The sequence below is a fragment of the Nomascus leucogenys genome, chromosome 6 (assembly GCF_006542625.1).
Source record: "Nomascus leucogenys isolate Asia chromosome 6, Asia_NLE_v1, whole genome shotgun sequence".
Classification (NCBI taxonomy): Eukaryota; Metazoa; Chordata; class Mammalia; order Primates; family Hylobatidae; genus Nomascus; species Nomascus leucogenys.
In genome coordinates, this window is record NC_044386.1 from 33,509,983 (window position 1) to 33,654,161 (window position 144,179).

At 41.6% G+C, this 144,179-nt stretch overlaps 1 protein-coding gene across 1 annotated transcript; it reads left to right on the top strand.

Annotated features, from left to right (window-relative positions):
- The first annotated feature begins 2,196 nt into the window (after positions 1–2,196).
- SLC1A3 (solute carrier family 1 member 3) lies at positions 2,197–84,795 on the top strand. Its single transcript, XM_003274354.4, has 10 exons — positions 2,197–2,493; positions 4,100–4,375; positions 26,082–26,219; positions 67,473–67,677; positions 70,570–70,612; positions 73,399–73,691; positions 76,103–76,336; positions 76,861–77,055; positions 80,325–80,459; positions 82,528–84,795. The coding sequence occupies exons 2-10, from the start codon at positions 4,195–4,197 to the stop codon at positions 82,730–82,732; spliced, it is 1,629 nt and encodes a 542-aa protein (XP_003274402.1). The 5' UTR covers positions 2,197–2,493; positions 4,100–4,194; the 3' UTR covers positions 82,733–84,795.
- Positions 84,796–144,179: the final 59,384 nt, after the last annotated feature.

The following is a 144,179-nucleotide window of genomic DNA, read 5'->3' on the forward strand; positions in this document are numbered from 1 at the left end:
CCAGCTTCTGTGTCTCCCACCCTGAGTAGCTTTAAATGAAATACAGCATACAGAGACTTGTTCATAATTTATGGATCTTTCATTTATTTAGTGTTTCTAGAAGGAAAAAAAAAGATGTTTTAAAGCTCAAGGGACTTAACTATAAAGTAGAGGGGAAAAGGTAGAAATACGCGCTGAGGAAACCCAGGGGGCCCTCAGGCATTATTTTTGCTATGGCTTTCCAGAAAGAGAAAGTGGTGCTTAAAGAAGTAATTCCCAGTGTTTCCCTCCAGACTAAAATTGGATGAACTCTGAACTGAGACTCTTTGCATCTCATTTTCTCATTAGGTTTTATTACAGCCAACAAAACTTTCAGTGGTGAATTACTTCCCTTCTCAACAGAATACCAGACTCCCATAATGTCTACACAAACTGAAATAATGAAATGGTTTTTAACCAAGCTTTAGGGATTAGAGAGGAAAAAAAAAGTAAAAAAGAAAGGGCACCGGGGTCTTCCCATCTCTATGCTAACCAAAGTGTGGTTTTCCAGCCCTTTTTCTTGCCTATTAAAAAAAAATAAAAACAAAAAATGGAAATGCCACTGGGCTTGAAACCCCATTTAAAATCAGATTTCTCTTTCAAGTTCCCTTGCAATACAAGTCAAAGTCATTTCCACCAAAAAAAAAGGAGGGGGGGGGTGTGCAAATTAATCCTAAACCCGTGGCTCAGATAGGACCTGGTATAGTAAATAAATGCTTTTAAAAGTAGTCATGGCGTTGAGAAATGGCTCCATGCACCTAAGCCAGAGGCACCAATGTAAAAACTAGTAATTGTGTTTTAACACAAAAGATTGAAAAGCGTTTTGTTTCACATCATAATATTATTCCACCCACTTAAAAAGAGTTACTTAATATTGACTCTATATTAGGCATAAGACAAGTTCTTGCCCTCAAAGAACTTATAATTTAGTTGAGAAACCAAAACTTAAGATGAGCTTTAAAAGAAGGATGCAGTACAAAACATGGTATAATTAAGTGTTAAACAATGCAGTATAGATGCTCAGTGACCTAGGAGATCAGAGGAAGGGAAAGGTCACTGAGGGCTGGGAATGTCAAAAGCATGTACTTTCAATAAGTTCTTAAAATGATAGCATGTTAGAAAGCTGTTATAACTGCTGCTAATTTGTAATTTTAAAGCATTGACATGATTCACCATTGCTTTCCAACCAGTAGCTGTTCAAAAGGACATACAGCTGAGGGTGAAAAGAGATATTTCTTTATGATCTCCAGAGATTTGTACTGAGGGGAAAAAAGACATACTTTCATGTTGAATAATAGACCAAGAATTGGGCATATTTTGCATGGGGAATATTAAATTCAGTGAACAAGAATTCAAACCTCAGGCTGTGATTTTGGTATAAATTTTTGTTTCTAGTGAACCATTTTCTTCCTGCTAAAGAAGCTTTAAGTTTTGGGAATAAGTCAGCTCAAAAAGTTTTTTTTAATTTTCTAACATCTATTTTCACAATTTATTTTTCTTTTAAGAAAAGTGGACTAGAAGTGCAAGTTACCTTCTCATGGCAATGACAATTTTTTAGCTTTAAAAATGGTGTGTGTGGCAGGGAGAACATTTAGCATCCTTTAAAATGGAGACATCTGAACAGCAACTTATCTTTTGAATCACCAAATCTCAAGTGTGCTTTGCACTCTTGGTCTTAAAACGCTTTTCATTTTCTAGTTTGGCAAAAATTCCAGCCTCTTTACATTTGCTACCTTTTCCGTCTTTGCAACACAGGCAGTGTGAGCTAAATTAGGTTTGTTATAATGAAGTTTTGAAGCTTAAACTGCTAAAATAGAGGCATGTCCCTAACTTTAGACAAGTTTAGAGAATCGTAGTAAGCATTTTTTTTTTCTACATACTTGTCTGCATTCAGGGTCTTCCCAAGAAATGTCAGTTAATTCCCCTATTCGAAAAAGGAACTTTTTCGTAACAGTTGTACAACCAGGCTAAAGAGCACACCCTCGCCTTCCCTGAAGGGGAGGAAACCTGCAATAATGTGAGGTAATTAAATTTAGCCTTAGAAAAGTCTTTGAAAAGTTCTAATCAAGACTTTCAGCTTTCCGATTGTGTGCGCTTTATTTTTCAATTCTTCCTAGTCCCGGTTTTGCATTTCTAATGACAGTGAACTGACAAAGCGTGAAAGTGGTCTAAGGAGCAAAACAAAGCCAGCAAGCCTGCTTCTGGTGTGCCAAGATTAATCAATATTCCAGAAACCTCGGGGTTTCCCCCTCCTCCCCTGTGCGGTTTCCATTCCCCACTCCTCCTTTCCCGGGCACAGACTCCTCCCCTTTTCTTAAGTTGCCCTGATAGTAACTTGCAGTTTCAGAGCACATGCACACTGTCAGGGCTAGCCTGCCTGCTTACGCGCGCTGCGGATTGTTGCTCCCTTGTACCTGCTGGGGAATTCACCTCGTTACTGCTTGATATCTTCCACCCCTTACAAAATCAGAAAAGGTAAGTGTCACATTCTGTGTTCCTGCTGGGTTTAATTTCTCCTTTCACTTCTCTGCCGATGTATTTTGCCTTCCAAGCAGAGGAGTAGCCTGAATCAAGGCTAGCCATTTTGGTAGATAAAGTCCGTGTTAGTCATCTCACGTCGTGAGAGAGTGGTGTCTGTTTATGCCGGGTCCTCTGTTAATTTGGAGTTGAGTCATTCGGGGTGGATTGGGGGCAGATTGTGGCGCGAGATCTAGAAAAGGATCGAGGTTGAGCGGATCTGCTTAAAAGTGGCTGGTAAGAGGAATCAGAGCTATTAGTTTAAAAAAAAAAAATCTGGTCTCTCCTATTTCCCTGTCTTCACTTCTCCCTAAGCATTTAACCCAGTGTGAAGTCTTAAACAAATTAGAAGTCTTAGTATCACTGACCCCAACTTGCAATTTTATTTAAAAGGCAAACTGTTAAGTCTTTTTTTTTCCTGCACTGGGATTGCAAGAAGTCATTTGCGAGGAGTCCTTTGGTTTCCAGTTACCTCCCCCACAGGCGCACACGCTGGCTGCTTGCGTTGGCAGCGACACACATCCCTGGTGCGGCTGGTTTTCACTCGGATTGATTATGGGAAGGGCTATGGATCAGAACTCCTGTAAAGTGCCAGGAGGAATCCCTGGATTTTTCAGAACAGCTGATTTCCACCAGGAAAGAGATTTACTGAAATGTAGTTAAATACTGTGAGTACTTTAAAGAAACCAGAAACCACAAGCTGTAATGTTTGGAATGAAAATTGGTTTCATCTCCTCATCTGTTCTAGAAATCCTAAATTTTAAAATGCTAAAAAGTCAGCGATAGTTTCCTCGGAAGACTCCAGCATGTGTGTCACAAAGAAAAACGCTACTTCATACTTCTACTTGTGATAAAAAAATGAAGCTGAATTGTAATTTCAGATGATTTATAGATGTGCCCAGAGCACTTTGCTTATTTCATGGGGAAAAAATGAAAAAATTACCCTGTAAAATAGTCACATGTATTTCCCATGTACTGTGGGCACTTATATTCTTTTTATGACCATATTTACTAGTAGATATTATTGTTTTTTTCTTAATGAAGAAAATAGCTGGTTACTTTACTACATATAACAGAGACAACTCCCACCTATCAATATCTTAATTATTTTTATTGACCTGGTTATGCTTTCAACCGTGTATACAACATAATTTGCCAAGTAATGATCGAGTACTTTCTGTGCATTCAGTTCAACTGGACATTTACTGAGTGTGCACGTTGTGCAAGGCATCAGCTGGGTTCTGCGGGGGAGGGTGGGAATAGGGGTTCTCAGTCAGATCTAGCTCTGAAGAACCCTCTTATAGCCTCATCGGAAGGGGAAGGACGGATTTTTAAAAAGAAAATAGAACAAAAGTTCTGCATATATATTCCGAATTTATGCACATTTCTCACACGTGGTCCACTAAAATATGCACACTGCAACCTTGAAGTCTGGTATTGTGGCTCTCCAGTCCTTGATTCCTGCTGAGATTATGCAATTTGCCAAGAGCTTGCTTGGTGTGGAGCAGCACTGATTTCTCACCCCTGGAGGCTATAACTCATGTCTCTTTTTCTCCCATTCTAGCTGTGGTTTCTAACACCAAAGAGGAGGTTTGGCTTTCTGTGGGTGATTCCCAGACACTGAAGTGCAAAGAAGAGACCCTCCTAGAAAAGTAAAATATGACTAAAAGCAATGGAGAAGAGCCCAAGATGGGGGGCAGGATGGAGAGATTCCAGCAGGGAGTCCGTAAACGCACACTTTTGGCCAAGAAGAAAGTGCAGAACATTACAAAGGAGGATGTTAAAAGTTACCTGTTTCGGAATGCTTTTGTGCTGCTCACTGTCACCGCTGTCATTGTGGGTGAGTCATTTGATTACAAACAAAAAAACCTGTATCTTGTTTCTCTGGGGCGTCTGGCTGCCCAGGGAATATTATCAGATGAACTAGTTGTAGGTATCAAAATGATAGCCTAGGCTTTCCTCTGAACTTGATGATTTTTCTCCATAAAATGACTGTTTTGGCATGTTTGGAGCAATATATAGTAAACACATCATTAGGCATCATTAGGCATTATGCAAATCAATTGTGTGAGGAAGAAAAATAAATAAAATATTTTCCCATTTCATGTAAGGATAAGGAAGTGATCATTTAATCATTAGGCATGGCCAAAATGTAATTATATACAATGTCAGTTGCACTTAAAACTAATTTATACAATTAGTACACCTAAAACGAGATGTTGGTTCTGAATAGTAATTATATTCTAACTGGTGCTGACTTGAAGCTGAGTATCAATGCTTAGACACAGAGCCCGAATTTCTTATCTGTTTGCACTGTCTCACCCAGCAACTGGGAAAGGTAGATTGGGGAAAATGTTAACACAGATCTCTTTCATTCATTGCTTTGCAGAGCCTGCCATAACCAGCTATACCTTTTTTTGAATCATTTCCATCTCTTACTAATTTAGCAGGGTTGACAGCAATCTGTACTAATAAAATATTATTGTTTTGTTTTGTTTATTGATCTTAAAAGTTATAGTTTATTACTTACGGGTGGCATTGATCCTACTTTAAAATATAGCTGAAAAAACCTACTATTTGGAATTTTTGACCAAACCAATACAGAAATCCTTAGGTTGGCAAACATATAAGCCAATGCCAGGTTGTAAAAATGCTCTAACTTAACCTACCAATTTGCCACCAAAAAAGAGGCATTCAGTACACTTTTAGTCTCTACTTTGGAGTTTGCCAAGATTTCCATCAACTTTAAAGAGGTAATGATTTAATAAAGATTAAGAAAATTCTGTAGTGCGTAAATATAACTTTTTTTCAAGAAAATTGAATTCTTAAATTGTAGACAAATGAAATGTAGCAGGAGAGTTTGTCACAAGACTTTAGATACATCTGATTTTAACATCATTGTCTTCCATTAGTAATCACTGGTGATTAATGATGGTTCAATTAATTTAGAGATATTCAAAGAGAACATGTCCTAACTGACCCAGAGAAGTAATGGCTTTCCACAGTAGGTTTCCAGGCTTGAATATATTCCTGGATGAAATATTTCAGTCCCACATCATTGTCCTGGAAGTCAGTGCAAAATACAGTCTGCTTGCCTCATTTTTCACTCTGAATCTAAGTCATTGCCAAGCCAAGCAATAGCTGCATAATAACAATTGCAAACATTTATATAGTACTATTCCAGCTACTCTGTAGGACTTTTGTTTATATTAGCTCACTTAATCCTCAAACAAGCCTACGAAGAGAGTGGGAAGGTATAATTACTATGATCTTCCTCATTTTGTAGAGGAAACTGACTGTGGAGAGATCAAGCAATTTGCCCAAAGTGACAACACTAGTAAACTGTAGAGCTGGAAGTCAAATTCAGTCTAGCACTGGAGGCCATTCTCTTAACCACTCTATTCTTCCTCTGCTCTGTTGCTAGTTGACATCTTCTAAGAGATGTCAGGAAGAGAAATACCCTCATGAGTTGATGAAGGCCAGTTAGCTAGCAGTGCTAGATGCATTCACATAGCATTGTCATTTAACTGTATGCTTTACCCAGTTAACAGAAAACTTACAGTTCTCCTGTAGACCATTAAGCCACTTCCTTCTCATTCATTTAACAAATACTCATTTATAATTCATGATCCTATATGTATAATAAATAGAGCTCAGTAATACTGGAGTATATTTGGAAAAGATGGAGAAACAGCATTCAAAATGGTGTTGTAAACATCAGAAGAGTTGAATTTCTGAGACAGAAATGTTTCCATTCAAGAATAGAGGAATGGAAAGTCATAAAACTTGAACATGGAAGACAGATCAATGGAGAAGGAAGTTCCTAAGTCATTAGTATGAAGCAATAACATCTCTAATAAAAGGAAGATAGTGCCAGGATTTAAAAGTCTGTTTTTCTCTAGGAGTTCTGGGATCATCCCTAGTCTGTTTTTCTCTAGGAGTTCTGGGATCAGTCCTCACCCAATGAGGGCTTTCCTAAGATTTGTGAGAATTGCAATACGAGTTGGCTGAGCTAGGGTAGATAAGTTGGCCGGGTGCCCTCTTGGTTGGCTTTACTAATGGAAACTGAGGAGGCAGAAGCAGCAAGAAGAAGGCACTAACAAAGAAACACGTAAAAAGAGCTCATTGACAGTCAAAGAGACCACTGAGTCTACATCAAAGACTTGGAATAGCAAATAGACAACTTAGGAGCAAACAGATTTAGGAGAGAAGGAAGAACCCTTCAGTTATCTGTTAGTGTGTCTTCCATCAAGAACCCAGTGGATATAAAGGCTCTATTTAGCTTGTCACTGGGTTCCGTGTCAACCAGTCCTAAGAGATAGGAAAAGAATGTGTCTGCACACCAACTCTTAATTTATTTGCTGTAGCATAAGAAAAAACAAGAAAGATGCTAGCAAGGAAGAAGGAGATAATTATTTTCCCCCAAGATGAGAGATGAGAAGAGCTATAGTTATTACCTAGTTTTCAAATTCCTAGGTTTTTATTGCTTTTAGTTAAAAAAAAAAAAAATCACTGGGAAAACCTATGTACTGGGTTGAATCTTTTGTTTATACTGTTTTGTTTTGCCTTTTTTAAATAAAATGTATATGATTTAATGTGTAGAAGTGGAAACTAGAAAAATATTATGATAAAGACATGTGAATCGTATATTCAAAATAAAGCAGAAAATTATAAATATTTTGATATCAATTCATCTACAAGCATAAGCATAGAACCATTTGTACAATTTTATGTCATTTCTACTGTCATTTCTAAGCAATGTCAAAGTCTGAATGTGCCATGCCATGCCATGACAAAAGCTCATGTAACAAGAGTGGTTAGCAATCTGAGAGAACACAGTGCCAAGCTCCACATCCCTTAGAGGGCCCATCATGAAAGCATTAGATAATTGTCTGCCAGGGCTGTTGTGGACATCCGTCTGACAAAAACCACACTGGGAAGAGTGGTTATTGTCTTTCTTCCTCCAGAAAGAAATTTCTCCCTTCAGACTGTGGTAAGTTGTATTAGAGTGACCTCAGACATCTAGCTGAAAGAAAGGAAAAGTCCTTTGTCATGTTCAAGTCACAGAACACTGACTCTTTCCATGGCTAGGGAATGAATTGCACAATGAAAATGAAATCTCAGGCCAAACAATATAAAGAAATGGGTCATAAGATCAGCTGCAAGGTGGGGGGATATTTATGAATAGGAATGCATAGAATTGAGTGGTGGTTTTACCTGAAGGCATTCACAAACACAGTAAACTAGCAGCTTTCTCTGATGTTGGTCTGGGAACACACACACACACACACACACACACAGAGTTTACATTTGAGTTCTTTCTCTGATGTTCTCCTTGCACAGTTCTTCTTGCATAGTTTACATTTGAGTTCTCCTTTCTCTGTTATTGATCTTCACACACACACACACACACTCACAGAGTTTACATTTGAGTTCTCCTTTATATGGATTTGAAAGAAATTGGTGGCTTCTCAGGAAAGAAATCATCCTGGCTAAATTTTTATAAAGCATTTCCCTCTTTTCTCTAATACTCTGGCAATGAATTTAAATTGCACTAAAATTCAGTGCAATTCTGTAATATCTCTAGATGGATATACAAGAAACTGGTCAGCATGGCTGCCTGTTGGGATAGGAGCTAGGTGTCTAGGGAATGGAGTGGAAGGAATACTACTTTCCTTTGAGTAAGTTTTTGTATCATTTGATTTTTTTCCCCTTATTTTTATATTATCTACTGATAGCTATTATCTACAAAGTAAATAAGTTAAATTATTCATTTAAAAAATTTCAATGCTATTCAATTTAACAAATATGGGACGTTATGTATCTTGCCCTGTGCTATGCAATGGGGATCCCCTGTTCTCAGGTAATTTCATAGGAGACATGGATGAAAAATAAGATGAGAAAGGAATATACAAGGATCAGAGGTGGTAATAGAGAAGTTTCTAATTAGCTGTAAAAAAAATTTTAATGAGATCATTTTATGCACACTGTTCTACCTAATATGGCATTTTTCTGTGTTGAGACTTTAGAGGTTCCATTTCCTTTTAATAGCCACATTAGGAGCCCTAGATGTGCCATCTGAAAAAAGAAAAAAAGAGTGTGGCTTTTGATGAAGGTAGACCTGGATTCATGTGCCAGCTGTATTATTTAATAGCTGTGTGATCCAAAAGGAGGCATCTCTGAGCATCAGTTTCCTGTAGCTATAATATATATTTGCTATAGTAGTAATATATACTGCTAACAATAATAAAGGCTGGGTGCAGTGGCTCACACCTGTACTCTGGATACTTTGGGAGGCCAAGGTGGGAGGATCTCTTGAGCCCAGTAGTTTGAGACCAGCTTGGGCAACATAGGGAGACCCTATCTTAAAAAAAAAAAAAGAAATAGTTTTGTTGATATTCACTATTTTGGGCTGGGCAAGGTGGCTCACACCTACAATCCCATCACTTTGGTAGGCCAAGGAGGGAGGATCACTTGAGCCAGGAGTTCAAGATCAATCTGGGTAACATAGTAAGATCTCATCTCTCCAAAAACATTTTTTTAAAAAGTATCCGGGTGTAGTGGTACATGTCTGTAGTCCCAGCTACTTGGGGGGCTGAAGTGGGAGGAGGATCACTTAAGCCCAGGAGGTTGAGGCTGCAGTGAGCCATGTTCATGCCATTGCACTCCAGCCTGGATGACAGAGCGAGACCCTGTCTCCAAAAAAGAAAATAATAATAATAATAATGGTAATAGCTAACACTCACAATGTATGGAAAACACTGTTGTGTTTAAATATATTAACTTTATTTAATTCTCACAACAACCCAGAGAGGGAGGTAATTTTATTACTCTCATTGTACAGATGAAAAAACTGAAGCCCAAATCCTTATCACACAGCTGATGAATACTGAGTGAGATTCAAATCCACCATTCCAGCTCCAGGTGCTCATTCACCACACTGTTCTGGGTGCTAGAACACCCATTCTGGCTTTACTCCAGCAATTTGCTGAGGGTCTGCCTGAGGTAGCAATGGAAGAGATGGAAAAGAGAGGTCGAACTGAAAGACCACTGGTGAGACTTGGCAATTGATTCAATGAGAGAAGGTGGACTACAGACCGATGGCCCGGTTTCTGGCTTAGGTGGCAGAGTGGCTGATGATGCCACATTTGAAGGTAGGATACAGGAGAAAGACTGGGGCCTTGGGGGTGCACGAGGATAAGTTCAGTTTGGACCTGTTGAGTTTGTGGGGCGGGATGTCACCGAGGTGGATATACAATAGAAGAAGCTTGCTGCAAATCAAGATTTAGAAGGTATTCCTACAACCTCCAAACTGAACGAAGACAGTTCCCTCTTTGGATTTCAAGTGAATAAGGATCAGTGAATCGGGCTATCCTACTGCATAAATGAGTCTACTCTGTGAGTCTATTCTCAGAACAATTTCCATAACTCTAGGGCCCTCTCCTTCATACTTAAAAGCACTAATCTTTCAGAACTGCTATAGCGGTGTTCTGTGCCTGGACGTAACTGGCCAAGCCAGTTAGGTCAGCCAAGCAGGTTAATCAATGTGGTTTGCTATCAGCTGCTGGACTGAACTGACCTGGTAGTGGGACCACACTAGCCAACTGCTTGAGTTCATGGAGCAGGCACAGTCAGGCACCCACACCTCTCAACTTCCTGAACCCCTGATAGCAGGGCATTTTCACACTGATTGAACAATAGCAATCCAAACAACGATGGACAGATATCTGGGTTCAGACTTACAGTTTCTTCAACTCTCCTTGGAAATGAGCAGGGAGAGAGGAGCTTCAAGAAGCTAGGGGTAGGGGATTCCTGAGTCCCCTGGTGTTATCAGAGCTCAGCTGTGCTTTCACTCAGCAGAGGCTGGGAGAGGCGGAGGAGGAAGCTGTGGATTTGCAGAGTTTTTCTCTGGAGAAGCCACACTGGGTTAGGTTATAAGAACTAGGGTCTGATTTCCCTGTGCTTTATCGTCTCCCCTGGGGAAAAAAAATACAGAAAAATTGTCAGGGCTAGTGATAACACATGTACCCACAGCACACATGCATCCCAGCCCTCTCCCACCTTCTCCAAAAGCACTCTAGGAGCTGCCTCCTACTGTGACGGTGTAGCCCAGTAAGGTATAATGGAGATCAGAGCTATGTGCTCTGGAGTCAGACAGCCTAGGTTTATGTCCAGTTCTGGAACTCAGCCTCTGTTTCTTCATGTATAAAATAGAATAATTATAAAAACTGTCTGCCAAGATTTATATCCCAGTTCTGCTATGCACAAACCATATCACCTTAGATGATTTCCCTAAGTGCTTGCCAGGTAAAGTGTCCATAGACATTGTAAACCCCACATCTTTTATTTACATCTCTGATATGGCTTCAAGCTGTCATATGCACTGATTTGATGATGCTGATCTTCCAGAGAGCTATAAGACCCTGGCATTTGGGGAGGCTGGGGGGCAGAGTTGGGAGAAGATACTCGCCTGGTTTTGGTTTAGAAGTGGCTTCTATTTCCTTAGCTAGAGAAGACAGCCAAGAGAGTTGTAGGAAGAGCCTTAATAGTTGTAATGGGCTTTTAGATGCAGAAATGAAAGCCTCAGAGTAAGTGATACCATCATTATCTGTCCCTTACCTATCTGGCCTCCTGGGCAGAACCAGAAAGTAATCCCCAGGCAGCCATTATCACAGTAGACTACTTAGTGGAGGGGGCGCCTGAGAGTAGACGCCTCTCAGGAAACAGAGAGGTGCTAAGAAATGTTTTAGTAAGTGTTGTAATACACTCAATAGTGAATTTTTTGTTCAAACCTCTCGGGGCCAATCTGAGTGTTCACCACCTCCCTGGTTTCTTCTTTCCTCCAGCCCTTTGGTGTCTACTGCCCATTAAGTGCCACTCTGGTCAGAGTGGGGGCTGGCTGGAACCCTGAGAGAAATGTGGCTGGTTTCCAAGAGAGTTGGGAAAGGTCGTTTTGAAGCAGTGGGTAGAAGTCTTGATGTTGTTCTAAGTGTATCTCTGGATTCTATTTTGCTCTTTTTCTTCTTGTCAATTCAGATATTGAGGAAACAGAGCAGGCAATTTCAAATTTCTCTTTCAAGTAGGTAATCAAATAAGCAAGTGTGTTCAGAACAATTAACCTGCAGTAATAATACCTTTCATTTTTGTGGTGTTACAGTTTACAAAGTACTTTCTGTTGCACTCTCTGTAGCAGTAAGCTATGACCAGGCCACCCTCCTTCTGATTTGTATCTGCAAATGTCTGGGATGCAGCTAAGGAAGCATTGAGAGTCTAAAGATCCTGGGTACAGGCCCGGCTCTACCATCAACTAACTCGATTTATGATGTAAGACAAGTCTCTGGGTCTCATTTTCTCATCAGCAAAGTAAGTTTGGACTAATGTCTGCTTCCAACTCCAAAATTCTATCATTTTAAGTCTAGTTTATCTTCCTCTAAAATATCTGAATATATGGAATAATAAACAGAGGTGTTTTGCTTTGTTTTATTTTGTTTTGCTTTGTTTTGTTTCCAGGGCATGACACTGTACCATTGCTAGAATCTTTTTCCTAGATAACCCATTCTGGCTGGTCTCTCCAGTCTAACAAATAAGCCCCCTTCTCTCTCTTTGACCTCTTGAGGGCCCCTGGCTCTGGGTCTGATAATCAGTGTTTCCTAGCCAGTGTTTGAGAACACAGTGAGGACACACTTTGCAGGAGCCCCTTCTGCCGTTCAGTCTCTGCCCATCTCTCATAAATTAGGGGAAGAAAACCATAGGCTTTTGTTTTTGCTATGGAATAAATAAGATTGTGAAGAGCCTAACCTGTTTAGAGGAGGCAACCAGAGTTTGAGCACTGTCTTTTCCAAGCTGTACATTCCAGGTACTTGATATTTATGGAACACTAGGATACTATCATTCATCAAGTATTTGCTGGCAGCTAGGTGAGCTGCATCATTGCTGGGAGCTGAGAAAAGACACAGAGCGCTTCAGTGCACAAAGTTTAGCGACTATACTCACTGAGTATAAAAATGATGAATTTTGTCTGCATGCAGTGGCTCATGCCTGTAATCCCAGCACTTTGGGAAGCCGAGGCAGGTGGATCACTAGGTCAGGAGTTCAAGACCAGCCTGGCCAAGATGGTGTAACCTGGTCTCTACTAAAAATACAAAAATTAGCCGGGCGTGGTGGCGGCTGCCTGTAATCCCAGCTACTCAGGAGGCTGAGGCAGAGAATTGCTTGAACCCGGAAGGCGGAGGTTGCAGTGAACTGAGATCGCGCCACTGCATTCCTGTCTAGGTGACAGATAGAGACTCCATCTAAAAAAAAAAAAAAAAAAGATGAGTTTTATGTCAAGCTTCAGTGCTATCAAGATTGCCTAGAGCTTATTCCCTAGGCCAAGAATATTCACATTACTATGCCGTATCAAGAGATGTGGAGAGAGTTTGAAACCAAAAAGAGAAAGATAAAAGGCCCAAAAAGGTTTAGATAAAGGAAGATATACCCTGGAAAAGTTAAGGGAGAGTGCTCCCTTTTTCCCTTTGTATAACTTATCAAAGATTGGAGGGTAAATTTAGGAGAAGCAAATTGAAAGCACAACCAAGTTTTGAATTTCAAGACGGGGTTTCTGTCTCCAGAGAGGGCAACTCCATTCTTCTTGTCCTCAGACTTCTCCAGTTCTCCAACAATGTTTCCAGGCTACAAACTGCTGCTGCTTCACACAGAGAAGACAGTGGGCTGTTAGTGAGAGACTTCTTATTCAGAACCTTGTACGATGAGGCTCGTTTATCCCTAATGAGAGTAGGGAGAAAAATATACCCTGCAAAGGTAGTCCCTTCTTTTATACACATTGCATTACTTGAAATTTCGTCTTTCGAGCAAATAAAACAAAAGCCCGGGTTTCTTGTGCTTGTCTAGAAGCTTGCTGATGTCTTCAGCTACCTGATGAATGTAAAGAGAAACATCAAGAAGGAAATTATGAGTCTATGAAGAAACTCCCTGTGAAAAAAGTAGTCATGCTTTTATTTAGTTATTTACTTATTTTTGTTTTCTTAGATTTGCTCTTTTAGCGCAAATGACGTAGTTTGTAAGCAAACCTGAGATTCAACAAACTTTTCAGGACCTTGTAAGTTCTGACATTGCAATGCTTTCCACGAGACGATGGGTGACGAGGAGCTTGTCATCTTTGCAGAGCGGTTTCAGTTTTCTCATACTTGTAACTCCAAGGGCTAATTGGTTGAAGTAGCACATGAGCCTATAATGATTGAGTTCAAAGTTTTTTCAGATTCGCTTCCTTGTCTCCAAAAAAAAAAGAAAGCGGTTTGGTCAGAAAGTGATCTACTCACTATAAATCTGAACACAATTAGTGACTTTCCTCTCCGTGGCCTAAACTAAGCAAACTCCTCGTTAAAGCAAATTAAAGCAGGATTGAGGAGAAATCAACCCAGACTCAAAGCGACATTTTAGAAAGTTGCAGGCATCCAGCAGAAATACAGCAGAAAAGAATCCAGTAAGATTAAAAAAGAAAGAGGGAGAAAAGGTTGTGGGCTTTTTTTTTGGCTTATTTTATTTTACTTATGTAGTAAATAAATTTACATAGTCCAAAATAAAAAAAAAATAGAAAACCTTATAAAAAGGAAGTATCTCATTGACCCCTGTCCGCCAGGGTTCCCGTTTATCTTGTTATTCATTTCTCATATGCCTTTGGAGAAATGTTATGACTATAAAAATAAATATGTATTTATTCCTTTTTTGACTCTTGGTATACAAATAATAGCATAGTATACATAGCCCACTTTTCACCTTGCTTTTTTCACTTTACAATATACCTTGGATATTATTCCTTAGCACGTAGAAAGGCCCCTCATTCCTAGGGCTACATTGTATAGGTATACTGTAACTTATTTAAGCAATTACCAATTGATGGACACTTCGGTTGTTTCCAGTCTTTAGACATTTTTATTTAAAAACGGTGTAATGAATGATCTTTCACCCATGTATCTGGATATACCTAGAAGTGAAATTGCTGGGTCTAAAGGTATACTCATTTCTAATGTTGATAAGTATTGCTAATTTGTATCCCATAGAATCTGTAGTCATTTGCTCTCCCAAACTGTGGGATTTAGAAGAGTTAGCCTCGGTACTGTACTGCCTCTGCCAAAGGTAAGCATGAGTGGACTTTGCAGTTTGTGTGGGTTCTGCAGACAGACTGAGGAAACTAAGGAAATCAGTGCATTGGAAAACTGCAATTTCAGGATAGAATCAGGTAGATGCAGGTATCTCCCTGCTTCTAAAGCCCAAATTTAATCCAGATACAACACCCAAAGCTTTAATTTGTATGTTACATTCAACTTTTGAAGCCCTTTCACATCTCTTATCATCTATCATCTTCACGATAAACTGTAAAAGAGATGGACCAGGGTTTCAGTTTTTATCCCTCCCTCTAAGCCCTCGCCGCCTACCACCAATTTAACAGAAGTTTAGAAAGTGAAACATTGAGCGATATGTCGAGGGCACTTAGAAATAAGAGACTGCCAGAAAAAAGACTATAGAAGCTAGGATCACCCCACTCCCAGGCCAGCCCTGGCTGTTTTAGGTACAGTCTGAGGGGATGCAACCTGTCCATAAATAATTTCCCAGAATACTGGTGCCAACAGTCTGAACACAAATGGGTCTCAGCTGGGCTCTAGAGCAGAATATAAAATCAGGAAACGGGAGCAAACTTCACTCTTCATACTGCACACAGACATATCAGTAGAAACGAGGCTCTGAAAGAACAGAAGAGGGAGTAGATGGAAATGGGAACACCCTTGCTGTGCACCAGCATATAACACAGAAAAGGCACCAGGGGAACTTGGGAAATTTTAAACATATTTCATTCCCAGTTTCTTCCCAGTTTCTACTCACTCATAATAATTTTTTTTTCCATAAAGGAAGGCAACAAGTCCTGCTTTTAATTGCTATTTCTGGAATAGAAGATTTTTTTTTTTTTAATAACAATGGATTGGACATTTAGAATACCTGTAGGATTATTTGCAAATTAAATTACCACTTCACATAGCCTTTTTCGGTGCAGTTTTTGGAAGAAAGCACCAGGCCTTTCTTAAAACTCCAAGGTTCTTCTTATGCAGTTGTCTCCGAGAGTCACACACCATGTGCACATAAGTCCGTGTCTCCACTCTACTTGGTCATCAGTCACCCAGGGCTCGCTCATCTGGGCACCCCTGGTGGAACAAGGCTGGGGCAGGTATTTCCCACCTTCAGCAACAGGAAATACCAAAGGACAAAAGAATGAGCCAGGCCAAGGCCCAAATCTCCCAAGGATGTGGAAACAGAGGAGTGGGGGAGGGTTGAGAGGTTGCCTCCAACACTGAGTAGCTTCTCACCAGGAAACGCCTGAAAGTTTGACAGAAACAAAAGACCAGGGACCAGCAGAACTCTTACCCAGGTAGATTCACCATTATGGCTTTGCCTTCTTTGTAAAAATAAGCTAATACAGCCTAGCACAGTGGCTCACTCCTGTAATACCAGCAAGTCAGGGGATTAAGGCAGGTGGATCCCTTGAGACCAGGAGTTTGAGACCAGCCTGGGCAACATAGTGAGACCCTGTCTCTAAAAAAATTTCTAAAATTAGCCAGGTGTTGTGGTGCACACCTGTAGTCCTTGCTACTCAGAAGGCTGAGGCGGGAGGATCACTTGAGGCCAGGAGTTTGAGACCAGCCTGGGCAACAGAGTAAGACCCTAGCTCTAAAAATAATGAAAATAAGCGAGTGGAAATTTGTGTCCAACAGCTTCAACAAACTGTAGTTTGTAAGCAAACATAAAAATCGTAAGCGTGAGACAGGCTTATGATTTCTCTAAATTGGGCCAATTCCTGAAATAGAAATTTTTATTTGATTTCTCAAATAATTATTGCATGCCTGCCATAATAATTGTAACGGCGAAATTGCTAAAACATTTTTTGACTCATTAAATGCTGTCATATGCATTATCAAGGAGTTTAGAATTCATTAACAGAAACAAGATAAATTAGTATAAAGCAGCTAAGATTTATAATGCTTTTGATGAACATGGTTCTTTTCAACTCAGAACTTAAAGTTCAGGAGGATCTTAGACACCACCCATTCCAATTGATCTCTCTCATTTTGCAGATTTTTTTAAAAAAGAAAAAAGAGGCCTGAAGAAATTGTGTGATTTGAAGATATGGAAACAGGCAGACCTAAGTTTGCAATCCCATCCTCTCATATCACTTACTGCAATGTGCCTTGGGCAAGTGGCTTATTCTTTCTAGGCCTCAATCTTTTCATTAATGAGATACTGATATTAAACGCTACAGGTCTGATGTGAAGATTAAATCATTTAGATAAAGCATCTCCTACCCTAAGTTACTGACAGGATCAGGCCCAGAATTGTCTTTCTACAGCATCACACTTGCTCTCCTTTCTACTCAAAAAAACCTACCTTAGGAGCAAATTTGGGATCCATAGCTATCACTCCTCATTTGTGAATTTAGAAAGCTAAGCCTATGAGCAATCATAATTCAGTCAAGATCCAGTCCCACAGACCATGAGAGCAAAATCACATGCTTTTGTACAGAGGGGACATTCCTTAGGGTAGGCTACTATGTTCAGGGAGTGCAGTAGGCAATCAGATTTACTGGAGAGCACAGAACAGAGAGATTCCTGCATTCAGAAAACGTGCTCAGCACCAGCTGGGGCCCAGGCACTGTTGGATCCTGCTCATCTGAAAGAAAATAAGTCATGTTTGTTCATTCGTTCAACAATATATTAAGCACCTACTGTGTGCCAGGAACTGTTTGAGGGGCTTGATATAGGTCAGTGAACAAAACTGTCCAAAAAAAACAAAAAAAAATTCTAACCATGTGGAGCTTACATTTAGCAGGCAGAGAAAATAGTAAACAACTAGCATAATAAATAGAAAATTATATTGTATTTTGGAAGGTGATAGGAACTATTAAAGCAAATAAAGCCAGCTAAGGGATAAGAAAGTTCAAAGCAGACCTCATTCAGAAAGTGGAGCTAGGTCTTTTTTTTTTTTTTTTTTTTTGTCAGGGTCTCTCTCTGTCACCCAGGCTGGAGTGCAGTGGTGCAATCTCAGCTCACTGCAACCTCTGCCTCCCAGGTTCAAGCGATTCTCCTGCCTCAGCCTCCTGAGTAGCTGGGACAACAGGCGTGCACCACCACACCTGGCTAATTTTTGTATTTTTAGTAGAGAGGGGGTTTCACCATCTTGCCTGGCAGGTCTCCAACTCCTGACCTCAGGTGATCCACCCACCCCCCTCAGCCTCCCAAAGTGCTGGAGTTACAGGCATGAGCCACCGCGCCTGGCCGAATTAAATCTTAAAGGAGGTAAATGTTGTGGATATGTGGGAATGACGTTTTAGGCAGAAGGAAGAGCCAGTGCAAGGACCATAAAGGGGGCTCATGTCTAAGATGACGCAGAAATGACAAGGAGGCAAGTGTGGAAACAGGTGAGAGGGAGCAGAGTAGGAGATGGGTTCTGAGGCAAGGTGGATCTAGGGGGGCTTGCCAGGAGCAGCCATTGATTGCATGGTCTTGGCCTTTGACTACATGACAGGAGGAGTCAGTGGACGGAGTAGGGGAGAGAGATCCTGACCTAGGTCTCAGTGTTCCTTTGGGAATAGGCTGGAGAGAGGTGAAGTAGAGGGCAGAGAAACCAGTTAGAAGACTACTGCAGTAGTCCAGCCAATAAGGGGGGGTGACTTTTTAATCTTGGAGCCTTCTTCATTTACAAATTAGAAAAAGAATTTGAAGCATAGAAGGCAATAGAGTTATCCAGGATCACACGGGGAGTTAAGGGCTAGGATTAGACTCTCGACATCATTCATTCCTTAAACATTTGCAGAGCATCTTCTCTATGAAGATAGAAGCAGCCTGGTAAGGAGGCCCAGAGAACTTAGCATATTAGATTGACCTCTAACTGCCACGTATAGCTCACTTGTCAAGTGTGGGTGGGACTTGTGACTTCTAACCAACAGAATATGGCAGAGGTGATGGGATGACACTCCTGTGATTATATTACAATTATACGGCAAATTCTTGTAACCTTGAGACAAATTAGTGCTAGTTTGGTTTTGGTTTTGCTACCTAAATGGAAGGATCCTAACTGTGAAATGGCAGCATTTGTGTCACGTAAAACCAGTGAGTGGTGTGCCATCAACACTATGATTTTCCTTGAGCCATGAAAGTGGGCATCCTGGTCCCCTTTCTGGCTAGATATGCAGGCTGAGGTTTTTCTGGGCAATAGGTATGAATGCCTCCTGGCATTCCTGTAGCACTAATGCTCAAACAGCTGGCTGGCTCATCTTGGTCAGGCACTTAGTTTTCTCGTGGTTGGCCTCAGAATGCGAGGTCTTTCTGTCAAGATCATTGCCTCTATTGCTTTGAGATTTCCTTTTGACATTTGAGCTCCTTTGGGGCACCACCTCGTTTTCTGGAAGATTTGGCATAGTAATAACTCTTAGAAGACTTTGGTCTGTCAAATTGTTCATGACGAAGTTTGCAGATAGAGGAGGTGCTTTAGTAAAATTTTACTATTTCAAACTCTAACATTTACCAAAAGTTAAGTAGTATGATTTGGTCTAAATTTTACTTCAAATTATACCTCATTCTTTTACTCTTAAATATTTTCTGGCATCTTAATATTTTCAGTAGTTTTGTCAGATTAAATGTGGACCAAATTCTTAAAGTTGGTCTTTAGCTTTTAACTTATTGTGTGTGTTTGGCCTTAAAGAGTAAACCTATGATATCTTCTTTCTGAGGCTCCAGTCTGCACACTGTGTCTTAGTTTAGAAAATGAGACGATATTTAATTTTCCAAAGAAGGATTTGTTGTTGGCCGGGAGCGGTGGCTCACGCCTGTAATCCCAACACTTTGGGAGGCCAAGGCAGGCAGATCACGAGGTCAGGAGATCAAGATCGTCTTGTCTAACATGGTGAAACCCCATCTCTACTAAAAAGAAATACAAAAAATTAGCCAGGTGTGGTGGCAGGCGCGTGTAGTCCCAGCTACTCAGGAGGCTGAGGCAGGAGAATGCCGTGAACCTGGGAGGCGGAACTTGCGGTGAGCCAAGATCGCACCATTGCACTGCAGCCTGGGCTACAGAGGCAGACTCCGTCTCAAAAAAAAAAAAAAGAAGTATTTGTTGTTAGGAAAACAAGGAACCCCTGAAGGACTCCTTTTTTGAACTTTCTACATTAGCAAAGAGAAACTATTTAAGCAAAAATGCAACTTTGTTTATAGCATTCATCTAGCACAGTTATTTTGATCACTTTAAACATTCTAGTCAATATATTTTCTAGATTCTAGAAATCTTGTTAAAATACTAACACTGGAGTAAAACAGAAATCTTAATTAATATTGATAACCAAGGGTGCATGATCTGAATATTGCTCATGACATCCATATATTGTATAACATCACCTAGATGGAAACTTTGCAAAATTTGTTTCAGCTCTAACAAATTCTGCTAGGAAGTTATTTTGATTTTCATTGCTATTTTTGCAGAGTAATCTGTAATAAAGGATTTGTTCTTTTGCACTGAGGGTCTGGTGGCCATAAAGCTTTTTGTCAGTTTTAGGACTATCAATCAATGTGTTTCAAATAAGTGACCACTAATGGAGCTCAGTTTTGCAAAGGGTGAGCTGCTTGACCACAGAGAAAGACTGATTGTGGCTGGGCGAGGTGGTTCACGCCTGTAATCCCAGCACTTTGGGAGGCTGAGGTGGGTGGATCACAAGGTCAGAAGATTGAGACTACCATGACCAACACTGTGAAACCCCGTCTTTACTAAAAATACAAAAAAAAAAAAAATTAGCCAGGCATGGTGGTGTGTGCCTGTAATCCAGCTACTTGGGAGGCTGAGGCAGGAGAATCGCTTGAACCCAGAGGCGGAGGTTGCAGTAAGCTGAGATTGCGCCACTGCACTCCAGCCTGGGCGACAGGACAAGACACCATCTCAAAAAAAAAAAAAAAAAGAAAAGAAAAAAGAAAGACTGGTCATGCTACGTCTCCTTGGTTGGAAAGACAGAGCAAAGAGGGCTCTGAGAAGTCTGTGTATCAGGCTGTGTTTCCAAGAAGGCTTTTTTCATTGCTGGGCTAGAATGTAATCGGAAACTAGAACTGCCTACCAAGATAAGCAGCCTTCATATTCACCGCATTTCCTCTTGATTTGATGCTGATAGCTGGCCGACCCTACCTCTGGCTTCAGCTGTAACGTGGCTTGTAGGAGCAGAAAGCTGATGAAAAAGGACTTTTATTGATTCATTCAGCAATGAGTTGAGAAAAGCTAGCTGTTGACTTCGTTAAGTAAAATCAACAAAACTTTTCCTCAGCTTAAGCTCTAGATTTAGTTAATGTCATTCAAAATAGATGAAAAAGTAGGCAAAATATTGTGTTCCCATTTAGCCTCCTTCGGTCAGTACCGTGGTTGTTGAGAGGCTGTGAGGACAGTAGAGTGGGTGAGTCTGGACCCTGGAGCCGGACAGTGTGGGTATCGGGTCCACCTCAGCCACTCCATGGACTTGGGTGAGCATGTAACCCCTCTTTAAGCCTACTGTGGCACCAGCCTGCCAGCTGTGTGGTTTTGGCAATTTACCTGCCCTCTCAATGACTCTGATTCCTCATCTGTGAGGTGTGGATAACAATAATAGTCCTGGCCTCGATACAATGTGTGAGGCAACGTGCTTGTGAGGACTTGGTATCTGCCACGTGGTCAATGACTAGGGGCTGTTACTGTTAAGGACGCAAACGTTGGCACACGTCTTCATTAAATTCTTAATTAAATGTCCTTTTCACGTTATTACCGATGGTTTCTAGTGACTGAAAATGTGTGCAGTGGAGGGAAAGGCAGACTATTTTAATTACTAAGCTTTATATGAGTTTTATTAAATCATGAAAAAGGATTTGGTATAGCCATTGTTGAAAGTGGCTTTACCACCTTTGAGATCTTCAACAAGTAAGAAGACCTGTAAAGGGTTCCAAGATGTGCTGGTGCTTACAGGACATGTCTAGGAGATCCAAGGTTATTCCTCCAGGGCATTCACCACGTAGGAGTTCAAGATGCTAAAGACCCAGGAACCAGGCTCTCTTGAGACGTATACTCAGGCCTAGGCTACAAGAACATGTTTGTGTTTGAGAAACATTAAAAGAGTAATGGAAAGAGCACTGGGCTTTGTGTAGAATCCCTCCACTCAACCACTTATGAGATCTATAAGCTTGAGCAAGTTAACTGACTTCTGAGCATCAGTTTATTAATCTTTAAAATAGACACAAGGCCTGGTACAGTGGCTCACACCTGTAATCCCAGCACTTCGGGAAGCCAAGGCGGGCGGATCATGTGAGGTCAGGAGTTTGAGAACAGCCTGGCCAACATGGCAGAACCCCATCTCTACTAAAAATACAAAAATTAGCTGGGCCTGTTGGCTCATGCCTGTAATCACAGCTACTCAGGAGGCTGAGGCATGAGAATTGCTTGAATCGGGAGGCGGAGGTTGCAGTGAGCCGAGATTGTGCCACTGCACTCCAGCTTGGATGACAGAGCAAGACTCCATGTCAAAAAAATTAAAAGAAAATAAAATAGATACAATAATATCTACCTCATAAAGTTGTGATGAGTGTTAAACACCACCATTAACACATAGTAAGGACTCCATAAATATTCCCCTTTCCCAGTGTAATCTCATCTTTTTCAAGAGTAGAAATAGCTCGCCTGGTAAACCCAGAAGTAGTAAACCAACCAAAGCACAGTCAGGGATAAAAATGATTCGAAATGTGTCTGAATCTACTATCACTCTAAACAACACTTCTCTTCAAAACTTTTGACCTAAAACTATCCCTTATAAATAAATGATGTCTCCTCTCTATAGAGAAGAGATGTCCTACTTTAGAGAAATGATGTCCTCCTACTATAGAGAAGAGCTTTTAGACAATGTAGGTGTTGTCTTGAGGAATGTAAAGAAATAGAGACACATCCTAGAGTAGGGCTGCACTTCCCAGCAAGACTAGCTTGTTGACTGTAAGGAGAGACACACACAAAATATCATCACCTCTTGAGACTTTGCTTCCCTTACTGTCTTGCATTGTTCTGTTAGATATCTGTTTGGTAGGTAAGACACTTTGTCATTCACGCATTACCCAGAATTCATTCATGGAGCTGGCTTACTTTCCCTCCTAACACCTAAATAAAAATTGGTTGCACTGAGTAAGTGCAGGGCTTGAGTTGGGAAGAGGAGAGAATGTAGTAGAACACCTAAGGAGAGGAAGAGGCTGTATACACAACCAATGTTGTTGTATCAATGGGAGTAGAGTTAGCGTAGGCTCAGATAAGACTCTGGGAGATGAGATCAAGTGCACCTAGTATTTAGAATAATCGCTTCCTTCATCAGCACTTGTTTGACTTTCGCTCCTAGAACCTATATCATTAGCAGAACAGCTATTCTATCAATTACTTATAAATAAGATAAATTTTATGGGCTAGATAGGATCCTGCCTACCCTTGGAAATATTACTGTATGTAAGTGTATTTCTAATAACAAACAGCCAACTTTGATATGAATTTGTAAAACCAAGCCTGGTCTTCAACTGTTGTTTGCAGAATATCTAAAACTCCTAACAGCTTGATACATTCAAATTCCAGATGACCAAAATGAGCCCCTTGTGTTTACCATGCACATGTTCTGTTATAATTGAATGTCAAGTGTTTAAATCCATTTAAATGAAGATCAGAAAACACATAATCAATTCCAGTAAAATTAATTTGATTGGAAGTAAAGCAAAATGTTTGTTTATTTATTTATATGTGATAAAGCACTTATCTTTGTGTGATTTGGCTTTTATGTGAGCAAGCAGGAAAAAGACAGGTATAACCAAAGTCTTTTATTAATTCCTATAAGTTATGGGTGCCGCTCTGTTAAATAATCCGCATTGTAAATCAGAATTAAATGCCTTACACCAGTATGGGTTCCAGGAAGACTGAAAGTTAAGTATTTTAAAACAAAACAAGCAAAGAAAGAAAGAAAAACGAATTTAAGATCTAACAAACTTGTGAGGGGGGAGGGAAATTAAAATGTATAAACTCATGAAATCACCTAATAAAAAAGATGTGCAGACATTGTTATAAAAATGCAAAATACCTGTACATGTTTAATGTAATAATGTAAGGCAAACAAACCAGAAAAACAGTTATAGCAAGTATTTTATACATTGGCAAAGGGTAATTATCTTTATTATATAAAAATACTCTGCCCAACATGTACACACACACACGTACGTACCTAGACTCTTAAAACAATTAGGATTGAATAGATGCTTAGGGAAAATACAATTAGGAAAAATAATCAACATCATTAGATGTTAAGTAAATACAAAATAAAACAAAATGTATACTATTTACTCATCACATTAGCAAATTTTGCTTGTTTTAACAATCTTTTTATGATAATACTCTGCTCCTGGGGGTAGCGGAAATAAAGCCTCATTCACTAATGGAGCATTAAGCTACCCGGCCAACCCACACAGAAAGCAATTTTGTAACATGGATTCAGGTAGTCGTTTCCTCTGAGGTAGCAGTTCCCTTTCTCTAAAACTACACTAAAAAAAAAAAATCCCAGATGTAAAATAGTCTTCACATATTCATCATGATATTCTTCATAAAAGTGAAAAATGCCAAACAACCTAAATGTTCAACACTAGAGCGAGGACTAAGTAAAGCCTGATACAGTGAACGAATCTGCTATCAGGATACCTAAAAACGATGTTTATGGTGACCGTATATGGAAAAGTATATTCTGTATGATTTTCATGTGTTTAACTATGTATTGGAACATTTTGCAAAGAGACACACAAAGTGGTTGCCTTTGCTCTGCAGGAGAAGAGGAAACACATAAAAGGGTTAAGAACCTGGTATCTGAGTCCAAATTGTCTGTTTTTAAATCCTAGCCCTGCCACTTAGTATATTTCACTTTGAGCAAGTTTTAAGTTCATGGTGATTAGGTTTCACCCTCAGTGAGTTAGTGGTAAAATACTACCCTCCTCCTGGGGTTGTTGCAAGGATTAAATTTGCTGCTAACCTGAGTAACACCCAGCATATAGCAAGAGCTCAGTAAGCATTAGTTATTTGCTATTTATTTCAGTGATACAACAAATATGGGCAGGCTTTTGCCCTACCTTTCTGAGTTTTCCAATTCAACTTTTCTCCTTGACCATATTATTGTTACACTGGAAAAATGCAATAAATATTTACCTGAAGGCCCTGAGAGCTGGGTCAGCTGGATTTTTTTTTTAGCACATAGATTAAGATTCTTATTAGAATATCACAGTTTAGAGACAAAGAATGGATACTTTACGGTTGCTGAGACCCGAGAATTGAAACTGGAGTTGCAGTGACAATTCAAATGAACTTTGTGTCCCATTTCATAAGAAGTTAAGACAGTTCAGTTTCCGTAAAAGACTGCTTGCCTCCTCTGGAAAAGCTTGTGCCAACCCAGTATTATTCCCGCTTCCCCCCACCGCCCCACTACCCCCAGCCTTTAGCTCCTAGCTAACTCAGTGCTGGGCATGCTGCTTTCTCTATAACTTACATGGACTTTTTAAAAAAATGGAATCACATGTTTCAATAATAATAGCAAGGCAAAAACTTTAAAAACATTTACAACACTGGCATAAGTAAATTTTCTTTGGCAAGGAAAGTAAATCAGGGAAAGGGAAGAGGGAGTAAATTTACACTTTTCTTGACACCAATACCTTTATTAATTTCTGAACATTTCAGTAGTTATCATGCATAATTTGATTTAAATATAAATTTCTCATTCTAAAAAGATTTTAAAGTTTCAGTTGTAGAGGGAAAATTAAGGGGAAAATTGCTTTCTCTTTCCCCTATATTCTCCCACGTTTTCAGGGAAAATTTTGGGGAGAAAATCTCTGCTCATTTTGGAGTCTTCTCTTGCCAGCAACTAACAAGTCTGTACAATACAGTTACCAAGGCAATGTCAAGACCATGTGGACAGAGGGAGAAAATGTGGTGTGAAGACAGGGAGATGATGAAAATGGATTAACAATGTGAACATGAGGGGTTTTTCTAACTGGAAAAAAAAATTAAATCACACTATCCTTTAAAAGTGGTTATGTTACCAATTCTAACATCTATTGTTATAAAGGAACTTAATTAAAATAAAGCCTTTTTTTCTATATCACCTCTTCATGAATGCTTATTTGTTTCCTAATTATGCCCCAATCTTTGTAACTCTGTATTGAGCCAGGTCAGAATGAGCTCCACTGCATTCAAGTTAGACAAAGGGATTTTTTTACTTGTTGAAACTAGAAAGAGTTTTTTTCTATAAGTTCTATTGAACCATGGATTCAGCCAGACCCTCACAGATAATGACTGCAAAGATAGATACATCTCTTGCTCCCAAAGCAGCATAGATATTTGCTGCTTAAATAAATACAACCACCAGCCAAATACTTACTCATTTTGCTAGGGCTGTTCCTTCTGTTTCAAAAAAGACTCAATTTTTCTTTTTTTTTTTTCTTCAGGTACAATCCTTGGATTTACCCTCCGACCATACAGAATGAGCTACCGGGAAGTCAAGTACTTCTCCTTTCCTGGGGAACTTCTGATGAGGATGTTACAGATGCTGGTCTTACCCCTTATCATCTCCAGTCTTGTCACAGGTATCATAAGCAGTTGTTGGTTTGTTTGGTTTTTTTTTTAAGTGTGTTTATTGCAAAAGATTGCTTAGAAAAGCCAGTGCTTTGGGTTTCTGCTGGATGCATGCTCTGTCCTAGAAAAAAAAAAGTCCCTTCAAAATGATGGAAAGGAGGCTTTAGTAATGCATGAATGATTATAACTCTCATATTTACCAATCACAAGAGGAAATGAATTTAAACAGCCACGTAATCTGGTTCGCCTCACCGTGAACGAGGTGCCCTGCTAAACACCACACCATCAGCCTTCTCTGACCACAGTGATGTAGTTGACAACAGCGTACAACAGGTCTGTTTTCTCACCCTCTTATCCCACCCAGATAACATCTGGTTGGACAGCCTATTAGCTATTGATGCAAGAATGCTTGTTCTCAGAACCACCAGGACTTGAGCGGGAGCCTTCTTGGAAGCCTCATCAAGAGGTAATGCCCACAACATTCACCAACTCTGCTGCCACCAACACTTATCTTTTCCTGGTGTACCCGCATGATTTCTTTTCCTTCTCCAGTTGCCTCCCACCCCCGTTACCTTTTATGCTGGTGGGAGAAGGGGGAGGGGGTGGGAGATTTCCCCATCTGAATATTTTATCAGTGGACACGTGGATTTTTAACAAGTGGAAGCTTTGCAGGATAGGATTCTATTTTCTATGACAGTGAGATAACCATTTATTCCTGCATGGGAAAAGGTGAAAGAGTCATTTGTCTATGTGATTGGTGAATCAGATGGAGCCAAGAAGTTGCAGAAAAATGTTACTGTACATTCCTTCCTGCCCACTCTTCTCTTTCCCCACAGCACATCTCTGACTTGGAGAAGGAATTTCCATAGACACTGCCCGAGCGGGATGATTTCTGGGTTTGTAGGTAAAGCTCAGAACTCAGGTATTACTGACCCTATTCTCTTTTCCACCCTTGGCTCACTGTTCCCCTGTTGGGCATATACCACTCTGCCTCTATGTGAGCTGGCACTAAGAATCCTTCCCATCCCAGGGAGTTCTCAAGGATATTTATACTCTCTTTTCAAGATCTCTGTGTAATGAGAACTTCATCGTGCAACTCAAAAGTCATGGAGGAACATTCTATTACATGCCTTGGAGGGCTGGCTATTACTTAGACAGGAACTATGTCAGATTTTCCCTCAATGCCTTGCAGATCTCTGCTGGTTTCCACTTGTCCAGGGCCTTAAACAAGTGATTGCATGTACATGTGCTTTCACTGGAGAATGAATTGCCCATAAAACAGTCCTGGAGTTGATTTGATGTACTTGTTTGTGAAGCTGGGATAGTCCATTGCTGACCACGAGTAATCACAGCAGCTACAATTCTTACCACCAAAGCTATATTCATGCTGACATGAGGGCACATGATTATTTTATTATCCATATGCTGATATTTTTCTGGGAAACAAATTATTCACAGAAAGCACTTGTAAGGCAGAACCCACATCTGACATTTTCTGTGGCAGAGCAGAGTCTCTCCTCACCATCCCTGCTGGCAGGGCATCTGGATTGGGTGCCCGCAGTTTTCCTGAACACAAACTGAGGGGTTCTGGATCTTTTATACTTTCTTTTCAAGGGTGGAACCAATGTTTAGAGGTTTCTGCTTTCTCTTAACTCTGCTGAAAATCCAATGTGTTACTCTTTAAAAGAGAAAAGCCCTTATATGATACAATTAGAGAAGTGTTACTTCCCCTTAGTAGCAGTCCCAGTTGATCACCACCTTGAAGTGGAATTTCCTGATTTTTTTTAATACCTAATAACAAACAACTTTATTGAAGAAATAAGAACTTTGGTTGTGTAATTTTTCAGAAAAAAAAAAATACTATCACGCAATCCCTTTGCATGGCTACAGAGAAATTTTTGGTCAAAACTTGGAAAAATCGTTAACATTTATAATATTGTTAAAGAGAAAAGAATTATAAGCTGCAAACAACTAATATAAAATGAACTTTTAAAACTGCAACCTAATTGCAAGTTGGGAGTGTTGCCAAACTGGACCATTAAGAGAGTTTTAGCTCTTGTCCAGGACTGTGCTAAGGCAAGGAGCCTGAGAGGCAGAATTTAGTTCGCCAAAGATCTTTTTAAGGTGTTAATCTGAAGTGAGTAATTTCCAAACTACACAGTAATTTAGATATTTATGATCAAATGGAATGAATGATTGATTGAATAAGAATGTCCTTTATGGTTTTGAATACAATAATTCTAACCGAAATGAGGGTATGACCCAGTTGTAATGGGAAGGGAGGAACTTCTACAAATTACCCAGACCCTTGGAAGATCCCTGTGTATGTTGGGAAATGTTACTGGAGAATGTGTTGCCTAGGGAAGAAACAAAGGCAGGCTCCATTGCTTTAGAGTGGAAAGGCAACCTCAAATGCCTCCAGTGGCCACGTGGGTGATGTGTGTACATGAAGCTGCCCTTTCAGTCTACTTTTTGTTTTCCTATTTTGATAGAGTCATGGATACAGAGAAATATTTCTCTTCAACAAGAGAAGTAAGAGGGACAAGTATGATGATAAGTGGAGAGGGACCCAACTACAGAATAATATGGCAAAAGGAAGGCAAAGAGACTATTGAGACAAGGGCCAGATCTTCCTGTTTTTCAAGAGTATCCAGAAATCTCAAATTTTTTAAGAACCTGCAGATTTTTTGAAACAATTCACGAAACAAAACAGCGCAAAGCAAACACAGTACATCTGCAGGCCCATTCCAACCCTCAGACTACCAATATTGGAACTCAGGTTTGAGTGTCAGTGCTGTTCATTATGAGAAATGTACTCCTAAACTTGTGCCCATGAAGCTATCACAGGGTTTCCTATGTTGCCTTATCCAATCATCGGCGGTCCTGTGCCAAAGCTTAACTGATAATGTGGAATTCGCTACTGAACATCATGTTTACTGCTGACTAAACAAATTGCTATTGGAAAGCCTCTTCTCCCCATCTTTTGGGTATAACTGCATTGTGGAGTAGCCATTCTGGTCTTTTCTGCACCAGAAGGAACACTAGAGTAAGAACTCAGGTCACGCTCCCCTAGGAAATACTTCCCAGTGGGAAAATACTTTATAGACTTGTTGCTCCTAAGTTCAGTTGTCCCAGGGTCTGTAGACAGAAACTGAAATGCATAAAATTATTACTGTGTTTCTTGGACTAAGCTTTCTATTGTGGAAGATTCTAGAAAACATGTTGTAAGTTTAATTGCACTAAAGCCACATTTAAATTCTGAGACATCTAAGTTATATTTTTTACTTGAAACATCCGTGTTTATGAGTTGTGGCTCTATAGCCCTTGTAAGTCATGTTCCCCTTTCCCTAAATTTGAAACTCCAATCTTTTCAAACATCCCTGGTGTGTATTAGCATTCCAGAGGCTGCCAGAAAGAAGCTGGGAGGAAGCCTAATGGCTAGATTTGTACTCAAGTACCTATTTTTTGGACAAGAAGACTGTGTCTATGCCAACACACCACAAAACAAAATAGGGGTTTGGTGCCAGTTTCTATTGATTTGGTCAGGATAGGCAGCCAAACTCGAAATTTCATGCCAGAAATATGAGTTGGTTTGGCTGACTTAGCCTGATTAAATTCACTGGATAATAATTAAATGTCACATCTGGTTGTGCAGTGTAGACATAACTATTACCTCCTCACTTCTGAATCTTTTCAGAAACTAGTGCTTTCTTCTTTTCTCATTCTAAGTGTGCATTCTCCCTCAATCACTTACCTCAGAAGAAATCTTTGGTGTCACCCCAGTTTTCTGGAAGTGGGGAGCACAACTTTTGACAAGCAATCTCTGTGGAGTTGGGCATGATGTAAGTAAAAGAGGTGAGAGAGGAGTGTCAACACAAGAGTAAAAAAGCAACAGTGTCTGGGACGTATGGTAGGGCACCCTGGATGCAGGATTATCAAATAGATGAAATTTCTCATTTAACATTCATTCATTCTTTAACAGCTGTTTATTACGCTCCTACTATGTCAGACACTGGGGATACGTGAACACAAAGATACAGTCCCCAAGAAGATGTATGTTGGGTGCTGAGGAGAGAGCTTCCCTGCATCCCTTAATTCCCATAATATTCCAGTTCCAACTAGGAGATAAGACTCGTTCTCTGTACTCCCAACAAGAAAGAGACAAGCTGATTTTTAAGAACATGGTTTCAAATCTGATTTTCATGTCACAGCATCTCCATCCTAAAGTCCAGAATTTTCCATCATAGGTACCACCTCAGTCTCATTTACTTAATATTTTCTTTAAACCAACATACTCTTCTTCCACAGCCTACAGTCATTACCCAAAATGGAAACCTCCTATTACTTGTCATGTGGAGATAAGTAACAATGTTATGAAATTGTAAATTGATACAATTGCCTAACAAAGGTCTGGGAGCCTCAGACCCGACTCCCCCACTCTTGTATTTTTAAATGGCCAGGCGCTGTGGCTCATGCCTGTAATCCCAGCACTTTGGGAGACTAAGGCTGGCAGATCACTTGAGGTCACGCGTTCGAGACCAGCCTGGCCAACATGGTGAAACCCCATGTCTACTAAAAATACAAAAATTAGCCGGGAGTGGTGGCGTGTGCCTGTAATCCCAGCTACTCGGGAGTCTGAGGCAGGAGAATCACTTGAACCCAGGAGGCTGAGGTTGCAGTGAGCCAAGATCGCGCCACTGTATTCCAGCCTGGGTAACAGAGTGAGACTCCATCTCAAAAAAAGAAATATAAATAAATAAATAAATACATAAAGAAATAAATAAAGAGAGGGGATTAGCAAATGTTAACAAGGTGTTAAATACACATTATCACCAAAATAAGACTTTGCCTTTCCTGTAATCCAAAGAATCAAAAGAAAACTGAAAAGAATGACTTTCTCACTGTGATTGGTTTCCATGCCACAAAAACACCTATCCCGCTTTGGGAAGCACTGATCTGGTCCAGCCATTCCTGCAGTGTCCCTTCCAAATGACTGTCCAGCTTCTTCCTGAACATTTCTAAGGACAAGAGATCTTTGGAACCCATTTGTCCTTAGAAAACTCTAACAATACTTTTTTTTTTAATCCAAAATAAAACAAATAAATTTAAAAACCAGAAAAACAAAACGCAACACCTGCCTCTCTGGTCCTCTCCTCTCCATGTGACAAGCTCTATGATGTGTCACATATTATTTGGGCAGCTTCTTTTCAAATCTATAGACCAACAACTTCAGTCGAATGTGGGACTCAACGACTGTTGAAGGCAACAAGCTAGAATCACCAGCAAAGGGCTTTCTTAATTAAAAATAATAAATGTCGTACCTCAAAGTAAGGTCCTTTGGCTTCAGAGAAATCACAGTTACAGTAAGAGTGAACTAAAGTTTTGTCATTTCATGTAACACAAAAGGGCTAGACAATTCTTAAATCTTGAGCATCTGAAGGGTTTGTCAAGGGCTTGCAAAATGAGTCAAAATCACTTAAGAGAAATTTAATATCTTAAACTATGCATTGCCATGGCTCTGGTGTATATCTGAGGCCTGTTTGAATACTCTGAGCATTTATGGACAAGAAAAGGAGCTGTAGATTTCACCACCTGCCCCCCTCAACACCTACCCATACATTGTATTGAAAAAAAAAAAAAACAACAATATCTCAGGCAGGGAGGAGTTTCTTTAGCCTTCCCTTTCATTCTCTGTAAAATGTAAGTGATAAGATACCTGTGTCACAAGGTTGTTGTGAGGATTTATGCCTGGCACGTAGTATGTGTTCAGTTAGTGGTAGCTGTTGGCAGTAAGAGTAGCAGCAAGAGCTGTCCTCTGGCGGTTCCCATTGTATAAATGAAAATTCTAGAGCAAGAAGACAGAGCTTCAAGTCAGGGGCACAGAACTGAGGCTCCAGATTCCACAAGTCTCATTTGTCTATGATCCCTGAAGCAACCACTTTCCTATTAAGGTAAACTGAAGAAACCATAAAATTAATCCAGTAACAACATGGGAGCCAGCGAGAATTCCTACCTCATGACTGGAAGGGATAGGTTTCTGCCCTGCGGCATGGAATTCGATTACCTTATCACAGCTGCATAATTCTAAATATTTTCATTGGTTATACAACTGCTCTGTCTTTTCTGAGAAACTCAGCCCCAGTGTGTAGCACCCTGGACTCCACAGGGCAGCAAATTCCATACACTGCACCCATGTTGTGAGCGGAGATTTTCGGGCTAACCAAAACTTGAGGCAAACTGAGTCTCCGTCTTAACACTCAAACACACTTCATGGCGGCCTGGAATCAAGGCAGTCATTACGAAGCTTCAGCCCAGTTCATCCGAAACCAACGTATTGGGCCTGCTTCATTGTCTCTCAAGGGGCTAATCACAAACATGTGGGAAGGGAAGCTAAGGAATGCCTGTCTAGAAAGGGAGGTTGTATAATGTAGTGGGAAGAACCTATGTGTGGGGTAAACTTTTTGCATCATGTAGAAAGCAAATCTGGGTAACTAAATGTGTGTGCGTGTGTGTGTGTGTGTGTGTGTGTGTGTGTGTGTATTTAGGTTTTGGTGAGGTATAAAGTCATTTAAGTCTAGCTATACCAAAAAGAATTTACCTTTCCATTACAGATGATTCATTCAGTAAGCATTTGTTGAGGATTTTTATGTGCCAGGTGCTTCTCTAGGAGCTGAGGATACCAAAATGGAGAAGACAAGATTTCTGCCCTCAAGGCATTCAACGTCTGTTTGGGAGATGGACTCATGATTGCAGTATTCATGGTATCAGTGACACGGATAGTATCATCTCAATGAAGGAACAACTTAGGGAAGGAACGATGCACCCATCTCTTGCCCTTCCTCTCCAGTATTCGGGCTTCCTTGCTGGGAAATAACTCTATTAGCAGAGAAGAAGGGGCTCTTTTCTTTTTCTTTCTTTCCTTCTTTCTTTCTCTTTCTTTCTTTCCTTCTTTCTTTGTTTCTTTCTTTCTCTTTCCTTTCTTTCTCTTTCCTTTCTTTCTTTCTTTCTCTCTTTCCTTTCTTTCTCTCCTTCCTTTCTTTTTCTTCCTTTCTTTCTTCTTTTTTTTTTTTGGCCCTGAATTGTTTTCCTCTCACCTGAGACTTTCACCATTAAATGCAGAAAGAACCAGAGGTGTGGCCCTGTGAAATTCCCAACAAAAGTCAACCTGAGGAACATGGCCTCACAAATGGGAAGTAAAGGAGAAAAGGTGCTTGACAGGCTTTCAACGACAGAAACCTTCCCTTTCAGAGGGAGCTTGCAGGAAGGGAGCCCGGAGACCTGAGGATCTCTGGGCTCATGCAACCTTGCTCCCAGAGCAGGAATCCCCACTCTAGCCCCTGGAAAGTGGCCATGGAGCTCCCCAAAATGGTCCATTCTTAGGTGGTCTCAACTATGAAGTCTGTCTTCTGTGAGGTCCACTTACTGGTCCTAATTGTGTTATTTGGCACAATTAGGATGGCAGTCTTTCAGATGGTCTCAGGGGAGCACCTCACAGTCTCTTGGGCACCTAAGCATAAGTGAAGTGTCCCAGTGCTGCTTCTGTGCCTGTTCTCCAGGCCTTCCACCATCCTGATTGCCTCTCCACCATCCACTGTGCTCCCAGAGCTGATCCTGGTGCTCCAGATGTCATGTGACTGGGTAGGGACAGTGGTCTAGATCCAGTCCTCTATTAATGCAGGCCAAGGTTGGGTCCGCTGCTTCACCAGCCACGACAAACCACTGGCTTAGAGGAGTTAAGCTTGTGATAAACAAAATCCTGCAGAACTGAGTGTGGAAAGATTTTTGTGGCAAAAATGGAATCGTTCTTTAATTAAAAGATCAGTAATAACAGGCACATGGCTTTGTTGTGAGATGCTGCTTTCCAGAAGGCTTGAGCCTGTGCGAGTTAGAAATTCTTATTTGCTAATTTCAGCAGCTTCAAGTGAGCCAGTGATTTTCATCAGTCCTGGTTTGGAAGAAATTTTTGAAATATTTAAAGAAAATATAAATAAGAGAGGAAAATTTAAAGCTTCCTTTATCTCTAGGAAAAATAAGATTTTCTACCCTTAAATTATCAACTTAATAAATCTTCTTCAGAATGCTGTGGAACTGCAAGTTTCTTCTGCTGACACCATAGTTTCCAAGAGAGTGAGTTACCTGATTAATTATGACTTGGAGGTTTGTGCCTAAGGATTGGAGGTGGCAGGTTGGGGTTGGAGGCGGGGAATGCTTCCAAAGTGAGACACCATCTTAGGCTCTTCTGATTTCTACAGTTCACATTCTGAGAAGATGCACTGTCCCATCAGATTAATTGCACTACATAGAGGTAGTGCCCAGCCTCCAATCCCTGCCCCCCACCCCAGAGTTCTTTAATTAATTGATCTGAAACGGAGCTTGGGAATTGACGTTTGTTTGTAGTTCTCTAGATGATTCTATTGTGCACCCACGGTTGAAAACTACCACTTTACAGTTTTTCTAGAATTGTTGTTTTCTGGTGCCACAGGCCCCCATTGTTACTACTTTAGTTGATACCTTTATTAGTTCAGATACCCCCTCTTCTAGGAAGCCTTCCCTGGCTTTCCCCTGCTAATACAGGCTCACAGAGGTGTAGGTACGTTTCCACCTTATCACAGTTACTGCATCACAATGGAATGCGCTGTTAACATGTCTATCTTCCTCACAAAGGCTTCTTGAAGGTACTGTGTCTTTATCTGGCACATTCTTTGCATTGCCTAGAGGACAGAGTCTGCATTCTTGCCACGACAAATAAGAGCCTTAGCAGCCTTCGCAAGCCCCTCTACTAGCTTTATTGCCTGCTGCTTCCCTGGCAGAAACCCTGTCTCTCTCTCAACGTCCTAATGCCCTCAGCACTTCATCCTTAGTATGTTTCCCTCTTCTCTACTCCATCAGAATTCTTTACCTACTTCAAAGTAAATTGAAAGCTTAGCTTTCAATCTTTCCTTAAAGTTAGCCCTGTTGATCCCTCCCTGGAGTACCTGTCACTGTCACTCATACATTACCAGAACATGCTGTCATGCTCCAAACTAAACTGGAGGGTTCCACTAGGACCATGTTTTATGTATTTTTGTGGCATCTGGAGCAAAGTTCATCCTGCCTGAGAAGTGTACCATTTTTAATGGTTTTTTGTTTGTTTGTTTGTTTTTGAGATGGAGTCTCGCTCTGTCGCCCAGGCTGGAGTGCAGTGACACGATCTTAGCTCACTGCAACCTCTGCCTCCTGTGTTCAAGGGATTCTCCTGTCTCAGCCTCCTGAGTAGCTGGGACTACAGGCGCCCGCCACCACGCCCAGCTAATTTTTGTATTTTTAGTAGAGACAGGGTTTCACCATATTGGCCAGGCTGGTCTCGAACTCCTGACTTTGTGATCCACCCACCTCGGCCTCCCAAAGTGCTGGGATTATAGGCATGAGCCACCGCGCCCAGCTGGTTATTTTTAATCACAAAAGCAATGCATTCTCTATTAGAAATGACACATACAAATATTGATGAGCGTAAAGTAAAAAGTGAAATGCTACTCTGTAAACGTAACAACCGTTAACAGTGCTAGACCTGTTGCTGGAGAAGCAGTGTGTGGTAGGGAATAAGTGTTCAGGCTAGAAGAACTGAGTTGGAAGCCCAGCGTGACCACTTCCCAGCTCAGTGACCTTTGATGGGCTACTTTATCTCTCTCAGCCTCAGTTTCTCTATCTACACAATGGGGATAATAGTAGTATCTACCTCATTGGATTGTTGTGAATATGCAAGTTAATACACATTAACCATACTGCCTGACACACAATCGCTGCTAAAACATCGGCACTATTAATCTTTCACACTCTTTGTTAAAAGCTTACACGGAAATATGCCATTGTTTTTATGAAAACGGAATCATATGTATTGTTCTATAATATGCTTTATTTGGATAGTATTCTCCTATGCAGATATGTCTTATCACTGAATGATTAGGGTATCTCTAATATTCTGCTCTTTCAAATAATTCTGCAGTAAACTTCAGCATGTATGTATCCTTGTAGTCTATTTCTGAATGATTGATAACTAAAAGCAGAGCTGTTAGAGCACCAAGCATGTGCATGTAAAATCCAGAGAGATGTTGCTAAATTACCTCCCAAAATTATTCTCCCGAAAGGATGCTGTTTTCTCCTACTCCTTCAGAAGACATTCTCCACTACAAATTCCATACAGTTTTATTTAAAGTCATTTTTATTACTCAGGTGGTGCATGAATGCTTACTATTTGTGTAAGTAAAATAGAAAATGCTATATATAAAGGAAGACATGAAAGTACACTGCGCACGCACGCACGCACACACACTCACAAACACAAAGACCCCCACTATATTGACTCCAATTTGAATGGACTTCTAAACTGATTACCCTGGAAATGACTGGGAACCCGCATTCCATTATAAAAAGACTCTGTGCACCATAAAGCCTAGTAAAAAGATGCTGGAGTTTCTGCTAGCATCTTATATAGACGGAGAGAGAGGAAGAGATGGGGGCGGCGGGGACAAGGATCTATATCCAGACAAGGATTTCTGTGGCCATGTCATGAATTGTATGCCTCCAGAGGACAGTTCTGTTTTTCCCCTCTGTTTGGTATTCGGTGGTCATTTCATGATAAGCAGAAATAAAACTTTGGGATAGTGACATTCTCTGCTGAACGACTGATTTACCTGAATGATCTTCCAATTTTGAGTCTGGGCAGAATCTAGGGTCCTATGTCTTAAGTGTCTGCAAATTCATTTTACCAGGCAAGATAGACTTCTTTTTGCTTCTTCATGGTGAAGATCCTGGCAATAATCTCAGATCCTCAGGCTGGAAGCTGGTGCATTACCCCAGGATGTACTTCTTTCACTAACCCATCAACTTCTATACTGCCAGTGTAACACTTTTCTCAACTGGACTGCCTCATATGGGGATATAGGCTTGCCATCTTTGTGTTTATTTTTTAAAACAATTGTTTGAGTTTCCATCCAGGTTTTCTTCAAAGGGAAGAAATTTCCCCTAAATTACCAAGCTAGTTTCCTCTCACAAGGCATTGGATTAAGAGTGGCCAGTAGCTGAGCTTTGTGATTCTGAGGATAAGTAATAAGTCAAAAAGAGCTGTTGGCCAATCCTTTAGAAGGATTCTAAAAGAAGAGTAAGATGATTGTAAGCTTCCTAGATCCAGGCTGTTAAAATGACATCCATATTACCAAGACTTGTCAGTACTGTTAAGGGAAAAAAGAGGGGAACCCCTACATACAAAAACACAATCTTGTTTCATCTATAATACCCCTGGTCCCCTTCCTTCGTCTACACTGCCACCCCCACCTACACCCACCACTTGATCATTTTATAGCAGATATTTTATTACATTTTTGAAAGCAAAGGAAACATAAGACAGGTGTACTATTTTAAGATTATATTAACGTATTTCATGTTTCTTTAATGCCCCAACACACACACACATACACACACACACTCTCACACCAAGAGCTGATCACTTGAACAAATTGTTAACCAATTGACTTGCTTCCCATTTCTGGTATAAGCTTCTGTACCAGTGCTTTATATTAATTACCAAAACCTTGCTGCAGCCAGAGCATGATACATCTTTAGTATAGGATGATGCAATAAAATGTTTATGCTATGAAGTTTGGGAACAAAATTTTTCATCATGACATAATGTGCATGTATGGGCACACATAGCTTTGTATGTTTATTCTTTTTTCAGAAGTCCTTCCAATTCTAAAATGTATTGTAGTCTGACAGTGCCTCTAATATTGGTAATTCTTTTTAAGTTTATAACTTTTCCAGAGTTTGTTTCTGCACTTTAAGGTTTCTTAACTAGATTATTTCTAGCTGAGCTGTAATTTCAATCTATAGTTCTCCAGAGTGTTTGTGCTAAGTGCTGAAGTTTCATTATTTTAAAGCTACCTCCCTGAAAGTATATTACAAATGTTCTACAATTGTAATATAGTGATTCATACAAAAAAAAAATCCCTATTTTCAGCATACCTAAACTACACACTAATATTTAAGAAAAAAAAGTGGAAACATTAGTAGCTTTTATACTGGAATCTTGCCATTTCTTTTTCAATTTAAAATAGAATTTGATTGTCTTATCTTGGGACCCTATGCTTCATGACATATCTGAAAGCATTCTTTTGGCATGGATCTGGAAGATAGCTTTAGAGCCAGACATCAATGTAGTAGTTCTCAAGATACTGAAAATTTATAACATTCTTACGGGTATAATAAAAAATGTTTACATATTGAATTCTATAATATAAAGTAGGAGCACACTTACTATGAGAAATATAGCTCTTATGCAATATAAAAGTAAAATTATAAGCATATTTCCATAAACAGTAAAAGCTACTGAATCTAAGCATGATTGACGATTTCAAATGTTCCAATATCATTTAGGCATAATACTTCAAAGCTTTCAAGCCCTTTTTCTGCTAGCATTCAGAAAAGTAGAGGACAAGAAAGGATGAAGAAACATTTATAGTGAAAAAATCTTAAAATTGAGAGAATTCAATCTATTAACTTTAATCTATACATCTTTTTTCTCTGAATTGGGTACATTGGCATCATTATTTGATTTTAGCAGCAAACATTTGGATTTAGCTTATGGAAGGCAGATGTCCTGTGGGAACGTGACTTGAAGTCACCATATAACTTCCCGCTAAATAAACATCTGAACTGTAACTTGACAGCTACCAAGTGAGGTCAAGTGTCTGAAAGTGCTGTGTACACCACATAAGCACGTTTTCCTTATGTGAAGGATGCCTTTCTAGCAATGTGTATCAGACTTTCAAGTACTCAAAACATACTTGCTGCCAAACTTTGCCACCCACCACTAACCTCCATTTGATCCTTAGAAGGTAGAAACTTATTTTACAATAGAAAAAGAGATTATTTTACTTGTACGATGTCCCTAAAATTATTTCTTGGTATTGATAGACTTAGGTTTATCTTATTTCAAGTTTGCCTTATTTTTTAAGAGGTTTATTGAGATATAACTCACATACATGCAATTTACCCATTTAAAGTGTACAGTTTAATGGCTTCCAGTATATTTACAGAGTTATGCATCCATCATCACAATCAATTTTAGGACATTTTTATCACCCCAGAAATAAAGCCTGCATTCGTTGGCCATCATCCCCCAATTCCCCCAAGCCCTCAGCCCCAGGCAAACTCTAGTCTACTTTCTTTCTCTATAGATCTACCTATTATGAACATGTCATGTAAGTGATATCATTCAATATATGGTCCTTTGTGATTGGCTTTTTTCACTCAGCGCAATGTTTTCAAGATTCATCCATGGCGTTGTGTATATCAGTACTTCATTCCTTTTTATGGCTGAATAATAATATGATATATGCATATTGCATATACATGGACATGTGATATGTCCATATAATGGAATATTACCCATTCATATAATGAACATATCACATGTCTGTATTCCATATATGACATGTCCATATAATGGAATATTATCCGTTCATTAGTTAGATATTTGGGTTGTTCCTATTTTTTGGTTTGGTTTGGTTTTTGCTATTACAGATAAGGCTGCTTTGAACATTCATGGACATACGTTTTCATTTCTCTTGTGTATATACTTAGGAATAGAATTGCTGGGTCATACGATAACTCTTCTTTGCGTTTTGAAGAATTACCATGCCATTTTCCAAAGTGGCTGCACTATTTTACATCCCCAGTAGCAGTGTATGAGGGTTCTAATTTCTCCACTTTCTTACCAACACTTCTTATTATCTGTCTTTTTGTTATTGTTCATCTTTTTATCAGCGTGGGTATTAAATCCTGTCTCACTGTGGTTTGATTTGCACTTCTCTGATGGCTAATAATGTCAAGTATATGTTTATGTGCCTATTAGTCATTCATACATCTTCTTTAGAGAAACGTTTATTCAGATCCTTTGCCCATTTTTTAATTGGGGTGGCTTTTTAATATTGAATTATAGTCGTTCTTTATATATTAAACTTACACTTTCTAAAAATGCTGGTCACTAGACTACCCAGGGATTACTGTACCACTTGTCGTAAATCATAGCTATGGTCCTCCTTGAGAAGAATTCCTTACTGTAGTTAACACCTGCTCTAAATAAGCACTCTTAAGTGCTTGTTACAAAGTGTAATGTGGGCCGGGCACAGTGGCTCACGCCTGTAATCCCACCACTTTGGGAGGCCTAGGCGGGTGGATCATGAGGTCAAGTGTTCGAGACCAGCCTGGCCAACATGGTGAAACCCAGTCTCTACTAAAGATACCAAAAAATTGCCGGGCATGGTGGTGTGCACCTGTAATCCCAGCTACTCAAGAGGCTGAGGCAGGAGAATTGCTTGAACCCAGGAGGTGGAGGTTGCAGTGAGCCAAGATTGGGCCATTGCACTCCATTAGGCCATTGCACTACAGCCTGGGCAACAGGGCAAGACTCCGTCTCAAAAAATAAATAAATAAATAGACAGTGCAATGTGAATAATAAAACGTCAGTGAAAATAAGTAGTTTTATATTATTACGTACTTTTGAAGTAAAACATCTCACCTCACCCCCCCACAGCAAGGAGATATAATAGCCAAAACCAAAAAGGAAATACAGTGGGACGTCATTAGTAATACCTTTTGTTTGTCTTAGGTGTAAGAGGACTCTTGCTCTTCTCCGCGTGATATATGTTTTAGCTAAAGCTTTGAAGTCATAAGATATGTAGTCTAGATATTATAATTGTGCATTTCACATTTCAAAAATTGTAAAATTCAAATGTTAAGTCTTTGGCTACACTAAAATAATTGTTGAAATCCCTTAAAATGTAGATGGTAAACTCATCAGTTATAACTTTTTGTTGCATTAAAATATAATATGAGTTTATTTCTTTAGTTGTAGTGAATAAAAATAAGGCTAATTACAAAAATAAAGCAGGTAACACAACTATTTGAATATGCTTAACGCTATTGAACTGTACCTCTAAAAATAGTTAAGATGGCACGTTTTATTATGTGTTTTATACCATAATTAAAATTTTTAAAAATAAGGCAGATATAAATATTTTAATGTCAATTCTTTTGAGTGGAATATTCTAAATGATTATTTGCTTATCAGTCTAACTTAAGCACAGTTAATCACTTTTACACTGCTTTGAGTTAGATGGCTGCTCCCTGTCCTAAATTTTACTTTCTGAGATGAGTAATACAGATACTCAAGTTAACCAGGATGTTAGTCCGTGGGTCAGTGATCAGGTATCTCTAAGTCAAGACATTCCTCAGCCACCCCTGTGGTTGTCCTGTGAGGTGGTTAGGGGCGAGGGTGGGCCTGGGGCGAGATGGCCTCAACAGGAGGACCTCTGGATTACATACCCAAGTTCCCTCTCAGGAATGTGGATGCTAAAAGTGAAGTGCTGATAACAAATCTCACTGGTATGAAGTAGATTTTACAAGCTGCTTCGGTCTCAGGCTACATCTCAATTTATGGGGTGGCCTCATTGCTGAAAGTTCTGTGTAGGTCTTTTACAATAGTATTGAATTTTACATCCATTATAATGCTTTTTATTATGAGTTCTAATTCCAAGTTAGTTATTTTTAATTCAGAAAGAGTGAATATTTGCTTTCTGGAGGTATCTGCACTTGAGTATCTGCAAGGAGAGCCCCTCAAGTTCTGTTTTTGGGGATCCTCCCGTTTTGAAAGCACTAATTGGACCTCAAAGCCAGATTTTATCTTTGAGGACTGACTTCCACTACCTTTTTTTTTTTTTTTTTTTTTGACAGAGTCTCACTCTATCACCCAGGCCGGAGTGCAGTGGCGTGTTCTCGGCTCACTGTAACCTCCACCTCCCAGGTTCAAGCAATTCTCTCCCCCAGCCGCCCAAGTAGCTGGAATTACAGGTGCCCACCACCACGCCCAGCTAATTTTTATATTTTTAGTATAGACGGTTTTCACCATCATGGCCAGGCTGGTCTTGAACTCCTGACCTTGTGATCTACCCCTCTCGGCCTCTCAAAGTGCTGGGATTACAGACGTGAGCCACCGTGCTCAGCCCTCCATTGCCTTTTGACCATCAACAAAAAGGGCCAAAGTGAAGCTTGCTGGAAAGGCTTTCTAAGCCAATCATTCTCAGTAATTTGGGGGTTGTTTCATTCGTCTTTATTTGGAGGAGGCTAAAATCAGTTGCACATTTGTAGTGAGCATTTTGGAGTCCTGTTATTTGAATTATCCATTATTTCCTACATAATTGGAGAGTTCAGGTTAATGTTTTCTTCTATCTCATGTCTTGAATTCCCAGCAGAGGCTACACAAAATTTACTTCTACTTCATACACCAGTTTATCATGGTGCAGATTATTGCTCATTTTTATTCTTGAATAGAGCTACAGGCCAAGCAACTTCTTGCCTTGATATTGATGTCCTCTTTCACATATGTAAGTAATGTATGTAGTGATTACAAGACATTCCTTTTGTTCATTAAAGAAAACCCCCAGAAGACTCTTTGGAATAAGCTATGTGTAAGCCACTGAATACTCTTTAAAGAAGCAAACCTATGTCATTAAGGGAAAGCTAAAGATACGTAAGTTTTTTGAAGTTGACATCAAGGAGGGCAGCATTGCTTGGTTGGTGCAACTGCCAGAGACAGGACAGTTTATTGGTCTGACCAAGGACAATGTGGAATTGTAAAGAACGCTGACAGAATATTGCATGGGCAAGTTTAGATAACAAGGGCTGGTATTTTTCACTAACACTTGGTTTCCTCTGTGTGTTTTTTTTTTTTCAGATTTATCTTTTCTGTGTTGAAATCCACACAAGGGACATAAAATAACCCTCAAAAAATATAAACACAATATCCGAACTTCTTGGAAATTTAAATGTTAAGTATTATTCAGTAATGTCTGCCCACTGTAGTTGGACAAAACCACATTCAGGTCTATGTGTCAGCTTTGTCCCTCAGCCCTGTGATTTGCTTTTGGTGGCTCAGGGTCACCTCTCCAAGGGCAAGCTCCATGAAGGCAGACAGCGCGTCTCCGTTTTGATGAAGCTTTGCGGTCAAGCTCCTCAGTGTGTGTTAAAGAGGCATAGAGCTCTGCAAGGCTATGTTCGTGTCTATAACAATAATTGACCTCCCTAGTGGAAAGACAGGATTTTCTCAAGGAAAATAGTTTGCGGTGTCATATTTGTGGTCTCTCTCGAAAGACAATTCCATAAGTGGTTCCTAAGCCTTGGAGAATTCTCTTTTGCAATAGTACCCACAAATAATGTTCAAAGAGCTATTTTTGAGGAAAGGATTCCTCCACATTTTTGCAGGTGTAAGTCATTCCTGCCTCAGTGAAGTACAAAGAGTGACGTGAGGGAAGCAGAGTTGCTGGCAGGAATTTTAAAAGTAAACTATATTTGTCCCACGTTAACTGTGCTTCAAGGGTATAAAGGTCAGGGATAGAACTGGTCCTGTGGGATGTTTCTCATTGAAACCACCTCTATTCCAAAGCCCTGGTGTCACTAGCCAAGATGTATCTATTCTAATAAAATGTAGGTCTCATATGACACCACGTTACAAAATACACATTTTCATTTGTTTTTCTTTATCTAGTCTATTGGAAATGTGTGGTTCTTTTGTAGTTTCAGTTAAGAGTCTAATTTGGTCATTTTCCTCTTAAAATACTCTTCAAGTCCTGTAAGTAGTCAACAAACACTCACTGTTGACCAATTTCTATTTCCAGCCACATACTGTTCATAATGAAACCTACTTAGAGGATTTGAATGAAATAATGTAATTATTTTCAATGTACAAGAGGCAAAATTATCTGCCATGAATTTCTCTGGAGTAACGCATCCTCAGTCCATCCAAATAAATGTTTTCATTTTTGACGTTCAATCAAGAAACACTCAAATTCAACTGTATTTTTTGTTAAGAAGAATATTTCCTTTGGCATTCAAGATGATCCCAAACATTGCTTGGAAGAGAGAAGTGGGGAGAGAGACCACATGTATTAAAACACATTTAACCAATTTTACTTTGGCACATTTTGTTTTGCCATTCTACCTATCAGTCTTCTCACATCAAAGAGCACTTACAAACATTAAGATAGAATTTTAATCTTTCACGGAAGGGGCTTTTTGTCAGCATTGGAAAAAGGGAGATTTGGGTCAAATTTTGACTGAAGGGCCATTTCCTTAGCAAACATCCAGACTCCAGGGATCCATTTTGTTTTATTTTTGTCACTGAAATCAGTTTTTGAGAAAAGGCAAAAGTCAGAATTATTAGGCTTTAAAAGAGAGCAGTTTCTTTTATCACAATTTGCCGCACTAACTTCGTGGCTTTTTGTTTGTTTGTTTATTGTTTTTAATTTATTCCAATATTTATTTGGAGGAGACTAAAATCAGCTGTAAGTACATGGTGAACATTTTGGAGTTAGGGTTAATGTGTAAGTCATTCTGCATTTCTTTCATCACTTAGACTTTTATTTAATTAAGGCATTAATTAGCATGAAGCTTACTATTTGGTGTCTGCTTATCTCTTTTTTTGAGGACCAAGCATACAGATGTGCGAGGAATAGTGTTTTATTATTCTAAATACCTTGCCATTATTAAGAGTTTTTTTATGATTATACTGTCTCAATGTTGAAAGAAAAATTTTTAAAGATTTGCATTTCAATTTTTTTACCTATAGGCAAGACTGTACCACCCTGAGCAACAAACTTAAGTTTCAGAAATTTAACTTAGGAACCTTTCAAGGAAATTTGAGATTTGTGTCAAGAAACCTTTTTATTAATGATTAATGTAATTTGGAATACGGTTCTTAAGTTAATGTGAACCTGCAAAATCTACCATTTTTGCCGCCATAATAAGTCAGACCATGTACAACTTAGAAATGCATTCTGTCCCACGTCTCATGCTGTCCCTTCCTCAGAATAGTCTGGGAGTTCAGCTGTTATAACCTTTGGTTGCCCTTGGAAGGTATTTATGGCTTGGATGGGCTTTGTTCATAGTCACTGTGTTCTTGTAGGATAACCCCCCTGGCCTTCTTGTGACACTGAGCTACTGATAACAACTTCTCACGTGTACAGATAATCCAAATCCACATTCAAAAAGTGCAGCGTCATCAAGACAGACTTGAAAAGGCTTTTTTAGGCATCAACAGGTCATTAAAGATAGCACATCTCACCATTTTTCCCTTCAACTACATATATTGTGAAGACTTAATGGGGGAAGGTGTAAGAGTTTGATCTCTCATGATCCTAACTGCTTTAATGGCCTGTGGTTCAAGGGTTACTAAGATTGCAATACCAATGAATGACTCATTGGTAAAAGATTATTTATCTTGTCCAGGCCTGGCGGCTCACGCCTGTAATCCCAGTACTTTGGGAGGCCAAGGTGGGTGGATCACCTGAGATTGGGAGTTCAAGACCCGCTGGACCAACATGGAGAAACCCCCTCTCTATTAAAAAAAAAAAATACAAAATTAGCCAGGTTTGGTGGCCCATGCTTGTAATCCCAGCTACTCCAGAGGCTGAGGCAGGAGAATCACTTGAACCTGGGAGGTGGAGGTTGCAGTGAACTAAGATTGTGCCATTGCACTCCAGCCTGGGCAACAAAAGCAAAGCTCCATCTCAAAAAAACAAACAAACAAAAAAAAGATCCTCTATCTCTATTCCGTATCTCTATCCACACACACAAAAAGGGACAATTGGCATAAATTCCTATTTTTAGGCTTCCCAAAGAAAAACACAATCCTATGTTCTGTTGGTTGACAAGACTAAGATTGAAAAGTGACATAAAGAGTAGGGCTGCAGCCTTTCTATAGTTTATTATTTGTCTCCTAAAAAGGAAGATATTTGTATTTCTTTTAGGAACTTCACTCCAACACATTTATTCTAAAACAATTCCTGACTGTGTTGAAATAATGAGGTATAGTTCACTTTGGTAAAATATCCTAAAGAAAAGTCCTGATCAATGATTCTCAAAATTTTTCCAGTCTCAATATACTTATGGGACAAAAAGTCATTCTTCTCAGTAATTAAGAGTAGTTAATATAACCCTTTGCTTTTGTGTTTATTGTTGGTGTAGAGAGAGCAAAAGGAGCTATGTTAATTGTATGGCTTTTAAAAACTAAAGATTATTCTGATATCCCAATATTCATTTCCCCCAGTCCTCAACCCTTGAGTGAGATGGGCCTTCCCCATTGAGAGTCAGTGTGTGAGTTTTCCAAAAACAATGAATTATTATATGTTCCATCATGGATTACTTTAGTGCACTTAAAATTTGACTCAAAATTTTACAAGCATTGATTTTACTTTCAGAAATATGTTTGTGGGCAGATGTGAAATTTTCCTATGGGAATATCAGTCTACCTTACTGTTTTGGGGACATCCAAATCTTAGTGTAGAGGCAGGTGGGGAAACTAGATTAAATGTTGGGTGAACTTGTCTACCGTTTCTACCTTGACCGCTAACTCTCAGGTGAGGGTGGACGTCGTCTCTCCTGAATACAGGATAGGAATTGTCTATAGTCTGAGGGAAAGGCTGCCTTCTACTGGATCATTTATCCATCTGTAAAAGAGGGTTTTTCTCCCCTTAAATATAACCATAATACCCACTATCACTTGTTAAAACATAAGTAACAATCCTTTAATAATGCCATCCAGTCAGTTTTCAAAAATCCCCATTTCTTTTCTTTCTTTCTTCACAGTTTGTTTGAATCAAGCCATATTCATCCATGGAATTTGTTTGACAGCGTCTCTGAATCTGTTAAGTGTGCAGGCTAGCTCTCACATTCTCTATCTCCAACTTTATCTCTGTCTTCCTTTCCCACCCTTTTTATTTGTAATTTGTTTGTTAAAGAGATCAGGTTGTCAGGTAAAATTGGTCTTCCACAATCTGGATTTTGATGATTATATCACCATGGTATTGTTTAACATCTTTCTCTTTCCCCCAAACCACTGTTTTTTAGTCATGAGAGATAGATATAAGCATTAAAACTCTATAGCTGAAACGGCCTTGAAGATCCTCAGTAACCCACAGCTTTTAAAAGCTGGTACAAGTCGATTGGCCAAAGGATATTGAGTTAGGCAGGGCCAGCCTTTGGCAATGCAATTGCTGCTTCCTCGGACCCACAAAAATTATTTGTTTTCTTTGAAAATGGGAAAAAGCTACAAGATAAATCAGAAGGCATAAGCATAACTAGAATTGTCTGCAAAATAAGCTTATACACATGGTAAAGGCCTCATGATTCTAAGCCTGTCTCCCAGGCTCCCTTTCAAGTTATCAAGATTTGCAGAGTTACTTCATTATTATGAAGATGGTGAGTGCAAGCAGAACAAATGTATTCCTGGTAAAAGAACGTTAACATGATGGGGAATGCAGCTATTTTAGATGTGATATATAAAAGTAGGGAAACTATTTAAGTTTCTTAAAAAAAAAAACAAAGGAAATATAGAAACTAGGGGCTAAACTAGAAACTTGGCCCCTCCTTGGGTTCCTTCCCCACACCAGGCTTGTTGATTCTACCTCCCTAACTCCATTGACCTCTGCTATGGCCACCATCTGCACCCTAGTCTGGGCAACACCATATTGACCCTAATCTACAATAACTTCCTTTCTAGTCTCCCTGCCGTCCCCCTACCCCACGCTCCAGGGTCTTGCTCTTTTCTTACCTACTTTTTTTGCACAAAGGTAGCATGTTCTTCCTAAAACTCAACTTTGGGCTCATTCTCCACATTGCTTTTGGAATAAAGATCAAATTTCTGACATGGCTCCAGCTTGTGCCTTTCTGTCTTATTTCTCACTCCTCCTCCGCACCCTCCCACCCCCAGTCCCACCCCACTCCCACCCTAGTATCTGCCTGGACTCTCTTTTCCCCAGCCTCTTCACCTGAAACCCCTCCTTACCCTCAGGTCTTACCTTGCATGTCACTTTCTCCAGGAAACATCTCCTACACACACAGTGCACTTAGGCAGCCCCATCGCCAGTCTCCACCTCCTCCAGCCAACTGTGTCAGGAAAACAGGGACCATTTTGTTCAGCTCTCCATCCCTGGGGACAGATAGCAATCATTTTTTGAGATTCCAGAGAGTCTTAAGTTATTTTATAAAGTGTTGTAAAAGTCTCCACTTTCATGTTAAAAAATACTATACACTGCATAAAATTTTTCAGAAAGGGTTATTATGGGAGGGCCGAGGGTCAAATTTCCAAGGTCCTGAAAGTATTACACTGCTTCCCTGAGCAGTGTCAGACCAGAAAAACCAACACCGGACTCTTGACTTACGGAAATATTTCACCCTACTGCCAATTTATGTGGTTGGCTTTTTTGTCTTTTTAAACAGGCAAAGAGAGCTTTGCCATGCTTTTCCTGGAAAGATTCACTGATTCAATCCTTCAGCTAATATTTGGTGGAATGCCTACTAAAGCCATGGCATGCAATTCTGCCGTAGGACATGAAGTCGTGCGTGCCTGCTGTTGAAAGCAGTGAGCGTTACATGAGAGTTTTCTGATTGCCAGCTAGTTTGCTTCCCTGACAGGCATTCCCAGATGTGAGGAAAGATTTATTTTGGCACTCCCAGCTCCAAGTGGCGTGAGCACACACACACACACACACACACACCACACACACAACATTCACTCTCCTTCAGTGCTTAGGATCATCATCCTCTGCCTTCAAAGTTGGTAAATTGAGTTTACGCTACAGCAGAATAGCTGGCTCTTGGTAACTTTCAAGGGGAGAAAGGGCATCTCTCCTTCCCCTGCAGCTGAGTACAACAGCTTAAAAATAGAACAATGTGTGTTTGGTGTGTTCTTTTCATCCTCTGCATCAATAGCAGGTGTACAGTTACAGACACAAAGAGCTAGATTCATGTCTTCTCAGGCCTCCAGAGAATTCCCAGAGTTACCCACGGAGCAAGAACTGGGCCTAAAATGTTTAGTAAAAAGAAAGTAACCCAATATATCTATGTATTACGAACACTGCTCTCTCACATGGCTTTATTCTCCTCCCATAGTGATCCTCAGATGTAAATGCACAGTGGAAGAAAATTTTACCAAGAACAATTCTTAGCGACATTACACACCCACACTTTCCCCAAAACAAAATAAAGTTAATACCTCTAAAAATTGAACTACAGAAACTGGCGTGACTGCTGTAAATAGCAAGTTTGGAAATGCTTTGGGTGAGGGTACGATACTGAACATTCAAATGCTTGCACTGGAGAATGCAGGTCTAGCTTCGCAAACCCAATGTGAGAAGTCAGATTGATTTGCTAGTTTGCTTTTTATGCATTTTCTAAGATGTTTCTTCTTGTTTTATGACCTCTTAAAAGTACTGACCTCATATTTGCCTTGTGATTGAATGCTTTGCCCATCTTGCCGCACATCTGTGATCATTAATGATATTACTTAATGAATAAGTTAGCACGTAAATTTGCAATGTGGAAGCTGCATCCCCTGCCAGCACACTTCTCAGCAGCTGCTTACAATTCTTTCACATTCCCTCCCCAAGGAAATGGTTCATAATGGAATTGAACAGATGCTACGTGTTTGGAAGCATTGTGAGCGACACTGGTTTTCAAAATTTAGGTTCTTTCATGTCAGATAATTACAATTTCAACAGCTTTTAGGGCTTTAATGTGTGGCAGTGTTCACATAAATACTTAACCTCTGACTCCACATTTACCCCTCCCAAGTTCCCCTAACCTATTTATTGGTTCTGACAACACCACTACTAAATTCTTGGCTCTCAAAGTCGAATCTGGTAAACACGCATGGGCAGATCTGACTTGGCACTAAAATTGCTCCTTCTTTCTAGATGAGGTTTTACAGTTGTTCCTGACAGTAGTCAAGTATTGCCAGAACTCCAATGTATAGGTTAGTAGAGCTTCCCAAGTGCCTCTCTCCCGGGCCCCTCGCTTCTGACACACACAGTTCTCTTCTTTCTCAACCTGATGCACTGTTCTGTCTCGTGGAATGCTGTGCTGCCCTGGACTTGTGAGCTTTGAGAGCAAGCACTAGGTCTGTCTAGAGCTCCTGAGAGTGGCATAAAATAAGTGCTCAATAAATGCATCCCACATGAGCTGAGGATAATTAGCTAAAATAAGGAAAATATTGATGTTTTCTTTTCTTTCTTTTTTTTTTTTTTTTTTTGAGAGAGCCTCGCTCTGTCGCCCAGACTGGAGTGCAGTGGTGCGATCTTGGCTCACTGCAAATTTCGCCTCCCAAGTTCAAGTGATTCTCCTGCCTCAGCCTCCTGAGTAGCTGGGATTACAGGCATGTGCCACCACATTCAGCTAATTTTTGTATTTTTAGTAGAGACGCGGTTTTGCCATATTGGTCAGGCTGGTCTCGAACTCCTGACCTCGTGATCCACCCTCCTCAGCCTCCAAAAGTGCTGGGATTACAGATGTGAGCCACCGCGCCCAGCCTAATGTTTTCTTCTTAATCAGCTTTAATGTCAGAAGACTTGAAATCCACATCTGAGGGGTTCTTATGCCCGTCCAGGGGCTGTTAGGAAACCCAGTGAAAATGGTTTGGGCGTACAGAAAATGCTCTGTGAGTGGAATGAGCCAATGGAAATGTTCTCGTGCTGCAAAACACTCAGCGGTAGATGAAGGGTGGTTTGTGTATATTAATGACTGAGTCCCTGCTCATCAATATCCCATTCACTTGACTTCTTAACACAGTTTATCTCCCTACTTGAAATGTTTTACCTTTCCCGCCATTTGAAAGTTATTCCACACACACTCATGAAGCATTTTACAAATGCTGCAGCCTCCCTAAGACTGGATGCTGATACACTTCTAAAGAGGCACAGACTCCCTAAGACTGTGAATGCCGGTACACTTCTCAAGAGGCACCATTTCCTTTCTTTCCCCTAGCAAGCCTTGTATAGCTCTGTCCCCTCACTGGATACACGGGAAACAGTCTTGACCAAGCATCTGCCATATGTCTTCATGCTACATTCCCTTCCTTGTCCTCATTGCATGCGTGCTCTGCGTCATGCAGGGCTGCTATTGTCTAGCTGAGGTTGTTAATTCATTCAGTATTGAGGCCCTCCAGTTAGCTGTGCTAGGTGCCTAAGAAGGAAGTCACACACTGTTAACCATAGACTCCAGGTCCTACATCTCCTTCCTCTGCAGAGTGAGGAGATGTGTGCATCTGAAAAGGTGAACAGGGGCCAGCTGAGTGGTGCAGGGGACATTCACTCTGGCTGCATTTATTTGTAGTAATTCCTGTTTGGTTCTTAAGAACACAGACTTCTGGAGCTACCAGTTGCAGCACTGACTAGCTGTGGGAGAAGTCATTTTGGCATTCAGGGCTTGTTTATGGAGTGGAAATAATAGTAGCGACAGTAATAAAAATGTTTGTTGTATGTGCCTTCTGGAGGACCTCGAGGTGAGCTCACGGGGAATCATGGCTGTGAGTGTGGTCTATGTGAATCTATAGGCATTGGCTAATGTCAGTGACTACTACACTCTGAGATTCTGCTTTAATATTATAAACACCAAATTCAAAAGCCCTTTTGGCTTCTTTGCCGGAGAGTATCAGGTGTAAGGTCTGTCTTTGCACTTGCATCTAGGGTCTGCCCAGAGAGGATCATTTCCTCAGCCTCAGCTTGGGTCAAATGATGGCATTCTCACTGGCTGTACCCTGGCTTTGTCACTAATTGTTAGGCAGTTTCAGAGATCGTGTTGCATGTTACTTCACCCCCTTTCGGCTGACTGGCTGCCTCCTGAGTCTGCTTACTGCAGTTCATATATGTTTCTGAAAACTGCTTATGGGTGACCCTGAGTAAACAATTAAAAGTCACTGAATTTTCTATGTTAGAATTAAAAAATTTACCTTGCCAAGAAAGCTTGTGACCTTGTAAAGATTGGGAAAACTCCACTTGTCATAAACTTAACCAGTTTCCAACTCATGTACTAAAGCAAAGCTTTAAGCCACTTTGCCTTATCAAAAGGCCATGAAACTTTCACTCTGTCCTAGCCTCACCACTAACCAGTGTTGTCATTTTGTACATCATCAAGCCTTTTGGGTTCCTTGACCTCACTCACCAGACCTGGAGGGCCCCAGCCAGTTTTAGGCATTTAATTTTGACTTTTTGATAACAGAATGGTTTCCAAGGGTGTTTGAGATTCCCTGTGGGATTATGTTCACTACAATCAAGTTTCCATTGCATTAAGATGAGTGCAAGTTAGAGGAAACACATCACAGGGTTTACTTAGCCTGGAACAGAGCTGGACGCATGGTTGCTCCTCAGTAATTAGCTAAATAAGATGTGATTTACATCAGAAGCTGTAAATGACTGAGAACATTGGTGTTGCAGTAAAGATTATACTTACTCTACCTTAAAGTACTAAAATCCTAAACTTGATTACAGGTTAATTCTATAATTGGTCAGTGACTTTTTAACTTTACCTGCCATAATAATTGCTAGCAACTACTGGGTATAAAAAATATGCTAGTTATTGAACATATGTACTTGTTATTCCTTCTGAAAGGTCGTTGTTATTATTCCCATTTTATAGATCAAGAAACTAGGTCTCAGAGAGGTGGCATGATGTCTCAGGGTCTCCCTGCTAGCAAGTGGCTGAGCTTGAATTCAAACTCAAATCTAAGTGTCACTAAAGCCCCCTCTCTCTAGAGCCATGTAACCCCTGATGTGGTATGTGGCCTCTAGATTAGTACTGGATCAGTTTATAATGTTAAAGTGCATTTGTTGCCTTAAGTCTTTTCTCCACATGAGCTAAATATTTTTCATAATTTTTCGGTACTCGTGTACTTAGCCCTTTACATCATGTGTAGTTGAACATTCTGTTATTTGGTGAGACTATGACTGTCTAATTGTTCAGTGAGAATCTGACTTGTCTACATAACAAAAGAACTCCTTGAGAAGAGGAGCTACTATTTGTACATTTGCATTGCAGCCCTAGTTGCAGTGATGAACTCTTGCTATAGTACGTTACAAAAATATGTCATTGGTTTGTAGGTTGAGTATAGTTGCTTAATTATTCTCACCTGCTGAATTTGCAGAATTTGTCATTCATCATTCATTCAACAAAGCTATACTGAGTTCCTGCAGTGTTAGTCACTGGGCATATAGTAATCAATGTAAACCATCGTGTATTACTATACTTGAAGGGCTATGACCTGCAAAATCACTGATATGTTATTCCAGAAGGAATAAAAGTGAAGATGAACTTAAGGCATATACTTTAAAGGAGTGGACTTTTTAATATCATTGTAGCACAACCAGAAATTTTTGCTAATGAATTATCCAATTAACTTTTCTGAAGCCTAAAATAATTATGCTGTTATTTCTTTTGCATATGAATAACTTCTGTTTGTATTGATCCTTGATGCATTTACATCTCTTCCCAAATGATATGACATTCCTATGTAGTGGGGAAGGATATTTATTAGCTTATTCTTCTCTAGATTGATACTACTGATTCTTTTAGGAAAAGAGTAATTCCTGAAGTTACAAAGTCAGGCTAACAGTATTCCCACAAAACATCTTGTAATAGCTTCATGTGCTATAGGGAATCTTTTCTGTTTAAAAAGTGCTCCCTTTCTATAATCACTTTTTGGTTGTGGAATTCCCGAAACAATTTGTTTTGGTTATTCTGAAAAATTCTGAATCTTCCCTAATACCTTTAGTAATAAAATAGGACCTGATAAAAATCATGAAGCGTCTTTCAATCTGGCTGAATATCTAGACTTAATGTGTGTTTAAGGCTCCAGGTCAACCTGCAAAGACACGTGGTGATGCACCCTTGTGTACTTTTCAAAAAAACCCTGCCCTGTTCCATACTTTAATCAACGACTCAACAACATAGAAGTCATCTACATAGTGTTTTTATATGACATAAGCCCAAAAAGGATGGCTTCCACTACATATGCCTGTGATCATGATTCATAATGATTTCAGTAGGCTGCAATGCTGGATGGACACCAACAAGATGAAGTTGAGAAAGGAATAAGTGTCATGTCTGCTTTTAGATTCAAAAGGCAATTGCGCAATTACAGGATGGGGAGCAACTGAGCTTGGCAGCAGTTCATGTGACTAAAGGCTTAATGTGAACCAACAGTAGGAAGTGGTGGCTAAAAAAGAATGAATATAGCCGTGTGCTTCCTCAGTAGAAATATTAATAGTCACTGTACTCTGCACTGACCGCACTGCATCGGGAATAATTTGTTTGGTTCTGAGCACATTCAGGGGAGGCTTTGACAAAGCAGAGTAGCTACTAAGAGGGTGTTGAATCCAATCCAAGATACATTTATTAGACTCCTGTTTTGGGCAGGCAATGTGCTAACCAGGGCAGGCAATAAAAATACAAAGAGACATTGCCAGTCTCTAGGCTCAAGGAGTTGAAAATTTAAAGAGACAGCCAGACAGGTACACACATAACTATAAAACAAAGTGCCCCACGAAACCAAGAAGCACAAAGAAAATGTTGTGGGAATTCAGGGGCTGGGCTAGTGGTCAGATTTCCACAGGAAATGAGGACCAGAGCAGAGGAAGACTTAAGAGCAAAGAGACAGAGACAGGAAAACCCAAGGCATGTCTAGGGAATACTGAGAAGTCTGAGTTGCCTGGCAGAATAGGGTAGGCCTGCGTAGGAAATGAAGCTGACAAAAGAAGGTTTGGGCCAGAGTGTGAGGACATTGACTGGTAGGCAGTGGAAGGCATTACAGGTTGGTGAGCACCTGGAAATAATGATATATGAGGATCAGTTGGAGAAATGATGCATATTGAGTCTATAGAAAAGAAGACCAAAGTCCCCTGGTAAACGTATATCAGACTTGCTTTGGGTTCCTCCAGAAGCAAAAATTTATCTCAAAGGGAAAGGGTTAAAAGGAATGAGATTTTAGATTTCTAAGCAGTTTTGTTTGTTTGTTTGTTTGTTTGTTTAATCAAAGCTGCCCAGTGGTGAAGACTTACCCTAGAAGATTGTGAGCACCATTGTGGTGGGACTCAGAGAAAGTTTGGTAACTGACACTCTAAACAGAGTTGGGGGAGAAATGCTGCAGCTTCACCAAGTGGCCTGGGCATTCTAGGGATTACCCATGGCCTTTGCAATGTGTAATTATCCATGGTTGAGGTTTTTTTCTTTCTTCTTTGACCTAAGACATCCATTAGTATGTCATTTTCTGAATAAAGCCACTATGTTATGACTCTGCAGTTCAATGACAGATGTCAAACTAACTCCAGTGCAGGTCCCAGGGCTGTGACAGTAGCCACTCACCATGACTGTGGCACTTTACAACTTACCCTTTTTTTTTTTTTTTTTTTACTGTGGTGTATGGCTTCCTTTCAAACATGACTTTAAGCAGATTACTGTCACAATTCCACATTGGGTAGATCAAATGCACATCAATGATTGATACCAGTCTAGTGTGAAGAAGAATTTATTTTACAGAAAATCTCCAAGACAGTAGGCATAGTGATCAAACAGTGGGCTCTGGAGTTGGAGAGACTTCAGATGCCAGCAATGCCACTTATTAGCTGTGTGATCCTGAGTGAGGGACTTAATCTCCCTGTTTCCTAATCCATAAATGCAGAGTGACCATTGTTAGCCTCCACCTTGAAGGGTTGTCAGGAGGATAAAGGAGGTGAAGCACTCAGCACAGTGCCTGGCAGTAGGCTCTAATTTGACTGAGTTCTTATGGTTTACAGTGGTGTTCCAAGAGCCTTTCAGAGCTAAAAAATACTTTTTTAAAAACAAAAATAAAAACATCACTGTCATCGCATGCCACATATTATTAAGGCATCACGTACGTTAATTTATTGAATTCTCAAAAACATCCATTTGCCAAGAGAGTGAGGGGTTACATACCTTGACCAGTCACAAGCTAATAAGTGGGGGAGTCAGGATTCAAGCCAAGCAGCCCTGGAATTCACGTTGATGACAACCATTTCCTTCCAGTTCCTACCAACACATTTCCGTTTTCCTCAAATTCCATTCCAAATCACTCCGCTAGATAATTTGATGTGTTTTATTTGTTTAGGCCAGTTTCACGATATTTTTTTAAGTCCTGTTGACTGTAATAAATACATCAAAGGCTTAATGTTTATGTCCTTTGCCAGAGTATCAAGAAGGTCCTTAATAAATGTTGAAAGAGTGCACGAATAAGTGAAAAAGTTTTAATTGTAGGAGTAATTCATAGTCACTTTTAGAAGAAGCATGTTACCCTGAATGAACTTCACTGCCTTACCAATTCATTCCATTATCTGTGATGAGCCATAGTCCTTTGAATCCTTCATTTAAAAATCATTGTTTTGTACCTGGCTTCCCTTTACCTTTTGTGTAGTTCTTCTATTCCATACTTCTCTTTAACAACAATGTCCCCAGTTCTATCACTCGCTGTCTTTTTAAATCATTTAGTGTGACTATATTTTACTCAGATGTATCCATCTACCAATTGTGTTTATTCCAAACCCTGGTGACTGTATCTTCATCACTCACTCTATTCCTAAATTCCAGATTAAAGAATTATTTTACCAACCCGTCTCATGCAACTCAGGTCAACCAAATGTTACTTCCACATCCTTTCTCTATACACCTTCCTAGACCCCTGAAATCTATTCAGGATAAGTGAATTTTGCTATAAGGGACTGTCCACAATTTTCTTGTATAATTTTTGGGATTCCTAAATACCCCTTGAAAAAAAACATCAGAATATAAAGCTGAGAAGAAACTATGCACATAGGTATTACAAAACTAAAGTAGAATGTGCAGAAACAACTCCCTCCTAGAGAGGGAAGAAAGCTATAAAAGTGTTGTGCCACTACTTGTGGAATATATCAGCAATTATTCAATTCCATTGCTGCCCTTGGGCCTGGGGGCAAAAATGTAGATTTTCCTGTTCCAAGGGAAGAATGTTCTCTTACAGTGGTAACCAGAAACGGGGAAGCCGACCAATTCTAGAGTTTACTCCAACAGTGTTTTCACTCTATGCAGTAACACTGATTTATTGTTTGGCTCTGGTAGCTGAGAGAACAATCTCCCACTCCCTAGGTGAGACTATTCTTTTATAGGAACTATTCTTTTAGATAAAACAACCGATGAGCTTTTAAATGCTGAGAAAACTAATCAGAACTGAAAGCGGGTGCCACTGGCCACAGCCCAAGAAATATGCTGACTAAGATAAAAGCCCCTTCTGAACTTTTCTCCATCCCATCTTCATTTGATTTCTCATCTCCCTTCCTTTCTCTACGTTTTCTCTTTTCTCTTTCTCCTCTTGTCATTCTCTCAACTCTATCTCCACAATCTTCCCTTTCTCCTCTCCTCAGCCCCAGCTCTGTCACCAAAGATTTCATTTTGCACACTCTTTTTACTGGCCAAAGTGTGGACCTGAATTTTTTAAATGTATTTTCTTATATAGTAGATAAGATTCACATCGCTGGATTTAATTTAAAAAATAGACAAAGTGGTGGCTCACGCCTGTAATCTCAGCACTTTGGGAGGTCCAGGCGGGCGGATCACCTGAGGTCAGGAGTGCAAGACCAGACAGGCTAACGTGGCGAAACCCCGTCTTTACTAAAAATACAAAAATTAGCCAAGCATGGTGGTGAGCACCTGTAATCCCAGCTACTTGGGAGGCTGAGGCAGGAGAATCACTTGAACCTGGGAGGCAGAGGTTGCAGCGAGCTGAGATCATGCCATTGCACTCCAGCCTGGGCAACAGAGCGAGACTCCATCTCAAAGAAAAAGAAAAGAAAATAGACAAGGTAAACATGTTTTATTCACTAGTTGCTTTTTTTCTTTAAAGAAATACATCTGTTTGAAAAATCTTAATTTCAGTTTCAAGCAACAAACTTAACCTCAGTCCATTTCGGAGTGCTGACGTCGGAATCTGGTTCCAGAATCTTTGCAGAGTGTGGGTGGGCACAGGTGCATGTGGCTCCTTTGGCCACAAGAATCTGCTGCTTCCCAGCCTCATGGCTGGGCCTGGAGTCACACTCCTGCTTCGGCTGCTCTTTGGCAAAGCAGGACCAGATTGAATTGGTCTTTAACATTTATATATTGCTTTCAACTTCTATGAGGCCTTCATTTCAATTCCTTTTCTTCTGTGAGGGACAGGCCTTCCTTGGGAAGAAAGGTCACCCCTTGAGTCTGACATGTTCTGCAGTCAACTTGAGAAGCCTTTTGGTTAATTTTGGACAAGTCAAGCCTGGTTGTGTAATTCGGTCCCATTTAGCATTCTGCCAGCTAGGAAACGTGCTATCTCGATCATCTTCCCAAGACAGTCATGCGGGAAGGTCTTTTCCCTAACAAGAAACACAATCCAAAGTAAAGACAGCTTTTGTGGAAATTGCAAACTACTCATCCAGTGGTCAGTTGTAAATCATGATTCTTTTGGAAAGAAAGGGAGACAGGCTGGGGCTCTGGCCCTCAAAGAACTTCCTCTCATTAAACCAAAGCAATTTGCTACTCTCCCCAGGCTCTTTCTGTGCGTAAATTCACCTGCTTTTCCCGCCACCATCAGTGCTCCTGGTGATGCTGGTGAATGGGCATCACGGGGAGACAGGGCTTTCCACGTGATAGAGGTTTCTTTCCAAACCCAGGCTTTACAGGTAGATCCAAGGGTGGCTTTCGTCAGCCTGTTGCCCCCACTGCCCAACACACACTTTGCTTTTTCCTGCTATTTTCTGTGGTCCTGGGTTTCTAAATCTTGGCAAGAGGACAGTCATTCCTTTGTGCTCGGCTGTTACAATGAGGTAGCCAAAGAAAGGGTCTTGGTCTGAGGCTGTCAGCTGTTACTAATCACGACTCCCCGGCCCATGGTGGGTCCTGCTCGCCTCTCCCTCTTGCTCTGCTTAGCACACATAAAGAAGATGAATTACTCTCTGGTTCCTCTTCAAAAAAGCATATTGTGCGGCACATTCCAATACAGTGAGCGAAGGATGGGCTCATGTGAAGGGTAAATGGGTATCCAAATCACCTCGCAGCGGGGCTCGCGCCGGCAGCTGTGGGCCTCTGAGAAGTGAATTTCAGAGCTGCCCGTTCTGCGAGTTTCCGGCAACCTTGCTGAGAGTCAGAGGAAGTCCCTGCGGTGGGCTCTCTGGCAAACCACATTACTGGAAAGATCGCAGGGTTATGTTAAGCTGTCATGAGAGTCAATTGAATGGTCAAGACCAGCGTAGAGAGAAAGAAGGCTTGACCACTCAGAGGCCGCCACGGGCTGCTTACCCGGGAGAGGTAGTCTCCACCCCAAAGGTTAAGCCAAAGGGCGCTAGAAGTTCTTTGATGTTAGAAGTAGCAGTGGAGGAAGTTGTGCCTCAGTTTCCTCTCATTGCTTCCGAATTAAAGTTCATCCTCAAAGGACGACTGTAGCCAGAGAAAAGGGATTGTCTGCTTAGTCCTATCAGACCGAGGATACAGTGATTTATTTGACTTTTTCTGCCACTAATAATATTGTCTTCCCACTGATTTTTTTCTGCTTAACAATCTTTCAAAAGAGAATGTTTCTCTTTTGCTTTTCTACACTCCGTTTTCTTTTTTTGTTTGTTTGTTTTTGAGACGGAGTCTTGCTCTGTCCCCCAGGCTGGAGTGCAGTAGCGCGATCTCTGCTCCCTGCAATCTCCGCTTCCCAGGTTCGAGCAATTCTCCTGCCTCAGGCTCTCGAGTAGCTGGGATTACAGGCATGCTCCACCACGCCCGGGTTTTTTTTTTTGTTTGTTTTTTGTTTTTTTTTTTAGTAGAAACGGGTTTCCCCATGCTGGCCAGGCTGGTCCCGAACTCCTGACCTCAGATGATCCGCCTGCCTCAGCCTCCCAAAGTGCTGAGATAGGTGTGAGCCACCGCGCCCAGCCCTGCACTTCATTTTCTTATGGAACACTAAAGCTCGAAGAAAAAGACGTGTTGACAAGTTTTAAGGGTCAAATTTAAAATCAGTTTACCTGATAAATTATGTGCCATCACACGTGGCAAATCTGTAAGGAACACTTGGTGTTTTCATGCAATGTAACCTTATAAGGCCAAGCCGTGTTATAGGCTAATAAAATGTCATTTGTGATATTATAAACAGCCATAATGAGAAGGAACCTTTGACCAGGGAGAAAACCCATGTGAAAATGCTTGTGACTGTGAATTCTGCAAAATCGTTCTCTGCTCTTCATGGAGATGGTTTCATTCTCTTCAGCAAGAATCACTGATAAAAGTAAATTGCCTTCTTTGCTCCAAATTCCATGAAGTGAACCTTTCTAAAATGTATTCCCTTGTTAAGATGTCCATAAAATTTCTGTTCAAGTGAAATGACCTAATACCAGAGGTCGGTATCCTCATTCTGTGGTCTCCACTAGTGAGATGAAGCAAGTTCTTGGGCATGGTGGACAGCCAAGATCATAGGAAACAAAGATGGTAGGAAAGGAAGACAATACATAGTTCATGGTTCCTTTTTGTTGTTGTTGTTGTTGTTGTTGCTGTTGTTGTTGTTTTTAGACGGAGTTTGGCTCTTTTTGCCCAGGCTGGAGTGCAATGGCATGATCTCAGCTCACTGCAACCTCTGCCTCCCAGGTTCAAGGAATTCTCCTGCCTCAGCCTCCCGACTAGCTGGGATTACAGGCATGTACCACCACACCTGGCTAATTTTGTATTTTTAGTAGAGACAGCGTTTCACTATGTTGGCCAGGCTGGTCTCGAACTCCTGACCTCCAGTGATCCACCCTCCTTGGCCTCCCAAAGTGCTGGAATTACAGGTGTGAGCCACCATGCCCGGCCCATGGTTCCTTTTTAAAGCCTCTACTATTAACCAAATGGGGGTTTATGCCAGTGTTTGCAAACTTTTTTTTTTTTAACCAGAAACTACAATAATAAATATATTTTGTATTGCAACCTGGCACTCACACACATACACACAGAGAGCTGAAAAAGCTTTTCACAAAACAATACTTACCTTTACCACATGTGACACACTGTGATATTTTCTATTCGCTTTGATTAATTGATGAAAATACTAGTTATGACCTACTAAATTGACTTCATGAAGGCACACATTTAGACCACAGGCCTCTCTTTCATTCCCTTCTCTGCATTTCTATTTTCATTTACTCTCATTCACCTGTCAACATATGGACAGATAGAGCTATAGCAGTTACTTCTATAGGCTCATCTGCAAGAGGGAAATACGTTAGCAAAACAGGGAAAATAATATAGTAGTGCCAGAGAAGGCAAAGGAAGGGAAAGCAATAGGGTGCCCATTCCATGGTGGTGAGTAATAAGTGGAAGTTTTCCAGCCTCCTGGCCTTCCTGAGCAGCTTAGGGCCACCTTGCCGGGAATTCATTCCCAGCTCTGGAAATGAAACTCCGGGTGCCGCTGGGTTTGCATTGACACTTTTTCCCCACAAGGTTTGTCTCTTATTGTTCCAGACAGAATGAACCTCATTATTTTGGATTAATTGGGGGAAGATCAACCAAAATTAGTGAGTCAGAATTAAAGAGTGTTTTAAACAAAAGCAACTTTAGAATTTGTAATGCATAGTAACCCAATCTAAGTGTTAGGAAAAAAAAAAAAAGCATGTGGCCTCTATCCAGCATAGCAACAAAAACACTAATAAGAATGGCTGGTTATTCAAAAAAATGATTATTGAGGCCCTCTATGTGCAGACACTATGCTAGGCACTGAGGCCACTGCAATGAATAAAACAGATGGTCCTGCTCTCTTGGCACTAAAATTCTGGTAGCAGGAGACATAGAATGAACAAAACTGTCCTTTATCAAGGACCTACTTTGTACCCTGCACATATGTTTTCTCTAATCTTGCAATGTGGTATTGTTAGTTTATTTTCTACATCAGAAACAAGACTTAGAGGTGAAATAATGCTTTGTGAGCAGCTTGTTTATTATGTACCTGTTTAATAAGTAATAATAACACCTAACATTTGTTGAATGCTTACCATGTGCTGAACACTACTTTAAGTGCTTTCTATATGGAAGCCCCTTTAATGCCCTATGAGGGAGCTTCTATTTTTCACATTCTACAGAGGAGGAAACTGAGGCTTGGAGAAGCTGCATGGTACTAGAGCCAAAAGTAGAATCCAGGTATTCTAACGTCAGAGTCTGAACTCTGAACCACTGTGCCACTGTGTCTTTTAGATTACACTCCGAGGTTATCACTGGCTTACCAACTGTGATGCAAAATTGTGACATAATCATTCTTTACCAACAATTTGGAATCTAACTTTTAAAGATTTGTTTTCAGTTCCAGAACCCTTAGAATCGTAGTGCTTTGCAGTGTTTTTACAAGCTGGTCTATAAAGGGGCCAGAAGAAACTATTTTTGCACAGAAAAATAATATAGTTCTAGAGAGAGATTTGAAGTGACTTTCTTTTTGCTCCCTCCTCGCCCCTCACTGCCTTTCCTGGGTGAGTTTTTTCACCCTTCTCCTCACTCTCTTCCTAGGATGGCAGTGCCTGGACTCAGCAGTGGGCAGCTGCCTAGGACACAGGGGTGCATTTTTCAATCTGTGATTATGAAGTATATTATATTTTTAGAGTTTGATTTTCTTATTGAAAAAAATCTCGTATTCACATGAAGACGGTGCATATTAGCACTCATCCTTGCTTTCCTTGTAAGTTTGTCCATCTTGAAATTCTAGGAGGGTTGAGAACAGGCGGCTTTCATTAGATGCATGTTTGAGAAACTCATTGTGGAGAAGGAGTACATCTAAAATAAAATGAAAACTGAAACAGAACAATCTTCTTGAATCAGCAGTTGCCATCACTCTTTTCTTTCCTTCTGGACCTGTTCCAGTGGCCCTGGAAGAACAATGAAACATCATGGGGATAAGTGGGAAGACAATTCAAAACAGAAGACTACTTCTCTAGATTTCGTGTTTCAAAACCGGAGATGGGAATTGTTGAGGGGAGTACACTGATACATGTTAATGTCCAAGTCATAGATTTTCAGCAGACGGGAGAATAAAATCCCTGCCAATGATGGAAACTTGGGAACTTGGCACATTTTATGTTGTCCTTTAATACTTGACTGAATGTATATTTTATTTATCCAAGAAGTCATATTAATTATTATACCAAAAGAGATCTAATTTACCATATAGACTTACAGAGTACCACATACACATTTACAAAACATTCCCTCTCTGCCCCCTAAAATCCCATGAATTTGGTGCATATTTGTTGTGACAAATCAGCTGCCAAAAGACTATCTTTATAATTACCTATTTGCTCAAGAAACTCTCTTCTCTTCCTTTCCTCTCTCTTCCATGTGACTACTGCCTAAAATACTCAGGTGTTCGAAGCAAAGTTTTAATCTTTTACTGTTCTAGAAAGCATCTTATTCAGTCTCCTTCTGATGCTTAACTCATTGTTGAACAGAAATAGGTTTGGAGAAATGATTGCTTGCTTGATAAGTGGCTATTTATGGGTAGATTTGTAGAAAAGAAAATAAGACTCAAGTGCTCACAGCAGCCAGCAAATATCCACAGCTCTCCACCCTCCATTAAACATGCTCTGGGCTGTTTTTCTAGGAATGGTGAAGAATTTGCACTGATATTATCAGCTCTCTAGCTAATCCTTCTGGTGACCAGTGTTAATCAGCTTGATCTTAAAGTAGGTTCAGGGACTACTGAGTAATTGGACAGAGATTTTTCACAATTATATTCCTCCATAGAATTATCCTCAAGTCAAGTGGCTCATCTTAGCAATTAACTCAAATGCAAGAAAGTTAGAGAAAGTCAGCATGGATAACAAGCAAATGAAACATGGCTCATCCATAAAAAGAGAGGTATAGCAGTAAGAATACTCTCTTGGAAATGTGGGTTCAAATCCTGCCACTGCCATTTATTAGCTGTGCAATGCTGGGCAAGTTATTTAACTTCTCTGGTCTCTTGTTTCTTCACCTATAATATAGTATCAACAATATCTGCATTATACAATTGTCATGAATTAAATGACTATTACCATCAGTCAAAGATAGGACTTAGGGAGTCTTTGGACCAGATAAAAGTTAACTCAAAATGTTCAAAACACACACACAAATGTGTCATTGTAAGTGAAAGAGCCATCATGGTACTTGTAACAATAGTACAATACAGTATTTCTTTGGATTTCAGGGGGGTCTTGATTCTGAAGGCAGGTTGTTTTCGTAATAAAGACGTCATGATGTCTTGAATTGGGCTAGTTTAGCTAAGCCCAGATCAAATGAAGAAAAAGAAAATAGTCAAGATCATTATCTTTACCACTTGCTCTGGAATGCGTTTCTCAAATATGTATTTAGATGCATGCAGGGCTGTTGTAACACACTCCCACAATTACCTATATACCAAAGTAACTTTCTCTCTCCCCATCACCCCAGTGCCCTTTTCTCCCACATATTTTAAAGTGATAAGGCTCAATGTAAACTTCCTCCTTCCCAAACATTTAGAGCAGTTCCTGCCAAAGTGCCCCATTCTACAAAATGATTTAGTACTTTAACCTTGCTCCAGACACTCTGACATCCCTGTTTAGTCTCTGGTGTAAAGGTTCGTCTCTCATATTTCTTGAGGGTGGGGAAAGGAAATGGTCACAGAGTTTAGGTGAGGGTGGGGAAAGCGATGCCCTGCTCATTTGGGGTTTTGTCTTCCAGAGTTCTTCTTGCATTTTCCTGATGCCACCAGTATTAAGGCCATTGTGTGTGAACAGATTGTACACATCTGTCCTGCTGTTGCCCTGATGGCAGTGTACTGCCTTGTTCTTGGTGGTTTCATTTGTTTTACAAGCCAGGGTACCCGGAACAGAGGTGGTCAAGTAACTCTGTGTGGGACTTCGATCCTCCTTTAAGGGAAGGACCTACATGGAGATGTGATTAATGAATATACCTCTCTTACCTTTCTTGGCTGAAACAATAGCAGCTGTTACTTTATTCTCTTTCAAAGGATAAGGGCCAATATGCAGAGGTGAGTGAGGCCTCTCATTTGATGATTGAATCTCCTTCTGTGCTTTTTGGGAAAAAATGCCTTGATGGTTGTCTTCAGCTATTTAGAATTAGAAAGTATGAAGAAAATGTTTTCATACTGGTTTTTACTTTAAACAGTTTTTAAAAACCTATGAACTTTATTTTCTAGAGTTGACAGCCCTGTAGCTGTGGGTATTGGGATAACTTTCCCTATCCCTCTCCCCATGGTGTGAGAAGGGACATTAAACCTCATCCTTTGTTTGCCATTTTGGTTTCCAGTGCTCTGCCTTGACCACTTAGCACTCTCTCCGAATAGCTGTAGGTCGAGAATAGTGGGCAGGAGCATCAGAGAAGAGTTGGCGTGAGAACAGAACAGCACCACAAAATAGAAGGCGAGAGGGAAAAAAGCATCTCGGAGGAAGAAAATACTGCCGCCTGGTACTCCCTGGTACCCAGAGATATCCGGCGTATTGTGCTTACACTACTCGCCGGTTCCACAGGGAGAGAGCCGGAAGAATTGCAGGCTTTGGTGGTGACAAGTTCAGGCACTCATGGGAAAGAGAGTGGGCCCCTTCTGAGAGAAATCATTTTGAGCACAGCCAAGCCAAGATATTTTGAGATGTGATTCAGACCTGAGAATGAAACTGCGGGGGGATGGGATACTTCGGTTGGGAACAGATTAGCCCATTTTTAACATAGTTGAACTGTTGAAGTGGTGCCATCTTAACAAATGAATAGTTAGCCCCGGGTTTCGAGAAAGTGGCCAAGGATAAAAGAGGCTAAGTGCATGGCATCAAAGCCGAAGCTGGCCTCCTTATCTGTGGGAGCTGCAGTTGGTTTTTTCAGAGGCAGAAGGTGCACTGAACCTAGTTACATAAGACCCGAGTTCAAGTTCCCGCTCCATTCCACTTGGTGTTAAATCCTTTAGACTGTTACTTAATTGCTTTTTAATCTGCATTATAGGTTGTTAAAAATAAGAACATATGAAATACTAAGGGCTTACAATGAAAATTATAAGTGATACGATTCAAATACAAATGAAATTATAAATTGAAGGTCATGGCTTCAATTTCCACTTAAGCTAATTACCTTTGTATTAAGATTTTTGAGTAAACCCAGCCTGTTATCTGGCAATCCTAGACACCATTTTAATCAGTACTTTACCTTCTAAATATGCAAATATTTAGAGTTCACACACACTCTAAATATGTTTGTGTGAACAGGGCCACTACCTAAATATTAAACCACCATTAGAATCTGATACACATTATTGAAATACAGTATAACCTTTTAATACATTTGTGGAAACACCATTTTAAATTGTAAAAAAAAAAAAAAACTCAATTAACTATAATTGGATTACACTATAATTGGATTTTAGTGGGATTGGGGAGGATAAAGAATGAAGAAAAGTGAAGATACAGCTAATAAAACAGAAGAGCTCATATTAATATAGATAATTTAATCTTTTGAGAGTTTTGTGTCTTTTCCAATAGTTTTTCAGCCCAAAAAGCATCAAACTGTGTTCCATTAGCTACAGCCTTTAGGAAAACCTTAAAAGTCATGCCTCCTTTTTTCTCTAGCATGACACCTCTCCTCAGGCAGACTTTGAAGATGTTCTGAAAATGAGGGAAAGAGGGATGTTTAGCATGAGATGAGGCATCTTAGACCTGTGGGACAAAGAGGAAGACAGGGTACAAGAATGAGAACTGTGCCATGATAATTTAAAAAAATTTTTTTTATTGGATGAGATGAAATAATAGCAGAGAAACTATTTGAGAACCTTATAAGCCAATGTCTACTTTAAATGCAAATTGAAGATAGATCAGCGGGTGATCAGAATAATAGCTTAAATTGTACATTAAAGCATCAAAAAAGACTCCCAAATACATATGTAAAATAATTCTTTTGAAAGAATTTAACGGCAGTTAATCCGTGTGTGAATCACCACAGTGCTTGAACTTGAGGTAAACTTAGATTATCCTGCCAGAAAAATGTTTTAAGTGTTTCTTTACCCACACATGCACACAGGCACACTCACACACACACTACTCACACTCATAGCTTCCCCTACTAGTAGTAACCTAGGAAACAATCTGATTGCACTTTTGGACCATTAGAGAACAGTATTGATTTGGCCATGTGAAATCAACTCTTGGGGCAGAAAATGAGTGACTCCATGTTCACTGACACCGCTGATGCCTCACCATTCTAGCCTTGGCCTTTTCCCTTTACCTTGTAAAATTTGGGGCCAGGTTCTCACAACATGTATGAAATCCCATTGCTGGGTGGGATGAGGGTAGGGGAGTATAAAGGAAATGCTGTTCCCATTGTCTTCCACTAGAGAATTCCCTGGACTGACTTCCTGAAAATCTTCTGTTTGCCTCCACCAGGAATGGCGGCTCTAGATAGTAAGGCATCAGGGAAGATGGGAATGCGAGCTGTAGTCTATTATATGACTACCACCATCATTGCTGTGGTGATTGGCATAATCATTGTCATCATCATCCATCCTGGGAAGGGCACAAAGGAAAACATGCACAGAGAAGGCAAAGTTGTACGAGTGACAGCTGCAGATGCCTTCCTGGACTTGATCAGGTATGTCCTTGCAAGCCCATCCTTTGGGGTGTATTTTCACCATCCAGACCCTCTTACTGGGCAGCTAATCAAACCCTGGAAGGGGTGTGTGACTGAACCAGCCTTGCCAGGCTTGAAATGAAGGTTATATATCTTTACTTCTTTCTTATAGAAATTGAAGACAGGATCCATTTTCTGATCTTGTATGAGAGAGGCGAAAAGAGCAAGGAGAGGGTATGGATTTTGAGAGCCTTGCTTTTAGGATTCAGAATATGGTCACTGACTTCTCTCAACTATGCAGCTCACCTTGGAATTTTAATAATTCTTAACCTATTTTTCTTGAGTGCTGTTCTTTAAGGCTAATTTTTATTCAAGTATGCCCTATTCTTTGGACCCTTCTGATTTTGAACTTGTGATCGGTATCATTGCCCACTATGCACAACGCATTATACACAGTTTGGTTCCAGAGGGACTTTAGAGATCATCTTGTCAAACCACAATGCATTATACACAATTTGATTCCAGAGGGACTTTAGAGATCATCTTGTCAAACCTGTCCCAAGGTTTTCCTTTCATAATATTTATGGAGAAAGAATTTGGAAGGTCTGTAATAAAAGAATAAAGGATGGCTTCTTTAGCATTGTTTTACGTACAAACCATACACTGATTACAAATGAGTTTTATCTACTACTTGAAGCAGACTTGGTAATAGAGTCAGCCTTATGTAGAACGGTGCAATAAGCCAAAATTCGGTCCTAGCACCTTCCTGCTTCCTCTCCCCTACACACCTGCCCTTGCTCAGTCAGGTCCTGGCAGGAAGCATACCACGTACTCTAAAGGAACCTTGAAGAAGGTTTTCCAAGGTGCAGGCAGCCTTAAAGGAACCTACAAAAGATGGTGAGGCCCCAAAGCACTAACAGTAAGAAACTATTTTGTTAACACCCTTAGCTATGAAGGAGCAAAGTAAAGGAGGTGTTACTGGAACCCAGAAAGATCTATAGCCTTGGGAGGGAAGGGCCTCAGAAGCCCTAAATGGAGGAAGGGAGCTGCCGCAAAATCTGTCAAAGAGAGCTCTGGGAGAATATAGACTCCCTCTGCCCTGTGATCTGTCAGTGCATGTCACTAGACAAACCTAACAGGAGTAGGAAGCCAGAGGGCAAGAGAACCCATGTGTTATGGGCCATAGAGGCCAGGCTCCCAGGGCATAGATAGAATGGAGAGTGAATCTAGAATGACAAAAGAAAGATATCTCAGCATAGGCTCTAGATCCCCCAACTGCTCAGCATTCCCCCACTGTTTAGTCCCTCCCAGCCTGTCTTCCCAAAGACTAGCTCTTTCCTCCCAGCTTTTCAGCTAACTTACTTGCAGAGTGACTGGGGTTGCCAATTCTAGATACCTATCTAAAGGGCCCATTCCCCATTGATCATCTGAAGGAAATTCCTCCATGCCATCTCAAGGAATGGGGCTGTGGCAGGTAAAGTCAAGAGAGATTTGGGGAGCAGAGGGTACCTTCAGCAGCACCTCTCAATTCCCACCATGGGTGACTTTGCACCATCTCTGTGTATGTAAACACTAACCCAAGGGGCGTCTTCTTGAAAGTCCTTTTTCAGGGAGTTAATCACAATGATCTGCATGTATCAAGCCACCCTATAACATTATTTCATACCAAGCTGACATTCAGTAGCTATGTTTTTATTTAGTTCATACAATTAATTAAGGCTTTTCACCATTTCTTCATGAACTTTACCCTCAGATAATTTAAATTAGAAGTATTTTATTTTATTACATTTTCTTTCCCTGTAATTTTTATTCCTTGTTTGAAGAGTTGGAATCTTGTCATCCCCAGTCTGGTTGATCCATCAGAAGACTGTGTTTCTGCCCTGCCTTGCTCCAGTGACAAATGTATCCTGCCCACAACCAATCACTTGGTTTGAACATTTATCCTGGAATCTCCTGAATGCATATTTCTATCAAGGTTGATAGCAACAATCCCATAGAGCGTAGATAGGAAGGAAAAGAAAACAGGATGGTCTAGTAGGAAGAAAGGGACAAGCATTTATAATATTAAATTATAACTTTGATAACATGCGACTGCTGGAATCTTGAGCCTGTAATAACTGCTGGATCATTTCTCCTTCTCCCATAGTCTTTCATCTTGGAGCCCTAATGATAGTTTAATCCAATCTCCTCTTTAAGAGATGAGTCAACTGAGACATAAATGGGTGCCATGACTTGGCCAGTGTCACACAGCTGATGACAGACTTCCCAGCCAAAGTGTTGTCCCTCACTCTACCCCCTACAAACACAAACAGTGCTTTGACACAGTCTCTGAAGAAGTAACAAATCCTGCCACATGGGCTTCAAGTTCAAATTTTGCAGGTCATCTCTTCATTGGCTACCAAAGAGCTGTAGAAGCTTTAGCAATTCAGTGCCAAAACCCCATTCCCCAGAATGCCTTTGGGAGGCTTTTCTGGAGAACAAAATTCCATAGGCTGACCATGGCTTCTGATTCAGAACATTTGGTTCTTAGACACATGGCACAATAACCAAAATGACCACTGCTAAACAATACCTTAGTTAGCTGAAGGCTAACGATAAAAGTCATTTCCAGTCTTACTTTGATTATTCCTAGTAGCAGGGTTTTTAATAATATAATGGCTGAATGAAGAACCCCACTGGCTGACAAGAGGATAAATGAGTCGAATTTGGACTCCCCTGAAAATACGAACTACATGGGCCACACTTAGGGAGGACCATATATTCCTTTTCAAGCTATAAAATCCACTAACATTTTTCTTTTTCCATTTGTTGCTTGGTTCAATGCAATCTTTACCTTACACACAATGAAACAGAATTTAAGGGGCAAACTTATTACTTGGAAAATTTTATAAGTGACTATTATTTCCTTTGCAGGAACATGTTCCCTCCGAATCTGGTAGAAGCTTGCTTTAAACAGGTAAACACTCCACAGACATTAACTCGCCTTTGAAATTCCTCTTTTCTCTACCAAACCAAGTGGGACCCTCTTTTTCCCCCCTCATTTCTCTGCTATAAGAAACACTTCTCTTGTCAACCAGATTAAAAACACTAACGTTTTCTAGGAATTTTTTGGGGAAGGGATGGTTCTTACCTTTTATTGAAGGCTTAGCAGTTGTCAGACACAGTGTGTCCTGCATACAAATATCTCATGGAGTCTGCTATTGTTAAGAAGGCTAATCACAAGACCCCCCCCTTCCTATCCCCCAACTCCCCACTGGCAAAAGCCCACCAACCAAGCAAACACCAATATAAAATATATTTATAACTTACCTTAAAGAAGATTAGAGAGATTATTTAGATTTCTGGGTTTGATTTAAATATCAATGGACTTTTTTTTTCAAGTCTACCAAGTACCTAATGGACTCTAAAGGAGAGCCAAAGCAGAAAGGAATGGCATCATCATTCATGGAAATCCTGCTATGTGCCAAGCACTAACTTTATTTTTAGTTCTCACATAAGTACTATAAATATCATTGTCTTCATTTCACTGATGGGGCAGCTTATCTATAATACTCAGCAATTATGTATCACGCACAAATTCTCACAAGAAGTAAGTGGAAGACTCAGAATTCAAATTCATTGTGTTGACTCCAAATTCTATCTGCTTTCTGCTACTCCATTCTGCTTCCAAGAAAGGAATATTCAGAGTGATGAGACACCGACCCGGAGGCTATAGTGAGGTCCAGCTCCTTTTAGCTCATATACAAGCAACTCGGCTCTGTGTTGCAGATACAAATACCTTTTACCATTAGAAGATAAAATCAATAAAGCTCACTTCCTCACTTGAATATAAGAGCTTTGTTGCCTAAAATATTAAAAGGGAAACAGACACTCTGGGTTAAATAATATTTCCCAAACATTTCTCCAGATGGTGTCAATTCACTCCTGTTGTAATTCCCTAACGCTTCTGCTTAGGATCTGTAAAACAAACCAAACAAAACCCCAACCTAGTAAAAGACTGGATTTTACACATATAAGACTCCCTTTTTTTTTTCCCTTGTAATAATTTTTAAGACTATTTTTAATATGTAATGCATGCACACATTGAAACATTCAAACCAAATTCTTTCTTTCAAAAAAAAAAATAAGCCTGAGGCCAAAATCTAACTTTCTTTGTTCAAAAACAACTATAACTATAAATAATAAGCGCCTTTCAATCCAACCAGCCAACTCTAGCACCATGGAGCTGACGATTCCAGTAAGTCAGCTGGCCCCAGCTGATATCAAAAATGCTGATTTCCAGATCCTTCAGATGGAAAAAAGTGCTGACTTGTACAGATTGATTGTGTTTGATTTGGATTTGCATTTACAGGATTTTGAAGGGAAAGAAAATGTTTCTCCCCCGTATAGTTTGCTTAGACCAGGATGCAAACAAGGTTGCAGTTTCTGTGCATGCTGCAAACAGAGTCTAAGTGGAATGAGTTAGAGGCATAAGAAAGGCTGATCAGGATTGAAAATCTACCCTGGACAATCCATAAAATGCATAAGGACCCAATGGAATAAAGAAATTTGAGAGTTGGTTGGAATAGATGAATGGGGCCAATTTTTTTGTTGCTTGAAATTACCAGTGCTACTAACTGTTCATGAATGTGTCCATAGTATTGACAGCTGGCCATGGCTTTGTTTGGGAAATAGTTGTTTCCCAGTGGATAAGAAAGTTTTCCATTAACCCTTGGTAAAGAAATGACCAAGCACTTCATATACAGCAGCACTTTCTTCCCCTAGACTCTAGATTCACTCACCATCCATACATTATTACTCTCACTGGTGCCTTCCCTACAATCGCCATCAAGATCAGAAATTCTATTCTCATTAAAATCATAGAGGGATGAGCTTACTTGTTTCATGTGGCCAGCATCTCCTGACTGGGGCATCTATGCAGAAACTGAATAGATGATGGGAAAAAGACCATCTCTTGAGTTAGAAGAGAAACCTCACTATAGACTTGGAGAAGATGAGTTGTCATCACCAACTATTAATCAGGCACCTGTTCTTAAGAATTGATAACATCAAGAATGACTTGGAGACAGCTTGTTTAGGGACTTTTAATTTGTAATACCCACTGAAATCTCTAAACAGGTCTAATCCCTGAAGGGCTTTGTCATTGAGCACCATCAGCAGAAATTAGTACAATACTTTAAAATCTGCAAGATGTTCTCATATATTCCATTTAATTTGATTATCACAACAACACTGTGAGGTAGAACCAGCACAGTTGTTCTTGTTTCACAGCTGTAGAATATGAGAGAAAGGATACCAGGTGATTTATCTATTATACCATAGCGTGATCCCCACAGAAAGGAAAAGGACTATTGTGAATATTCGGGTTTATGGTTTTAAAAAAATCCCATTATAGTCATTTTATTAGGGTTTCAGAAGAAAGCAAAAGCACATGCATGTGTTTAGTCCAGCATCTTTAGCTGGATATCTCTTTCCTGTTATCATTTGTTATGTATTTGAGTGTGTGTTTGTGTGTATGTGTGTGTGTGTCTTGATTTGTATGTATTTCAGTATGTGTTTCTGTCTGTCTCTGTTGAGAAACTAGTAGGGGTTTGCCACAGATTAAAGAGAGAGAGACTTTCTATAACACTCGTCTCTGAATACAAAGTAATAGATATCATTTTAGAAAATTTGACAACATCCAAAATACAAAGAAAAAAATAAAAATCACCTTTAATCCTCATTGTGCTTTTTATTTTTAAGTTTAAAACCAACTATGAGAAGAGAAGCTTTAAAGTGCCCATCCAGGCCAACGAAACGCTTGTGGGTGCTGTGATAAACAACGTGTCTGAGGCCATGGAGACTCTTACCCGAATCACAGAGGAGCTGGTCCCAGTTCCAGGATCTGTGAATGGAGTCAATGCCCTGGGTCTAGTTGTCTTCTCCATGTGCTTCGGTTTTGTGATTGGAAACATGAAGGAACAGGGGCAGGCCCTGAGAGAGTTCTTTGATTCTCTTAATGAAGCCATCATGAGACTGGTAGCAGTAATAATGTGGTATGTATTTCCAATTTCTGTATATGTTATATACGAGATGGTTATTGCCATCATCATGTGTTCTGTACTGAGGAAGGTGCCATGAGGCAGGATGGCCAGTTGCGGTGATCTCACTCTGGTAAGCCCAGGAAAATCAATGAATCTCTGGGCCTCTAGAGGCCTTGAAGCTATCTGCAAGCCTCTTCTAATAAGTTTGCTTCCTTGTTTTCAAAAGCTGTCACCTCCTTTTACCCCAGTGCTGATGGAATCTCATTCCTCATTTCTCCATTTTTTATCTAGTTTTTCATTCAAGACATAATTATTGAGTGTCTACTATATGCTAAGTGTATAGTGCCAGGCACTGTGGATATAGCAATAAAAAGAAAACATACAAGGATATTCCAGATCTTACACTCTTTTAAGGGAGACAGACAACAAACAAACAAATCAATCAACCATATGCTTTAGTCACAGGTACTGTGGAAAAATAAAATAAAATTGCAGGTAACTAGGAGAAGGCACAAAATTTGCCGTGGATGGTGCAGAAAGGTCTCTGAGGAGGTGACCTACTTTGTTAAGACCTGAATGAACAGAGGAAGCAGTCATACCAAAGTGCCAGAAGAAGGGTGTTTCCAGTAAAGGGAAAAGCAAACCGAGAGGCCTCCCAGGCCACCAGGAAAACTGAGGGCTTCTCATCTGTTTCAGCCCTAAGAAATAAATGTAAATGGCAGTTCTGTTGCAATGTCTAAAGGATTCACGGGAAGTTTTATAAAACGCCAAGCCACAATTTATAACAAAATTTGCTTTAATAAAGTTGACAGCAGGAGACAAAGGAAGAGACTATAAATCCAAGAGGATCATTGACCTTGGAAAGTAAACTTTACCCAACAGGGAGAGAACGCTTTGATTGACTTAGGCTTTGTGTGGACGTTGCCTCTCTTTCATTCTTTATTTTTAATCCAGTCTCCTCCGTGGCACCTGAGGCAGGAAAGCATCCATTGCTAAGAAAAGCACTCACTCACCAACATGATTTAAAATGCCCTTGTCTTTAATGCCAACAAAGCCCAGAGAAATCTATTTTTCAGGAATTTGCACAAGATGGATATGAACTTGGGCACAAAGACAGATCAGAATGTGGTTTCCCACAGGAGCCCCCACTTGGAAGGCTCCTTTGAAATCCTGGCAGGAATGAAAGTGGACATTTATCTTCATATTATTAAATGCCTCCACCTTTCACCTCTTTTATGAAAGAAGCCCATTCAAGGCCACTGAATGAACCTCACATGCAGCTTGTCTAGCTGTACATTCGCCTGCACATTCAATGCTGAGTTATTGTATTTCTGAAAACAGGTATTCCTATGATTTCCTGGCCTGGGTTCTTAAAGGACTTTTGAAAGAAGCATTGTATTTTTCGATTTGAAACAAGTCCTCCATAGTTCCCAGGAGACTCTTCTTCTTAAGTGTGATCAGCTTCTCTGTGTTTGGTAATGTGAGTTTGGTTGTAATTTGCTGCACATATGAAACAAACAGAAGGGAAATCGAGGCAGTGAGGCCTTTAAGCAACCTCTGTGTTATTTCAACATGTAGAAATCATTTTGAGTCTCAGTTTATTGTCTGCAGGAGGAAAGCTCACAAATGGCAGTAGCAGCCTGTGGGGAATAATAACTTCATTAGAACACCTATAACCTGATTGCAGTAGTACATACATGCACATTATTAAGTTTAATAATGAATTTATTTTATGGACATCTTCTATTTATGGCAAACAGTACTGGATTTCCATTTGTACTATAACATAGAATTTTCTCTTAAAGTAAATTTACTTAAGTAAAAAGGATGATTTGAAGAATAATACTAAGTAATCTTGTAAGTGGTATGAAGATATGGAAAGGCAATAATAAAAGTGGCCCTTGAATAAGAGAACTGACTGCAAACCTGAGACACTGGCGTAGCATCGTGTGCCTCTTGCTTTAACTTGGGAATTAGGCTCTGATGTGGAAAATGCTTCCAAAAGTCTGGATATTGGTACAGTGGATTCCGGCTATTCAGGACACTTAGCAGGGGAGCAGGAGGCAGAGGGAGTGAGTGGCATCTGAGGACCAGAAAAGTGTAGTGAAAGGAGGGCTGTCTAGGAAGACAGAGGTGGGTATCAAAAGCTCTGTATCTGCCTTTTTTCCCAGGTTTAAGAGAAAAACATTGTGTCCTAGAGCAATTCTGAATGAGGGGAAAGCCCGATTCTGCAAGAATCAGGGGAAATTTATATTTACAAAAGAAAAAAAAGAAGTCCACAGTTTCTGTAAGTCCTAATGGTATCCTGGGCAGGAAAGTTTGGCAGTCAACTCTCTTTTCCCTTTTTCTTATCATTTGGAAATTTCTGTGGACTAACTTGGTGGAAACCAGACTCCAACCGTGCTGATGTTGCTTCTCCCCAGGTATGCCCCCGTGGGTATTCTCTTCCTGATTGCTGGGAAGATTGTGGAGATGGAAGACATGGGCGTGATTGGGGGGCAGCTTGCCATGTACACTGTGACTGTCATTGTTGGCTTACTCATTCACGCAGCCATCGTCCTGCCACTCCTCTACTTCTTGGTAACACGGAAAAACCCTTGGGTTTTTATTGGAGGGTTGCTGCAAGCACTTATCACTGCTCTGGGGACCTCTTCAAGGTATGTATATATGTGTGGAAAATGAGTCTGAAATGTTACCTTGAACCAGGGCCCCTCAAGTAGGGTGTAGGAGAAGCCATTTTATTCTGGGTTTTAAACTCCTAGGAATGATGAGTCAGCTTTCTCACTTCTGATGCCAATCACACCTGTTTGGGATTCAGGGCATGCCTGGCTACATATCTTTTGTGGGGACAAATTGGAAATCAACAATCCTTTCCCACCCACTTCATCTCTCTTTAGCCTGAGGGAGAAGAGGCAGAGTGACTTGGCACAGGCTGTCACGATGAGGGCATGATCACAAGTGATGCCTCACAGAGGAACCCAGAAGCAGGAGAGCTGCCAAATGACCCCGTGAGGGGACCACATTGTTCTTAACCCGCTCCCCTATTTATACAAGTGCTGACTTAGTTCCCTTTAAGTTAGAACATGGGAGAGGAAGGAACTGTCTGTCCCAAAGACCAAACACACAGACAGTCAGAACTACCAGGACACTCAGCTGATGTGCCCTGTTTCACTGTTCTCAGTTCTGCCACCCTACCCATCACCTTCAAGTGCCTGGAAGAGAACAATGGCGTGGACAAGCGCGTCACCAGATTCGTGCTCCCCGTAGGAGCCACCATTAACATGGATGGGACTGCCCTCTATGAGGCTTTGGCTGCCATTTTCATTGCTCAAGTAAACAACTTTGAACTGAACTTCGGACAGATTATTACAATCAGGTACAAGGAAAGAGTTCTATACACCTTTTCTTAAGAATGCCTTTAAGGCTGGGCGCGGTGTCTCACGCCTGTAATCCCAACACTTTGGGAGGCCAAGGCAGGTGGATCTCCTGAGGCCAGGAGTTCACGACTAGCCTGGCAACATAGTGAAACCCTGTCTCCACTAAAAATACAAAAATTAGGCAGGCTTGGTGGCATGGGCCTGTGGTCCCAGCTACTTGGGAGGCTGAAGCAGGAGAATTGCTCAAACCTGGAGGCAGAGATTGCAGGGAGCTGAGATCATGCCACTGCACTCCAGCCTGGGGGACACAGCAAGACTCCATCTCAAAAAAAAAAAAAAAAAAGAATGCTTTTAAAAGACAAGAGGATGACCAGGGTTGGGAAGGGGATCCCACATAATCAAGAGGTGGGGATTTGGGGTAATCATTTTATATTTAGGTATTTTAATTGTTTTTTTTAGATTATAGATGTATGCACTCATTAATAACAAGGTTCAAAAAATATAGATATGTACAAAGTACAAAGGGAAACTCGCCTGCCATCACATCACTCCACATCCTTCTGTAAGTGACCATTGTTCATGTCTGGTTTGGAAAGACTTTTCCTATGCACAGACATGCACACACTTCTTTTTTGTAGTTAGTGAAATTATACTATACGTATATGTTTGCCTTTGATTGGTTTGCTTATTAATAGACCAATAAATATGTCTACTTCATCATTCTTTTTAATGTCTGTAAAATACGTAGTATGGACATTTCTCCTTTTTAAATGTGTTAGATTATACTTCAATTTTTAAAAGCATTAAAATATGTTAGCTCGTATAGATACTACTAGAAAATAAAAAGTTAGATGAACTTTTTCTCTTGGGCGAATTTTTAGACAGTGTAAGATAGATGACAGACCACACTGACAAGTAGTTCAAGAATCTGATCTTTGCGGAGAATTTTTTTAAACTATTATATTTGAGGTGTTCAGTGAAAAGTTATTTTCCTTTCCATACCTTCCCCCCATCTGTTAGTTTCCTTCTGCAGAGGCAACCAGTGTTACCTGCAAGTTTCTTCTACGTCCTTCCAGAGATATGCCAGGCATACCCATGTGCATATGCAAATATAATCCCTCCTTTTTGTTTATTAAAAGTTATTTTACACAAGGGACCCATGAGTCTAATGGCAACGGGACACTTTAAGCCTCACTATCCAGATCTGCCTCTGCTCTTCATTGTTGTGGGGCTTTTTTATAAATTGTTATTAAAAGTACATTTTGGAGAGCAAAATAAGTCAGATTTGGGGGGATTTTTATCACTCAAGATTTTGTTGTGAAATGCCCTACATATAGGGAAGTTGAAACAATATTATAGCAACCATCCTTTGATGGAAAAATTGCAAACATTTTGCCATTTTTGCTGCTTCTTTCTCTTTCTCTGCCATTATGACATTTCACCTGTACATAATTCAGCATGCATCTCCTAAGAATAAGGATATTTTTCTACATAACCACAATAGTAAGAATCTTAAAAATACTTCCAGAATATCCAATCTGTATTCAAATTTCCACAGTTGTCCCCCAAAACATGTCTTTTACAGCTTTTACTTCCAGACCAAGTTCAAATCCACATTTACGGCCTACGTTTGGTGTCTTGGTTTCTTTTCATCTAATCAGTCACCACACGTTTGTTGTTATGCTTATTTAGAAATAAGTTGTTAGACTGTGTGTATATGTTTTGTGTTAGTAGAAAATGATAATAGTTGTAGTAGGGTGCATTGGAGTAAAAAGGACAAGGCTGATCAGGGCCAGAGGTCAATGACGGACCGGGGGTTCTGGGAACCTCAGGCTCAAAGTAGTTACAATGGGACTTAGGAGATCATTATCTCAGCTCACCTGTAACCTATACTTTGGCATATTGATTGAAAGGCTCTTCGTTATAAAAAAAAGATGACAGAGTTAAAAATAACAGTAACAGTGACAAACAAGATAGAAATATATTTCTCTTTCATGCAGCACAGCTCTGCTCCACAAAGCCTTCAAGGCTGATTGATAGGTGTTCTGTGGTATAAGGGACTAAGTCTCTAGGGTATTATCATTATCCGGGTGGTCCGGGATGACCCACCACCCCCAGATTTTAGCCAGTGGGAAGTGGGGAAATGGTATACCCTGCAAGTTGCTCAGTCACCTCCATGCATGTCTGACTGGCCAGAACTTAATCTAAGCTTCAAGGGAGGTTGGGAAGTGTAGTCTTCATTCTGGGGAGCCATATACCAGCTAAAAGTCCCAGTATCTTAGAAGGGGACCAGTATGGGGACCATGAATACTTGCTGTGACAGACTTAATATTTTATTAATACCACTTATAACCAGATAATACTTTACTATTTATAAAACATTTGCTTTGCAAGCCATGTCTACACTGCCTTCATAAAAAGTATTTCTAATACTATAAACTTTGTTGATAAATAATTTTGCTTTTGAATTAACTAAGCAAACCAGACTAAGGAACCAAATTTGACTCTTTTGACAACATTAATCATGAATGTTGAGTAACTTTACAACCCTCCACTTGGATAGGGGAATTATTAGAAACAAATTATTATTGTAACTCTAAAGCATTTTAGACTTTGCCTTATAAAATACTTTCAGGGATGTTTAAAAGTGTATAGCTGCCAGTTTATTTAAAAACGACTAGAAAAATAGGTCCAATTTCACAAGGGTCATTGTACGAGGACCAAATGAGATAAACCATGCTTAGTATATCAGAAGACACATAGTAAGCACATGATAAACATTAGTTAGCATGATGATTAGTTCAATGTTTTTTATTTTTTTAATCTCATTTAAGGGCCGGGCATGATGGCTCATGCTGTAATCCCAGCAGTTTGGGAGGCCAAGGTGGGTGGATCACTTGAGGTCAAGAGTTCGAGACTAACCTGGCTAACATGGTGAAACCCTGCTCTACTAAAAACACGAAAATTAGTCCAGTGTGGGAGCATGCACCTGTATTCCCAGCTACTCAGGAGGCTAAGGCACGAGAATCACTTGAACCCAAGAGGAAGAGGTTTCAGTGAGCCTAGTTTGCACCACTGCACTCCAGCCTGGGCAACAGAGTGAGATTCTGTTTCAAAAAAAAAAAGTCTCATTTATGTTTTTTCTGAAGCGAGTCCTCTTGTGTTACATGGCAAGTCAGGCATTGGCACCGTGCGTATTTTGCAGCCTATATGCTCTACGTGGGGAGCTTTGTAAAAGTGTTTTCTGTTCTGGTACTTCTGTTAACAGCATCACAGCCACGGCTGCCAGTATTGGGGCAGCTGGAATTCCTCAGGCGGGCCTGGTCACTATGGTCATTGTGCTGACATCTGTCGGCCTGCCCACTGACGACATCACGCTCATCATCGCGGTGGACTGGTTCCTGTGAGTATGTTTGGCCTGCATTCCAGCTCACTGTCACAGGGGCCCCCTCTGTCACTCTAGGGCACCAGGCAGCCTGGCACATCTACAGAAAGAACTCTGAGGAGAGGGGCCACTCGGCCCATAGTTAAATTGTCCTCATTGACCCCTGGTCCTTATCTGGAGACTGAGCCCCAGACGCCATGTGCACTCACTCCCCTATCAGCCTAAGGGGCACATCTGGCTGCCACACATCTCACTCCATAAAGCCATTCAGGAATTGGGAAACCCGCTGTCTGCAAAGGCAACATAAATCAGCAAGGCTGTGTCTGAGTTGCACAACACAACGCCACAGCAGCTGGAACAAAGCTGCAGGCCCCACATGCCAGCTCAGGCCCTGCCTCTGTGTGCTTCCCATTCTGGTGGGAATGATTTTCCCATCCTAGCCCAACAGGGTGAGGCTGGGCCATGCCGACACTGGGAAGAGAGCTAGTGTCATTAAGTGGAATTGAGTTTTGGATCTGGGGAAAGTTCCAAGAAATGTGCCCTCCACACTCTCAAACTCTAACCTCTACAGGCCCATCCCTATGCCCCCTTCCCTCGCTCTTCCAGCTGGCATTCTCTGTGCCTTTTCTCTTGAAAGTTTCCTTCCACTTTTGGAAATCTTTCCCCGGGATGCCCAAAGCAAAGCCTAGAACACGGTAGGTGCTGGAGTTAACACAACGTATGTTCACTAGAACTGCGACATGAGAAGAGCTTGACAGTGTGCATGAAACTCCAGACTGGGCGAGAGTATTCACTCCCCAGTTACTTGGACCTGTGTTTGTGTCCTGACCTTGTGTGAGACCGGGAAGATTACCCAACCACCCTAGTGTCTATCTCTGTAAAATGAGGGTGCCCGTGTCCTCTACCTCCTAGGGGTACTGTAGGATTCAGTGCAATGATGCCTAGAAAGTATGCAGCCTACTGTCTGGCCCACAGTCAGCATCAGTTAACATGAGCACTCTCATATAAAGCTACAGTTCTCCACAGTCTTTGATCTTTACACTTCAAAATTATTGAGAACTGAAACAGCATTTTATCTATATGGGTTGTATCTATTCATATTTATCATATTAGACACACTTATAAATTTCCATTTGTTAATTTATTACATGTTTTATTTAAAGGTGACAATAATAAATTCATAAAATAAATAAAATGAATTTATTATCATCTTTAAACAAAAAGGTGACATATGCTAACATGAATAGCATTTTTTTGCAAAAAATAACCATTTTCGACCCCAAAATTTATTTTATTTATTTATTTACTTGTTTTGAGATGGAGTTCCATTCTTGTTGCCCAAGCTAGAGTGCAATGGCACAGTCTTGGCTCACTTCAACCTCCTCCTCCTGGGTTTAAGTGATTCTCCTGCCTCAGCCTCCCAAGTAGCTGGGATTACAGGCACCCGCCACCACGCCCGGCTAATTTTTGTATTTTTAGTAGAGACGGGTTTCACCATGTTGGCCAGGCTGGTCTCGAACTCCTGACCTTAGGTGATCCACCTGCCTTGGCCTCCCAAAGTGCTGAGATTACAGGCGTGAGCCACCATGCCTGGCCTCGACCCCAATATTTAGTGAAAAGAATGGTACTATTTTATATTTTGCAAGTTTCCTTAATGTCTGGCTTAATACAAGACAGTTGGAGTTTCCTGTTTCTGCAGTTTCACAACTGCTTCAGTGAATTGTGACATCACACATCATGTAGTCTTTGCAAAACTCCACTATACATTCATGAGAAAATGAGACTGAGAGGGGCAAATGACATCTTAGTATTATTATGAGAATGGCTTAAAGAGAAGGCTCATTCCCCACTGTTGGGACTCTCACTCCAGTCAGACTAATAACTGAACATTCATCATCTATATGGCCTTATAACTTTTAATAGCTACTATTATGAACATTATGTGTCTATTACGTAATCTTGCAGCTGGCAGATACAGCGAACTGAATGTTAAGAGGTGCTTCGCTGGCCAGTTCCTAATGTTAAGTTGAAATCTTGTGATGCTCACGGGAGCCTCATTTTTCCCTCCTCCCCACCCTGCCTGCAGGGATCGCCTCCGGACCACCACCAACGTACTGGGAGACTCCCTGGGAGCCGGGATTGTGGAGCACTTGTCACGACATGAACTGAAGAACAGAGATGTTGAAATGGGTAACTCAGTGATTGAAGAGAATGAAATGAAGAAACCTTATCAACTGATTGCACAGGACAATGAAACTGAGAAACCCGTCGACAGTGAAACCAAGATGTAGACTAACATAAAGAAACGCTTTCTTGAGCACCAGGTGTTAAAAACCATTATAAAATCTTTCCATCTCGTTACAGCTCATTCTCTCCAGCAAGCCCCTTATCTTCCCTTTCCTCCCTTCTGATAAGACTGGAAAGTAGTCCTCCAAAAAACAAGGGAGGATTTTGGGTGGCCAAAGTATATAATTTTCATCCCACAATTGAAATTTTTAAATCATTTCATGTTAGTCTTACCTAATAAGGTACCAAGATCAAAAATAGTGTTGATCAGATCTTACAAGTTTATGTGGCACACAATCCTATAAATGTGATTTTTTATATAAGTTAAAGAGACAAATAGTAGGCTAAAAACATTTTAAAATCAACTTTTGAAATTTAAAAATCTTTCAGAATACAATTGAGTTTTAGTTTCAAAATGTTAACAACTTGAATTACAACCGGTTATCAGTTGGACAGTAAGATTTTGTCCCTTTCTCTTCTGACCGGTATACCTATTTCATTAGTAGCTAGGTGCACGTATACATCTAGCACAGCTGTGAGGAGAGACAGAAGCAAAGTTTCCATGTGGCCTTGAGTAAGTCCCATCTCACCTCTAGGCCTCAGTGTCCTCATCTATAAAATGAGGGACTTCCCTAGATGTCTTCGTGGTCTCTTCCAGCCCAGACATCCTGTGATGTCATGAAAGCACCCGCCCTCTACTTCCCCTCAGAACACCCTGTACCATCCATGGAGCACGAGGCCTTCAGAAAAGACACTGTAATGGGAGTGAACATTTCTAACTAAGGACAGGATGGCTGTGTGTGGTGGTCACCAGGTCCTGTGAGCAAAGTGCAGGTTATGCAAGTCGCCAGGCAGGAGGCCATTCCATGAGTGGGATTATTCATAAAACTCTTTGCCCAGTTCATCCCAATGGGGGAAGTACTCCCTTCTTTCCTGCTCTGGGAAGAATGTCTCCTGCCACTCCTCAACTGATGATAGACTTCGAAAACAGAAGAGAAGACTAGCAGCTAGCAAGGGTGCTTGTGGTCACACTGTGGAACACTAAAGAGCTAGGAAAGACTTGAGCACAGGCAACATTATAAACAAAGGATTTGAAAACACCAAGAGTACAGGTCTTCTTTAAGGAAGAATAAAAAAGAAGAGGTTCATTTTTCTGGCTTTTTTTTTCACCTGAAACACTTTTTCTCTTGAGTCCAAAATCACTCCCCCATGAAGTCTGCCTACCAAAACGTAAGACCACTTATATATTTGAAAGAAGTCAAATGAATGAGCTCTCTAATAGAAGTCCGTGAGTTGAGTGGGTATTTCTTATTTGAAAGTGTTTTTCTTTAATCAAAAGTCCTTAGAACGAGAGAAACAAAATATTTATTTGTTTTGGAATCCCACTTAACAAATCATTCAAAACTTTCAGCTGGAGTGGGGTTTGCTTTTGTTTTGTTTGTGTCCGTAAGAGAAATGGTAGAAGACGAATCAGTACGAAGACACTGTCAATGAGGTTATGAGAAAAAACAGCAGGGGCATTAGTTTCAGGCAAGGCAGCTCCCAGGTTTAGAGATTAATTTTTACCCCCTAAGGAATATCCAGTCAAAGACGCTGAGTGGGAGCTGTCAGGCAGTAGCAGCTGTGTTTGAGTTTCTGGCTGAAAATGGTGAAGAATGGACTTAATTATGCTAACAGACTGAAAATCTAGACATACATCCTCTGATATACAATTAGAGATATTTTTGTATAGACCCCAAGCATTCTGTGTATAAAAGTTAACATTAGGCTGTGGTGGAGTAACCATTTAATGTCGTGGCTCTATTTGGGAAATACACTACAAACGTTAAAGTACGTGGCTGTCATCTTAAGACACTAGTAGAGCAAAGACTTAATCATATCAACTTAATTCTGTTACACAATGTGTGTTTTTTAATATACTAACCATTTCTTATGGAAAGGTCCTGTGGGGAGCCCATCCTCTCGCCAAGCCATCACAGGCTCTGCATACACATGCACTCAGTGTGGACTGGGAAGCATTACTTTGTAGATGTATTTTCAATAAAGAAAAAAGATAGTTTTACATTAACATCTTTTGCATGTTGTTGTTATTCTTCTCCTCAAATGAAAATACATTTTCCATTCATGGAAATATTACAATAAGCTCAGGGCAGTCTCTGGAAAGATCCCGTGAAGCAAGGTAAAATGTTGGGGGAGCCAGCCACAAGAAAATAAGTAACGACATGCTCTCCTGCTCAACTCCAAGAACTGGAGCTGGAAACAGGAGGAGGTGAGCAGAGCACTTTGCTGTAGCAGGCTGTACTTCCTTGTCCATGTCAGATTCAAATTTCTCAGATGAATTGAATCATTTCCATGTTGGGATTAAAAAGGTGTGATGCCACCGTGGGCCCTTCCAAAAAAGTAACTTCCTGTCTGACCTCCAAATTAGGTAGATTTATCTCTGTGATTATTACCACCATTTGTGAAAAGAGCTAACTAAGATCTCAAGGGATTTCCAGAAACAGCCATTGTTCTAGTGTTCTATTCATTAAGAACAACTTACGGATGACTACTTTACATCATGCTTTTTAGTAAAGAATTGGCAGGCAATATCATGAAATCTCCAGATTGAAGTAGTGTCTGGAGACTATAATCTGACCCTCTCTACCTGCAGGTGGCAGCCACCTAGAGGAAAGGCTCTTAAATTGGATCCATGGACCCCTAGGTCATCCACATGAAGAGTTCAATAGGTACATCGCCCTTGAAGTCGTGGGGAAAGTTTTGTGCATTTGGCTTTTTCTGGGGGTAAAATTCTTAATTTCCATCGGTTTCTCTAACAGATCTTATGACTAAAAAAAAAAAGAAAAATTTACAAATCGCTATGTTTGAACCATACATCCTAACTTTTGTGAAGGCATATATGGTATTTACATGACCAGTCTGGGAAAAGAAAGGCTGCTCACAGACTGAGAGAACCAAGCCTGGCCACCCTGAGCAGATCAATTTTTGCCCCCTGTGAGATGTTCTGGGAAGTGCCACATAAAATCAGTCCACTGCTATGAAGTGCTCCCTTCTGCCGGGACCATTTTCTTCCCTTCTGCAGCCCACGCTGGGTTTTGGCCACCTCCACAATGCAGACCTAAGAAGCAGGTCATCCGGCTGTGGGAGGTCTGTGGAGAGGCCCTTATGATTATGGGAAGTGCCTCTCAGCCACAGTATGACAAAGAGGGTGGAGAAGCGGGCCTTAGATCCCTGCATGTGGTAGTCACAGATGTGCTCACAAATGGAACTATGAAAAACATTCAGGTTCACATCTTTTTTTATTTTTAAGATACAAGGTCTCACTCTGTGATTATGGTTCACTGCAGCCTCGAACTCCTGGGCTCAAGCGACCCTCAGCCTCCCGAGTATCTAGGACCATAGGCTCACACCACCAGGCCCAGGCTAATTTTTATTTTTATTTTTTGTAGAGACAGGATCTCGCTATGTTGCTCAGGCTGGTCTCAAACTCCTGGCCTCAAGCGATCCTTCTGCTTCAGCTTCCCAAAGTGCTGGGATTACAGGAGTGAGCCACTGCACCCAGCCTCAGGCTGACATTTTTTAAAATGTTTCTTATAAGTAATTACATTTATCAAAATGTTTAAATCCTACCCTCAGAAGTTAGGGTTCTATGTCCTCCTGTATCCACATTCATCTTGGCACCACCACTGTCCCACCCAAGCAAAATTCTCCTTTTCAAGAGAAAAAATCTCACTTTACCTTACTATACCTGTAAGTAAAGGCATAGAAAAAAAAAGTAAAATTCTTGACTCATCTACACCGTGTTGAAAACAGAAGTGTGTGTTCTGTTAGCTAAACGGGCCTGGAGGAAGCGTGGCGGGAAGGCTGGATCCCCGCCGCAGGGGCTGCGGGGCTGTAGCTGCCTGCGGGCCGGGCAGGGCCCCGCGCACGCCCTCCTTCCGGGTGGCCGCGGGCCCCGACCCCAGGCTGCCGTCAGTCAAGCGGCGGCCGCGCTTACCCTTCTCCCACCCGGGTGGTCCCAGAACTGGGGCAACAATGGCCGGCTCTGTGTGGCCGCGTCCTGGGGCCAAAGCAGTCGGGACGTGTCACGCCGAGGGCGGGCTCCGAATGAATACGCTGACAAAATAAGAACGAAGGGAGAGCGAGGGAGGTGATCTGCAGCGTCTGAGAGGGAAAGCAGGAGATGAGATGAGAAATCTACGGGATCCGCGAGACGGCGTCCGGGGAGCGAGCCTCATAGTGGCCACCAGGGGGAGTGCGGAGCTCACCTCGGGCCGATTTCGCGGGGAGCCCTGAAGGGAGCTGGGGCACTTCCTCTTAGAGATCTCACTTGGGTAACATCGAATTCCAAGTCTGCAGTGCGGAGAGGGAGCAATCTGTGAAAGCCATCAAGCCAGGTTTAAAATTCCTCAGTGCCCCCGTGTCATTTTTCCCTCTGTTCACCCTGCTTCTTCAATAGCCTCCCCAGAGGACCCCCTTCCTTTCTGGGTTTCCTGTTTTGTCTCCCTTGTGCCTCACCTCTCTTCTCTCCCATCTCCTCTTTCGGATTCTCATCTCCCCATTCTGTCACTTACATGTTTGCAGCTACAGACAGGTACTCAGAAGGTGGCATGGTAACATTTTCATGCAGGTCATGCCTCATCGTGCCCACAAAACTGCTGTCTCAAACTTCAATTTTGAAACATTCACAGCATGCCGAATTCCACATATAAGTAGAGTTGTCAGATAAAATACAAGACACCCAGTTAAATTTGAATTTCAGGTAAATAACAATGTTTTAGTATGAGTATTAAATAACAAATAATGTGGTGGTATAAGTATGCAAAATACTACATGGGGCATCCTGTAATTTTATGTGTTAATCTGGCAACCCTCTAGACACATGAAATATGGAACTCAGAACAATTTATATTTGCTTCAATGAAGCTGATATTACAGGTGAAAGAGGTTGCTTGGAGTGGGGGGATCTTCATTATAAAATAATCACCCCCATTTTGAATTTCTCTCTGAAAGCAAAAACATGCTTTAAAAAGCAATTTAGATCTAACATTTCCTACTATTAATTGTTCTGATGACATTATCACTTATTATGTGCTTGTAAATCTTGTGGCCATAGTTAAAAAGCTTGATGAATCACCTTTAGGATTTCACAAAACTGTTTTGAATAAATTAAGCAATACCTCAGCTATCCATAGTTGAGATATTTAAGACTGACATCTGCTTTTGTTTTCTTCCCTCTCCTATTTTCTTCTTTCTTTCTCTCACTCCTTACTTCTACCCTCCCCACTGCCCCAACATAAAATATTTTCTGTAATCCATTACAGGGCTGAAAATTTTGGCATTCACATATTGTTCTCCAAAGATGGACACATTTTTTTCATTTGGGGGGCACCTATTAGAAAAGCATCCATATTTTTTCATATTGTGCTGTTCAAAGTTGATTATTTTCCAGTCTCTGTAAAGTTGAGAATGAGGCATTTTTCAGTCTCTTCAGGGAACTCCAGCCTCCATGAATGGGAATCATTCCCACAAAAACCCCCTTTTTAAGCCAAGTCTGAAGGATATGAAAAAACAGGACCCAAATGACACCGCAGAAGGGGAACAAAATCAAATCATAAACTCTTTCCAATAATGACATATGCAAAATCATGTAAAGATGGTAGTGAGTGTCCTAGAAGATGGTGTCAGATGACAACTTTTTTATTTCTTTTCCAACTCTTTAGCTTCAGAGGATCATAAGTCCTGGAAGCAGCCAGCCAGGAGCTTCCAGACATAGCTGTCACAGGGGAAAATAAAGACCATTTGGAAGTCAGCTCAGCCCTGCACAATGAACTGATGACTGGCCTGCCCTGGGGAGAACTCAGCACGCAAAGATTTTTGTCGGCAACACAAACCCCTGAATGCTATAACCAAATTCCCCTGCCCTTGGCACTCCAGTGCCTCAGTGAGGCGTTCTTTCATTTAAGCCCATGAGGAGCTGTTAGCTAAAGAAGTGGAAAACAAACATGAGAAAGTCAGCAGGCATGTTAGAAAACTCACATGGCTAGACTAAAAATAGCTTTATGCTTCCTAAAACTTAAAGGCCTTCCGCTTCAGAGTGGTGGTTGAACTCAAACTTCTACACAGGGATGGGTTGAATCCAGACTTGTTACACCTGAACTCTTAAGCAGTTCAGAGACCCTGGCTGGTCCATTCCCTGCACCTCAGCATCCTCATCCGTAGATGTGGGGATTGCATGAAACCTACCGTCTCCAAACCAACTTTCATATCAAGTGTCTGTGTGTTGGAGGGGATGCTAGCTAGAGTTAAAATGCTTAAATGGTCAACTGCCCTTGGCATATGATAGGTTAAACTTCAACTTCCCCATCGTAAATGGGTATCATAATACCTTCTTTACTATGGTGTAATGAGAATTAAATAGATAATAACTAGATATAAAATTCTCAGCACAGTTCCTGGCACTCAGGGAGATTCTTAAGATGTTCAGAACAACCCTGGCTCAGTAGGGAGGAAGAGGCACGGGGTGACGCTGGAGGAAGAGAGAGTGGCTCCCGGCGCCATCTGGGCCTGCTGTGAGCTGGAAGGAACTCCTCGAGGAGGCCACAGACCTACATTGCCCGGGGCGGGGGGGGACGCTTTGCGGAGGTCGTCACCCCTGGAAACAGGCATCATGAGACACTGCCAGGCCTCTTCACGGAGGGGCCCGGGCCTCTGCGCCCGGGGCGGCCCGGCAACCCCTGCTCGCCTCCGCAGAGGCCTTTTGTCCCGCGGGCTCTCCCAGCGGCCCCGCGCTGCGTGGCGGTTTTGTGAAGGGCACAATCCGATGTTCTGAGGAGACCACCCAGCTTCCTCTCCCAGAGTCTACCAGAGAACAAAACCGCCCCTTCGTGTGCCAGCGACCTCCCTTTCTGCCAGGCCCCCTCCCACTGGCCTCCTCCCTGCCCTGCCAAGCGGGGACGGAGAGCCAGCCAGCCCCGGCCCGGTGGGAACCCAGCTGATGGTGCGCTTATTAGCTGTCCTGAGCGCGGGGACAAACTCTCTGTGCCTGGGCCGCTGCTGCCACCCTGCGGCCAAGACCTTTCTCTAGGCCCGGATGGCCCAGAGCAGCTCAGACCAGACCACGTGCAAACAGAAGCGCTTACAGCAAACTCCTCCCTGAGGGGCTCAAGGAAGGCTGGAGAGCCAGGAAACAGTTCCGAAGTCTGAAGGAAAAAGAAACTCACGATCCGTGGCCACAGCACTGATTCTCAAAGTGTGGTCCCACAACCAGTATCAGCATTCCCTGAGAACTTAGAAATGCAAATTCTCAGACATCACCCTAGACATACTGAATCATAAACTCAGAGGGTAGACCCCAGCAATCTGTTTTTTGGTTTGGGGGAGTTTTTTAGAGATGGATCTTGCTGTGCTGCCCTGGCTGAAGTGCATTAGTTATTCGCGGGCACAATCATAGCGCACTACAGCCCGGAAGTCCTGGGGCTCATGTGATCCTCCTGCTAAAGCCTCCCAAGTAGCTAGGACTACAGGTGCATGCCACCTTGCCCGGCCCAGCCATCTGTCTTAACAAGCCGACCAGGGGATTCTGATGCACACCCAAGTTTGAGAACCACTGGTCTAGACTCTAAAAAGAAACGGACGTCAGAGTTGACAGAGCAGGACACTAATCTTGGCTTTGCCTATGAGCTGTGTGACCTTGGGCAAGTTTCTTAACCTCTCCTTGCCTCCTCTGATTCCTATAATGATGAAAATCATTCCTAATTTCCAGGATTGTTGAGGATTAGATCAGAAAGAAAGGTGAAGTCACTGACATATATACGTGCTTGATAAAAGGTGCTTGCTTCAGGTGTTATTATAATGGGGTCATAAATGTGCCCGCATTAACACTAGAATGTACGGAGAAAACACAATTCCTCCTTTCATTTATTTAGCAGGTATTTATGGGATGCCTACTGTAATGGGCAATGTGGATAAAGCCCCTCCCTCCAGGGAGGTACATTTTATTATCTGTGTAATATAGGTTGCTATGGACTGAATTGTGTCCTCCCACCCTTCACCAACATTCGTATGTCAAAGCCCTAACCCCCAATGTAACTATATTTGGAGATGGGGCTTATAGGAGGTAATTAGGGTTAAATGAGATCACAAAGATGGGGTCCAAATCCAATAGGATTGGTGGCTTTCCAAGTACAAGGAGAGAGAGAGAGATCTATCTTTTTCCACAAGCACACACCAATGTGAGGACACAGTGAGAAGGCAGCTGTCTGCAAGCCAGGAAGAGGGCCCTACCAGAAATAAGTCATGCTTAGAGGGTCAGAGGGTCAGACAGAGGCATCCCAGTGAAAGCAACACTGTACACTGATGTATCTTCCTCTCCCTACACCTCTGCCAGGCAGTTCATCCAGCAGGCTGCTTTTGACCATCTATGTGGCTGAGCTACACAAGCGGGATTACTCTATTCTTAAAGATTCCCAGTTGCTGGTTTTAGAACTTAATCCCCCTTCCACATTAGAAATGCCCTCCTTTAGTGAAATTGTAAAGTTCTCTTACCACATATAATATAAAAATCTTCAAGTACAGAAGGGAAAGGCATATATAGCCTGGGCTGGGCATAGTGGCTCACACCTATAATCCCAGCAACTCAGGAGGCCAAGACAGGAGGACTGCTTGAGCCAAGGAGTTTGAAGCCACAGTGAGCTATGATCGTGACATTGTACTCCAACCTGGGCCACAAAGCGAGACCTTGTCTCTAAAAAAGAGAGCAAGAGAGAGGAAGGAAAGAAGGAAAAAAGGAAGGGAGGGAGGGAGGGAGGGAGGAAGGCTGTTGTGTAGCAGGTACCTCACAACGATCCTGTGAATAGATATAATTCTCTTCATTTTACATATGAAAATATTGAGGTTCAGAAAATAAGTAACTTACTCAAGGTAAAAATCTCAATTTGCATCTCTCTCCAAATCCAAAGCAGGTGTTTTTCCCCTTAGACTGTTTTAACCATGGAAATTATGTCTGGTCAAGCACTGCAAACCGAGAACTTCATCTGAAACATACTGTGGTAATATCTCCTAGGCCAGTGTTTTTCTTTTTCTTTTTTTTTTTTTTTTATTTTGAGATGGAGACTCGCTCTGTCACCCAGGCTGGAGTGCAGTGGCACTATCTTGGCTCACTGCAACCTCCGCCTCCCAGGTTCATGCCATTCCCCTGCCTTAGCCTCCTGAGTAGCTGGGACTACAGGCACCCACTACCATGCCCAGCTAATTTTTTTGTATTTTTAGTAGAGAAGGGGTTTCACTGTGTTAGCCAGGATAGTCTCGATCTCCTGACCTCGTGATCCACCTGCCTCGGCCTCCCAAAGTGCTGGGATTACAGGCGTCCCAAAGTGCTGGGATTACAGGCGTAAGCCACTGCACCCGGCCTAGGCCAGTGTTTTTCAAACTGTAGGTTGTCAGTTTAGAGGGTCCTAATTAGCATTTTTTAGTGAAGGAATAGAGCAGAATAGAACAGAAAATATCACATGTATTAAAGTATTGTTTCAGGAAATTTTTATTATAATTTTGCACATGAGCGTATAGGCTTGTAACTTGAGTAACTTCCATTTCATGATTAACAAGTGTAAAGCCACAGTTCCAAGCTTTTTCTGATCAATAACCAATCACCAATCAATAATTTTTCCACCCCTTGAATTCAAGAGTTTGACTATCTTGCTGTTTCCAGAACTGATCACCTTCAAGGAGATTTTATCTTCCAAATACAAATTGTTTCTTAGGAAGTGATGCTGTGGACTTTCATCTTAAAGAGCCAAGTGTTCTACCACCATACATTTCCAAATTCAGTTCTGGGTTCTGTAATATATGTTCTTCTGACCTAGCCTTCCAAAATCACCCCACACTGATGAACGTGAAGATGGGCACCACGACCAAGTTAAGCTTCTCTTAGACAGTACCTGCTGGTGCTGCTTGCCAAATGAATAAGCATGCCCTGCCACCTGGCTCTAGAAACAACCAAGTGGAGGAATCTCTTGTTAGCACTGACATCTGGTGGTCACTGAGAGGCCAGCACCCCAGCATCTTGAACTTAAAGAAAAGTATGCACCTGGGAACCAGGCACCAACCCCGATGATTCCAGCGGAATTGATTCCTCGTCCCCCTCCTCTCCTGGACCACCTACCTTCTCCACGCAGCTGGACTCAGCAAGGTGGAGGGAAAGAGCAAGAATTTAGAGTCGGATGCAGCCAGGGTCCACAGCCTAACACGTGATCCTGGGTACATTATCTAAACTCTGTAAGACTCAGCTGCAAAATTGGGATAAGAAAACAATCTACACTGGGCATTGGGGTATCTTATTTAACTCTCAAAACAACTTCTTTGATGTTAAGTTCCAGATACCTATTAAGCATCCAAATGTTGATTCCCTTCTTCCTTCTGTCATTTTAGTTAAGGCACGCTCTATTCCTTCAAAGTCTAGAGTCCCACTTCCTTTCTATCATTTTTTGTCTGGCTTACTCCATTGAAATAATAGCTAATATTTATGGAGTGCTTACTGTGAGCCACGTGTTGTTCTGAGATGTACACTGTTAAAATCGAGCTATGTCAGCCCTCTGAAGTCAAGACTGTCATCTTCCCTCTGTTTTATTGATGAAGAAAATGAGGTGGGGTGAGTTTAAGCAGGTTGCCCAAGGCCACAAGTCTTGGGACTAAATTTTTAAACCCAGCACTGTAGCTCCAGAAGGCACACTCTTAACTTTTCAGCTGAATTTGACTCTTTGCATTCTGTTGTAATAATAGCTAATGCTTATTGAGTGATTATTAAGTGCTGGGTTCTTATATATATTATCTCATCTAATCTTTACAAAAACCTATGAGATAGTTATTATCATTATCTTCATTCTACAGATGAAAAAAACTGAGGTTAAATGATCCGCCTGAGGTCACGAAGTCAACAAATAGTGAAATTGGAATTCCAACTTGGATTGTTGGATTCTGTAGTCTTTGGCCTTAACCATCCTTCTCCTGGAGGGGATGCTGGAGTCATGTAGTTCCAGCCTCCCAGTGAGCCTGTGATCTCGAAGGCAGAGCAGTCTCTGCTGGTAGAAGGCACTTCCTTGCCAGATGGTTGATGACAGTGATAGCGATCTGGCTACGCTGGTGAGGCCAGTCCTACCTTTGTGGCTGCACAGTAGTGCAGCTTCAAGGAGAGGTCAATAGAAAAGGCCTCGATGACTCTCAGGTGACTCTCAGTGGATTTCCTGTCCAGGGTCTAAAGGCAAGGGACAATAATACTGACACTAAGAGAGCTCTCAATTCAATGTGCCATCCCTGACATGGGTTCTTGTCATTCCCTTAATTTAAACTCTGCAGTGGCTTCTCATGGCTCCAGGATAAAGTATAAATGCCTGTATGGAGTGTCAGGGTCTCCGATTACTGAACCCCTGCTTCCCTCTCCATCGTCATTTGCAGTCCTCGCCTCTGTTGGAAGGAAATAGCCACAGAACGAACTTGCCCCCCATGGCACTGTGCTCTCATAACTCCAGGCCTTAGTTACACATGCTGGTCCTCACCTGGAAACGTCATCTCCCTACCCCAACTGTCCCCTTGCACCCCAAACCACTCGGCCCACCTCCTTGCTGACTCCAACTCCTACTTCAGTGGAGGCAGCAGGTGCTTCAGGAAGCCTTTCCAGATCCCTCTTTGTTCCCCTTGGCCTCCCAGGTTACTGATATCAAGGCAGAATGTGGTCTGTCTCCCACCGACTATATGCTTCTTTAGGGCAAAAAGTGGGTTTCTTAAAAAACCATTGCACCCCAGTGCCTGGCACAGAGTAGAAAAATAAATTTAACTATATATATATATAATATATAAATATATAATATATAATAAAATTATATATTATACATATAATATATTATATACATATATATTATATACATATAATATATATATGTATTATATACATATAATATATTATATACATATACATACATATAATATATAATAAAATTATATATTATATGTATAATATATAATAAAATTATATATTATATATAAAAATTTATATATAATATAATATATAATAATATATATAATATATATAATATATAAATTTTTATATATAATATATATAATATATAAATTTTTATATATAATATATAAATTTAAATATATATATGTATGTAAAATGGTGAATTTCAAATGACCATTGTTAGCATCTATTTGAGTGCTGCGCACTTACCCTTCCATTCTTTCCCAGTACAGGTGTTACTGACATTTTTGGTGAGACGATTCATAAGGTGGGATTGCCCTGAGAATTGCAGGCATTTGACATCCCTGAGTCCTGGACACCAGATGTTGGTAGGTCCCTACCCCTCTACCATCCCCATCACCCTTTCTCATTTTCCACCTTTTCATCCTTGTTGCTGTGACAACGAAAAATACACCTTTACATATTTTTTAACGTCCTGGCAGAGGTACCTTCCTCAGAACCACTGTAGCTAAAAGGTGTTTCCGATTTGGACGGAACATACTTTCCTTGAATTGGGCATTCACAATGTTTATGGAAAGTTTAAATTTCATCTCTAATGCCATTGCTTCTGTATATTTATTTATACATTCTGTATATTTCTAATGCCATTGCTTCTGTATATTTATTTATACATTCTGTGTATTTCTAATGCCATTGCTTCTGTATATTTCACCTCTAATGCCATTGCCTGTCATGTGTAAGCTCCGGGAGACCCTCTTGGGTGACAGTGAACTTGAGCTGTGTAGCAATGACATTATCATGATATGAGTCTGCCCATGATAGGGATAAAGGGTAAGGAGGGGAGAGGAACCCAGAGATACAAAAATGTTAATCACATTATCAGGGCAGGGATGACAATAGTATTCACCTTTTCTACTTGACCAACTTAATGAAAACAGTAAAATTCTTTTGGGGAATTCTCAGTATCCATTGTTAACATCAATTACAGAAGCAGTAGACATCAGGTCTGTGTCAGGAGCAAATGGCTGACCTGAAGAGATGCCTTATGTGCTTTGAAGGTAGAGCTGGGAGGGCTTACAAGTTATGTTGAATATTTGACATTGCTGATACCCAGTTGTTTGGGGAAAGTAAAAATCCTTCCTCTGATTGACTGGTGGTCTCAGTTTCCTTCTCTGCAATGGGGATTTTTTTTTTAATGCTTCTCTTTCTAACTGAGTAGAGCAAGGGGAAACCTCAGGAATTTCAGAAATGAATGTACCATTCACCTTTCTATTTTGAAGGCTAACTATTGCTTAAGTCAGGCCTTGTATCTTGATTATCAGTGTCAGCACATCAAAGTGTTAAGTATGGGACTGTGTTATGAAAAAGACCATGAAACTCTACCATCATTTCTTTTATACTCATAGGCACTGATCACTTCAATCAAGATAAAACACCTTGTTTAAAACAATTAGTTTGACAATACATGTATAAGCAGAGCCTTAAATTGTAAATGTGTTCATTTTCTTCTTCCCTACTACAGATATTAAATAATAGAGACAAGAAAAGTAGGTGGAAGATGATTCCAAGTAATTTTGGGGCATTATTACAAAGTGAAGCTGGTGAGATTTTTGTCTTTTTGACAAATTCAAGGAAGCCTGCAGAACAAATCTTGTTTCAGGAGTACATTTTCACTTAGATGTCCTCTAAGTAGAAATGCATTACTCCTAGAAAGAAAAATGAAAGTTCTTCAACTGCCGAAGACAAAATGACAGATTTGGCTTCCAGCAATACATTCTTGACAGCTACTAGAGTTTCAGGAAAAGAAAATAAGAAAATTAAACTTGACAGAAATGAAGAGGGGGAAAAAAGAAGGAATTTTTTCTAGTTAGCATCTCAATGTCTTTGGAGGGATTTTAGCGCAATTCCATAACAGACCACTTAAGCATCTCCTCCATGTTCCCCTATAGATGTGAATGTTATTTTAATGGAGCTGCCACCCTATAGACAACAGGTGGTATCTACACGTGAGTTCACAGACTGGCTGCATGATGACTTACTTGCTCAAGAGAACTTGAGAACAAGCAGGAGCCACGACCCGCTTGGAAATGAATTGTACAGCTTTCCATCAGACTTCATGTCTGTAAACTTAAGAATATACTTCTGCAGAATTTTGCAAAAGCCTATGCTCAAGTTTGGGCTTCAGATGGAGGAGCTTGTTTTTTCCATGTTTGGACAGCTATGCGATCCAATATGGCAGGAGCTATTAAAATGTAAATTAATTTAACTATGTTATTTAAATAAATTACTTAAATTAATTGGTTGATTATATTTAACATGCAACTAAAAAGTCAGTTCTTCAGTCACAATAGCCATGTTTCAAGGGCTCAAAATCCACATGTGGCTAGTGGCTACCACGTTGGACAGCGTGCATACAGAACGTTGCCATGATGGTGGAAGGTTTTATTCACTGAGTTATCTCTGAGCTCAGGACACAGTCATGGATAGTGAAGGGTGGGAATTGGGAGTGAAGTGGCACAAAAGGAATAAGCTGGGGAGAAGAGGTTGCAGCAGACTTCTGTGAGCAACCAGAAAGAAATTCAAATCAAGAAATAATTGCTAGCCCAGGCATGGTGGTTCATGCCTGTAATCCCAGCATTTCGGGAACCGAGGCAGGCCGATCACTGGAGCCCGGGAGTTTGAATAGCTTGGCCAACATGATGAAACCCTGTCTCTACCAAAAAATACAAAAAATTAGCCAGGCATGGTAGCACGTGCCTGTAGTCCCAGAAGCTACTCAAGAGACTGAGTGGGGAGGATCACTTGAACCCAAGAGGTGGAGGCTGCAGTGAGCCAAGATCATGCCGAGGCACACCAACCTGGGCAATACAGCTAGATCTCATCTAAAAAAAAAAGAAAGAAAGAATTGCTAATTGCCAACGCATAACCACAGAACCTGAGGGAAACATAGAAGAATAAAAGAGATGTAGTCCCTGCCCTCAGGAAATTCAGAGTAGGACAAAAGAAACAGAAATACCCACTACAAAACCACTTTAATACAAGTTCCAGTGAAAAAAAGGACATCTCAGGAGAGAGTGATTGAGGAGCTCATGGAGTTATAAACAGGAATTAAAGATGAGATCATTAAATGGCTGAAGGATGGGCAAAAAAGGGGACCAAGGGGTAGGAGAGGAGGAGAGGACTCCACAAGGGAGATGACAGGGATTGGAGGGAAATGCAGGGGTGTAAGTGCTGGCAAACACAAGCTTGATGTGGAGCCAGGCAGGCAGAGGGTGTAGACACCCCAGGATCACCAAGAACCGCTTTTTATTCATCTCTCACCACTACATTTGAAAGACATTTATTCTTATTATCGAAATGATGGAATAGGCATGTGTTTTGGACTCAGAAAGTCTTGGGTTTGCACCCTAGCTCTACTACTATGTACCAGCTATGTGACCTTAGACAACTTACCTACCCTCTCTGAGCCTACCTTTTCTTCCTCATCTACAGAACTGGGAAATGATAGCTATTTCTAAATACTGTCACGATGATTAAATGATGTGTGTAAAAGTGCTTAACAGAATGCCTAGCAAATAGTAGATATTCAACAGGGTTAGTTTCCCTTCCCTTTTCTGAAGGCAGTGGCTACATCTGCAGACTTTGGGGGCAGACTGCTTGGTTAAACTCCACTCTGCCTCTCATGCCTGCTGTGTGATAAGTGGGCATGTTGCATTCCAACAGAGGCATTCCCAAGTGACAGGTGAGTGTGGACATGTTACAGCTTAAGCCTGAGCACACCACTGTTTGCAGCAGGAATAGGAACTATTGGCAAAATCACTTGGTAGGATTCCATTCACACTTCTTATGTTAAGGATAAATGTTTGCCAGTTAATCTCACAGTAACAATTTGAGAACGATGGGAAGAAATCTTGAAGCAACCACTCAGAACAATTGGTGAGGGAGAAGGGGCACTCAACAGGGTTTTATTTACACTTGTATGGTCAGATCTACTGCAATCTGCACCCGTAGTGACACCTCACGGCGCTCCCTATTGGTTTACACTTTTAGAACTTAATCACATACATGTTGGGCTTACAGTGTTATCTCTTCTATAACAGATAATCTGCTTCCTTTTCATTTATCTTATCTCCCAAGCCAATATCCAATTTTCTTGAAGGCAAAAGCTGAGGATATGCTCTTTCTATCCCAGGTCATACCTAGCACAGTCCTGAACTTGCTGTAGAAAGGAGAAAAAGAGAAAGGAAGGAAAGAAGGAGAAGCTTGTATTCATGTTTGAAATCTGAAATAAATAGATGTTTGATAATAAAATGGCCCTACTGGGCAAGACTCACACGGTCCATTACAGTCTAACATTTGGTGTCAAGTGCTGTGTTGTGGCACAGTCTGGGCCATCTTCATGTCAGTCTCAAATAATCAAGACTGTATCTTGGAAACATGCTAGAAAAATCCTTTAAGGTTCTACAGCCGTTTCTTGTTCTAAATTATTTTAAAGAGATACAATAAATGTTTTTGCTCATATTTTATATGTTTTTTAAAACAGTATATGAGTTCATTTTCTTGCAAAAGATTTGAAAAATAGGGAAATATAAAAGTAAACCATAGAAGTTGCCTTCACACTTTCATCTCACTCCCACCCCCCTGACAAGCCCTGTTAACTATTTACTGTGTTTCCCTGAAGTAATCTAACTCACTAGGTTCAAGTTAGATCCATGCATTAGTATCCTGTGGGTGCTGTAACAAATCATCATAAATTCAATGGCTTAAAGCAACAGAAAAGTATTCCCTCACAGTTCTAGAGGCCAGAAATCCAAAATCAGTATCACTGGGGCAAAATCAAGGTGTTAGCAGGGCCATTCTCCCTCCAGAGGCTCCAAAGGAGAATCCGTTCATTGCCCCTTCAGCCACTGGTGGCTGCTGACAATCCTTGGCTTGTGGCCACATCACTCCCCTCTCTGCCTCCACGGTCACATTGCCTTCCCCTCTCCTGCGTGTGTCAGATCTGCTTCCTACTTAGAAGGATCGCACTGTGGTGACATGTAGGGCCCACTGGATAATTCAGGATCATTTCTCCACCTGGAGATTCTTCATTACACCTGCAAAGACACTTTTTCAATATGTCATAACATTTACAGGTTCCAGAAATTTGAATCTGGTACCTTCAGGGGCTATTATTCAGCCCACTCCAGTAATTTGTTTTGTGTTTTGAAAAAACAGTGAAGTCTTCCTTCAAAAATTAATGACAATAATAATAACAAAACTGCTGTTGAGACCATGTTCATGTTACTACAACTAGGAAAAGTTAATATTCTGATGAATCTCTAACATCCCTCACCACTTTCCTCTACTTAATTATACTCCCTTTGAGATCATCTGAAAAAAGTGGGATGTTCTCAGGTAAATATGCAGCTGATAATTTAAATTCAGTGCCTCAAGATACTGTTTTTAACCATCCTTTCTGTCTTCCCTTTCACAAGGGTAACTTGACTCCCAGTGCTCCCAGCCCCTTCCATCCTGTTGCATCAGTTTCAACTATGGTTGTTCTAGCCTCATTGTCAGAGCACGTGATGAAAAATCATTAGCATCTGATGCAAGGCTGTGCTCCCTCAGTGCGCTCGAGTTGGCTCCGTGCCCCCATGTGGAAACTGGGCTGCCTGGCAGTGGACCATGTGCCAGTCCCAGGAGCCCCAAAGATTCTGACTTTGAAAGCAATCTTCAGGGCTTTACCTGGGAAGTAGAAGGACTCCGGAGAACTCTGTACACAGGTGAGTTCACTAGGACGGTGAGCAAAGTGGAGGTAATGTACACTCCAGGAGGAAGAAAAAAACAAAACAGAAACCCCAGCCTCCACTGACCAACCTTCCTCTCCTGATTTCCCACTGAAAAGGTTGAATCTTCCAGAGACAATCTGGAAGTTCTTGCCTGGGGAATGTACAGTGTAGAGACTTGACACTTTCGTTTTCTTATGTAATTATGCATTGAAAATGAAGCTTAATATTGAGCCGATAAGGATAAGTTGAGTGCAAAACTTAACACCTTCCTACATCTTATGCCCTTACTCATCCTGGCTCCATCTCACCAGTATCTATTTTACTTTGGGGAAGGAAGCAGTTAAATTTCAATATGAAACAACAGCTCCCAGAACTTTCATTACCACCAGTAATTACTGCTCAGGGAAAGGATAAATAATAATAATAATAATAAAGCATAACTCCATTTCCCCATAATCTGCCTGCCAGTTCAAGTGGCCAACATAATATTTACAATATATTTTAAGTCAAGCATGAAAAAGTTGAGAATACCAATAAACTTTATTATTTGGAGTGCTGACAGAGAACATAATAAAGCAATTAAACACCATGTCAGAACGGGTTCATTACACAAATATGCCCATCCTCCTGGAGGGCTGTTGGGCAGAATAAGTGAGGTAATGTATCTAGGGTGCTCTGCACAGTGCCTGGCAAGTGGTAAAGGCCTGATAAATAGCAGCTAGCGCTATTCTTAGCACAACAGTGGGGCCCACATGGAAACTCCACCCAGTAGTAGGAAAAGGGAGGAAAAGATATGAGAAAGAATGCACAGTAAGAGGTGAGGAGGGAGAGAAAAAGAAGAAGAAAAAGAGAGACCAACAATCAGACAGACAAGTGTCACAAGTTTCCGGCAGGATCACTTCTACCCTGGATGCATAATCCAAAATGACCATTTTATCTGATTGTTAACGCCTCCAATTGAGCTAAAATTGTTATACTTTTTATTTATGTCAGAAAACATTTTCCAACTGTGGAAATGCAGTTAGCTCTATTTATTTTCTTTTCTTTACAAAAATGAAAGACCCAGGTGATGATTTTTTTCCACTCTTCATCCTTGAGATTCATTTCTGGTTTTATGGTTTCATGGACCATTTACCTACCTGGAATATCTGGAAAGTGTGCCTGATTGGGTAAAGCTTTCTTTTCCTGGTCGGCAACCAAGACCTCCCTTGATTGCCATAGTGAAATAAGTGAAATCTGCACCACCACGCCTGCCCTTTCAATGTGCTGGATTAAAATAAATTGATGACGCTCATCACCAATCTTTTGCTGAAGACAGGGACATCAACATTAATATTCTTGTTTGCTTATTTGTGTCCTGTATTGGTCCATGGAGAAGTTGAAGAGCTTTTCAACAAGAACATATACAATACTATTGTAAGTTAGAATAAAGAATCAGCAGCAACAGGGGCAAAATAAATAAAAATAGAAGGTTGAGACTGAGAAAAGCCCATTGTGACTGAAATTTAGCTGCAGAGAGAAGTATCTAGGCAGCCTGAGCAGCAACCTGGGAGCCAGGGCCCAGGAGGCCAACCTGGGGATTGGAGAGAAGGAAACAGCAGGAGCCTCTGGAATCATCAGGAGGACTGCAGGGCAGAGCACACAGAGGGGAGGTCGAAAAGCCTGAGAGTCTAGACAGAGACAGCCAGTGAGCCAGAGATACCCAACTTTGGTCTTGTTATTGCAACTTAACTCCGCCCCTCATCCCCCTTTAGTGTGGCCCCAGGGTAATATAGATTACTAGTTTCCAGTCAAGAACTCAGTGCGTAGGGAGCCTGAGATGCTGGTTAAGGCAGATCCAGATGCTCTTGAGATCAGATCAGCAAGTGGCAAAGTGAGCATCTGCAGGGTCTCCCATGAGCAAAACCAGGAATTTCCTGGAGAAACAGAGTCTGCTCTAGCATGGCAACAAATGAAGGCTAAGCTTGCAGCATTCTATACCAGGGGTCATGGCTCTGATGTTCTTGGCATGGAAAATACTTAAATCGGGTCTTACCAGTCATTCAGCAAGGTCACAAAAAAAAGTCTCAGAAATACCCTCATGAGCAACAGCTCCCCAGTGAATCTGCCTGGATGAATTAGCTGCACAATGTGCCCCCAGAGGAACTAGATGAAGAAGCCTGCAGCAGGTGGGTACTAGATATGAGGCAATCCATTTTGGAGGACATCTGCCAAAAGAATAATTTTCAATTTAGGATGGTTAATATTGAATCACTCTTTTAAAAAAAAAAAAAACAATTAGCTAGCAGGACCACCTATGTGCTGTAGGCCTCTCCGGGTCCCTACTATGAGGCTACAGATCAGCAAACTGGAACGTTTGTATGTTTGCATTCTCCCATCATCTGTAACCAGGCATCTGGGTGACTGCAAAGAAGTTTCCAATCATTAAAATATGACTTTGCAAATAGGTGACAGTGGCAAGGCACAAATCACAAATTTATCCAATTTCTTAGCAATTGATTCTGGCTTGGCTAACCCTACTTCTTATGTAAGTATGAATATACTGTGCACCAGGCTTCCTATCACATCTGAATTAATAGCATAATGATTTTTGAGTGCTATGAACCTTCCAATTGCCTCTTCTGATTAAAAAACTGTGCGGGAGGAATCCACTAGGGTACCTCTTCCCCAGTGTTCTTGTCCTTTATTATCTCAGGATAAGTAGAATAATGGCCCCCCAAACATATCCACATCCTAACCCCTGGAACCTATGCATATGTTAGGTTACATGGCCAGAGGGAATTCAAGGTGAAAGTGAAATTAAGTTGTTAACCAACTGATTTTGAAATGGGACATTCTCTGGGGTTTTCCCAGTGGGCCCAATGTAATCACAGGGTCCTTAAAAGTGGAAGAAGGAGGCAGGAAAGTCAGAATCAGAGAGATGGCATTGCCAGAAAGACTCAACTAGCCTTTGCTGGCTTTGACGATGGCAGGGAGCGTCTAGAAATCAGAAAAGGCAAGAAAACAGATTCTCCCGTAGAGTCTCCAGAAAGGAACACCACTCTGCCAACACAGTGCTGATTTTAGCCCAATTTCTAATTTCTTACTGTAAAATAGTAAATTACTACCTTACTAGTATGTTATTTCTCCCGAACTGCAACTCCTACATAACCGGAGAGTTCACCTCTCTCTCTTCCCAGATGGCAGTGGTTCGCCAACCTTGGCTGCGCATTGGAATTCCTTGGGAATCTTTCAAAACACTGAATCCTGGGGCCCAGACCCAGAAAGTCTGGCTTAATTGTTTTGGAGACTGCCCCAAAATTAGGAATTTTAAAAGCTCCCCTGACAATTCTAACGTGCAGGTGAGTTTTAGCACTGTCATTAACTCCTCAGTATCTCAACAGTTTTTAGTCTCATGCTCTTCAGGCCATAACTGTTTCCTATCAAAGGCTGATGAAAGAACAATAAAAGATATAAACTGACATACAATTGTTGACAGATTTCTCTCCATAATAAAGAGGGCATAACCATGATCGATAGTGGAGAAGCCATACTTGAACCTTGTTTGCTTCTCACATAAAATGTTGGCACAGGACATTGGGTCCCTAAAGCTCTACATTGATCAGAGTTTACTTGCAAAGAACTGAATCCACTGTAGCTGGTTTAAGCAGGAAAAATATTTATTATAGGATATTAAATGGCTTACTGAATCATTGAGAGAGTTAAAGAAATAGCCTCCAAGCCATGCTTTCAGGAACAAAAGCCACAAGGTACAAATGGTTACCTTGGAGCTTCTACCTCTTGTGTGGTGTGATCAGGAAGCAGCTGGCTCTGGAATCATATACCCCCACTATGATGGGGATGCTGCAACAATGCAAAAGCTGCCATATCAGGAAGTCACACCTGCCTGCCGTGACACACACTAGCAGAAGGAATGCCCATGGCCAGCCTCTTTGTGCTCATCAATTCAGTTATCAGACACTGTTATCGATGTTAATGCTGAAAAAAAAAAATGCCTCCATGACTGTGCTTTCCAGAAAAAAAAGCCAGAGCAGCAAAAGTACAGCCTCCACCTCACTTCTGCTGTCCAGATCTTGCAAAAATATGTTTAACTGGCTCAACTTAAATGGCATTCAAAACCTTAGCTGCAAGAGAGTCTGGGAAAAATAATTTGTTTTACTTCCTAACTTTTGTAGTTGAAGAAAATTCTCTAGAAGAAAGCTTGAGTGGATATTGAGCACCAATCCACCATAAATTCCACAGACTGTTCCTCTGGCTTTTCAACATACATGCTTACTTTCTGCCTGTATTCAAAGTTCCTAACTGTCCCTTGTACTAAAAAAAAAAAAAAAAGGCACTCACTTCCCTTCAAAAGGAGAGACCCAAAGTCCTCTAAGTCTCTGCATCTATCTTTGGGTGACATTCATTTCGTCCCTAGCTCAGTCACAACCCCATCATAAATCCCATTTATATGATATTCTGTAAGATATAAATTACCTCATAAAGTTAACCAACATCAGTAGGCCATTTATAAAATTGTGAGGATGAGGGAAAGGAGAAGAGGAAAATGGTCAATATATTAAAAATATATAACAGAGAAAGGAAGAAAATATTGTTTATGATAGTTCTAGTTATTGTCACAAGGCTGTAGTTGGCACTTATAATTTTTTTCCTCCACAACCCATTATAAGTTACTTTTGCTTCAGTCAGCCCCATAGCTGGGCCAGACTACTTATCTGGTGGAGTCACCCAAATCTTGATTCCTAGTGGCTCTGAGTCCCTGGTAATCCTGATTATACTAGATTTCGGTAGTCTTCCATTAAAAGTTAATATTAAATATGTAAATTAAATATATAATACTAATATGAGGTAACTTTTACCAGTGGGAATGACATTACTTTGAGGTGCCCCACAAGATCCCTTGGGTTCCAAAAATACTCTTTCTTAGTCCTGTTACATAACAACAATCCTATTTCCCCTTGATAATTGGGATTAATCACTCTGCTGACAGAGTAGTGACCCCTCTTTTGCCTGTTGGTTCATCAACACAATTTGTCCAAAATGTTCAATGGCAATCTCAAATTCCAGTCCAATGAGACAAACTGGCATCATGTACATCCTGATGTTTTCCACTGAGAAAAACACAACATTGGCTGGGTGGTATTCCTGCCAAAATTGCATCCCCTGAATCTAATCGTGAGGAAACAACCCGCCAGACTGGGGAAAGAGGCTTACAGACATTCACAAAACAGGTCAATGTGTCCAATTTATTTTTCAGCAATTTCTCATCAATACATGGTTATTGTGAACAAACATATAGGTCATGCATATCCTCATATTCTGTGCCCATCCTGTAAGTTCTAGTCACATACGACTTCTGCACTCTTTCTTGACACCAATATTCCAATCTTTTGCCTTCCAAATTTCTGATTACCAGCTAATCCAGTGCCCATTAGCCATTACCAATGAATCTGTGTTGATCTGGACCTCTGAACATCTTTATGTTCAAGCAACATTGACAAGTTCTGCCCATTGAGAGGTTTTCTTTCCCCGACTTCAAGATCACCGCTGAGTGGTGCTATAATGCTACATCAGTTGACTTCCAACTGACACAAGAGGATGAAACTGGAAACCATCATTCTCAGTAAACTATCGCAAGGACAAAAAACCAAACACCGCATGTTCTCACTCATAGGTGGGAAGTGAACAGTGAGAACTCATGGACACAGGAAGGGGAACATCACACTCCGGGGACTGTTGTGGGTTGGGGGAGGGGGGAGGGACAGCATTAGGAAATATACCTAATGCTAAATGACGAGTTAATGGGTGCAGCAAACCAACACGGCACATGGATACATATGTAACAAACCTGCACATTGTGCACATGTACCCTAAAACGTAAAGTATAATAATAAAATAAAATAAAAAAAAGAATGTCACGCAGGTGCATCCACAAACCAGGCTCGATTTTTTTTTTCGTTTTCAGATAACTTATTCATAGGGCCCTCCGAGGAATCTATAGTTGTTGATTGAGGGAGAGGGTGATGCGGCAGGTGATGCCCTAACAGTGTGAGCCTCCCCTCCAGGCTCAGACAATACTCTGTGTCTTTAAGACCATGTAACAGTGAAAAACGAAGAATGAGAAGACCCATTCTTATAGCACAGTTAATCAACTAACACCCAGCTCATGAAAAGGAAACCAGGACTGTTTCTCAAAGGGAGAACAGTCAACTGACAAATAGGGCATGTCTTTGCTCCACAACCCCAAGGAACCACACTGTAATTCTCCTAGAGGGGCTTGCTACAGGTCCCATGCACCATCCTCATCTGATACAGACACTTCAGCCACTATTAGATCAGCTGGGTTATTAGGGCCAAGTGGTAGCACTGCTTGCTCTGCAGTCTGGACCACCTGAAAAGCCTTTTAATACTCTGGGCCCTACTCAAAGTTGGTAGCCATACAGGTAGCTCAGTAAATGGGTCCAAGCAGCACATTCAAATGTGGTATGTCTCCAAAAGCCAAAAGAGATCTGCCAAGCTTGTGCCTCTTTCACAGTGGAAGGTAAAGGAACTAGTCTTTTTTTTGGGGGGGGGGGGGAGTCTCACTCTGTCACCGGGCTGGAGTGCAGTGGTGCGATCTTGGTTTCCTGCAATTCTTCTGCCTCCACCTCCCAAGTAGCTGGGACTACACGTGTGCACCAACACGCCCAGCTAATTTTTAGTAGAGACGGGGTTTCACCCTAGTCTTTCACTTTGGATGGGGTATCCCAAAATGCTCCAGGCCACTGGTCCTCTATCAGCTTTACTGAGATGATGGGTCCTTATGTTCCTGTGATTTTTAAAATATCCTGTCATGTATGCATCTTACCAAGAACACATGCTGCTTCTTTCACCAGGCCCAATAGAATGATGTCATTAATGTAGTGAACCAGCATGATGTTCTATAGCATGGTGTGATGATCAATGTCCCTGCAAACTAAAATGTGACTGAGAACCTGACAGCTGGCACAGCTCAGAGATAAGATAGGGATAATGCACTACATCTCTGTGAAGTAAAAGACAACTGATTCTGGTATCTGTACTAACTAGAACAGGAAAAATAGTATTTGCCAAATTTATGGCTCCATACCAGGTTCCAGAAACTATATATTAATTTGACATGTGAAACAGCAAAATTGGAGTCACTGTCTGAGAAAGTTTACAGTAATCTACTGTCAATCTCCAAGACACATAGTTTTTCTGTGAGGACCAAATACATGAGTTTAATACAGATATGAGAAGAATCATCATCCCTGCCTTTCTGTTATTTCCTTGAGGTTGTAGTATTTTTTCTAGGAGGGGGTGGTGTTACCATTTTGATAGGTGAGGTAGTTGCAGCTTTCACTGGACCCTTGACAGTTAATAACCTTTACTCCCCAAAACCATTCTCCAGGTGCTGAAATGTGTACTCCAACTATGCATTCAGGAGTTGAGAAAATAATCACAAGATGACTTCACAAACCCTCTAGGATCACATCACTGAGAGATAAAATCAGACAAGAATTCTACTCATAACCTCTAGAGAACCACAGTGATATGTTTGGTCTCAGGGGATTGATGTTAATAAAAATTAGAATTCAATAAGCCTTCAAAAGTCTCAGTTTTTCCCTTCTCCCAAAGCAGAGTTGAGTTGTTAAATTGCTACAAGTTACTTAGAGGAAGGTTAGGAGGAAGATTTACAGTACATTCTCTTAGTAGGATCTCAGGATCCTGGCTTCCTCTTCATTCAATTGCCCTAGGTTTATAAACTGCTTAGTCTAGAAATTGGGTGAAGTTGGGCCTTTGTTTTCCAGATCTACAGTATTTTTTTTTATTAAATTGATCCTGATAGACTGGCCATCTACTCATTCCTAGAAACTCGGTGACCAATTAACTTGCAACAAAGATCAGCTTGCCACTCCCATCCTGCTGCCAGTAGCTGTTTCCACCCTGCTTCTGGCATTCAAGAATTGCTACTTGGCCTCTGCCACTCCAGCATCTCAACACACCCTTTAATATCAAAATGCCCATTTCAATAGCAGCATTTTCTACCTTCACTCCTGGCCTACAGATGACTTCACTGCAATACTTTTCAAGAATTTGTTTCTCACAATTGTGTTATCAATGCCCTGGTGAAAAGAGCATCCTTGGCAAGTGACTGGGTCATACACGAAATATCCATTCCAATAGTTCTTCCTCCTAAATGTTTGGATCCCTTCCCCTATGCTGTATCATGAATTTCTGACACCTCAATTTCCTTGCAAGTATGCCACCATGGGATCCTGTTTCCAGTCAATCAGACAGACCAAGTTACAACCATTCCCATCTTTATCAATGAGAACAATGAACTTATACCAATAAATCAAGCCAGATTTAAAAGTTTGCATCTTCCTCCATGGCTTAGATTTTTCTAATCCACTCCCACACCTATTCCCCGGTTTTTGCTGATATAAAATGGGCAAAATCTTGCAGTTTTTTGAGTGTGTAAACTTTGGCTTCTTAACATAGGCATTGTCCTTTTGGAGTGTGCTGGGGTTTGACTCTAATTATAGGTCTAGAGCAATGAATGGTGGGAGATGAGAACAGGAAGAAATCTGGCAGCCCCTTGCATGGAAACCACTTCAGCAAGACCATTCCAGAGTCTCTAAGGAAGGAAAGACCAGCCTCATCACACAGGAGAGGAGATGTGTCTACTGACAAGGGAAGTTTGATGGAGTTTGGAGGACATGTATATTCAGGTTCAGTTGAACTCACCCAAATGGCTCCATTTCACTTCTTAAGGTCTCACCCCTTCCCAATCAATACCCAAACTTTCATGTAAGTGACCTAGTGATGCTGTGAGTTCGGACCATCTTTTATCATTAGCCCACAGGATCAAATTGCATGTGATGATAGAATGCATCAGCCCTGTGGCTACATGAAATAAATGATTCTTCTAGAAAGTCATAGAAGCTCCTTGGTCCTCAGATCATTCCTCATACTAAAAACTTTAAAATCCTTAGCATATAGTTTTCTTTCTTAAAGCTCTCCAATGTAGGCAGAGACAGACATCCAAATCCATAGTCCTCGTTTTCCTCATTTTCTCCATAATGATTAGTAGGCACTCAGTCCACTAAAGCCTTGTCTTCACTGGGCACTTCATTCCAAGTGACCAGTGGGTGATATTTTAAGTAACTATTTTGCCACTGCATATCAAGCACTGCAAGCATTCCATATTCTAATTAACCTCATCATTGTTCCTTTCAAACCCAATCAGGTCAGAAAACACAAATCCAGGTTTCCAGTTTCTTTAGAGTATGTTGTCTGTAACCCTCCTGGCACCAGTAACAGTCATAGTCAGGGTCCTATTGCAGAGAACTTAAGCCATTCTAGCAAGTTTAGGCATGAAGGGATTATAGAGCATTAAAAAGCTCACTGAATTATTGGGAGAGCCAAGAAAACAGACTAAGTTTGAGATTTCAGAAATGGCTCCCAATGTCACGCCATAGAATTGGGTCACCAAGGAAGCTCTTGGGTCACCCAAGATTGGGAAACCACCACGTCCTAAACCACAGACTGCCAAAGTCAGGAAGCCACCACAGTGTGGAAGCTTTCATGGACAGAAACTGTCTCCACGTCATAACAGACATGCTTTAATCTTCACCTGCAGAAGGAGATCTCTGTGATTCACCTCTTGACACCCACAAACTTCTACCTACACTGCCATAGAAAATGCAAATGCCTACACAGCAATTCCAAAAGAAAAAGCAGACACAGCAAAAGCATGGCCTCTGCCTCATTTCTGCCTTCCTCACCTTGCACCAGTGCAACATAATGGCTGGATTTAAATCACATCCAGAATCCTGAGAGCGAGGGTGTGCAGGAAATGTGGTGTTTGGTTCTCCAGCCTCGGCAGTGCAGGAAAGCATATTAGAAGGCATGGGGGCAGATCTACTAAACCCATCACAGGCGCCAGATACTGAGTTCTAGTCTTAAGCTCACACAAAGAACCCATGTAGATGTAACTCTGTTTGCAATCAATGTGTCCACAGCTTATATCTCTTTATATTCCTCACATAACTGGTATAATCCCTTGACAGTCACATGTAAATTGTAAGTTCCAATTGATTGCATGATTGGTTTGGAATATATTATAACAAGAAAGCCTTTTTTTTCTGACTATTGACAGGATCCCAGAGGGTCTTTGAATCATCTAAGTAACAGTAAATTTATATTTGGTAGCATCACAGTTTGAAGTACACTGTGCAATATACTCATTTCTGGAAACTGATATAAGGAACAAAAACGTCCCTTTTTTCCATTTACTTCAGAAAACAGAGAGTTTACTGTCTTAAGGAAAGGCACTTTCATGGCCTCTTGCCTTGAAGTCAATAATGTGCTATACCCAAGAGTCCCCGTGGGGATGAACAGTCTATCTTATCCAAGATAGCCTTTCTTATCTTGCATTTGGCTGTCTTGAAACTCCTAAGGTCTCTGGAGTAATCATTCTGCCTAAGACAGAGAACATCTTTGTGAGTATTTCCCAGAGGAACAACTGACCCAGAGAACTATGGCCCCCTCCTTCAAAGTCGGCTCTGAGCACCAAAATCTATTTGGATTATTTAAGTATCCAATTCACACAGTGTGCCAAGTATTGGGCAGAATCTACACCTTGCACAGCCCAGCTGCCTGCTCAGAATTTGGGAGATCAAAGATCATCCTGTTCATCCCCCTGCCTTCAGTCAGGACTATGACAAATCATTTCTAGTCAATAAGAAACCAATTGTGACTTGGGAATAACATGAGACACTAAATAGCCATTTTCTTCTCCTCAAACCAAGTATCCCTTGTTAGTTTCTTTATTTTCTTTATTTTTTTTTTTTTTTTTGAGACAGTCTCACTCTGTCGCCCAGGCTGGAGTGCAATGGTGCAATCTTGGCTCACTGCAACCTCCACCTCCTGAGGTTCAAGCAGATCTCCTTCCTCAGCCTCCCCAGGAGCTGGGATTACAGGCATGTGTCACCACGCCCGGCTAATTTTTGTATTTTTAGTAGAGATGGGGTTTCACCATGTTCCCCAGGCTGGTCTTAAATTCCTGACCTCAGGTGATCTGCCTGCTTTGGCCTACCAAAGTGCTGGGATTAAATACATGAGACCCCACACCTGGCCCATTGTTAGTTTCTAAACCATTGATTGAAGAAAACTAGCTAAGGAAGGTGAAAAAATTTAGATTCAGAATCCCCAAGGAGATCTTGCCAAGGCCCATACAGGCCCAGGTAAAGGATATTTCACTGACTATTGTGTCTTGCTCAAAAAAATCTAAGGATTTAGGAGGCAGCGCAAGCCTGATGATGTGGCACACATTGGAGGAAGCGACCAAATCTCTCTCTAAACACAAAAAAGAAAAGAAAGAAAGTGGAGGTAATTATTTTAGTAATTCAACAGCTCCCCTCCTGAATTACTGGAATAATTGCCCCCATCTTTAGTGGAGATCGGATTGTATGCTTAGTAGCGGCTCTAGGCTTTGATTCTAACCGTGGTCTTCAGGGTCAGGTAGTCTTCTGGTCCTCCACTCCTACTGCAAACTTTATGCTCTTTGGCAATGTGAGTACAACCCTCTCCATTTTCTTTCCTGAAACACATTCATATCCGCTCCTGTTTAACCCTAAATTCTCAGGGCTTGTCCATCAAGTAGAGCCAGGCCATGGAGGGTATTGGCTAGAACAGAGGTTATGGTTCCATAGGAAGGTGTTTAATGTGGCATTATTTTTCAATAGAACCATGGACAGTTAGATGCCATTTCTAGTCCATTATAAGAGTCAGCAAAGGAGTAAGAACAACTCCCCAGAATCTCTTGCTAGAATCCTGTCTGGCCTTCAAGGCAATCTCAGCTCTGTCTTGAGGCTTTGTGGCATCCATCATTGTCTCCCAACTCCTTCCCCCAGCATGCACCAATGAAGGCTTCTGCATGTTCTTGCCTTTCTGACCTAAGTTGTGCCTTGCACTCTCCCTCTTATCCCTGTCCTACCCCTAGCACACATACACACATGCACACACATGTATGCACATGCATGCACACACATACAATCTTTTGCCCCCACCCCAACACACACACCCCACACACTTATCTTTTGCCATGACCCCAGTAGTCATAAAGAACAGCAGCTTGGAGCTTGTGTGGGTTCCAGTTGTGGGACCATTTCTGAACAATTGGTCAAGTTCTATGCCTCAATTTATTTTTTTTTTTTGAGACGGAGTCTCGCTCTGTCACCCAGGCTGGAGTGCAGTGGTGCTATCTCGGCTCACTGCAACCTCTGCCTCCTGGGTTCACACCATTCTCCTGCCTCAGCCTCCCGAGTAGCTGGGACTACAGGCGTCTGCCACCATGCCCAGCTAATTTTTTTGTATTTTTAGTAGAGATGGGGTTTCACCGTGTTAGCCAGGATGGTCTCAATCTCCTGACTTCGTGATCCACCCATCTCAGCCTCCCAAAGTGCTGGGATTACAGGCGTGAGCCAGCGCTCCCGGCCATACCTCAATTTTTTAATCTCTAAAATGAGGATAACAAAACATCTATTACAAAGAGTTGTTTTTGAGGTACTTAGAAAAAATGCCTGGTGCAACACATACTAGCTCTTATTATTATGGGACATGGTATCTGGGATGGCATGTGCTGGCCATGCCCATAGCTCCCTTCAGAGAAAAGCAATTACAGGTAGTCCTTTCTTAAGATGCCATAACTAATGTTCATTGAATTAAAGATGAGGACCCAGGCCAAAGGGAGCCACATACAAGTAAACAGAAAATGAGTAAGATCAGTTGCCAAGGAGATAACTCTGCTTTAGATACTACCCAGTGGGGGCCACCATTCAATATGGAGTGCCCTGATAGAACTTCTCTCTTAAAATTTTTGAATATAAAAGCTCTCAGAAAATAAAACAAGAGAGGCCTGCTTGGAAAGAGATGAAAAGATGACCAGATCACTAGCAGGGCCATCATACTCTGAATGGCAATGATTCATTGAGTTATCCATGAAGCCAACTGTGTACATTTAAGCCTGGAAAGCAAAGGATCCAGGGACAACATAGATGCTGAGATAATTTCCCACACTTCTTTTCTTCTGATGTATCTTTTTCTCAAAACCTATCCCTAAGCAGTGATTTTCAAACTTTAGTATTAATAGGAACCTGTCAGATTTGTGAAGATGTAGATTCCTGGGTGCCCCTGCTAGAGATTCTGATTCAGGAGAACTGGGATGGGGCCTCAGATAGGGTCACTATTTGTGCCTACACAGCTTACTCACTGCACTCTTCCAGGAAGCACATTCATACTGACTGTGATGTGAATGCCTCCTGGGAGTCGTGCAGTACACAAGCTGCCCCACTGAATGTGGCAGCCAGGAGTAACTCATGTAAGTGGCTCCAGGCTCACAGTAAGAAATACTGAAGGTAACCTGGAAACCTTGTCATCTAAAAGAATTCGGGGCCAGGCATGGTGGCTCATGCCTGTAATCCTAGCACTTTGAGAGGCTGAGGCAGGCAGATCACTTGAGGTCAGAAATTTGAGACCAGCCTAGCCAACATGGTGAAACCTTGTCTCTACTAAAAATACAAAAATTTAGCTGGGCGTGGTGGCAGGCACCTGTAGTCCCAGCTGCTTGGGAGGCTGAGGCACAAGAATTGCTTGAACCCTGGAGGCGGAAGTTGCAGTGAGCCAAGATCATGTCATTGCACTCCAGCCTGGGCGACAGAGTGCAGATAAAATAAATAAATAATTTATTTTATCTCAAAAAAATAAAATAAAATAAAGTAAAATAAATAATGAAAGAATTTGGCGAATACTAGTCCCCTGCTGACCCATTGCAGGCCCTAGTCACCACTCATAACCACACAGTATCTACAGCTGGCAAGGACTTCAGTAGAAAGGGAAAAGGTTAGGCAGAGAAAGGACCAGCACATTTGTGTTTCATTATATACAGAAAGTTTCAATAAGAGGCTTAGAGTTTAGTCTAAATATATGTCCCTCCTGAGTGCTACTGGCTGTGAAGCAATCAGAATGAAACCACATACAAAGAGTGCAGAATGAATCGCTGCTGAAAATCTTACAACACCCTGAGGCACTGGCATTGTGCTCTCTGCTCCCTGCCCCTCATTAAAAATACTGCTTTCCAAGCCCCATTAATTGGGAGGGTCCCAATATAGTTAGGGAGTAGGAAGACTCCACAGGCCTTTGAAAAGATAATTGTGCATAGAGAGAAAGGATTTATCATCTACCAAGTGAGCTCAAGTCAACAGGTTTTTGCAGAGCACTGTTAGGGGTTGATAGGATAAAAAGGAATGTAAAGACTCCATCCCCAGCTACCCAAAGAAACTGATGTCTTTCATGGGGAAGCGGGACACAATTAAAACATAGAAACACATTGAAGGACAAGGAAGAGATATGTCACGAAGTGCCAAGTTACTGAGCCTGTACATGCAATTAGAGTTCAGAAAACCAAGAGAACAGTGAGGCTTCCCAAAGCCACATGGAAGCAATTGAAGAATATTCCAGTGGCTACTTTTGTAAAAGGTTTGAAAGGAGAAGCAGATTTGCTCACTTTTCTGCTGACAGAGCCCTGTGCTGGATGTGGCTTATGTCCATTTCATGTTCTCTGGACCTCACATTTTACTCCAGTTTTCCTGAGTACACCTCACTTCTGCTGCATGATTGCCAGGGGCTTCTCAGACGCCTGGCCTGGGACATCTATGAGAATCACCCAGCACTTGTGCGAACCTGGCAGTTTGAGGGAGTTAACACTTGGAGTTGATCCTTGACCAGCCAAGGATGGGAGCTTGTGGATGCCTGTCCCCATCGTGTCCCTTGAGTAGGCAATCATGAGATTCATTCTTCATGGCTGTCAGAGAGTCCCAGGAGGATCAGGCTCCAGTTTCCCACAACTGCAACCAAATTTGATAACACAACTTTGTAGGTATTGATTTCCCTTCTTTCTTTCTTTCCCCCTTCCCAGTCCCCTACCCCAGTTCCCTGAAATCACTTCCAAAAATAAGCTACTTGCACACAAACCCTTGTGTCAGGCTCTGCTTCCTGGAAGGAATTCAGGGGCTATGACAAGCCCCCAGGAAGATGATGAGTTCTGTTTTTTAGAACTCGAATATTTTCTCAGTTTACAGTGAACTCTGACACAGGGCTTCTCCCCAAGCAGTTTGCCCTCTAGGAACGTGTAAACCAAAATGTACTATATGCTTGATTTAGAGGTTTAACCAAAAATGAGATTATATTTTAGGAAGGCTCAGGATATGAGGACAAGGAGCAGAAAGGAGCATTTTCTATTTCCTAAGTCCCTATGATGGGCCAGTACTGTGCCAAATGTATTTGTACTTTATTAATGATTATGTAAACTGATTAGGTAAGTAGAATGATCTCTCTTTTGGAGAGAAGAAAACTATGGCTCAGAGGGGCAAGAAGTGACAATAATTACACTCTGAAATCAGGTCTAGGGACTCCACAGCCCGTATCTGGCTCATTTCCCTGATGCTGTCTCCCACGCACTATTCATTCACGGGGTTAGGCACATCTCTCAAGTGTGTCAATGGTCTTCAGTAATTTTTTTCATGTGTTGAACTAGAAATCAGTGATCTGCAGCAATTCGCTGGCATTTTAGTCTCTCCAGGTTGAGGGACAGAGTTGGCCCCTTAAAAGAGCGTGAACGCCCAGAACACTAGAAAGCTGCTTATATCTGCCTGCTACACCAAGAAACTGAAAGCCAGCTTCAGCTTGGCTCTGAGAAATGCGGGGCAGCTGTCTGGCTGGTGTACAACACAGAACATGTGTCATGCCTATCATAGCTCTGGGCTCAATGCTGAGCACACAGTAAGTGCACAAGAAACATTTGCCAAATTATCTAAAAGTTCTGAGAGCCACAGCTCCATTTTCTTTGTGTTGTAGGTCACAAAACACATTTCTATGCTGTCTATACTGTGCGCCATTCATACCTTTTACCTGTGGGCCCCCAGAATAATAAGGACCTAAATACATTTATTAAAGCCACACAATAGCATCTTGAGTCTGAGAATCCTCTTGTGCCCACATAGCTCCTGGAGCATTGTAACTCACAGCTTTTTGAATTGTCACTCTATCTTGCTCCTGCACAACGAGCTGGATCCCTGCTGCCTCATGTCATCATCCTCTGTACTTTTCCTGATTCTGTGTTTATTTACAAATTGGATGATTCCAGTTTGTTTCTTATTGACTTACAAGTCAACACAGAAAAAGCAATTCAAGTGCAGGGTACTGAAAGCCTAGATATACATTCTCACACTGTTTTCTTTGGTCACAGTGAACATGTTACATCTCTGAGACCATCTACCCTCACTTTGCATCTCCCAACCTTGGAGAAGAAAGAATCAGAAACATGTAAGCCTCCTGCAGTGGACATGCCACATCCATTTGTTCATTTGCATTTGCTGAGATAGAACTACATGATTTTTATGCAATGAAAAGCAGGGACTTTAATAACTGATATCAATTTTATCGAGCACTAGGTTGCCATGGAGTTGGGACTCTATGCAGTGTTTCCTAAACTGCGGCCCTTCAACCAGCTGCATCTGAATTTCCTGGAATGTTGTGAAAAATACAGATTCCTAGCCTCCATCCCTGATTATTAGTTCAGAATTTTGTTCGGTTTTGTTGTTTACAAGCCAATTGACTGCTAACCAAGAGATTCTCGTCACACGAAAGCTTGAGACTCCCTAGGTCTATGGAGACCTGCAAGGCCCTATGTGGCCAGGCAAAGATTTCACTGGTGCACATCGCCTCTACCTTGTCCACTTCAGAACTCTCACCCAGCTCTGGCACTGTGTCAGCTAATCCTTCTTCATTATATAAATTTGTCAATGTGTTGGTGGAGGTGAAAAGAAATGAAGAAGAAATATTCAAGAAATCACAATCCAAAAAGTTCACTGATGGACTATGAGAAGGAAATTGACCCAAAAGTAGACTATGACAGTAAGTCACTGTAAACACATCATGCCTTCCAGCTATTTTCCACATCTGTGTTTGGCTCTCAGAAACTTCCCAGCAGGTACCCCATTTTGGTTCCAAAACTACAGTTATCCAATTTTACTCTGGAAGCAAGGAAGCGTTAACCTAATTTTCTAATTTCCATTGAGAATGTAGGAGAAATTTGGCTTCGTATAAAAGCTGTATGTTGTATAAATAATAATACCTCCTTATGTTTTCAAAGTAATTTATGGTTTCAAACATCATTTAAGGACAGTGTCTTATTTAAACTTTTCATTGTTGAAGATACCAAAATTATAATTTGGTATCTGCTAAGGTAAACAGCAAGCCAAGATTTGATTACTTCCCCCAAGTAATTTCTGTCAAACACCCAGAGGTCTTAAAAACCAAATCAGAAGAAATTCTTTAGCGAGGGCGTGAGAAACATGCAAACGCTGACTCACAGACAGTTTTGTGAGATACTTCTAATCTTCACATATATAGTCGACAGGAACAACAACAACAACAAAAATCATGATTTGCCAAAATGAAAATTAGCTTCTCTGAATCACTGTGTTTGAGTGTATAAATTTTGTTAATAAAAGTACCTGCTATGGATTTGGTTCTAGGAGACATATCATGTCTTAAATCACTTCCTGAATTTATGCAAATCTGCCTGCCAAAGAAAGGTTCACTCTCAGACATAATGCTTTTGACCACAAATAAGGTCTCTGCCATCTGTTTTCACACTAGGAAAATGCTATTTGGATTCACTGATGAAATAAAAAATCCTATTCACATAAATCCAGGTCTTGTTCTCTTACCCTGGGATACCTCCTGCTGAAATTACAAGAAAAGGGACTTTGTTAATTAAAGTGATGAAGTATGAACATATGTTGTTCAAGAATAGCAATACCTCCACCTGCATCTCCAAATTATTAATATTCATATAGCCCTTGGTTTTTATTTGTTTATTGGAAATGAGAGCTCTTCATAACCAGGGCTTCAGATATCATCATTTTATCAGCACCGAAATACCTGAGGGAGGGGGTGTCCTTATTTTTATAGCTCCTTTTAGCTTTGTGCACCAAATACTTCAAGGATATTTATCACTGCTGAGTATCTTTTTGAAATGGGAAAACATAAGCAGATTAGAACACTAAAGAACTAGAGAAGGGAATTTAAGTTTGGGTAGACAAAAGAAATATTATCATGGTTGAGAAAGGTGGATTCTGGGTCCCTAAATCTCACCCCATTGATGACCCCTGCTTCAGGCACAGAGGAGGACATGACTTAAGGGAAAATGCATGGTCAGCACAGGCTGGAGTTTCAGTCCCAAACTTTTAGCCCCACCCTGGGGAGCTCAGGAGGCCCCCTTTTCCTCTGAGCACCAGAGCTAGAGTGAAGGCAGGTGGAATATCCTGTTACCTGGCTAATTACTCCCAGCCCCCACCACGTTCTTGATGGGCTCATCTTGCTATTTTCTCTCCGGAAGAGGAAGTATGAGGATGTGTGAAAATGTGAACATGTGTGTCCCCTAAGATACCTTTCCATGCTTCTTTCCCCTTGCCCCAGCCAAAAGGTCATCCAAGGAAGTTGGGGGATAATCAGGCCCAGAGGGGCCCTGGACCAGACGTCCCATGATCTAGCACATGCGAAGGAAGATACTAAGAAAGTATACATGGAGAAGACGAGGGATACAGGGTGTTTCTTTCCAACCTCTCTGCTTCTCCCAGCAAAAGTCCCACCCTCTAGCCCTCAAGCATGCTGGCCTCATGGAGTGTAACTAATCCGCAGCAGCATCCCTCCTTCTGGGGACAGAGTGTTGGGTAAGGCAGCGTAGGGGAGCCAGAGTCTTTGAACCCTTATCAGCCTAAAATCTCAGGGTCACACACAAGTCAGAGGCACTTTCTGCCACCCCTCCTTCTGACCCTGGTCCCACCATTCTCTCAGGTGGAATGCTCCCACCATGCCCTCCCTCTCTATGTCCCAGATTAGTCCAAATGTTTCCTTCACGTCATCTCTCACGTCTATAGCTTTCCACATTCACAGATTCCACCCTAATTCACATACCAGGACTGTTACCAGAGACTCTGTTACTGGATTCCTTGACTTTCCCATCAATTATTCTCTCTCTCTCCTTCCAAATGACTCTTCCTAAGTATCATTGTCTTTGTGCCATGCTTACATACTAACCTTCTGTAGTTCTCATAACCTACAGATTATGATGCAAGGAACTATTAATAGCACAGATTCTGGATCCAGTCTCCTGGAGCTCCGATCCTGGTTCTGCCACTTATTAACTCTGTTACTTTAGGCAAGTTACTTAACCTCTCTGTGCTTCAGCATCCACCTCCTAAAATAAGATAGTTAATACCCCATAGGATTGATCCGAGGATTAAATGAGTTAATACAGAAGTGTCTAAGCAACCAGGAACTGGCAGCTATTATCACTCTTGTTACTGAATGTGGTCCCAACTTCTCAGCCCAGCATCTATTGGTGCATACAATCAGTACTCTGAAACTACACTCTTGAAATTGTAGATGCTATCCTAGGGGTCGCTAGTAGCTTCTAAAACAAATTAGAAGCCCACTTAAGGTGATAGTCATGGTGGCCAATGAGTCATTCTCTGCTCTTACAGAGTAAAGATTTAATTTGAACTAAGAACCTTAGAAGAAATACAGAAAGCTGGCGAGGAGAGGTGGTTTTCTCCCCTCTGCTGCTCCTGGGGACACATGTGATGCTCTGAGAAGCCAGAAGGGAAGATTCGAGCTGATTATAATCTAATGAGGCTGCCAAATCAGTTTCACTTTCCAATACCACATAAGGACTGGTGAGTCTCATGGGCCCTGAGCCAGGATTATTTTAACTGGTAGCATTAGCTGGGTCAGACTGATCAACCTCTATGGGGAATACTTTGGGAACTGTCATCTTCCAAGCCAGTGCAAGAACAGCCTCTGCCACTGAATTGATGGTGATACACATGGTATTTGGAGGGCAAATCTGATTCATACGCAGTAGCAGGAGATGGAAGAGTGGCTAAAATGAAAGGGAGAGGAGAAAAAGAGTAAGGGACGAGCATAATACAGGAAAAAAAGAATAATACAGGTAGAATAGGAATTACATAGAAGGGGGAAGATCTTTTTTTAAAAAAATAAGGGCCAGGCATGGTAGCCTATAATGATAGTCAGCACTTTGGGAGGCCATGGCTGGAGGACAGCTTGAGGTCAGGAGTTTTAAATCAGCCTGGGCAACATAGCAAGACCCCCATCCTAACAAAAAATACAAAAGTTAGCCAGATGTGGTGGAACACACCTGTAGTCTCAGCTACTTGGGAGGCTGAGGCAGGAGGATCACTTGAGCCCAAGGGTTTGAGGCTGCAGTGAGCTATGATCATGCCACTGCACTGCAACCTGGGTGACAGAGACCTTGTCTCTAAAAAGTAAAGAAATGAAGTAGAAAATAAAAACGAATGGTAGAAATAAAAGGAACTGAGTAGTATGGGGCAGAGGCATGTCTAGGGGAGAGAACTAGAACTGCCAAGAGATTTGAGTGCCTATGGATTCTGAAGACTGAAATATACATGACCCCAAAAAGCAATGTCATTTGTAAATATTTGTTAATGAGCTTAGTGAAGCGCTACATGGAGGAATGATCTGGCCAATGAGAACAATGTGCACAAGCCAGTTGGATTCTTGAAGCTGCAGAGACCTCATCTTCAGCCCCTTGGCTGGGGGCTAGAGTTACTTGAGACTTTCTCCAGTACTCTAGTTCCTTCTATCTCTTGGAAACAAGTCTGGCTCAATATGTTCAGCAGCCCCAGACAAACCCATTGATGTTGCCCAGAGGAAGTGTGGATCAGTGCTCGCTGACCCCAAGGTTAGCAGCAGAAGAGCAGGGCCTCTGCCTCCCCAGCCAGGGAGCCCACAATCTTGGCCACATGAATGAAGGAGGTCTTGGCAGCATCTGACACACCTCGGGGTAATGATTTAGCCACCCCAAATTACCGTGCCTCCACAAAATAGTCACTTGGGGCCACACTACATTGTGGAGAGATAATGAAAGAGCTTCTATTTTTGAGCTATCTTTTCCTCATATGTGAATAATTTCACACACACAAAAAATGAGAAAACAGCTTCTCTCTGTCACCTACAGAATCAGGAACAGGGATCAGATTATCTTTTAGACACCCACCCCAAAAAGAAATAAAAGTCATGAAAATATGGGTAAATACCATGGTGGACATTTAAATGAAGCTGAGAAAGAAAGCTTTCTCTATTTAGAGATGAATTCAAAATGGATGGCAGGAGACGGATGCATTTGTTGGAAATAAGGAAGAGGGAGGGAAAGGTTAGTAAATAATAGGTCAAATCTTTAGCCTAGAGGTCACCACTCAGTTTTCTTTTGTTCCCCCTTAGGCTTCCTGGTGTAGCAGTGCGGTTGCAACGTAGTCTTGTTTTTTGGGATTCTTTAAACCTAGAGCGGTGAGAGGGACTTGGCGGCGATGGACTGCCATGGGCTAGGTCCTTAGAGGGCTCTTGAGTTTTTCCCACCTGTCTCCAACTCCAGGGCCACCACTCTAATAAAGCCACTGCCATCTCTGACCAGCTCCCCTGCTGCGGCTTTCACTCTTGCTCTCTTTACAGCCCACTCCACGCAGCAGCAGCCAGCATGGCACTTCCTATTCTGGGCCCCTCCCACTGGCTGCACCCTGTGCTTGTCCTTCACGGCACTCTCCATAGTGTGTAAAGATCTATATGTGGGGTGATTTGACTAACGGTTATCTCCCCTTAAGTATAAGTAAACCCATGAGGGCAAGGACTGCTCACCTTAGCATCATTGATGCCTGGTGGGATGCTCATACCATAACAGGCTGGAGCTCCTGGGTGTGTGGGAGTGAATAGGAAGGAAGCAACAGCTGCCAATCAAAGGCCCGTTTGGGCATGTGACCCTTAGCTAGCCAATCAGAATCCTTTCCAGGGTTGTAGCAATTGAAGCTGTGAGCAGCTCAGTTGGTTGGGTTGTCTGTCTTGTCTTGGATTGGATTCTCCCAGAAGGAGATCCTGAGTCAATGATTCGGGTGCAAGTAGATTTCTTCTGGGAGCCTTTTTTTAATAAAGCACTTGCACCTGAATCATTGACTCAGGAACTATTTCAGGATCTCCTTCTTAAGGGAGAGGGCGAAGCAGGATCCAGAAGAAGCAAAGCAATGGAGCAGGCATGGGATCAGGAAGAGGAGAGGGAGCCTGCCGTGAGCCCAGCAGGCTCCCTTTCAGGCTGTTAAGGAGGGGGATGCCTACGAACATGAAGGTGGCCCAAGTAGCTCTAAGCTCCTTCTCTCATCTCCTGTCCTTACCCGGGGCCATAGGCTCTAGATAAAACGCTGCCCCACCACCCGCCAGAGCTTTTGTTTTGGCTCACCTTTCATCCGCCTTCTCAGACTCTGTCTGCCTTGGCTTCCCTCAGCTGAACCCAGGGAATTTGCATTTTGCTATTTTCCATCTGCACTGGGTAGCCTGGCTCCAGATGTTTGGGGCAGCAAATGCAGAAATTCCAGGCAAACGGATCCGATCATTCTCTGCTTGGCTCCACTCGCTGCATCCCAAGCACCAGATGCCTCACTGGTGCCTGCATACCTTCCTGGGAGGCAGATCCACCGCTCATAAGATAGAGCCCAATGACAAGACCCTGTACTTATGGAGGCCTTTTATTTAATAACTCATTTCATTTAAGGAAAAATCTAGAATCTACTAAGACCGCCTGATATTTTTTAATTAACTAGAAATTGTGGATGTTTTCCGCAATATTTTCATCTGAGGTGGTTGAAATGATAATGGAGGGGAAACTGTTTTAAAAGGTGTGTTACTCGGTTTCTTTCATTTACCTCTATCAATGATAATATGAGTTATCATTCATTAATATTAACCATGTGGCAGGCTTCATGCATTCTCACATACATTTCACCCTAAGGCCTGGAGAAGATAATTTCACCAAAGTCATACAGGTAGTACACGGAAAGGTGTAGATTTGAACCTGGATCTGACTGCAAACCCATAGTCTTAACTGCTTCATTCAACTTTTTCCAGCAATCATTTCTCATAGACTAAATGCCAGAACCTAAGCCCAGGATTTTGCAGTATACAGAGGAGAAACCGGATGTCTTTTGAAATGCTTCAGAATGGTTTCTATAGTGCATATCTGAGCAGCATTCCATGACCAAAGGATGTCAAATTCTTGGCCCCTTGTATTACAGTTCATTCATTCATTCATTCATTCATTCAACAAATGCTTATAGAGCACTCCTGTAAGCCATTATTCTAGGCACTGAGTGTTTGTTATTGAACAAAAAGGACAAAAAAATACCTCACTATTCTCAGAGTTTACATTCAGGGATGCAAGAATGAGGGTGAAACAGGAGATAGGCAATAAACATTAAAAAATTAAGAATATTTTGTAATATGTTAAGAGGTGATCACTATGGAGGGAAAAAGCAAAGTAAGTGAAATCAGAAGTGCAATTTAAATTAGGGTGGTCAAGTTAGGACTCCCTACGAAGGTGACTTTTGAGCAGAGTGCAGGAGGTGAGGAGTGAGGCATGTGGCTATCTTGAGGAAGAGTGGTCCAAGCAGAGAGAAGAGCCAGTGCAAAGGCCCTGAGGCCCATCCAAGGAACAGTGATAAGACTGGTGTGGCTAGAAGTGAAGGTAATAGACAATGACACAGAAGTAACAGTAGCCAAAAGGCCAGAAATAAGAGGCACTATTTTTATGTCTTGGTCTCTTGAAGTATCAGTAATGTGGTGGTTTCCCCAACACCTGCTAAGCCCTCAAGGTCTTTATATACGTACCATTTTCAGGATTCCAAATGAAAAGAACAGTATGGTCCTGATGGTACCAATGGAGCAGCTTCAGCTGCTCATAGAGCTATTCCTATCCCATTCACCCCACTCCAACACCCACACTCCTCAATTCGGTCTTTCAAGAAGCTGTGGTGACTAGAAACCAGAAGAGGCAAAATTTCCCACCCGTCAGGCCATCTGCAGCTGCCACCTCTGCATGCCTTTCTTCCCCACAGAGCCTGAGACCCTCATCCCTTCCCTGAGAAAGTGCCCTCCAGAGTCTACTTACCCTCCTAAGAATAGCATATCAGTGAGTGAAAAAATTGGTTTCGCAAAATTTTTTTACAAAGTACTTTCTCCAGGTAAGGGAGGCTGAATTTCCACTGGGAGCTAACGTCATTAATCAGAAAAGTAGCAAAATGTACCAAATCTTAGGGACAGGCTAGCACATACTGAGCAAATGAGTAAGAAGTCAGGGGCCTTGTCCGGGGGCGGTGGCTCACGCCTGTAATCCCAGCACTTTGGGAGGATGAGGCGGGCAGATCACGAGGTCTAGATCGAGACCATTCTGGCTAACGCGGTGAAACCCCGTCTCTATTAAAAATACAAAAAAAAAAAAAAAAAAAATTAGCCGGGAGTGATGGCGGGCGCTTGTAGTCCCAGCTATTCGGAGAGGCTGAGGCAGGAGAATAGCGTGAACCCGGGAGGCGGAGCTTGCAGTGAGCCGAGATCACGCCACTGCACTCCAGCCTGGGCAACAGAGCAAGACTCCGCCTCAAAAAAAAAGTCAAGGGCCAAGGGCAATACCCAGTGAGGCGCAAGTTTTGATTGGGTCTAGTGGTTTGAGGGCAGTCTCCTTGGGAATCCCAACTTGTGCCAGAGGACGGGCTCCTGTTGTTCAAGGGCTCTGTGCCAGGCTGGACAGATGTGGCTGTATGCAAATCTCACTGCCGTAAGTACAGGCCACCAGTGCCGACGTTAACTTATTGGTAGGGGAAAAGCAGAGCTTTGTTTCCCATGGCTTTGTAGGGTGATATTGCCACATGTCAGTGCAGAATCCTTATTCACACAAACACATTAGCCCCACTGCGACTCTCACTTGAGGGAACGTAACACAGCCCATCTCATCGTTTCTGTTTGAGATTCAAGCTGAACTTGAACGTGACCCAGCATTTGGAGTCGTCCACAGCAAGAAGTCAAGGTCTTTAACCGTGAGGTCAGAGCCTCGAGGTTGAATCCCAGTTCTGCCACAGAACAGCTGGCTGGCAAGTTACCTTAAATTCTCAGAGTCCCCTTCTTGTAGAAAAATGTGGCTAAAATCATACCTCGAAGGATTGTCATGAAGATGAAACAGCCTGGCCCATAGCACCTACTCAGATAAGCCCTTTTGGAAGAACATCATTCAGGATAATCTGTGGGTTGCAGAATTAGATGCCACATTTGAGAAACTGAGGGAAAATATGGAAATGTCAATGAGAATCTCCTCAGAAACATACGATTTACTTTCAACTCCACTCTTAGACTCCTGAACATCCAAGGGAAAGTGGGATATTCAGCCCTCAACCAAAGACCTTGCAAGAATGTCTCCAGACAATCCCAAGCAAACCCCAATTTAGACGTCCTCTCTTTTGCTGAGCATATTTTATGGAGAAAAAGACACAAATAAATTAACAGTTTATTCTGATACACCATTCTCTAAAATGACTCTTTGGAAAACACAGCAAGGAAAAATCTTTAGGTAATATTTCTTTCCTTGACATTAATTCACATAACATAAAATACTTGATTTCAAAATATTCCCCACCTAAAACGATTAAAGGCACCTTTAGCCAATGTTTGTATAAAAGTCACCTATTTCTTACAGTTTTAGACCTTTATAAAGATATTTTATGTGGAAAAAGGGATTCCAACATTTACTGGTTAATATTTTGGCAAGAAATGTCAGAAAGATCTTGAGTAAATTCAGATTTTTTTCCCTCTGCAGTTCTTCTTAACACTCTGAAAGACATGAATGATTTCTAGGATTTACCACCAGAGGGCACTAATGCAAAACTGAGTCACAAAGTCGCATAAGGTGTATTTGGCCTCGCTATCACCGAAATGCTTCTTTTTAAATAAAATGCTCCCCTTTTATTTAAGCAAAACTTTGAATACAAATGCCTCACATTAGCACTGACTGAAAGCAAAATGTCTGACTACATGCAATCATTAATATAAAAGCATATTATTCGGGAATACTATACAAAAGTTGTTTTCTTTTTAAAAGTAGCAGTTTATAAAATTAAAAATAGGGTGGAACTGAGAACATGTTCAGAATACCCATGCCCTTATCTCTTGGACTTGTTTCTCTGAGTTCTCTAGTTCTCGCTGTCTGTACCACTCCTTTGGGTTTTGCATCTAATAAGCTCCAGTGAGGCTGCACTGCAAAGAACAGAGTAGCTAGACCAGATCTGGATTTGAATTCCAGCTTTTCCACATAATAGTTTTGTGACCTGGAGAAGGTCTCTGTGCCTCAGTTTCCCCACCTGTACAATGGAAGCAGTTAGAGCTGGCAGAGCTGTGGTAAGGTGTAAGAGATTATGCTTACAAAGTCCTTAGAACATTCTGGGTGCCTAATTCAATGCTGACATTTCATGGGATTATATGTGGGATTCCTGTACATGAAGATGCTAAGAAAGAAGTACTATTATTATTCCTGCATGACAGACATGGAAACTGAGGTTAAGTAATATCCCAAAGGTCACAGAACTAGTAGTGAGCAGGGAGAGTTACAAAATTCATGTTACTTTGACTTTCCACGCTGCTTGCCTTCGAAGGGTAGACGATGGGTGGGCGGACATTGTATGTTAAGCTTCTTTGCACCTGCAGGGCTGACACACATGATAGGTTCTCAGTGAATGCACGGTGAAGATGATGAATATGCATATATGGCAGATTCTGAAAAAAAAAGGGGGGAGTAAATACAATTGCTCCGAAAGATCAAAAGGGCTTTACCAAAGCACGGTATTGTTATCATCATTATTATTATCATTATTACGATGATTAAATGCATCACCAGTTTGGCAGATCGCAGGATAATGATATGCAGAGACTGTCATTTAGCCTAAAAGGTGATACCTTCCCAGGAAAGGGAAAGAAAGGGGAGATGAGATGAGGCCCAGAGAGCTCAGAATTTCTGAGGCAAGAGAGGAGCTGGGCCTGTGCCAGGTAGAAGGACCAAAGGGGGCACTGGGCACCTCACGGGTGAACTGGTTGAGGGTCCAACAGGTAGCCACACCTGGATGAAGAAGGGCATGCAGTAATAGGGCACCAGAAGCATATTCTGCTAACAGTGTGGCATATCTGAAGGGGAATACCTTTCCCCAGTCAGCCCCAAAGAACAGCCTGAACTTGACGTGGCTTCAGTCCTGGAGCCAGCAGGGAGATGTAATCATTGTTGGCTTCCTGGCCTCTGCATCCATCCCTGTTCCTGTCCCCATCATAGTTCCTTGCTATCAGGGACTGTGTCTAGCCTGTCTTAGTATCGCCAATGCCAAGCCTAATAGCTTGCTCAGTAACTCTCTACAGCCTGAAAAATGAAGGGCCCCACACTCTCCACCACCACCCCAGGAGGAGGCCTTACCAGCATCTGTCCTAAAGCATCAATGTCAAGTGCTTTTGGCTCCAGCACCCTCAGAGATCTGAGACCAGTGTTTTCTGGCTACACAGGCAGTAAGAAGCACAGGCCTGCTACTGCTTACAGCAGGCCAGACAGAAGCTAATTACAGCAACCTGAACTTGCCATGACTAACATGCTTATTTAATTCAAGTGTTTGTTTGTTGACCTCCAGAAATCAAATATAGAGGCCTCACCGGCCAGGCCACCACTGGCGCCCTGGGAGCGAGGTCTGTGTGCAGAGCAATTACACAGGCCTGCAACCAGGCAGGGGTTGGGTTGCATGGTGATACCTGGAACATTATCCACTCTGGAAAGATGTCAGTTCTGTGGGGAATGTGGTTCAACCTGGGCAGAAAATGAAAGGCATGAAGCTGGCCATGAAGGCTCTTAGCCAGTGACGGCTCTCCTGCAGGAAGACTAATTTGTGGAAATAATAACAGCCCCCTTCACCAAAACCTACTATGTATCAGGTCCTTTATGTACATGATTACATTTATTTATCCCATCTTTGTGAGACAGATGTAATTATTTCAATTTTACAGGTAAAAAAAAATTAAGTTTCTTAAGCAAGGATCAGGTTAAATAACTTTCCCAAGGTCAGACTGTAATAGTAATAACAGTAACAAATATTTTCAGGGTGTTTGCAATAATTCTGAGCTCAGCACTTCATATAATACCATTTAGTACTCATATGAATCCTGTGAGGTAAGGATTATTATTAACTCCATTTTCCAGATGAGGAAACTGAGGCTTGGGGGGGTGGTTGAGTAACTTGTCCAAGGTCACAAACAGCTACGATATGGCAGAGCCAAGGTTCCTATGATGACAATAATAGCTAACATTTAAGGCAGGTACAATGCTCCATGGCTTTTTTCATTTCAGTCTTCACAACAACCTTGTGAGGTGGGAATCAGTATCCTTATTTTACAGATGAGGAAACTGAGGCTTAGGAAGATTAAGTAATTTTTCTAGGGATTAAAGATTTTGACACAGTCTTACCCCAGCACTCTAGCCTGAAATCACTATACTATGGGGATCCCAGGGCTAGAACTTCATTAGAGCATAAGGACTGAAACTAAGATTCAAACCCATTCTGTCTGGCTTCAAAGCCTGTAATGCTTCTGGCTCAACGTTATACAATTCTCCAAATGAAGCTTTTGTCTGAGGGGCAGCAATTGTTCTTTAAATCCAAGCATATCGGCACAGGTTGCTCTGACCTATAGGCAGTTAAAACAAGCTTTCAAAAGACTGAAGGCACATGGAGGAGGAAGGAGGCTGGAATAAGAAGGGAAGGATGAGGCTAGAAGTTAAAGCAGGTCACTCAAATCAGCAACCAAGCACCCCCATCCTGAACAGAGGCAGCGAGATTCCATCCAAGCATGGGCACTTGGAGCAGACTTCAGTTACTGATGATAATGATGTTAATGACTACTAATATTTACTGAGCATTAACTAGGTACCAGACACTGTTCTAGGTCTCTACATGCCTTTCTTATCTATTGTATCTCTATTTTACATACAAGCCAACTGAGGCTCAGGGGCCTGGAAGACCTGCCCAAAGGTGACTCCAGCAGGAAAGGCACAAAGCCAGCACCCAGATCTGGATCTCACTCTAGAGCGCCCAGGCTGGGTTCTTTCTGCCACTTATATCACCATGACCCCATGGTCATGAGCTAATGTAATGCCTCAGTTAATTAGACTTCTTCATCTACAAAAGGAGTTCATAAGTTTCTCTTCTTTTAATAGGGAGGGAATGTATGAAGGCAGTTCCTTAAAATATATATATATCCCACAGGCATTAAAGTTTTCCAAGCTGTCACTAAATAAATGATATTCCTGTTACAGGAAAGAGGCAGGACCTTTAAAGAAGACAGCCACAGCTTCAACACAGCATCAAAAAAGATACATTTCCATTGTTTGTTTATTTTTAAGACAGAGTCTCACACTGTCACTGGCTGGAGTGCAGTGGCTCGATCTCAGCTCACTGCAACCTCCACCTCCTGGATTCAAGTGATTCTCCTGCCTCAGCTTCCCTAGTAGCTGGGATTACAGGTGCACACCACCATATCCGGCTAATTTTTTTGTATTTTTAGTAGAGATGGGGTTTTGCCATTTTGGCCAAGCTGATCTTGAACTCCTGACCTCAGGTGATCCTCCCACCTCGGCCTCCCAAAGTGCTGGGATTACAGGCGTGAGCCACCGCACCAGGCCTCTCCATTGTTTATTGTAATCAATTAAACCAAAGAAACATGAAATGGAATTTCATCACTTTTCTTGAAAATATGCTAGTTACACACCACACACACACACACACACACACCTTCACTACCCTATAATTATTGGAGATTCCTCCCTGCAAGGAAGTGGTCAGATCTGTGTGAACCGGGTAGTGTGAAGTTAAGTTCCAAGGTATGTATAATGTGTTGTAATTCCTCTACTCTCCATAAGCTGTTTTTGCCCCCAAAGAATCAGAGAGTTCCTGGGGAAATCTCTAAAAGATTCAACAGGACTGGAAACAAATCTCACTGCTTTGTTGAGTACTTCCAACATAGTCATTAGTCATGAGTCAAGGACCCAGCAGGTAGCCACACCTGGATGAACAAAGCAGGCAGTGACAGGGCACCAGAAGCATACTCTGCTAACAATGTAACTTCTTCTATATAGACCACAATTTAGAATTTGTTTCAGGCTGGGCGCGGTGGCTCATACCTGTAATCCCAATGCTTTGGGAAGCCAAGATGGGAGGATGGCTTGAGGCCAGGAGTTCAAGACCAGCCTGGGCAACATACTGAGACCTCATCTCTACAAAAACCGTTTTAAAATTAGCCAGGCATGGTGGCACATGCATGTAGTCCCAGCTACTTGGAAGGCTGGGTTGGGAGGATCACTTGAGCCTAGGAGTTGGAGGCTGTAGTGAGTCATGTTCATGCCACTGCACTCCAGCCTGGGCAAGACGAGACCCTGTCTCAAAAAAGGGGGGCTCTTTCTCCTCAGCAGTCTCTCCCCCAATAGAAAGAAAAACCCAAAAGGTTCATGTTAATTTAATACCTTCACTTTAACTCAGGAAACATATTGTAATTCATATTTGCCTGCCTCAGAGTCACAATATCAAGAAAAGAAAATGCTAGCAAATATTACTTCCAAATTAATTATTTCTGAATGTTTTCATATATCACTAGAATCTCATTATGATTATAACAAATGTAAGCTAAGGTCCACATATTAATATTTAACTGTTTTGTGCAATGGGTTTATTACTCCAAATACTGCTAAATCCCCAAAGATTGTTATTTAGTTAAATGCAGAGAAGTCTTCATAGAAAGAGTTCTAATTTATCATTTCTAGGCCAAGAGTCTCTGAGGTCTCATTTCCATTTAGAAAATGCTACTGCCACAAAAAGAAGAATTAATGAAATCAAATGGCTATCTTCCCTAAGACTGAGACTTGCTGGTACTTGAACCCTGGATTTAGGGCATAGATCAAAAGAGCACCCTATCTACAGGGAAGCCCCCTTCCTCCACCACCTTGAGCACACCCACCAGCAGCATCCTTTAATTTTTCAATTCTATATTGCTGGGCTATTGGAACAGCAGTACTTAAAATTCTTACAAACACATTTCTTCATCCCATCCACCACCTTGGCATAAATTCTTGGAAAACTGATGATGTAAATTGGTGCTAAGACCTTGTGAGCACATTAAGGCTTGTCATGGAAAAATGGGTGCAGCGTTATTAAGTCCGAGAGATAGTTCCAGCTTCTGGTCCTCATGTCAGGTTTCCACATCTAACGAGCTAACAGGAGTGACTAACCTCTGGGGTGCAGTGTTGGACAACTTAAAACAGAACATTAGCCCTGGTCCCCATCTCGCCCACACCCATTCTGCTCCTGACATAGCTTACCTTAGTTCAAAGGACTAAAAGACTTTGCCTTTAAAAAGGCATCTTCGATAGAGCAAAATTTGTTTATTGAGCATTCTATCAATCAGATAACTTTATAGTAACTGGCCTGTCTACAAAGGCATAATGATTATTATTATTTACAATTATCATTTTTTGCTCCTCTGATCCTGATCCTCAGTGACCAGGTCCTATGGCTTCCGTTTCCAAAGTCCCAGTGGCTGTACGACCCCTGTTTTTCACAGCCTGTCCTTAGATGAGGACCTCATCCTCTCTTGCCAGGTCTACCATCATCGTCTCCTAACTGATGTTCTCGCCAGCCCATCTCATACATTACACCATGCCTTATCATCTGCCTGAAAGCACAGGTCCAGTTTTTGTCATTCCTCTGCTTAGAAGCCTTCAGTAGCTCCTACAGCCCTTCATACTCCTTGATCTGCCATTGACTCCTGTCCACCAAATGGTACCCAACATCCGCCTTTGCAAACTCATCTCCAGTGTCTCCTTCTCATGTCTCCCTGTGACTTCCTATCTTTCCCCCTTGACTGCAGAGATGTCAAATCACCCTCCTGTTTCCATCTCTGCCTGTGAGAATTCTACCCTCATCTTTTCAAATGCTACCTTCTTCATGAAGGTTTTCCTCACCTCACTCCACCCATTCCTCTCACCAAACACACACACAAAGATGATCTGGTCCTCTCTGAATCCCCATTGCACTCTGCACATTTCTAAAGATGTCATCCTCTAGCCAGTATTAGAGCTGGTAGTGAACTTGCCCTAACCACAAGCACCTTACAGGGTCACATTCAAATTCGCTTTCCTCCAATGTTTAGGACAATGCTCTAAGCACTTACCAAATACTCAGGAAACATGAGCATGTGCATTCATTCAAACAATACACCTGCATTTTGCTTTCAAAAAATTGGAAAGATTTTTAATTTTTACATTTGCAAAGAAAAGAATTTTAAGACATAGCACTGTGCTAAAAGGTTTAATAGTATATGATATCATTCAAAATAAAATATTTAATCAATGGGTCCACCTTGCCCATAAGTGAGCCAATCCTGCAGATTGGACAATTCAAACGTGTGACCTTGTGAATGCTGCTAGTAAATATAGCTCAGTGGTCTGAAGCCAGCCTTACATGTGGTCTCCATCTCCAATCCTTTGTCCCTTTTCTCCATGGAGCTTCTTTATAAGCTTTTTTTTTTTTTAAACTCAAGTTGGTGCTGAATTTTTGGCACTTACAGATCTATCACTCCAAAAAGGAAGCTCAAAAAGTAATAAGCAGGCCCAGATTTATGTTCAGTGCCCAAAAAATATGCAATTTCTCCACTTTAATCTGATCCAGCCAAATGGCCAGTCCAATGTGCAACATATGTCCAGCCAACTGGTTGGAGTCCATGCATTTAGTTCCTTCTGTAGATTAATGAGATTATGGCATTGTTAAAAAGAGACAGAAAATGCTAATTTGACATCTACCATGATATACTTTACAGTTTGGGGGGTTTCTGCATTTTAAGACATTTTTAATTACTTTGTTATGCTGTGCCAATGAGGACCATATGCCCATTCTTGTCCCTCCACGCTGTCTCCATAGTCACCTGCACATTCCCAGGCAGTGCAGACTGTCCAGACCTTGCTTATTGCAGCCTCTGTCTAGGAGAATCAAAAAGCAGCCTTCTCCTTCCACTGGTGCATGCACCTTCTGGTTAAAGCTGTTTCAGAAGAAGATAAAAGTCACCTACATGTTCAGAGCTATAGAATGAACTGACCATGAAAAGAAAACTCACTTCAAAACAATAGACGTTCACTTGGTAGCAAAAGAAAGCCAGCCACATAGCAGTAGAAGCACTCACCAAAGGTACACTAACCTGTGACTTAGCAAAAATTGGAACTTTTACTCATGTGATATACATTATCTGCATTTAAGAAAATAATTTGTCATGCAGCTGTGGGCTATTATGCTGCCCCAAAAGGTTGTTGGAGATGATTGATGTAACACATGCTAACATATAGGACATTATTCTGTCCTTTGCAAATATCTCTGAACATCCCCCAAAACTTGAACAAAGCAGAACTGGATCTTCCTCCGTTGATCCTCGGGGGAGCCCTCTCCACCATACTCATCTCCATGTATGGAGATGGACTTCACACGGACGGAGTGCTGAGGCTGAAGGGCAGCACCGCTGCTCGCTTCAAAACATTTTCTAAAAGTCCACTTGGACGGACAGCTAGAATTCAAAAAATAAAAATTAAAAATTACCCATGCTAAATCATGAATACTAGCAGTAGCCTGCCACTTATGAAGCGCCTACTAAGTGCCAGCCATCATTCTACAGGCATTACCTCTATCAACTCATTTAATCCTTATACTCATGCTATGATTATTAGATAGATGCTATTATCATCTCTTTCTCACAATTAAGAAGACAGAGGCACAGAAATGTTAAGTAATATGCCCAGCGTCACCCAGCTAGAAAGTGCTACAGTCAGCATATGAACTCCTGAAGTCTGGGAGAGACTGCACCCTTAGCCACTACATTATATGAAAAGAAAAATATGAACAAAGACAACCATCCTACTGAAAATAGAAAGATGGAACGAACAAGCTTATTTTTCCAAATTCTCTTGAGCAATTATTGAAAATGTTTTGTTTACTATGAAAGAGTTTTAACATTTTGGGGTTCCAAACTATGAAATAACGGCATATAGATTGAGTTAAACATTGGCACGATGGCAGCCCTGCGCTGAGGAGGTATATGGGAAAACAATGCAAAACAAAACACAAGCATATGCACCTCAAATCCACAAGGCAAGAACACAAATGGCAGGGAAGAGAACGCAAGCCTCTTCTCTTCCCTAACCAACACCTGCTCCTCTTACCAGATGGGAACCTGGTTCCTGTTCCCGGAAGGCGATAGAAGGCTCCCAGATGCAGGTGGAGCCAGCAGCTCCCCCACCACTTGGAGGCAGCCAGGCAGTTTCTTGGCACAGATCTACAGTGAACAGAAATGTCAGCCCCAGGTAAAGGGTGCGAAAGTGGCCGGGAGGCAGGGGTGCTGTCACAAACTGCTCTTTGGCACCAGCATCTCCCAACCAGGAAGAAGAGGCCGGGGACACGCCCTCTTCCAGTGCTGCTGGAGGCCCAGGGCAATAGAAAACAGAAAGTCCAGGAGGAATTGGCAGAAAAAGTGAATAGGCCAGCAAGTCTCCACCTCTCCTTCTCCACATCTTAGGATGGTTCCTGGTAGCATAGGCCAGTGGCCATGGGATGAGCTTTAGAGTTAGACTGAACCTCGGATCAAACTCCAGGTGTGCCACTTTCTGGCTATGAGACCTTGCAAAAGTCATTTAACCTCCTTCTACTTTGTTCACCACTACCTTCATCCTCTTCCTGGTTGCCTTGAGATCAAGTCTACTCTTTTTATTTCATTTTATTTTATCTTATTTATTTTTTTGAGACAGGGTCTCACTCTGTCACCCAGGCTGGAGTACAGTGGTGCAAATACAGCTCACTGCAGCCTCAATCCCCTGGGCTCAAGCCATCCTGCCAACCTCAGCCTCCCAAGTAGCTGGGACCACAGGCATGTGCCACCACACCCAGCTAATTTTTTTTTTTTTTTTGGAGAGATGGCGTTTCACCATGTTGTCCAGTCTGGTCTTGAACTCCTGGGCTCAACTGATCCTTGTGCCTCAGCCTCCCAAAGTGCTGTGATTACAGCCGTGAGTCACTGCACCCAGTCTAAACATCCTCTGAACTAAGCTTTTTATAATCCATGGGTTCAGGCACCTGCTTACCTCTTCAGCCTCATTTCTCACCCCATATCTATATTCCAGGGGCCATTGTAGTTCTCACCTCTGGACCTTGCTCATTCTGTTCCTTCTGCCTGGAACACTTTCCCTGCCCCTTCTTTTTTTTTTTTTAAACGGATCCAACCTACTCACCTTTCAGGTCTCAGTGAATGTCACTTCCTCCAAGAAGCCTCCCTGCCTATCTCCTCTGTGCTCTTATGGCACCAAATACTTACTCTTATGGAACATTTATAACCCTACATCGTAAAGCTACATTGTAATGTAGCTGTGATGTGCAGTTATAACCAAGCGCATTGTAATAGCCTGTCTGCTGCTCAGTGTATCACTATACTGTGTGCTCCTAATGGGAAGAGGACAACCTTTAACAGCACCCTATTAAACTATCGCTCTTACCTCTTTTATGTTTCTCTTTCCTGCTAGATTGTAAGCTCCGTGTGGCCAAAGACTACATGTGTCTTGCCATTTTTGTATCCCCAGAGCCTAGCATATAGGCTGGGCTAGCATACAGCACAAACTTAATGAATATGGTTGACTAAATGAATAAATAAACCTCTCTACACCTCAGTTTCCCCATCTGTAAAATGGGTAAAACAATATTCATCTCGAGAAGTACATATGTGAGAATTAAATGAGCATGTACAAAGCCCCTGACACACAGCAGAAGTCAATAAATGTCAGCTGTACTGTCCATTCATCCATTCAGCCCGCATACATGGTTTCAATCACCCTTTAAGTCCTAGGGAAAATTTGCATTTAGCATTTTGTCCACATCCCATCTCAGAAATATAACTCTTGCCCTAAAAATCTCTAGAGAAGATGCCACACCTCTCCCTCTGGCGACTACCTGTGTTTCCCAGTCCTTTGTTAGTCAATCAGCCAATAATTATGTCGAAATCATCGACATATGATAGATATTCAACTACAGTATTTACAGAGTTCTTCGATATCCAGAATAAGAAAATCTTGCACAGAACCATCAGAGAGTCATTTCCAAGAGTCGTTTATTCATGAGCCTCTCTCTCTCTCTCTGATACACACAATCTCCGGGACACTAGAAAGTTTTCAAGGGACAGTGAGTTATCCCACAGATTAATTTCATTCCCCATCCACTGTGGACTCACCTGATGCGAGCTAGATGCTGAGGCAGAAAGACCAAGATAGAGACAAAAATAGAGAACTTCCTTTGGGAGTTCCCAGTCTATTGGAAGGAACAGGCACGTAAAAAAATAATCTGCATAGTAAATGGACTGACAATGGAACGCTGGGTAGTACCGCAGGCTCCCAGAGGAGGGAGCTAGAGAACAACCTAGTCAGATCCTAAAATGGCCCCTACCAGTAGGCTCTTTCTAACAAGACTTTTTGCCACATCTTCCACCCACTTGCTCTCATTCTGTCTCCTGTGAAGATGGAGAACAGTTCGTCAGCACCTTCCTGATAATAACTGCCTCAATCCATCATAAAGGCCAGCCCTAAGGAACACAGAAGTCACCAAGTTCACGGACCCTGTCTGAATATTTCACTGTCACAGAAGTCCATAAAAGATAAGACTTGGAATCTGACCGGTTGAGCTAATGGGGGATTTCCAAGCACTAGCTATTCCACCCTTTCACAGATAAGCTCTTTGTGGGTGGTGGTGAGAACACATCATTCTATTTGTTTCTCGTGAGGGCTACTTTGAGCACTGACTTGGTCTTCAACCTTCATGGCAATTTATGTCCTGAAAAACAGGACCCAACTGAAATTCAGAATCATTACTACATGCAAAGAGAAAGAGAGAAGCATGAATTATAAGTGAAATAAAATCTCATTTTTTTTCTGTGTTGCTAATGAGGAGGAACACATTTCTTTCTGTTCTGAGCGTGCTTTCAGAGGGAGGCACATGGAGGAATCCACTGCCAGAGACAGTCTTAAGAGCAGGTGGCAGAACAGTCCTCGAACAGCTGTGAGCCGGGTGCTCAGAAAGGCATCTTTGACCACCTCCCTCTCCCACAAGCCCTGCTCTGGACACCAGAGTCCTCACCACAGGGAGCCTCCTGAGATACAGAGCACTGTTATTGGGAGAGGATAACCTTATGCTTCCGTCCACAGTATCACATTTCTGATGACGACTAACTACCACCCAGAACAGATCCAGATAATGAGGGACTGGGAGACAGAACTGGTAAAATGTAAGCAATGGAATAAGCTGGCAGCATGGAGTGCCCTCAGCTCAAACGGGGTGGTGATCCAATGGCACAGGTCCCTGAAGGAGTGTGTTAGCTCACTAGAGCTGCCTAACAAATACCATAGACTGGGCGGTGTAAACAACAGAAACTTACTCTGTCACAATTCTAGAGGCTAGAAGCCTGAGATGGGGTTAATTTCTTCCAAGGCCCCTCTCCTTGGCTTGCAGGTGGCCAGGTTCTCCCTGTGTCTTCATATGGCCTTTCCTCTGTATGTGTCTGCGTCCTAATTTCTTCTTCTTATAAGGACACCAGTCATATTGGATTAGGGCTTAATTATTTAACCTTAATTATTAACACCTCTTTAAAGGCCCCATCCCCAAATACAGTCATATTCTGAGACACTGAGTGATAGGATTTCAACTTGGGACACAAGTCAGCCCATAAGAAGGAGTGGGACAGGAAACATGGGATGAAAAAGGAGGGATGCTGCTAGGAATCCACCAGTGCAGGCACTCACAGGAATTTGATCATATGGAAGGCTGCAGGGCAGAGGTGAAGGGTCACAGCTGCCACCTCTCCACTGGTTACTTTCAAACCTAATTATTCAACTATGACCACTCCCTTGTATTCCAGTTCCACATTTCCAATGGGCTACTGGACACGTGCCACCTGGATGACCTGCCAACATTTTAAACAAACACAGGAAAATGCAAATAGAACTCATTTCTGATTTGTATTATTGTCATCGCTAACCTTCCAGGAATTTTTCATTCCTTCCCTCTCCCCGCAAATCTAAAATATCACCAAGGCCCTTTGCTCTTGCTTTTTTGTGTCTCTTGATCCATCTCCTTTCCCCAGGCTGATGGTTACTACATCTCCCCTGGTCATTATTATCCAGACCACTGAAAATATCCCCTAACAGGCCTCACGCCTCCAGGATCTTTCATCACCAATTCGTCTACATCTACTACTCCCGGAGTAATCTTTCTAAACATTGCTTTTAATATGAACCTACCTCTGCTCTAAAACCTTCCACGGCTCCGCATTATCACTGGAAAAACTTTTAACTATACAACCTAGTATTCTAGGCCTCTATCAGTCTGGTCCCTTCTAGTCTGACAGACTACTCTTCCCCTAAACATTCTGGGGAAAAGTGGAAATAAATGAATGAACAAACCCCCTACACAAACTTTCCATTCCACAAAAGTATAAGTAAATCTTCTTATTTACGGCCTCCTTGTAATATGCCACGTAGATGCTCATGTGCCCAGCATTTTCTCCTCTGCCTTTCTAAATTCAACCTGTCTTCTAGTTCCCATCCCATCAATAGTGCCTCCTCCATTCCTGACCTTTCTTGATTGTTAAAAATATCTTTTCCTACTTCTCTCAACAGCACTTACCCATTTAGCACTTCAGTGTGATATTTTTCTTATATTTTTTTCCTATCTATTTCTGTGTGTCATCTTATCCCACGACTACATGTGTGAGTACGCCTTCCTTCCCAGGCTCCTCAAGGGCAGACACAATGCAAAACCCGTGACACTTAATAATAACCAAAACACTCACTGAGTATTGATCACATGCCAGGCACTGTGTTAAGTGTTTTCCAGCATTATTTCATTTAATGCAAACAACAATTCAATAAGGTAGGTACTATTATTATCTCCATTATACAGATGAGGAGATTGTAGGTTGGAAAGGCTAAATAACTCTCCTAAAATGACATAACTAGTAAATGACAGAGCTAGGATTCAAACACAGGTCTGCATGACCCAGAAGCCCCTTCTAATAGTAACTTTCACAGAGTAAGTGCCTTTCAGAGAATAAGTGCTGAGCATATGTTTGTGAATTAAGGCTATGCCTGTTACCAAAGCATTTGGGGTGTGTGGCAGGCAGAACAATAGCCCCCAAAGATGTCTACATCCTGATTCTCAGAGCCTGTGAATTTATTACATTACATTGCAAAGGGGAAATAAGGTTGCAAATGGAATTAAGTTTGCTAATCAGAGGACCTTAAATTAGGCAGGTTATACTGCAGTCTCTGGGAGGGCCCAACATAATCATAAGGGTCCTTAAAAGTAGATGAGGGAAGCATAAGAGAGACTCAGGAGTGATGCAATGCCTGCCCCTGCCTTGCTGACTTCAAGGATGGAGGAAGGGCCCATAAGCTGAAGAATCTAGAGGCCTCTGGAAGCTGGAAAAGAAAGGAAATGGATTTGCCCCTGCAGCCTGCAAAAAGGGGCACAGTCCTGCAGCCTGACACGCTCATTAACACCCAGCGAGACATATTTGTGTCAGATATCTACCATACTGAAGTGTAAGATGATAAATTTGGTTGTTTTAAGCCACCAGATTTGTGGTCATCTGTTACAGCAGCAATAGGAAGCTAATTCCATGTGCAAAAATTCACAGCTAGCCCTGGATTACCCTGATGAATGGGCATTACCCTGGTGAAAAATAAGTAGGCAGCTCTCTGTAGAACCCAAAGACCTGCCTTCCACCTCCATGGCAGTTCTTCATAGGCAGAAACTGTACCACTCTCACCTGTTTCCTGGGCTGATCCTTTTCTACCCTGTCCCTGTGCTATTCTGAAAATAGCTTTACCAAGAAGGACATGAAACTGTGAGCAAAAGTCACACATTCATGACAAAATTCTCCCAGGAAGATTATTATTCCAATCAAAACATGTATGGTATCCTTTTAAAATATCATTACCCAGAGCTTTCATTCTGAATCACTTCCCATATATTATCTTAGGTGTCTGTGCCAGCCCATAAGTGTGCATAAATGGTAGTTTCGAGTGCACACCGTGGTTTTTAGATTGCAGTTTTTGAGTTGATCCCAAGAATTTTACTCTTAAGAGGCCCAAATAGCACTGCAGACAAATGTATTTTTTGAAACAGTAGAAAAACTAACAGTTCAGAATTTTTGGACTAAGTAGCTGATAGAGAACAGGTTGGTAGCAGGAGACTGGTGTAGACTCACAGACTCATACCCTTCTTGCTGAGCCATCCTCACCCTGTGGCTTGGCCTAATTGATTTTCTAGGATCTTTAACCACGTCTAGGCTGTGGATACACCTTGCATGGTGGCATGACTACACTGGTGGAGTTAGAGCTGAGATCCACATTCCTATTTCTCATTTCCTGTCCAGCTGCCTTTGATGGATTTTCCTTAATCACCTGGACCCTCGCAGCTCTGCCACTTTCCTTGCTCGCTTGGATTAGTTTGATGTTTATGTGTCTGTAATAATGGAAACAATAAAAACCACCAACCTCCCTGCTATTCTCCAGGTACTTTACATACACATTATCGTTTAACGTGCAGTGTAGTGCTGTGCTTACAGCATGGACTTTGGAACTAGACCACTTTGTTTCCAATCCTGGCCCTACCACTCATCCGCTTGTGTGACCGTGGGCACATTCATTAACATCTCTAGGACTCAGCCCTTCCATTTCCCTCTCCCACAAGCCCTGCTCTGGAGACCAGACTCCCCACCACAGGGAGCCTCCTGAGATACAGAGCACTGTTATTGGAGATAACCTTATGCTTCCGTCCACAGTATCACATTTCTGATGACGACTAACTATCACCCAGAACAGATCCAGTGAAATGGCAATTTAAAAAGTACTTCTTTATAAAGTTGTTGCGAGGATCAAATGTTTAGAAGGGTCCCGGTAACATAGGCAATGCCACATAGGTGTATGAGCTCTTCCCTATCTTTTGAGGTAGGTGTGAGACTACGGTGCTCAGAAAAGTGGAACGACTTTGGGCAACTTGGGAACAACTTGCCCAAAGTCACACACTTGATGAGAGGCAGAGGTAGGATGTGGAACCAGATCAAGTCCAACCATGGACTTTCCGCCCCGCTGCCCCGTCTCAAGTTTGTCACTGATTGGTTCTGAATCCCTGGCGCCCATTCTCATCCCGCCCATCCGAAGATGAAACATCTTCCTCCCATGCCCCGCTGCTTCCCGGGAGCTCCGAGGAACTCTAGAGAAAACAGGAAAACTGAAAAGTGCGCTCTCCCTGCTGTGCCACGCATGTCCCTCGGTGGGGGGGGGGGGGGGGGGCGGCCAACAAGACTTTATTTCGTCCGGGCAGCTGGCCCCTGGGCACGGCCCCCAGCCCGGCGTCCCGGTTCCAGCCGCGCTGCAGGGGCGCGAGGGTGCCCGGCTCGCAGGTGTCCGCGCGCACCTCAGGGCTGCCCGAGTGCGGCTGGCGGAATCCCTCCCCAGCTGGGGAGGAAGGCAGTTGTTTTCTTCCTGGTGGAACGTTCCACTTGAAACGGTTCCACAAGGGCTGTTCTCGCCTCCGACTCCGGGAGGAACTGTAATTAACACAGCAACAAACGCCCACGACGCTAACTGGCAAAGGGAGTGTAACACGAGCCGCTGCTACAACCGAACTGGGCCAATTGCTTTCCCTTCTTGCCTCCCATTTGGTCTGTTTTGGTTCCGCAGTCATCCAACTGTAGCGTTTCTTAAAACATGTCAGTGGCTGGTGTTTGTGTTTTGGGTTGAACAGTTTCACACACGTCGCTGGAGCCCGTGCTCGACCAGCTGCTGTGCTGGGGATTTGCTTTCTGCGGCTTTGGGAGTGTCAGGTAGCAAAACGAAGAGAGTAGTCGGCTAGAACGGTGGCGGGGAGGAGGAGGGATTGTCTGCAGTGGAGTCGGGAGCCTCCTCCGGACCAGGACAGGTAAAACCGGTCTGGCAGGTCTCAAGGGGAGCGGGTGGAGACGTCCCACCTCGCCTGGCTGCGCTCCGACTCAGGCTCAGCCGGCAGGTTCTGGGGCAATGGGAGAAGGGAGAGGGGCCGGGCCCTTGTGGGTCCTGCACACAGTACTCAGGGGCCAGCCAGGTGCCATCCCAGGTGGCCCAGCTTGGGGTGGGCAGCCAGGGTCGGGGCAGGGGTGCGTCCTGAGTCCTTTACCTTTGAAAGGTCTGATTTCCGATGCTGCCCTTATATATACCCTTGCTCCTGCCGAGTTTAGTCCGTGGCTTCACTGGGAAACTTGTTACATGCAGATTCACGGGCCCTGCCCGAGACCCAGTGAGGCAGAATCTGCCCTTTAACAAGATCCTCAGATGATCTGCAGGCACATTAAACTTTAGGAAGCACTGACTGCCTTATGACATATTATACTTTCTTCTAATGTCTATCAATGTCCCATTGTGCCAACACACTACCTTAGAAAATTGAGGAACAGGCAGTGGCTTTAGAAAACTGTAACGGCTCTCAGCTAAATGTCTGCCCCGTTTGATGCTTAGTATTAGCTCTCTGCTAATTACTGCTAAGGGGTAGAGCCGGGAGAGGCACAGCCAGCAGGACTATACAGTCCAACCCAGAAAAGCTCAGAGACTAGATGGGGAACCCAAATCCAAACAAGAAGAATGATGTAACTCTACAAGGTAAGAATACACAAGGCAGAAATGACTATCATAAAAGCAATGTAAACAGTATGTGCTGCATGTTTAGTAAATTCACTATATTAAATATCTACCACCAATTTTTTATGTATTCTCTTTCTATACAGATTCATACATATACATATACATATATGTCTATAAGTATATAGAGACAGAATATATATTCTGACACAGTAGGGATCAATATTTATTGAATCAATAGCTAGAGCCCATTACAACACATTCTCCTGGAAAGAATTTTGTGTTTTAGACCAAACCAGCATAGATCTGTTCCAAAATTAAAATGCATTACCAATAACCAACAGTCCATTTCACATGTCTTTTAAAACATTATGTATGTATTCATCATAGGTACATGGCTCCCATTTGAACATCATGGTTCTAGAAGCCCAGAGAGGCCCAGCAGAGCTACTTAAAGAATCCTGCGAAGTCTTCCCAGTCAGAATAACCCAACATACCTCCTACATGTCCATTAAGTCCTCCCAGGGCACAATGCCCTCACAGATCACAGACTGTAACTTTTTCAAAGCTGTTTCTTTCTCATGAGTTATTGATCTGCAAGCTAAACATTTTCAAACTGAGCCTTCACTCAATGGCCTGGAATCGCTTCAATTTATTCTGTCAAGTACTCAAGGTTCCTTACCTAGGGACTTAATCATGTGAGTTGTACATAGTGAGTACCAGTGAAAAGCAAGGTGGAGCATCCCTCATCTCACCCTATCAGAAGGATGATTACAATTTTTAAAATTCATTTGTTCCATCTAAAGGGGCTAAGGTTAACAAAACATTGCAGGCATTTTTTTCTGTTCTTTGTCTCTGGTACTTCCCAAATGCCTAAGACAGATCATGGAGAACAGCAGGTGCTTAATAAATATTTTGAGTTGAGCCAAATTGAATTGGTGCTTGAGGACATAACCAAGAAGAGATTA

Excerpts from the sequence above, each read along its gene's own strand:
- SLC1A3 (XM_003274354.4), top strand. The coding sequence starts at position 4,195 with ATGACTAAAAGCAATGGAGAAGAGCCCAAGATGGGGGGCAGGATGGAG. Across the intron at positions 67,678-70,569 it reads GCCTTCCTGGACTTGATCAG|GAACATGTTCCCTCCGAATC; the intron begins GTATGTCCTTGC and ends TTTCCTTTGCAG. Across the intron at positions 70,613-73,398 it reads TAGAAGCTTGCTTTAAACAG|TTTAAAACCAACTATGAGAA; the intron begins GTAAACACTCCA and ends TTTATTTTTAAG.